Source organism: Aulostomus chinensis, chromosome 7 (genome assembly GCF_037954235.1).
Source record: "Aulostomus chinensis isolate RoL2024-O1b breed Wild chromosome 7, RoL_Achi_v1.0, whole genome shotgun sequence".
Taxonomy (NCBI): Eukaryota; Metazoa; Chordata; class Actinopteri; order Syngnathiformes; family Aulostomidae; genus Aulostomus; species Aulostomus chinensis.
In genome coordinates, this window is record NC_141326.1 from 17260955 (window position 1) to 17386465 (window position 125511).

At 42.2% G+C, this 125511-nt stretch overlaps 3 protein-coding genes across 12 annotated transcripts in view; all 3 read right to left on the reverse strand.

The window, feature by feature from the left end:
• The window catches only part of LOC147258807 (voltage-dependent calcium channel subunit alpha-2/delta-1), a 65131-nt gene extending 53974 nt beyond the window's left edge, over nucleotides 1-11157 (reverse strand). For both annotated transcript variants that reach the window (XM_086208852.1, XM_086208851.1), the window contains exons 1-3: nucleotides 10781-11157; nucleotides 2940-3021; nucleotides 2544-2660 (exon numbers count right to left, since the gene is read on the reverse strand). In XM_086208852.1, the coding sequence (XP_086064978.1) occupies nucleotides 2544-2660; nucleotides 2940-3021; nucleotides 10781-10869 (288 nt within the window). In that variant the 5' untranslated portion in view covers nucleotides 10870-11157. The remainder of the gene's footprint in view (nucleotides 1-2543; nucleotides 2661-2939; nucleotides 3022-10780) is intronic.
• A 5716-nt stretch (nucleotides 11158-16873) lies between these two features.
• Nucleotides 16874-72206, reverse strand: pclob (piccolo presynaptic cytomatrix protein b). 8 transcript variants are annotated; one of them, XM_086208859.1, is made up of 37 exons: nucleotides 72074-72206; nucleotides 69543-70671; nucleotides 68236-69054; nucleotides 66173-66973; nucleotides 64627-65505; nucleotides 63544-64470; nucleotides 62573-63418; nucleotides 61271-62128; nucleotides 59662-60840; nucleotides 58325-59545; nucleotides 56627-57592; nucleotides 47269-48162; nucleotides 40348-46978; nucleotides 38332-39896; nucleotides 37967-38232; nucleotides 37499-37616; nucleotides 35261-36311; nucleotides 33384-33452; nucleotides 33053-33079; nucleotides 31622-31710; nucleotides 31452-31527; nucleotides 31229-31354; nucleotides 29907-30015; nucleotides 29614-29681; nucleotides 29275-29516; nucleotides 28393-28440; nucleotides 27920-28050; nucleotides 27046-27072; nucleotides 26544-26637; nucleotides 25035-25106; nucleotides 24450-24762; nucleotides 23752-23946; nucleotides 21695-21836; nucleotides 21515-21573; nucleotides 20870-21007; nucleotides 20609-20754; nucleotides 16874-20113 (listed from the first exon to the last, which is right to left on the reverse strand). In XM_086208859.1, exons 2-37 carry the CDS (start codon nucleotides 70419-70421, stop codon nucleotides 19970-19972), a joined length of 22215 nt encoding a protein of 7404 aa, XP_086064985.1. In that variant the 5' UTR covers nucleotides 70422-70671; nucleotides 72074-72206; the 3' UTR covers nucleotides 16874-19969. The 8 variants fall into 8 exon arrangements, with proteins under 8 accessions (XP_086064985.1, XP_086064980.1, XP_086064984.1 ...); XM_086208854.1 differs by having other exon boundaries at nucleotides 29275-29513; nucleotides 36779-37616; XM_086208858.1 differs by having other exon boundaries at nucleotides 24630-24762; nucleotides 36779-37616.
• Nucleotides 72207-94963: 22757 nt separating this feature from the next.
• sema3e (sema domain, immunoglobulin domain (Ig), short basic domain, secreted, (semaphorin) 3E) lies at nucleotides 94964-114520 on the reverse strand. Of its 2 annotated transcripts, none has more exons than XM_086208863.1 (17): nucleotides 113523-114520; nucleotides 106658-106818; nucleotides 106336-106395; nucleotides 105931-106050; nucleotides 103986-104079; nucleotides 103624-103740; nucleotides 103270-103412; nucleotides 103051-103165; nucleotides 102564-102633; nucleotides 102335-102479; nucleotides 101816-102041; nucleotides 99295-99386; nucleotides 98888-98929; nucleotides 98289-98455; nucleotides 97995-98062; nucleotides 97657-97790; nucleotides 94964-96733 (listed from the first exon to the last, which is right to left on the reverse strand). In XM_086208863.1, exons 1-17 carry the CDS (start codon nucleotides 113632-113634, stop codon nucleotides 96236-96238), a joined length of 2364 nt encoding a protein of 787 aa, XP_086064989.1. In that variant the 5' UTR covers nucleotides 113635-114520; the 3' UTR covers nucleotides 94964-96235. The 2 variants fall into 2 exon arrangements, with proteins under 2 accessions (XP_086064989.1, XP_086064988.1); XM_086208862.1 differs by having other exon boundaries at nucleotides 97995-98065.
• Between the last annotated feature and the right edge of the window lie 10991 nt (nucleotides 114521-125511).

Here is a 125511-nt window from a genome sequence, read left to right on the forward strand (position 1 = left end):
GTGTGTGTGTAAGTGTGTCCTGTCGACATCAAACCCTAGTATATATATTGTAAAACCTTTGATGAAGCGATCTCTTCCAACAGTGTGCAGCCAAGTTCTAATTAATAATGCATGCTACACTCTGCCACACACTTATTTATGGAAGCATGACTAGACATACATAGACACACACTTGTTCCACACACCTGTGGCTAGGTAAACTGCTCGGCCTTTGAAAGGTCATCCATCATGTAGCGTTAAAGATTAGAGAGAGAGAGACAGAGAGAGAAAGAGACAGAGGCAAAGGGGAATGAAAGTTTGAAAGCAGCTCAAGTGCCTTGGGCGATGTGGATATATTGACATTGAGAGTCACTCCCAGCATTATATCAAACATACTGAATAAGCAAGGAACTCCCGAGTACCACAAAGATTTAATTACTCCGTTGTATCTGATTAACTTCAGAAGATGCAAGACAACAAGATGTTGTTTAGTGCAAAATATAATTAAATAGAAAAAAGTCACGGTACTGTCATTGTTCTTCTCACCTAAACACCTATCTTTGTCATTCTATGTGTCCATCAATCCATGCTGCCCTCATATGAATGCGTTTGCCATTTTTTTCCATTCATCTCTTCGCATCCACATATCTCCAGACAGAGAATCCAATAACTGTATGCCTGGAGGTCACACACACCAGAGGATGAGACTCAATTAAGAGTGAGAAATGATCGATGATGTCCAGGGGGTGGGGTGGACTGTCAACTTTGGGCTATTTGACCCCTCAAATACCCTTAACACACACACACACACACACACACACACACACACACACACACACACACACACACACACACACACACGTGAATGCACCTCACCCTAATAACCGCTTCGTTTTTCTGTCTCGTGGATAACGAGCTGAGTTCATTACTTTCTTGCTCCTTACGCATCTCGATTACCGGGGAAAAAATGATAAGAGCAGCAGTGTGTATGCTGAACTTACACGAGGCAGACTGTTGGCAGGAGAAGTGTTTATGAACATTCATAAATACTCTGTCTCCATTACTAATAAATAATCACAGCGCTGAAGCCTTATAAAGGCAGGCCTCTGAATGTGTTAGAAGGGTTCATATACCAGCATCTCTGACCCAGTTCTGGGTTGGGTTGGGCACAGAGAACCTCCCCAGGGTCAGAGCTTTCATGATCACGCTGAATCCCGTTGAAAGAGCTCAGTCCCTGTTTTTTACATTTTAATAGTGTACAAGGCTCGCCCTCTGTAGTCTGTGCACTGTATCTGTCGGTCACACAAATAAGTCTCATATCAAGCAACCACTGCAATATTGTGCTGTTACTGACCACAACTTTGCACAACAAGTTCAGGAAAAAACATTAAGATTTGTTAACCTTTTGGAATGGAACGACTATTCTGTTTCAAGCAGGTTATTGTAATCTCATCTGTTATGTCCCTGAATTTGAAGGCATTTGCATATTTGTACCCCCTTAAAAGAATGTATAACTCCTACAAGAAACTCAGTGAGCAGAGTACTGTGAAACCTCAGACAGCCTAATAATTAAATCAATTGGCAAAAGGTAATTTGAGTGTTAATATACTGCTTAAAGAGAATACACTGTTCACAATCCTCACCAGAGCCATCAGGGAGCTCAGAGGCTGGATGACTGTTAGCTTAGCGTAATGAATGGTAGTGGATGGGAAGTGTTAGCATACCCCATCGTAACTTCAGGACACACAACAAAGTGTTTGCTGGTTAGATTTACAAGGGCCATCATAAAAACAGTTGTGCCAGTTTATTTAGTTTTTTAGTTTTTCATACCGTGACCATAAATCTGTTTAGACAATCAGAGTTCTTCCTCTTTGACCTTTGACTCTTTCTATCAGGTCATCCTCGAGTAAAGTGAACAATTCTACCAAACCTAAAGAAATCTCCTCAAGGCTTTACTGAAATAAACAGACACTTTTATAATTGTTTTCATTCTTATTACATCTTTTTTTTTTTTGCAGGAAATGGAAAGCCTGTTACAAACAGTGACTGAGTATAATGAAATAATGAGAGATTGAATAATGTGTTATTGTTTACTTAATTAACAAATCCTGGAATCACAAATCACACTTTGCCTCAAGGGGCTTTTAATGACTTTGTTATACGTGTGTGTGTGTGTGTGTGTGTGTGTGTGTGTGTGTGTGTGTGTGTGTGTGCGTGTGTGTGTGTGTGTGTGTGTGCGTGCGCACGCCAGCTGTAATTTGAGCCCTGAAATTTGTCTTGCAGTTTCACTATATTTGCCTCCAATCAGCATTACTCAGTATTATACTTTCATTGAAATCCTTTTTTTCTTTAATAGAAGAGTCTAGGATAAAAATATTGCTGATATTCTACCAAATGACTTTATTCTTACCCCCCAGCCCCCCAATTACTGCAGGTGGCATTTTTTGCAGTGTAAGGAAACTCGATCAAACTCAAATCAGCCAGCAGGTGAATGAGACACATTCACCAGACACACACACGCGTGACTTTCTATACATATTCACATCTTCCCGAGTGTGTCTCACCTCCAGGGCAGCGGACCTCTTCCGCAGCAGCTGTTCAATGTTCCTGGCTGCTCTCGCCACCAGCTCCTCCGCGTCATTTTGCTCCACAGTGTACAGGTGTTGCTTTCTAAGAAAAATCTAGACAGATTGTGTACAAGCACACGTGATGATTTAAACCAGATGTCCGGATAGATATTTATTAATCATGAGTAGACTGAAAAACTGACAACACAGTGCAATATGAGAATTATGCGGTGAAATCATAGAAAAACAAAGCAACTTAAATTATTCTATATTTGTTTTGCAGGTGTGTGCATGTGTGTGCATTTGTGTGTCTGTGTGTGCGTGCGTGCGTGTGTGTGTGTGTGTGTGTGTGTGTGTGTGTGTGTGTGTGTGTGTGTGTGTGTGTGATTATACCTGTGTGAGAGTCTTCCCAGCTGTCGCTGTGTCTGCCAGGGTGACGAGTTCTTTCTGCATCTGATCAACCCATTCTTTAATCCTACGGGACAAAACAGTGCACACAACCAATCTTGTAACTCAGGTGTAGCCGCTTTAGAAGAGACATCACAGACATTTCCCAGTGAAATGAAACTGTCAATCAAGTCATCTTTTCTCTGTCATCTAACAAGAGCATCCAGTCACATGGTATCTAAACAAACAAAGTCCAGAGGGAATCGCAGCGATAGGTCACTACAAAATGTCACCCAATCAAACTGGAATCACCAGGAACAAATACACTGTCACCCACTCAAACACGTGTCACTGCGTGTCAGCCAATACCATTAGTTTCACACGTGATGTCGGCCAATCACATCGGACAGATACGCCAGGGTTGTGACGCCTGACAGTGATGTGAGTGGGCAGGCGTGAGATAAGAGGGGCGGGGGACGGCGTGCTTCTCTCTCCCTGTCAAACACATCAGGTCCTGGTGCTTCACCCATACAGGCCAGCATGATGGGATCAGCTCATTGTTTCTAATAACTAAAAGAGATTCTGACTTGATTGAATTTTATGATTGTATTTATTGTATCTGTGATAGAGACGCAATAATAATAATATTGTTACTGACAGATGTCAGTGTCGGCCCCATATCTGATATTAATGTCTCCTGCCTGGTTTTGCTACATGCTCTTCTTTGGTAATAATTTTTTTTGGAGATACAGAATGAACCCCCCCAGAATTTATCATATAAACAATAAAAGTGACTGTCGTATAAACTTGTGTCAATGATTCAAATTCACATCGCTAACTATGGTCGATCATCCAAAATGAATTGAAAACATAAGTATGTCGGTAAAAAAAAATCCAATGTCGTATATCAATTATTATTGGAGAATTGATTCATGTACATACACATGAAATGTTACATTGAATTGACAAGTCAACATTTCATTGCATTCAAATGAATTTTATTTTTACAGTAAAGTAAATCTTTTTTCACCATCCAATGATTTCGTTTCACCTCAGTCACACTGACCGCAGTCTTTCACCCGGTGGTCCTCAAACACTGCGGCACTCTTACTGAGACTTGTTTGAATAATCAGACTTATTTGCATGCACATTAATTCACACACGCTGAGAAATTGCTCGTATGAGAAGAACAGGTATGGGATGTGTTACCGAAGCTCTCATTGCTATGCATTCATATTGAGGCAAATCCAGCTGAGATTCTCCCCAGTGGCGAAGATGCATGTATTGTCTACACACACACACACACACACACACACACACACACACACTGGAATAATAGAAAGAAGATTTACACAGCCACGAAATATTCTCCTGTCATTGTAGGTGTGTAATGGGTGTCATGCAAGTTACAATATGTGTGCAAAACATCTACTCGGGCTTGGTGCAGCTGATGGAGGTGGAGGGATGGAAACACAGAGAGGTCCTGGAGATCAAGACACAAGAACAGAAATAGGAAATAGGCATCAGGGACAACAAGCCAACAGTGTATGAGAAATCTTCCGGCATGTCTGCTGAGGCAGGAGGATGAGACCCTTTACAAGAGAGGGAGAAGCAGAGGGAGCACCGGGGGAGGTTACAGGAGACGAGATGCTAGGTGGAAATAGCACAAGTGCTAGCCCTTATTTCCCAAAGCCAGATGGTTTAAGGGCTGTGGACAACACTGCAGCCTGAGGCATTGCAGAGCCTTACGGTGCAGGAGAAAGAAAAAACAAAAATTGAAATAGATATCTAGTGACTGTAGTGTTTGTTGCAGTGATTTAGAGGCTGTGGTGTTCTATTTCAGCTGCTCACTGATGCCAAGAGGCAAGCAGTGCCGGATGACCACGGCTGGAGAGAGCAGCGTGAGATTTTATTTTTCTTTCTTAAATAATCTGATAACAACATGTGAGATGAATTTGTCTTTCGATAAGTATTTGAGAAACACTTTAATCAAGACCAAAGTACCGGACTGCACGACTGATGATGACACTGGATGAAATCTAACAGCAGCAGTGTTACTTTATTCATCTTTATCCATCCATCCAGTTCTGAAGCTTATCTTAAAATTTCATTTAGAACCACAAACTACAACTACATGATGCAGCTAGAGGAAAACTTATATGAGCATAAATGATCTTAAGGTTGTAAATCCTAGTCAACGCAGGAATTTAAGTTTTCCAGCTCGGACCAGCATTTCCATCGCAACGCTCCATGGCAACATGAACATCTATTTCAGTGAAACTTTTCCAATACGGTTAGCAAAACGATTCATCCTTCTTTTTGTTGGTATCAGATATTTTAAAACCAATATTTACTAATGTCAATATTATCAATATCAACACAACTATTCGGCATTCACATTTTATACTGAAAAACATTTACTGAACACTGCATTTGGAAAACGAGCACTTTAATGTGGAAAAGCCTTAGATCCCACATTAACTACCAACTCTCCTCATCGGGCGATGAGCAAAGAGGAGGAGAGTTGATCTGCATCGGTGTCAGTATCTGTTGATCGTGACGACATGATGATAGAACCTTGAGTTTCTACTTTTACTATACTTTTACTTATTGGGATATTGAATAAAGTTTTGAAAGCAAAACATTCAGTCATTTCTATAGTAAATAGAATTACTTAAATATTCTGAATATATATTAGCATTATTCGAATGTGGAGTTGTTTCGGGAGGGGACGGACCTGGAATGATACAATCGCTGACACACTTACACTTTTTCTTTTAAACTGTATTCCGAATAAAAAGAATACCCTGCATTCTCTCATCCACAACTAGAACATATGAAAGGTAATGGACTTGTTTGTATATAACTAATACTGTATAATTATGAGCCAGAGACTTTGTGCCAAACCTTAATCACATTGTTTTCACTGTGAGCTTAGAAAACAAAAAAACAAAAGCATTTCAAACTAGCATTTTGCTGGAGGTTCTGGAGGTTTGTGTACAACCTGAGAGGCAAAGAACACACTGATGAGTTAACAGCTGCTCGGCTCTCATACGGCGGAGCGGTGGTTAGCGGTGCTGCCTCGAGGTTCTGAGTTCAAACCGTCTGGCTGGCCCGGCGGGACCTTTTCTGTGTTTTATTAAATGATCACTCTTCTCCTGTGTGGCTTTTTTGTTCTGTTTTGTTTTTCCAGGTGCCTCAACTTCCCCACCGTGATCTAAAACGTAAGTTGGTTTATTGATGTCTTTTGTGAGTGTGAATGTTCGTCTGTCTCTGGAAGTCAGCTCTGTGACTGACTGCCAACTTGACGACCCAGCTGGGATCGTCCCAAACTCTCCGTGACCTCGTACGGGATACGTGATGAGAGGATGAGAGTGTCATTGTAAGTGTAGTTCAGCGCTGGAATGTCTTATAATATGAGAGTGAGTCATACACCGAGTGAAATAATAACTCACAGAGGCCTTAACGGTAATAACGTTATTGTTGTTAAGCTGAGATAGCAACATTTTTTCTGCTCTGGTTGCTGTGCTTTGATTACTACAGCCTCTGGTACAACACTGGATAATTAAACACATACACACGCGTACAAAAAGGCAACTGGGTCAGACAGTGCCCTACATTGTTTTTCAGACACAGGAAGAGTAAATGGGAGCAAAACAGAAAGAGTGGCAGAGAGACAGTAGAAGAAAAAGAGAGACAGATGTTGTGATAGCATCACTGCCGACTCGAGAGAATAATGAGCTGGCTCATCACGAGGATCTCAGTGGGCGTCTGTGTTAAACCACAGTCTAATTACTCATTACAGAGGCGAAGGCAGAAGCGACCCAGTCCAGAACCGGGCAACAAAATCACCAACGGCAAACAGCCTGCTATGCTCTGCTCACTCTTTGTAGACCATATACTGATACCCAAGTGACCAATTCAGACCCTCTCCAGCTTTAGCCCTGATACCAAACACTGTCTCCATAGCAGAAGTTTTCTGGATTCAAGTTCAGAACTAATTATATGTCTTGTTTTAATGACATAAATTGGAATTGTCATTTGTGCTAGCTAATGGTCTCGTAGTGAAGCTGATGATGAAAGTGTGCCTGAAAGATTCCACATACACACACGGGCACAGCCAGTGCGATGAGTACCAAAAAAAAAAAAAAAACTTCTAAGAAAGGTCTTGTTGCATATTTGCTTTTATTCACTTGGCTAAAAACATCCAGGCTAATGGAAAAAAAAGAAGTGTTCAATTTACAGAACAGAACAGAATGACTCAGATAATCAGTATTTTTCCTTCCGTCCATTAATTCAGTGCAACCCAAGCAAGTGTACTTGATGAAGTTGTATTGAGTTCATTTTAATTTCTTTGTTTCGTTGTGTTCAAACACTCCGTTGCTTCTCATCATTAGGAACACTGAATAAAAACACACAGACGGGAGCCCTGATTATGTATATTGCTTTTTTTTTTTTTTCCCGAAACCATTGCTGTGATAAATGGCGGTGCAGATAGTTATGGAGGGACATTAGCTTAAATGATCAATCTTGACAAAATCATCTGATTAAATCCTCTCGGTGACATCATCATCGTCATCATCACCAAAAACGCTTTCTTTCCTTTCTGGACTGCAACAATAATGAGAACGTTTGAGAGAATGTGGTACGTGACCCAGGCTATTTGTTTCAGCGGCTGAGGATTCAACAGAAGAGCTCTCCAACTATTCTAATATTAATAGAATATGAATTCAGCACAACTCTCAAAAGAGTCGAGGCAAGACATATAAATATGGTGATATCAAATTATTATATAGAGACGCTGAAGCAGACTGCCAACTTCCTGGATCATTTGAAGTCAGAATGGATGGTACAGCTTACAAGACTCTTTAAACGACGTCCTTAAATGTAAGTTGTTGGCTCTCTAAACTAGAGTCGCTACACCTGCTCTATATGGATAGTGGCATGGGTTTGTTTTTATTCGGTGCGATATAAATTCAACTGGACAGCTCTTCACGGTTTGGAAATATCCGATGCTCAAGTGTCTTAAACCTGACTTCTTTTGGGGTGGGGGGGTTGGGGATGCTGGGGGGTGTTGCATGCAGAAATGCCTTTTAAACTAATAGTTACTCTACTGAAATATTCCTCCCTCCTACACAATTATTATTCCTCTTCCTCTAGTCTCACTAACCAGTGAAATCACTGTAGCGTCAAATGCAGCTGGTTTAGTATGTGTCAGAGAGCAGCCAGAAAAAAAAATAATTGCTGAAACGTGTCAGTATTTTGAAATGCACCATTTTGCCGCCAAATAGTTGCAAAGCACTGTGGGAGAATGGTACATCGCCCTTACAGTGCGAAAACAGAGATTCTTCTTAATCTGATTTTGTCAATAAAAAAATTATGACTAAAATTTGTTTTTGTGTTTTGTTGTTGTTGTTGTTGCCGAGAGGAAGAATATGTTATAGCTGCTCTATGAGACGTTCGGTTAGCACGCCAACATGTCGCCTGTGTGTTTATATTTTAGAGGCGTCGTGACAACATGTGCATGTAGGAACAAGTCTGCTTTTGCACTTGTGAAGAAAAAAAAAAACAGCAACACGTTGACTCATGTATGGAGACAACATGGTGTCTGCCAGTGATGGAGCAAGGGTGCAATCTTGAGTGTGACACAGTGCGTGCGTGTGTGTGTGTGTGTGTGTGTGTGTGTGTGTGTGTGTGTGTGTGTGTGTGTGTGTGTGTGTGTGTGTGTGTGTGTGATGGTGAGGGGGCTACAGAAATAGCAATAGTGTTAGCTGTGGGCAGAGCAGAGTGTGAGTGTACATCAGGGTTGGGCAGTAGCGATATTATCCCAGCTAGTTTTTACTAGATTACATTTCCTGGTTGTGCGTTAACATCATTGTTTCAGTACCTAAATAGCATTGCCCACATAGCATCCACACAGGCTACTCAAGCACTGTGCTGCTGGGGTCTGAAGTGAAACTGCTAAGGAGCGATAATTTGCACCACCACTGTACACAGACCTACATGTATATAGTTGAAGCTAACAGTTAGCAGCTAAATACTAAGACTTTACCAGTCCCAACCAAGAGTCTGTGTTTACTTGGCACCCTAGAGGTGAAGGGGGTCAGCCACAACTTCAGTCCAAGTTGGACCCTCTACTGTCATTTGAGGGGAAGGATGGGCCTCATTTGGCTCTTCAAACTGCAATGTTCCAAGTGCCCTCTCCTGGCTAGATTGTGTCATAATATTTTTACACAATTAACTTTAAATCGCTGGGCTTCATTTATTCTTTTAAACAAGTTTGTTCTTATACATTGTAGGACTTCTTTGTCCTCAGTTTAGTTTCACAGACAAGACTCAAAAGTCTGAGAGTTAGTTGTAACACATCACCCTGGACATTGACTGTGTGCTACTTCCAACTAGCAAACATCAAAGTAGGCTTTAATCTTACTTACTTGCTGTTACTCAGTAGATGACAGCAGCAAGTTGTTGCAAATGGCCATTAGGGTTTCAGTCCTGTCTGTCAGACTAAACTGAGGGCTAAAAGAAAAAGAAGTCCCAATGTCTGAACTAGAAAATAAAATGACATTTCAGGAATGAGGCCAAAATGTTATAAATGTGAACTGAAGTTTATGTTTTGAGTATTGTGCAATTTCCTCTGTTATTCTGGCCACTAGAGTGAAACCGTGAGCTAACCGGGGGCGAGTAGGTACATCCCTGATGACCTGTGTCTGATGACAACTGTTAATCACGCATTTGACGAGTTGATAACATCTATAAATAAACAATTTGAAGTTTGGTGTAGGAACATTAATGCCATGGATTCCCTTTTTTTTCTTTTTTTAACTGTTAGACATTCTTGCATTTTGAGAAACTAATTTGAATTACAGTTATAAAACATTCCACCCACTCTTTCACAGACTCCCACTGAGCCTCCAGCAGATGCAGCAGAGGTGGCTGTTTACTGCTTGGGGAGTTAACTTGTAACTCCAGGGTTACATTGTCAGCATGGATGGAAGACTTAAATATGTTGCAACAAAATGTGTTGCTTTACACTGAAAAAAAATAGTTGGAGTATTTATGGTCAACAATCATTGATGCAAATGTAGACAAAATGTCTTACAAATCAAACCCAGCGAACATCAGAGGGAAATGTGCATAGAGATACAGTAAAGAGAATAAAATCTGCAATCAATCCGAAATTAATTCAGGTTAATATATTAAAACTAGCCTTAATAAAATATAAATAATTTCTAATGTTAAACTTTTGTTCATATAATCAACATAAATCTCAATTTAAGACTGAACTCTTTAGGTATTTGAACACCTCACACGTCAATGGGAGGGGGAATCCACTCTCCGGGTCTGAATGGTCCTGGATACCGAAGCATTATGTGCCAAGACCACCTCCGACACAAATGATACAAGTTGTATTTATCTTCATTTAGCGAGCATTTTACTTCCTAACATGGTAAAGAATTAGGAGGCCTGGTTGCAACATGAAAGTATTTACAAACAGGGCCATCATTTGTCCTTTTTACATCCAGGTCTGCTCCAGGACCAGGCGACCCCCACCCCCTCCCCGTAACTCCTCACAACTCAAGGAGCCTGGGCTGTCACCGCGCTCCGTGGCCGGTCATCCACAAGCCGCTGATTACGGTAAGAACATCAATCACCGTCTGACGGCGAGACACCACTGTAGGCTCCAACTCCGAAATAAGACGTGAGCACCGACCGCGCACGTATCGCAGCCTACAGACCACCCGCCGCGAGTGTCTGATTAAACGACTCATGTGGAAACGACGGAAGACTTGAGACGGGGAGTCCGCAGGCTCGTTGTTCGAGACCGGATGAAGGGAGATACTTACATGAGCTGTGTCGGAAACTGCGATGCCAAAGACCCGTCCTGCCACAGCAGGAGGAGAAACACCCAGCCTCGTACCCCGCAGGTATCCATTGTAAAAAAAAAAAAAAAAAAAAAAATTAAAAATAAAAAAAAATTACAAAGGAGGGGGGGTGGAGATTCCCTGACGCGCGTCAACACCGAATGTGCACCGCTCACCTCCGCTGAACGGGAGCGGTGTGAAGCAGCAGTAGCCGTGAGTGGCAGTCTGTCGTCCCCTCTCAGATTAACGAACCCTGACACCTCTAATCTGATCAGCCGGCCATCCAGCGCTCTAACAGGTACTGTAGCTCCCCCTCCTCCCTCTCTCTCTCTCTCTCTCTCTCTCTGCTTCACCCTCCCTCCCTCCCTTGCTGTTGCCCCCAGTCCTTTTCAATCGAGTGAAAACCCCCCACACAGGCCTATACCACTCAAATGCTGTCACGGGGAATTGTGTGTGATACCCATTAGTGACTTCGTTGACCTGATGTGATTTGGATCGCCTCTATTTTTTAGTTAGTTTTTCTTTTTTCTTTTTTTTTTCATAGGTGCATACTGGGAGAAACAACTGTAAAAATAAATAAATAAAAAAGAGGGTTTGACAATAGATACACATGAGAGCACACACTCTGAATACAGATTTTTCTTTTTTTCTTTTTTTTTTAGAAAGCCCTTCAACCTTTCAATGCCTACAAGCTGGAGAGATGTGAGGATTTCAGTGGCTTTGATAGCTTAGTATTGTCCTACCTGGTTAGCAGCGGGCAGAGAGAGAGCGTCCCACACGGGAATCACTGCCTTCCAGTGACACATCTATTGATTTCACACATGCAATGTGAAGTCTTATGAGCCAAGTACAGTGGAAGCTCAATAAATCTCAGTTCCATCAATCATAGCTGTTTTGTAAGATGGAATCTGAGGCTACCTGCTGTGCATCGCTCACGTGAATCCATAAAGAAAACGCACACAACCAGCCAGCGCATCACAATCTGTCGTAAAAAAAACTGCAGTTTTTGAATTTAAAGAGCATCAGCATTTCGATTGAATAATTGAATAACTAGTCAGAATCAGTGTGTGTGTGTGTGTGTGTGTGTGTGTGTAATGCAGGCCTGGAGGGAGGGCAGGGTAGCACAAGCAGGATGCTTGGGGATTTGGTTATCAATCGTTGCCTGGCAACCACACACCATCTCTCGTGTCCTCTCACCCTCCCTTCCTCCTCCTCCCATTCCCCCCTTTGTCTCTCCCATCTCTACCTCGCCTCACACTCTCACTCTTACTGCACTGTTGCACCCCTTCTTCAGTTTCCATTCTCTCCTCATCCCCTCCGCCGGTTACGCCTCTCACTACGTCTCTCTCGCACTCATTTTGCCCATCAGAGGAACATCTGCACCTGGATGGGATACAGAAAAGTCTAAGTGAATGGTGAGAAGTGGAGAGGTAGCCTGTAATAGCGAGGGAAAAGTGTGGAGATGATGGAGAGGTGAATGCTTCCTCTGCAGACGTCTCCATTCAATACTTTTTTTTTCTTACAGGCTGAATAAAGAGGAGGTGCCAGACTAATGTCTGCGCTGCTACAGTCCAACAATATCTCTCTTCACATGAATGAACACCAGAATAAAACTAATAACATCCATCAGGACAAAAAATGAAGAAAAAAAAAATCTGCATCTCAGACTAAAGCCGGAGATACTTGATGATACCTGAAGCGTATTTCACAGTCTGTGGTTTCTCTAGTTGAACGAAAAATCCCCTTCAGTGGTCGCTGACAAGATCCCATCATAGCTCCACTCTACTTTTGCCACATACGTGCCGACTTTTTTTTTATTTAAACAGGATGAGCAGCGTTTAGAGAGTCTGACATTTTTGTTAATGACTCATATGTGTAACCACATTGATTACATATTATATTGAGATACAGATGTTATTTAATAGAGGATACTGCCATCTGGAGGACACTTCATAAAATCACAATAGCAGGCGTAGTGTTACAGATATCAGAATCAGAATCAACTTTATTGGCCAAGTTTGTAACAAAAACAAGGTCTCCGGTTTACTGAGCTCTCTTTGAAAAAGTTATGTAAAGGTTTATATAAAAAAAGAAAATGAAATAAGATTAAAAAAATAAAGACATCAAATTACTAGAACAATATATACAAGCCAACCTTTATACAACATATAAATAGGTAAATAAGTATTATATGAATGAATAGTGTCATTTCAACCATTCCACCATATCAGTGGATCGCTGTGGACATTATTACCCCAGGTTACTGGTGCCGTTTCTCCTTCTGCCGTTCTGTTTGCCTGTCAAGAGGCAGAAACGTCGGACCTGGACTCTGCGTGGGCGGATCTCTGCCAAATTGAAGACGATTAACAAACCAGATTGACGTCACAGCGCCCCCTAGTTACAGAAGTGCACCGAACGTAACAGTGGAGCTTGTCGCTGGGGTGTCATCGGTATCACGAGGTGACGTCTTCACGCGATGCACAGCGACACCGCTCTACCTGGTGGACACAGGAAGGGATATTTACGCCAAACTGTGCGTTAGTCAGCTCCTTCGTGAAAAAATCCAATTATTATCGCCGCCCTGGAGAGCTACAGAACAGCCACACACTGCGTTGTGTATGGGGGCGGGGGGGGGGGGGGGGGGGGCTGCCTGCAGCTTTAATTAAGAGCCACTGAAGTACCAGAGGTGGGATGTTTGCCTTGGTGGAGGTATGCACACACTCATTGCCGTTATTATTTGTGAGGAAATTGTAGCAACATGCTTGGAACTTTGTGCGTAACTATTGATCTAATGTTCAGGTGTTTATCCAGCATCACAGGGACTCTGACTTCTGGCCTCCTACATACAACTTCAGCAGCTGACTCATGTTATCCATCCATCCATCCATCCGTTCATTCATCCATTTTCTACCGCTTATCCTGTTAAGGGTCGTGGGGGTGCTGGAGCCTAACCCAGCAGCCTTCAGGCGAGAGGCAGGGTTCACCCTGGACAGGTCACCAGTCCATCACAGGGCCAACACATAGAGACAGACAACATTCACACTCACAGTCACACCTACAGTCAATTTAGAGTATCAATCAGCCTCGTCCCCTCTTGATGTCTTTGGACTGTGGGAGGAAGCTGGAGTACCAGAGAGAACCCACACAGGAACAGGGAGAACATGAAGACTCACACAGAAAGATCCCGTGCTCGAACGCGGAACCTTCTTGCTGTGAGGCGACAGTGCTGACCACTGCACCACCACCCTCAGGAGTTATCAGCCCTCCAAACAGCCCTTCGAAGCAGGATAGATTGAGGTTGTGTGGTTGAAGCGTTCTAATGGCAGTAGTGACCGCAGACCTCTCGTGATCATTTCCCTACGTCTGAGCAGTTGTATGTTTGTAGTATACATTGTGGTATGTAGTATTTTCCCCTATTTTACTCATGTAATAAGTCTGCTGATACTGATTTGACAGTAATGTAGCATGTGGTAAAAACCCGACAGCCAAATGAATAGTAAATTTAGAAACAGAAGGCCGATATTGTACTGATTCAGAAATTTTCCATCATTTCAAATTCCTGGAAAGTCATTGAAAGTCCTTGAGCTTATAGTCTGAGCTGTATGTCAGGTGAAGAAGTACATTTAGATTTGGAATATGTGGGGATTTATTAAAGTAATTCTTCTTTGGAAACAAGCTCCTATTAGCAGAGGTGCTCCAACAACGACCGGATCAACGCTCGCTGCTGTCCCAAGGTGAACATCCTTATCTCAACACTCCCTTTGGCAGTTCTATTTACAAGCTCCAGGGCCTCTGTAGCTGTTGATGAATGACATAATTAGTTTTTAGAAAATGAAGTACCGAGATACAGGCTACTTGTCTCTTTTGGTTCATAAAACAGATGCTCTTTAGTGGAGCAGGTGAAGAGTTCCCAGCAAAGAGGATCCGGGGAGTTTTAGTGTCCTCTAGTAGCACATCCTACCCTGGAAGGAGGACTTAGGGCGACTTCACAACTATGACGAGTCCAAGTCAAAGCAAAACTGATACATTTGGTCCGTTCAATTTAGCTTGGTTTACTTTTACAGCCCACAAATTCAAGCAGATGTTTGTTATTTAGCTTGCTTGTCTGAATCAGTTCTTGCTATGTTCTTATGTCACCCTACGAGTTTTACACCCCAACTTCAACGCATCTTTGCTCGCTTTATTTTTTTTTTTGATGTTGTCTTTTTGTAGTTTTATTCAGGTTGTTGGAGGAAGTCAGTTGTTCATGTCCTGCCTCCTTGCTGTTTTCACCAAAACCTTATATTTATACTGGGCCTGAGTATTACTCTTGATTTTCATAGAGTGCTACTTATGTAAATCCGCAAGAAAACACTGACCAGAACACCCCCTTAATGGCTGCGTATCGATGCGATACACCAAGTATCAAATCTACTGTCGTTTCAGAGAAGGAGAATTTATTATAGCGACAATACCTTTACGCTAAAGATCAGTGGGTCCATAATTAAACCACACGAGAGCCAAATCCTTGGACAGGAAGCATCTCCTCAACAAGAAACCCAGAGGACAGCAACCTAGCAGAATTCACCTCACACAGTACAGGTACATGTCATACAGTATTATTGTATAAAAAACTGGCATATTACTCTTCGAAAAGCGGTGGAGTTTTTGGAGAGTTTTTTTTAGCCACATGATGTTTCAGTGGCCAGCAGAACATTTGTGGTTCATGTAAGTGCGGCCGCTTTGATATCGAAGGCGCTCAACAAAAACTACTAAAATGTAACCGAACTACTCCGCGGCTACGAGACAGTGAGCCTCAGTAACCCAGACAGTTTCAAAGTCTCTGCCATCAAGGTTATTTCAGAAAATGTAGGAGGTTGTGACACGTTCTCCTTCAGCGGGAGCCATTTAGGACTGACGCCCTCCGGGCCACTTCTCTCTCTGGTCTTAATGAGGAAATCGACTTTTTCTTTTTTTTTTTTTCTTTCTTTCTTTCTTTTTTTTTTTTGTTAATGCAAAAGAGCGTCTACTGTTTAATGAGGAACCCGCTGTTGCCGTGATGATGTTCCAGCCTTTAGCTGTGTGACCTTGCATTACGGAACCATTATATTTTTTTCTCCCATTGTTGCAGAAAAGCCGTGCCGCCTGAGTTTTACGTCATTGTTCTCTTTTCATCGAACAAAAAAACTCATTCTGATGTTAATAATGTGATTTTGTGTGTGTGTGTGTGTGTGGGGGGGGGGGGTGTTGGTGCAGAATATGATGTATAGGCAGGAAATCGTTGCAGCTACACAATATTTATTTGAAAAATGGTGTATTGATCAAATTTAGCCTTTTAAAAAAAACATTGCACCTTCCTTCCTGCGCTTAGAAAATTGTCAGAAAAAGTCATATTGCGATTAATTTCAGTTAATTGTACAGCCCTAAAATCGATCCCTTCCTTACAAGTTCAAATCTGTTGAAGAAATAAAGTAGTGTCCTTTTCTAAAATGGCATCACTCCATGATTACAAAGGCACTTTGGCTGTTTTTTGGTCAGTTTTTTTGTCTGATTTCAGTCTCGATCTTTAACCTTGTCATTTGACACGGGGCATGAGGGTTTTAACGTGGTGATAATAGATGCCTGAGACAAATATCATTTTGTGCCTCACCTCTATACTACGACTACTACTACTACTACTATCACTACTACGACTACTACTACTACAATACAAATGCCTAAACTCTGCATAGTTAAGTTTGTGGCATGGCTGGTGAGTAAATGCTCTCACTAGAGGAGGTTTCATTTGTCAATGATCAAACTACTCAGAAATGTAGGGAAGAACATGTTTTACTCGTCTGACTACGTCCTTACATACTGAAGTGAAGCTGAGCCGCGTGTGAGAATGTCGCCATCTTCTGACAAAAGTGAGAATAACACTTTGACCGATAACTGCACTTCGCTGCTTTTCAAGTTTCTGCCGGCTGCTGTGTCAAAAGGCAAATTATCACTGAAATGTATTTTGTCCCGAAGGGCGGAGACAATGGATGGTACTTTTTTTTCTTCAAAACACCGTCTGTACATATTTCAAGAGAAGACCGAGCTCGACTCCGCATGTGTAATATAGCCTCTTCTTATATTTATTCTTTAGACTCAGGAGGGGGAAACAGCTGATTTTTTTTACAGCACAATTTGCATAATATCTCAACACATCCTGTGTACAACCACAAAAACCATAACATTATTGATTCTTTGTTTTTACACAGAGTGAAAAACAAGACAATTTTACACGCATATTCTTTACAGTCGGCATACAGATAAATCTATACATACTCTGTCTCTTTTGAAACGTAATTTGTGGGCAAAAATGTACAGACAAACCATCAACGAAACATGCAACATCCAGAACATAACGTCTTAGACAACTTTTGAATTTTGATATTTTTTCTTCTTCTTCTTCTTCTTCTTCTTCTTCTTCTTCTTCTTCTTCTTCTTCTTCTCCCCTTTTGTAGTGTTTCAGCGGTTTACAGGACATGGTTGCACAGATAGTCATTGGTTGACAACACATGTTTTGATAACACAGTCAATTCCCCTTATACAACTATAGACACGCATTGCTGTACATTTATATGTCGTTTGTGATTTTTTTTTTTTTTCTGGTTGTTTTTCTTTGTATTTTCCGGACACTCACATGCTCATATTTTTGGACAATATAAACATTCATTCTTTGTAGAAAATAAACACTTTATGTACACATCAAAGAGTTCACATTCACACCCTCGGGAACGAGAACAAATGGGTGATTTCACAATTACAGGCAGCAGCTGATCCGGACGAACAGTATTTTATCTCGAGGGAAGTCTAATGAAACACAAGGGTTACAGTCATGACTGAGTATTTTCAGAAATAGTCTCATTCACTGTCCCTGTTCAGTCAGACTGTGAGCATGATGCAAGTGATTTCTCCCAGATTGTGCACTGCGTTTAGGAGCCCCAATATGTCTGCATGTTTTTATTTATTGGATTTATTTTTTGCCACATTATACAAAATGCACACCACACTGTATTCCCCCGCCTCCCCCCCCCTCCCCCATCAACACATACACCATGATTCACTTCATTCCAGTGCAGAAAACACAAAACACTTAATCTTGCATGACATGACAGTTATGAGACAGGAAAAAAAAAACAACAACAATGTCATAGTAAAGTGCACAAGCTCCATGTCGATATTAACAACAATATATATTAAAATCAGTTAAAAAAAATCAATATCTTTCATATTTTCATTTAGTGATGTACAAATCAAAATAATTCTTTTTTGATAAGACATTTATATATATGTATATATATATATCTATATATAGATATATATATATAATTTTTTTTAGACCAAAGATATGACATTTAATTTCAAAAATCAAACACATTCAAACACATCTATGTTGCATAGAAGTACCAATTAAAATGGAATTAAAAAAAATTGGCACAACAACTTTTTGAAAAATCCTCCATGGTGCCTTCATAACTGTATTATATTCCCATGTTTTGTGTTTCCTTTGCTATTAGATTAAATTGACATCTTGTTCTAAGTGTTGTTTCTTAGTGTTGTTATATTCATTGTTTTAAAAAAAGATGCATCAGCCCTGTGATATGCTTAAATACTCTGACAGTTGTTCACGCTGTAACTGTAGTGGCAAAATAAGATGAATACATGGGTCACCTGCACAATTGAAGTACTGACATTTGGCCCCATGTGTTCTTCTGACCTAAATGTGTGAGGACCCCAGCGGGCCTGAGTGAGTGTTTTGGTCACAGGCAGTGAAAAAGGCTGGTTCACTGTGTTGTAACGGGAGTCATTGACACACAACAGCACAGTGAGTTTTGCAACAAAGCCAGACAACAGAGGAACCTCGACATTTGACTGGTGAAAAGGTTAGGTTTTTTTTTTTGAATGAATTTTTGAACTTTTTTTTTTTTTTTTTTAAATTTGGGCAAAACTAAAAGGCGTGCGATTTTTGACACAATGTACATGACTGTTGATAACAGTGTGATGACATGATGGGCTACTCAGAAAAGAAATATTAGCGTAGAGATGTGATGAACGCCTGTCATCCATCTACAGTTTGCTTGTAACATTCAACACAGCGCGTGCTTTTTGAGCTTGAGAGCGCACGAAAAGAAACGCTGTTCGTTTTATTGTGGTTTCGAAACCTGCTCTACATAGTAGCCACTAGTAACATGTCACTGGATGTTGACCTTTAGGATGATCGCAGCCCTGTTGAATTTTTTTTGTTTTGTTTTGTGGTGTATCTTCGTGATGGGAGGCCCTAAGGAGCTACTTCTCGTCAACAAGCTCGCAAAGGTCCACGTTCACTTCACACAGCGAATGATGAGCGCCGCTTACACCAACAACATAAAGTAACCTACTGGATTGTCATCACGCCACCCACAGCCTCAGTCGAAACAGAGATCACGTGTCTATATCTAATTATATATCATCTAGGAGAAAAGAGAACAACGGATGTACTGGAATCATGTCTTTAGATGTATTCTGCATCTGATATTTTGATATAAACACTATAATCACATAGACTCAATCTGAGCTTCTATACATTTTATCGTCATTCTTCAACAACTTTCTTCTGTAGGCTGTGTTGTATTGTATTTTTTTATGTATATGAACACACATCATGACCGTCAAGTCAAGTGAATTCAATTTCTGGTTCGAAAGTCTTCTCCTCTTGCAGGCCGATACATCCTTGCGTTAAAAACAACACGCGAGCAATGTTGGCGTTGGAAGGGAAAGACATCAGTGCTGTCATATTGCTGCTGAATCTGTTGGAGGTGTTTGCATACTAAACAAGCCACAGCCAGCAGAGACCTGCTATGGAAAGAGCTGAAGATGTGCTGGCAGTGTTGGACGGGTACACTTATGATCTATTAGTACATCGTTTCTTCTTATCAGGAGGTGGATGGAAGCAAATTAAACTGAAAACTTTCTCTCTAGCTAGGAATAGGACCACTGAGCTTATAAACTGGCATCTCTTCTCACAAATGTGTGTGTGTGTGTGTGTGTAAATATATATATATATATATATATATATATATATATATATATATATATATATATATATATATAGACACATATACACATATATAGCTAACTCCACATTTGACACAGCTCATCTTCATCTCTTTGGCGTGATGATGCTCAGGGATTGGTCTGAGTGGAGCTGACGAAGAGTTTGTGCCAACTGACCACCCTCTTCCTCATGTCCACCTTGTCCAGCCAGATGTAGGCTTCTCCTATCAGCGTCTTCTTCACGAACTTCCCTCCATTGGAAACTAAGAATAGCTGGGAATGCAGAAGGTCATTCTCAATAATGCATAGTATCTGTTCTGCAAATTGAATAATACAAACACAAGTGGTCCCAGTGTGTTAGGTATTGAGAATTATGGACTGATTAATTTATAGACCTTTTAATACATAAATGAGAGATTTAAATATTAATCGGGACAAATTTGGGCGTATTGGTGGTGTCTCTAAATCCATTCATTTTGCCTCTAAACTTGTTTGGTGGGTAAGATTGTAAAATTTGTCCATGATGATCAGTGTTGGAAAGTATTTTTACTCAAATATAGTCTTCTTCAGTATTGCGGTATCTGTGCTTTACTTGAGTATTTACATTTTAATGAGCTTTGTACTTTTATGCCGCTACACTTCAAAGGTAATGCTCTTTTTAATGTCAGAGTTATTGTCTCTGTACAAACTTATTTTGTCTGTCTTAGCTGAAGCAGTGTGAGAAGAGTCAGCTGAAGCAGACGACGGCTCCGCGCTGGTGTGGTGTACCTGTATGGAGTGTCCAGTTGGGTTGAGGGGGAATCTGAAGGTCTCATTGAAAGAAGGCTCCCTGTCATGGCGGCAAACTCTGGTCTTCTTCTTGATGATCCTTTTCTGAGTGGCCACATTGACCACATACAGCTTCACGTACAAGTCTGGAGGCAAATCAGACCAAAAAAAAAACGTTGGTTATGGATTGTTGGACATAGTTAAAAAGTTCAGTAACACATCCCCAAGCACATTCGCTCATGCGCACACACGGTTTCTGACCTGGGAGGTGGTCCGGGCTCTTGAACTTATAAGTGATGTTTCTACATTGCAGGATCTCCAGAACCAGTTGGTCTCCTTCTGTCTTCACTTCCTTCTTCAAAGCAACTTTAATCTCTCCCATCACTTGTGTTTTACCACCTGAAGTGAGAAACATTAGAAAAGCAGACAATGAAAAAAAATCAGTGACATCTTTCTTTTTTAGGACCACCCTGACCGCATTGAATACATTAAGAGGTTTGTGTCACTACTTCAATTATGCATCACTAAAAGGAGCTTCACCACCCTCACCCACACTCTGACCCTCATCTGTTTAACGACTCTACGCTTCAGCCTGAGGTGACCCTGGAGTCTTTGTTGCACAATGAAACTAGAGATGGAGGCGAGGGAGGGGCCGGGGTGGCATCATGACACCTGAGCTACATGAAACTTAGATATAGTTATGACAGAAGGGAGGATAGTGTAACATCCTCTTGTTTCCCATCTTGTGAAGCTCAGCTGCTATGCCGCAGGATTGCTGAGCAGCGCTTTACTCCAGGACACACAGCTATGAGTGTATGAAAAGTGTTCTTCCGCGTAGTGCCCAGCAGATGGAGCTCCATCCACACGTTAAATCTGTTGTGCGGGGATGACATTTCTGCTGCTTGCCTTCATTTTCTGGAGTCCCCAGTTGGTTTTTGTCAGTGCCGTTGGGTATAGTTTTACCACTATGAAAAGAAGGGGGGGGGGGGGGGAAGCAAACATTTGAACAGTGTGTTGATCACAAAAGAATTGATATCGATGCAATTTACTGAACGCAGACGCTGTGTTGGAAATAATGTCTCTTACATCCGTGGCACTTGGAAAATAGCGCTATCAACTCCAGTTCCTTCTCCTTCACTCCCATCCAGTCCTCCATAGGCGTCTCCTACAAGACTGGGGGCAGATAGAACCACTGATCCTGAGACATCCCCCAGACGGTGTCCTGGTCCTGTTGGTACAAAGCATAGACAAATGGTGATGAAGAAATACTCTCTTCCTCTTTTATTGCTCTCTTTCTCTCTCTCTCTCTCTCTCTCTCTCTCTCTCTCTCTCTCCCCCTCTCCCTCACAGCAACAAACAGCACCATCACTTCTACCACACGTGCATGCACGTCCCAACAGATGCATCGAAACACTTCACATCCTCCCGGACAGTGATGATGCCGTCTGTCACACATAATGTTGACGGAGCATCACAATAACAGCACATCGAAGAGAGGATCACACAGATACCAGTTGGTCCTGCATCATGTAGCAGTGCAGCGTGGATCTCACAAAGAACACAGCCAACTAATGCCACCAAGTAACAGTTGATTCACACATGTAATACATTTCACACAAGCCAATGGAGATTCGCTGATTTATGATCGTTATACTTCCTGTTTGCTGCAGTTGCTGCTGCTGAGTTCTGCTCATTCACTATGAAAGAGAAGTGATTCGTTCAGGGGGAAAATGTGAAGTGTTTCTCTTGTAAATTTTGCCGTCATGGTCACAACTGCCTCGATTTTCTTTCCAGTGATAATCTGAGATGATATAATAATTTCCATTTCAAGCAAGGATTTCGTTTGACTCAAGGACAAAAGTCTTCTGAGTATGACTTTGAAATGATAGCAATAACATTAAAAAAAAAACAAAAAAAGGACACACTCATACCCTCTGACTCACAGACTTTAATACATGAGAATCATTATATCATATGAATGAGTTTATTACTTAATTTATTCACACATTTAGTTGACTAATTTAGGTTAATTTATTTATAATGCATTATATTTAAGAATGTAGAATTATTAATATTTATGAGTACAATTTTCCTATGTTGCCTCACCTTCCCTTGACACTGCTCCTCTCACGGTTAGCTGACCGCTTTACTCTCAATGGCCGCTGAGTGCAGTGAGCCTCCTGTTGACTTTTGAACCCCTTGGTGTGTCTGTGTTTCCTGGTTTCAGTCCCATATTTTGTGCCCTTTGTTTTAGGCAGCAGGAGTGGGGAAGGACTGGGAAGGGAGGGGATCATGTGTGCCATATCCATTTGTGTGTGTGTGTGTGTGTGTGTGTGTGTGTGTGTGTGTGTGTGTGTGTGTTTTGCAACTTTACTCATGGCTCATTCATATGGCACACACATGCAAACACAGAGAGAGAGACTGCAGCCTCAGTGGCCAAAAAACAGTAGCCAGGGAAGCTGAAACTTCATGCTTTAAATAGATCTTAGCTAACTTATCTCAGCGAGGGATGACAGCTTCATTTTTAGGAAGATACAGCTAGAGATTATTAAAAAGAAGATGCTAAACATGAATGTATATTGTTTAAATCGTGTTAATACTGTGTAGGATGTGAGGGATTGCCATCCCAGATTGGTTTCTGTTCTCGGGTTTACAGGGAGCTCAACACTGGGGGTGTCAGAGAAACCATATGCTTGGGATTGGCACATGCACACTCAGTTGAGAAACAGAGGGAGCTAGGCTAACTTTGGATTTACTGAAATAAACATATATATTTCTTTTTTTAAAAAGTTGTGTGATTTTGTTATGCAACTTTTATATCCTATTTAAATAAGGAGTATGTGACGATTAAACAGGAGTATAATATAGAATATTTAAAAATGGAGAATGTGCCTGGTACTTTTTTCTTTAATTTCATTTTACTTTTATTAGTTTAATTTTAAAGGCTTTAAAGAATGAGGTAGAAAGTAAACTCGATCAAAACAAACCCATCTGTGCTCTGAGAAAATAGTAAGACGAGGTGAGCAGAAGGCAAAGGAAAAGAATGTAGGTAGCATTTCAGGTTTGACCTCAACAAAGGTTGCATGCGCAGGAAGAAGGAAGCATGTCACAGGATGTGTATCACGGGTACGGGCAGGAATTACTTGGTTGCAGGCGGGACTGTTGCACGGCAGCCTCAGCAGCAGCAATGGCTATCCCAGCATCCTCAAGATGGGCCTGAGTGACGCTGCTCTTGCTTTGGCTTCGAGAGGGACCATGGGAACGTAGCTGTCCGTCAGAGGAGGACTTAGAGCTCCCTGGGCTGCTGTGAGACTTTTCCAGTGGCAACATCTGCATGTCTGTTGGAAAGTTAAATGTGGGATAGTCACAGTTAAATGCACAAGAGAAGGAAGGAAGAAGGAAGAAACAAATCCACACCTGGCTGTGTTTAATGAATCTAGTTTTTGTATTGGCAGTATTTTCCACTACATTTAACAGATTTTTCCACAAATTTAACAGGTTCTTTCTTTGCAAGCCAAAAAACAATAAATGGTAAAAACTTCCTTGATTGAGGCAATGAAAGCTTTTTGTAGCGAACATAAAAATCTGCCAAGAATAATAAAAACAGCATCTAAGTTTCAATTCAGTCACTAGTGCCGTGTTCATTGTCATCGTGATGACATCATGGGTGTTTGAGGGCGGGGACTGAGGTTCTGACATCCTATCATTTCAGTCTGTCAGAAAAAAAACAACTTTGGTAGCTTAAAATGCTCATCTACATTCTTCACAAATATGCATGATTATTATCCAGGTGAATAAGAAGACTAAGGCACATGTGGGCAGTTCGGATTCTCATTCTTACCTTTGGATGGATCAGGGAAGATTCCATGGCTTCTGCTCTTTATTACAGAGTTTTTAGGTGAATCATAACTGCCATCTCCCTCTCCTGGTCCTTGACCCTGCCCCATACCATGCCCAGGCCCCATCCCAGGCCCTGACAAATGGCTCTGGCCTTGGGCATGTCCCTGACCATGACCCTGACCTGATCCGGATGATGGCGGGCCCTGAGAACCGTGGTGGGCCCTGCTGTGCTCAATACTCTCACTCTGTTCCTTCAGAGGCAGCCAACGGGGAGTGTTGTCCAGCTGGGCCGTGTTGGACAAGTCGATCAAAACCTGAGACACAAGTACACTTAGATGCACGCTTTTTAAAATCGAAGTAAGATATGTCTTAAGCTTTATTAGAAAATAATTTAAAAAAAACACGTAGCTAGAAACAGACACTGACACAAAGAAAAAGCTTTGTTTGCAGACAGAGAAAATAGGCTTCACTGTAATAGATGGATAATATTTCAGGTGTATAAGAATAGGAACTAGATACAAACGAATGCAATAAATCCTCTGTGTTCTGTAAATCCAGTATTATGTCTTCAGCTACTGAGACTTACTTCTCCTAGGAAGTCATTGGAGGAGGATCTGTCGTAGTCCCACACTGTCACCTCCAGCGTCTTCTTCTTTAACTGGATTGAAAGAGGAGAGAAGGCAGATGTTACGATGAAGGTGCCTTTGTATATTCCTGAGCACATAAGCGTACATACATGCGTGTAATTATACGTGTTTGCTTTTGTGCACGTGGGTGGAGGAAATGTGATAGACACGTGAATGCATGCTAACGTAGGAAGGTCATTTCATTAACAGGGAAACAGAGGCTTCCATTCAATTTGGTTCCTTTTCCATCAACGCCTGCATGTGTTCGCACACCTGTGATGTGTACAAGGTGTGGGAGGGGATGGAAACGCGTCTCTTAAGGAGAAGGGGAAGTGGGTGGATGAGTGATGCTGCATCAGTATTAAGTCCATTAAGACCAGCAGTGAAATGTGATTAAGAGAAAGCAGATCCACTGAATGAGTCCACTGCACAGCTGGCCTCAATTCTGGGACCACCAAAGAGACGCATCAGCACTCATCCCTCACAGCTGAGAGCTCGCGCTACCATCAGCGAACATCAATATTAAGGGAGGTTAGTTGGCTTCCCCCTGAATTTTAATTTCTTACATCCCTTCACAAAGTTTTGTTAAACATGGGAGGTTGTTTGTATTTAATCCTTCACACAGGAAAACCAAATCATGAGCAAAACAAAAAAACAAAAAACATGTGCTGGATCCTAAATTCTATTCTGGCATGTTATTTAAGGTGCTAAACTACTTGAGATTTTCTTTGTGTGTATTCTTTGTAGAAACAAGGATGCTAATATTAACCCTTGGCTAACATTAGAACTGTGACTGGACACTAAAGCAGCTCAAATATCCCACAAAGCAATGCAGCAGTGACAACAACAAATAAACACACAATGGAGGACATGATTTAAGGCAGCTCTGGTTTAACACTGTAATCGGTTGGCGGCTTAATTTTATGTCAAGAGTTACCACAGTTACGCTTATTCAACCATCAAGAGGGCTCTCAGGAAATGAGGAGTATAAATACATGCTGTGTACTTAAAGAAACGTATATTGAATGATAGTATATGGAGTATGTACTGCATGGAAGATCATTTTTGTTAGCGTGGCGCTTCTGCTACAATCAGAATAAGATAACACATGACACAAACCAGACACCCTACACACACAGTAAATACTAGTGGCATAATTACAGACAACCACACACACACAGGTTTCTGTTACCCTATTTTTTTAAAAAGACATGCAGTTAGGCTGTCTGTGTTGAGTCTGTATGAGAGCAAAAGTCTTTGTGAACTTGAGTTGTGGGAGTGTTGATTAAAAGGTTGCAAAGGGATAGTAAACGCAGCCTGAGGGACAAAGTATGAGGACAGAATCCAGGTACCAATAAAAGACATCCAAGATACAGCGTATACTCTTATTACATGAGCAAGACAAAGTTTGTGTGTGTGTGTGTTTGTGTGTGTGTGTGTCTTTGTGTGTGTGTGTTTGCGCACAGTACCTGCTCCAAATGGATGTTCTTGTAGATGACAGTCTGGTTCCATTCAGGGTTCATGGTCTTCTGAGCGTACTTGGTCCTTCTTTTGTTGTCAGCGCTGAAACATGACAAACATTCAAAAATGGGTGGTTGACATAACAACAATCAAGTGTCTCTCCCGTGCCAAACGCCATGGTGATGCTCTCAATACATGTGGACTGAAAAGATGCATTTTCAAAGATGCTTGTTTTGACTACAATTCTTTTTTTTTCCCCTACAAGACAGAGGAGAGTTTAAAAAGTGAGAGGCATGAAGAGAAAAGGCAATGACAGGAGTATTCTTAACACCATGAAATAGAGCAGCTAATTGGACGAACAACAAAGGCCACAACAAAAGGATGGAAGAACCACTTTTGGGAGACATCATTTTAGGGAACCAAAAAAAAAAAAAAAAAAAAACAACAAAAAAACAGAAAAACCAAAAGCAAAAAACACCAACTAAAAAGCAAAGAACAGCACCACACTACCTTGCGTTCTGGACAACCATGACTTGGCTGAGGGAGTCCAGAAGAGGAGGAGGAGGGCAGATATCACAAACAAGAAAGCAAAAACACAAAAAAAAAACAGTCAGATGAGCCCGACGAGCTCAAAGAAAACGCTGTTAGAGGCTAGTGAGCTGAGGCAATCAGTATTCTCTCCAACATTTGATTTTGTTTTAATGCTAAAATGCTTGTGAAGCAAGATCAAACAACCTCACAATGATTTTAAGTGGCTCGCGTGTGAAGGAGTGATAATCTCCTCCAAAGTCTCGATAAGGTTCTCTGACTGCGCACAGAAATACATTCAGAATACTGGGAGTGACACAGCTGACGTTCCCTCCTTTTGCGCTTCGGTTTCAGATCTATGGAGTGTGTCGGCAGAGAGAGCTTATTATCTCCACGACAGGTCTAATGGGGTCATTATTTACTAACAGATACTGTTACAGAGCAGATAAAGGCTGTATCGACCTTCCTGTGCTATTCTCAGAGTCATAGGAAGACAGTGGGGCAGACGGGGAAGAGGAGGAAGTCTTGATAAATGATTCTGTCTTTTCAAGGGTGGTAAAGCCTGTGATGTCTGTTTGCACACATGGGGAATATGGAATTTGACATATCATTAAGTTGTAAATTCAATCTAAAAAAACAGCCAGCATCGGTTCATGAATGATATTATGACTGCCTCATATAATCATCACGTCTTCGTCTCTCACTCTGGTATCATGTCGTTAGTCAATCACATACAACACAATCAATACAAAGTCAGAAAGAAAGAGGGGGAGAGAAAACAAGACAGGCACAAAAGCTGGAAGGCAGACAGGGAACAGACATTGGTGAAGACTCAAACACACTCAGAGCTCCTCACCCTCTTCCAGGGAGGAGATAGACCTTGACAAAAGGGTCAGAGTAGCTGTCGTTGTCCCTCTGGGCCAAGTTCCTAGCCTGCAGGACGTGGACGATCAGGTTTCCCAGGTTCCTGTCATAATTGATCTGGAGCTGAGGGGAAGAAGAAAGGAGTTCAGAAGAGAAGAGAGGAGTTCAGAAAAACTCAATTCACAAGTTACATTTTTATATACTTTATGATAGTTATGAATGTCTAGACTTTAATGTTGCCATTCAGTGTGTCTGCATGTGAATTTATCATCATACACAATTACAGAGTTTGTGTTTGCTATTTGCTGCATGCCAGTATCAAACATAACTGTGCACATTTTTCTACTTTATTTCTTTTATTAGTTTAGCTGAGACTTTCATCTTGGCTCTTCTCGTCTTAAATCTCTCTTATGTTACAGATGAAAACCATCTGTCTTACAGGAAGAATCTGTGTTTTATTTATACCTGAATTTCTCCAGTGATGGGATGGGGAGTCTTCATTACCTCTGTTGGCTTTACAAAGAGGATGAAAGCAGGCAATGGTTTAAAATGTCAAACAGATCTGAAAATAGACATCTGCCATAACCTAGAGATTTTACTTCACCAATAATATGTATACAGTATATATATATATATAGAGAGAGAGAGAGAGAGAGAGAGAGAGAGAGAGAGAGAGCTGACAGCTGAGAGATGAATGTCTGAAAATATCTGACCTTCTACAGAAGATAATGAGTAAAACTTTAGTGTTGAATCTCTGTGACCATCAGTAGAGATTTGACAGTATGTGCTGAGTAATTAATGGGAAAAGTCCTCCCTTGAAGTTTTAATCAATTATTCGAGGTACTCAGGCATTAATTGAGATAGATAATAAATTCAAGATTGTACAGCGTTTACTCATTTTCAGGAAAAGTATTTATTATAATGCCTGTCAACAATCATCTTTAAAACACTTGTTTAAACTAAAAGCCTTTAAATGTAATCCTAATTTCTTTTTTGAGATACACACACATACACACACCGTCACACACACACAGGGTCATGCACTACATGCTCCTCTTTCCTTGTTCCATCATAATTGGCGCGTCATTCTCTGATGAACACCATTGTACTGTTTGACCTTCACTTCATGCAACCCCCCTTTGAAGTGTTGGTGATGTAATACTAATGGAACTGCAGCCAAGGTGGATGAGGGAACACACTGACACATGGCTCCACACCGTGCCTTCAAACACATCCCATTACATTCTTATTTCACTCAATGCATCAATGTCTCTGAACATTCCTTCTTAATTCCAAGCTGACATCCTCCCGACAGCAGCCAGCATGCTAATACGTGACATCCACTACCTTGTGTCTCTGTTTCTTGCTTATGGCAGGAGATGCAGGCTGGCCAGGGCTTGGAACACCACTGGAGGCAGCTGATCCTGGACCAGAGTGGAGGAGAGCAGAGCGCTCTAATGCAGATAGAACTCCCAGACCCCCGGGCCCAACTGCTGTCCCAGTCACACCTGGAGCCTGCTGCTGGGACACCTTCTGCAGCTCTGCAGCAAGCTGCTTAGGATCCACACCAGGAGAGCGCTGTCCACCTACTGAAACAAACATCTGTGGTCATGCACGCTGAGCGCAGGTGAAATACTTCCACATACATGCATGCATGCGGATGAATCAGCAAAGCCTTGTACATACCAGCCTTAAGCTGGGCATGGTGCTCCAGGGCTTGTGGGTGCTCAGGGTCAGACAGCATATTAAGGTCGCTGTTTGGATCCATACAGGAAATTTATAATGGCATATCAACCAGTGACTCTTAGCAGTAATCAGTCAAAAGAGTGATGTTTGTCAGATGATGGGGAGTGGAATGATTAGAGGGAGAGAGGAGGTAGCAGAGGAGGTCTTCGTGGGTGCAGAGACACCATATTGCAGCTAAACATGTAAGAGTTTCAGTGGGATAGAAGGGAAGTGATAACAGCTGTGTAACTTACAGCCTCACGCAGAGCTCCGCCTCTGCACATGGCTGGCCCATGATGCACTGCACATCTTCGTAAGTCTTTCCTGTCAGAGGGACGCCGTTCCACTCCAGTACCTGCATTCCTGAGAAGTACAAGCAGGTAGATTCAGAGAAGTTCTCAAATCCTCGATTGTGGATTCTAGACAATCGCATATCAAACTTTCAGTGCACTTGTCATCTTCAAAATGGAATTCTCCCACACACACGGCATGTATGAGACACAAGAGAAACAAAACAAAGACAATCCGAAACATTAATAACCCTTGTTTTTTGATGCTATAATACACAAAAATCACTGCACAGCAATCCTTCAAAAACAATACCAGCGCCTCATGAGGCCTCACTTACATAAATGAAACCTGGTTTTCAAATTAGACTTCTCCTCGCAAAAGTGACTCACCAGCTGCTGTGACAATAAAAGCTTGCATAAATATCTCTCCTCTATCTTTCTATTTTTCCTGCAAGAGCCAGAACAAATTTAGATTAGCCCCTCTGCTGTCTCCATACGGTATAATAATTCATTGTATCCTCCCCCAATTTATTTCTGTTTGTGCCTTAAGACATCTTCTGCTGCCATACACGGTGAAACACGAGAGTCACAATGGGAAAGTTACAATGCAGCATATAGTAGTGTAAACATGGCTATTATGACCAGTATCACCTTACTTTCTTTTAACACAACACCAATAAATTAACACTTCTTGGGCCAGACGCATTAGCTGATCTGTCCTTCACCACCTCTCGTGTAAAGTCGTGGCAGTCACCACTAGAGAGACACAGACATCTCATGTCCTCCAAACCAACCTCTTAATTGTTGGACTTCAAGTCAGAAATCTCAGTTCTCCATCCTAAAAAAAAAACTGTTAAACTCTTTAATTTCAAAATTCAGAAATTGTCGAGACTCCAGCATCAGTTGTTGTGTACGTGTTTGTGAATTGCCTGTGTGTGTCTATAATGTAGCTAAATATAGCCTAATGACTAACACAGCCCACTGCTGTGGGAGCTGACAGGCTTTTTCTCTATTTGGATGTGATGTTTGGAGGGTTGACACACGGCAAAAGGCTACAGTGTCCTCCCACATCTCCATCTGGAATTCAATGATTCAGACATTTCTTGCTGACATTAATGAAAAATGTTTTGCCAATTATTTCTTTTCATCTTGCATTTCACACACTAGACTGCCCCTAAATTATTACACATCCTCCAACTCTATGTCAGGATTTTTTTTTGGGGGGGGGGGGGCACACAAACAAATGGAAGTGTATCTAGGGTGTTGTATTTGTCTGTATCTCTTACCTTCTACAACCTTTCCTGTTTGTTCTGCCATACCACCAGGGATGACCTTGGCAACATAGGCTCCAATCTCCCCTCGGCTCCCTGGAATCTCTTTCCCACCAACCACGCGGATCCCAAGACCATTCCCTGCAGGAAAAAAAAGTAAAAGGTAAAGGTAAATCTTGATCAGCAAAACACAGAGAAAGCAGTCTCAGCTTATCCATGTGTGTAGCGGGTTTTGTACCTGACACACTGGTGTCCTTCGGATCCCTCTTCAGCTTGATGCGAGTGTGAGGGAAGGCATAAGGGACCAGCTTCATCTAAGGAAGATTTTCAAAAATATTCAACAGGGTTAAAAGTTGTTTTTTTTCAGAAATATTTCCATAAGTGATATTTTTGAAACAACAGTCTTACCTGTCTCCTGCTGGACATGTTCCCGCTCTGTGAATGGCCTTCTCTTGGTTTGTCAAACCAGTCGGTGTCCTCTCTCCTCAGGTGGTACGCTAGTAGAGGACAAGTAGTTGGCAAAAGTTAGTGAACTCCTGGTACCCAGAAAAAAATCTGCTCTGAGCATAATGAAGCAGAGATCAAGCGGTAGAAACCATAGTTCCGAGTATACATCACACATCTGTCACACACTGAAGCCCAAAAACAATGTTGCAGAAACACCAAATATGATATGTTTGGGTTTTGTTTGTGTGTGTGTCTGTGTGTGTGTCTGTGTGTTGGTGTGTTTATACATATATACACATACATACATACATACACACACAAACATAAATATATATACATATATATTTGTACACACATACACACATACATATGCTGTGTAAAACTGTATAGAAGCAAATAAACATGGGATGGTTGGAGTTTTCCCATAATGTCTTTCATGTTTCCATGATTATGATCGACCTAATTGCCAAAAGAAAAAGAATCTTATTCCTGTGCCCTAGGGCAGTGCCCTTTGAATCCTCTCACAGCTAACCATATCATACTCCTCTGATACCTTTTAGGGATAATATACAACATTTACCATTATCATTATAAAGTTTTGCATATTTTCTTTTAATATCTACAGATAGCAAGATATCTTAATTCCCTGTAACAAGTCATCTTGGTGAAGGATTTTCTGACAAATGTAAGTCATCAGTTCAGTGTCAAAGATTGTAACTCAGCTTTGCTAAATGCCCCTTTAAATTTATCAGTGAACTAATTTCATCATTGAAATGGTCTGATAGTGATGAGGAGAAATGGCCTGCTTCTGAAGGTAAATGTTGCCTATTACCTGCATGTCTTAGATAAGAAAGCAATTATCAGCCCTTATCAGTATCAGAAAGCACATTCTGATCTACAATCAGTTAGACGTGGCAACATCGACCTTCAGAGTCCTTTTCAATTTGTATAAAATACCTTAGATTATATGCAGTGAATGCAAAATTGAAAGATTTTTTCTTTTTTTGGAGCAACAGTTATACATGATCAAACAGTCAACAGGTGATATTTTAGCAAAAGTGCATGGGCATGAATACTGGAAATGGGTCTGATATGCTTACAGAACCACTGTGATGTACAGCCATTCCAGCATGATGTATAAGTCACTGTACGGTAGATGACACAGATATCTGGTGCCATTGTGATGGGTTTCATTCCAGAATGGATCAGACATGTCAACTAGAGACCTGCTAAATGGTATGTACTGTATACCACTGAGATGTTGATCATTCCAGAATGAGTCTGCCATGTTAACAAAATCAACCATAGAGGTGAATCATTCAGAACCATGATATGCGGCATGGAGGCATACAGTCTCTATGTTACTACATGGGAGTTGGGATGCTGTCTCACCTTCTATATTCCAGTTTGGGCCTCCAGCTGGGGTGCAAAGTTGTATATATTTTTTAAAGAAATAACGTGCAACAAACTTAAACTACTGTGCTATAACTACTGTGAGTATGCACATGCACTGAAATAGGAGTCAATGTAAGATGCATGCTTGAAAATTACGCCAAGTGTAACAGCCTGTTAGTTTACACATTTAAATGGAGAAGCATTACAAAGAAGGTACAAAATACATTGTAGGGGGGAAAAAAATCCATGTATTGCTCAGTGTAAGATTGAGCCTTGGGGGAGTGGGGAGGGGGGTAAAGTCTTTAACTAGTACTGTAAGATACTCTACCGTGTCTGATACTTTCATGAAAGATTCTGGCATCATCTCTGTTCAAAGCCAGCATGGACTCACTGAGTGCTGTAATCAAGGCAGATTGACACTTTTATGTGGGACAAATATCATTTTCCAATCAGGTAATTAACTGTAATGATCCTTTCAAAATGGTTCATATAAAAAAATTCTAAATTTGCTGAATAAATGTGATACAGTGATGTATTACAAGACTGGCATTTTCCAAAGCCCATGGTCCTTTCATAATGTGTTGTTTGAGGTGTATACATTCATCTAAATGAACAATATACTGTATGATTTTAAATTTGAAGAATGATGAACTAATGTCTCATGATACTGCTATATATTTTAGCTCTACCTAACCTAAGGGAACACCATAAATCCCTCATGTTGGGAGATAAAAATGGTGTTAATATTTACTGTTTCTCAGAGGGAACATGGACATCTCACATGGCAATGAGACCTCCACAGCAGCAATCAATAAAGACATTCACTTTATTAAGATGGAAATGGAAAACAAGTATTTCAAAACATGCAAGGATGCAAAATCAGAGGCAAGATAGAAAATCAAAGATATATATATATATATAGAGAGAGAGAAATTAAGACATACAGTGAACACAACACAAATGAATTAATAACATGAGATATACGCTACTGCACAAAAGTTACTGAGAGAAAATGACATTGCATTGCAGTATGTATTGGTGTACAATAATGACTGCAAATATTAGTGTTGTAGGTGTGTCATTGACTTTCAAAGAGACTGAGAACCATAGCTACTGAAGAGTTGGGGCCTTGACTGCACCTGTGCAACCATTGAATCAGTGAGAGAGCAAGACTGAGACACCAAGAGTCAACAGCACCTCTTTAAAAATAACTGCTGGCAGCTGTTCACCGATTTAGGATGCCTTTGAGAAGCAATATATATATATATATATATATATATATATATATATATATATATATATATATATATATATATATATATATAAATGAATACAACTTTCTGAGGTGATGACTTATATTTCTCAAATACACAATTTTGAGTAATGTTGTGCAGAGTATTTGGCGAGGGACCAAAGACAGATTCCCTGGACACTACTCCCCATTGGTTCTTTGGTACTCTACATATTCAATTAACACTTATCAGATTTAGAGGGTTTTTCCGTAAAACATAACTTACATCAAGGTCCTAACTTTTTGTTCTCAGACTTGAATTTTCTAAATGATTTAAATACTCGGACATTATAAGATTAATCATCTTTGAGAAAAACTTGGTTTCAAATCTCTTAACATGGTTTTAAATGGACAGAATTTGGAATAACTGATCAATGTGCCATGCATTCACTGAAAGTGCCCAGTGAGGTGGGAGGTGCTGGCAATTTTGAATATATTAAATAATGTGGACAACATATGACTTTGTGTGTTTTGGTGTGTGTGTGTGTATACAAAATCAATGAATTTGAAGCTACCAAGCAACTGAGTTTGTTCAAGACATTTAAGTCAAGCCTACATTTAATTGTTAGGAAGTAGTATTGTATTGTAACATAAAAAGACAAAGCATGCTAATGAAATCACAGAACAAATATGGATAGACCTGATTAGTGACATACATAAACTCGACCCAGGAGTATTATGTATTGGTGAGTGACGTATAAGGAAAGAAACAGCATGCACACATCTAGTGTGAGGTTTAACATGATAGAGAGAAATATATTAAAAAAACAAAACAATCAACAACAATTATCTGGCGCACTAATGATAAGAAGAACCAGCTAATGCACAAAATCAGTAAGACCACTCAGCATTAGCATGCATGATAATAAGGTCCACACAGTCCAGTTGCTGCAACAGTCTCAGGCTCCATTTACCTTCGCTGTCAGACATAGCGCCTTGTAAGTCATCCATGATGAATGCGATATCTCGATCATAGCCTCGTGTCCGAGATTCCTCCCTCATATGTTGTTGAACTTCTGGCAGGGAATGGCTTGACCCAAATTGGTCTCTGGAGTCAGCAGAAATGGGGGGTAGAGGTCCTGCTGAGGCTCTAGCCATACCCATAGGCTGCCCGACTGGGCTTAGAGGGCTCTCCTCCTCTGAGTTCTGAGCCACAATGGGAATACGGCCCCGGCTTTGGCTGATGGGTAAACTGGTGGGCTTTGCTCTCGCCACCCCAGGGGCAAAGGCTGCATCCAACACCTCTCCTTCTGATTTAAGTCTGAGTGAGGAGCTAGAAAGGTCCCGTTTGATAGATAGATCCAAGCCATAGACAGAGGAGGGACGAGATGAGGGGCGTGATGAGGGTCTGGAGCGGGTCCCACTTGGGTAAGTGCCGTCATCCTGGGCAGTTGCCCTGATATTGGATCCCAGTCCAAGGGACTGCCCAAGATTAAGGGAACCAGCTAGGTTGGCCCCCAACGAGGAGCCCAAATATTTTTGCTGTTCAGATAAATTCTTTCTTAGCCCAAATGTAATCTCATCCTGAAGTAATCGAGCCCTAGCAGCCAGATTGGTCACAGAGGAGGCTCCAGATCCAATGTAGCTGCCAAAGTCAGGCTCCAGGTCCCTACTCTCCTGGATGGGGGAAAATTTAGTGATGGCCTTGGGGTCTATGAGGGCCTTTTTGTTCTTCATCTGTTTCTGATAAAGCACTGCTGCTGGGAGTTGTTTCGCAGCCTGCTTTTCAAGAGTGAGCCTGCCGATGCTGTATTTCTCACCTTTGGGGAAGTGGCGAAAACTGCTATCACTGGGGAGATACTGGGGCAGGCTCAGTCCTGATAAGTGTTCAAGTCCCTCAGTTCCTCGTCTGAATTCCTGCTTGATCTGCTGCTTCAGTAACTTTAACTCATAAGGCTCCTCCATAGTGTCATCTTCTCCTTTACCATAACCCTGAAGCTGAGATGTGCCTAAAAAATCTGCCACCTAAAAGAAAAAAAAGGTCCCACATTAAGTGTTATCCCTTCACCAGCAGAAGAGTGAATTAAACTCACAATAACAAATGCCATTTATATGGAATTACATGCAACTCTTCAATAAGTGATGGCCTGACATACAACATTGTGTTTACATTTTTAATTGTCAGTGTGGAAGTACAGATTGAATGAGGTCTGTAGTGGGCTACGGGTCTGTGGAAATATTGAACCAGAACGGATAGATACATCTGTTTGGCCAGTACACTTACGTATGAGTGTGACCGCTAAAGATATATGAACAGGCTAGAGAAGACTTGTATATGTATCATAGGGGAAAAGTAGCATAATAACACTTTCAAATTAATAAATTTTGTACGCAAATGTTCAATGAGGGATTAGTGAAACTACAGCCTAAAAAACAAATGGAAAATAAGGTGTTGACAAAAGTAAAAATAAAGAAGAGTGAACAGAATTTACCTCTTCTGTGCGCCTGACTTCTGCTGCTCTAAGTAGTCTGTCTGCCTTGGACAATTCTTTATCAGGCAGGTTAAATCCAGAACCCAAGCCTGTGTTGCCCAGCCCTGTTGAGGCCTTGGTGAGCTCCCCTATGTCCTCTATCAGCACGTAGTTCCTGGCATTATGGTGGTCAATATCAGCATAGAAGGAGTCAGCGGAAATGCTTGACATAGGACTAGAGGCCATGCTCCTCTCCTCTAGCCCTAGCCTCAGATCCAAAGTGCCATACTTGCCTCCCAGGTGAGCCACCCCATAGCCACTTTCTGAGGAGGTTGGCACAATGAGTAGAGGCTGGTTGCGTATGACTTCATAGTTGGTAGTAATCTTAGGCTCTAAATCAGACAGAGTGGTTTGTCGCTGTTTTCCCTGTTGCAAGAGCAAAGCATGTTGGTAACTGCTAGGCTGAGCCTGGGCATGCGAGAGGGATAGGGTGGGGACATTTTGGTAAGGAGACACTTGTTGGTGGTAAAGGGACTGTTGCTGATATAGGTTCTGTTGAGTGTAGGGACTGGTGGTTTGGGTCTGGGGAACATATTGGGCATAATGAGAATAGGGACTAGTTAGTGTGTTGTACTGGGAATCAGCTTCTGTCTGTGGAGGGATGAATTGGTCAAACTCTGACTGGGGAGCTGTCCGTGGTCTCTCCAGGCCATCACCCCTGGCCTCTCTGATGTTGCTAACCTCACTGTCTGACATGTAATCTCTTTCCTCTGCCACCCCCTGGAGATAGGCCCTCTCTCTCTTCTCTCGCTCCTTCAGCAAGGCCTCCTTACGCCGGTTGATACCCATCTCCAGGTACCTAGAGTCAGGAGAAAATATTTGTATTGTTTTAGAATTTATGCATCCAAGCAATAAACAATGCTTTGGGTTCTCACACATTAATACCTTTTACTATGTGTGAGTTTGAAGAGGTCTCACTGAGTGATGTCAAGGCAGCCTTTTAGCCCATAAGCTATTGAGGTAGGAGGGGAATCATGCAGATGAATTAGGAATAATGACTTCAAGTGATGGATGAATGAAATTATATTAATTGTGATAAATCATACTCATCGGTTACTAATGTTATTGGTTAATGGATTCATGTTACAGGGTTTGAACAAAAGGGTTTTTCACCTATATTTTATTGATGGTATTTCTGAAATATCTCACCGTAGCTTGGCGTCAATCTCCTTTTCCTCTTCATCTAGCTCAGCCTGTTTCTTGCGGAGCTTTGAAGATTCTCTCTCCACCAGATCAAGCTCCTTGTCAATGTCCTGCAGGATCTTTGCTCGGGCCATCGTTGTACTTCGGGCAAGACGACGACGAGCAGAGTTGGTGCTGTATCCTGATCTTCCTGCTAGAGAGTCATCCTCGGGAGGGGGGTCTGGTAATGTCCGTTTGACCTTCTTACCTGTGCTAGAGGGAGAGCCTCGGCCCTAGGACATAACAAGATGTCACAAATATGTCAGTCCTTCAGTGATTACTTAGAACTGTTCAAATAGTTTCCTTTTACTGCATATTCTATCATGACTTACAGAATAGGTGTCAGCATAGTATCCACCCATCCTGTCTTCTGTGGTGGGACTGAGGGATTTAGGATCAGATAGAGACTTCTGACCAGCTTTTAATATCCGGGGGCCAGAGGAAAATCTGGTTGGATCAGCAGTTAGCATTCTCTGTCCAAGTGGCTTCTCTGGGGACAGGGGGGACACTGTGGTGTAGAATACTTTCGACTTGGAGGGGGTATCTGTTGTTAGGTGTGTGCTATAGCCCACCTCAATAGGTGTATGCCTTCTGTCTGAGTCAGTCTGACAGCTCAGACTGCCACCCTTCTGAGAATTCTCAGGAGCTGAAATATGCTTGATTATTTCCACTTTGGTGTCCATCTGGACATTGGGACGCTTGATAGTTCCAGAGTGGTCAGTTTGAACAGATATCTCAGCCACTGTCTGGATAGCAATACTAGAGACCTTGGAGCTATGCTTTCCGTCACTGCTATGTTTCCGAGACCGTCGTCTTGCTTTTGTGGGAGCGTCCCATTCATCCTGGTCCTCATCATCTGTCTGAGCTGAACTATCAACATTTCTCTTGCTCTTTTTTCTTCTTCCTACATGCTGTTTCTCTGCAGAGTCTTCATCATCAGTCTGCACTCCACTATCAATTATCTTTTTGCCTGTGTCCTGATCAGCTTGAAGCTTTTTTACGATATTAAACTGGTCTTGACTTTCCTCTAACTGTGTCCCAATAGCTGGGGTTGTAGACTCATCTTTGACAGGCCAGTACTGACCACTGTCCCCCACCCCTGCATATTTGGCATCAAGGAGGTGTCCTGTAGTGCCAGTGCTGCCATAGTGCTCATCTAACTGTCGCTGGAGTTGCAGCTGGAGTTGTTGGATTTGCTGCAGCTGTTCTTTCTGTTGAGCGTATGTCTCCTGCTGGGCCATCATATGAGCATGATGTTCTTCCTCTTGCTGTAAGAGGAGCTGCTGTTTCAGAGCCTGGAGCTCCTCAAGCTCCCTTTGGACCATGAGCTGCTCCTGTTCACGATACCGTTGAATCTCCTGTCTCTCCCATTCCAGCTCCTCAGCAAGACATAGCTGTTTAAGCTTCTCTAGCTCTAGAAACTCTCTCTCCATCTGATACTGGGCCATTTTGGTGTTGTCTAAGCCAGGGAATATTGGGGAAGAGGCTAAGGCATCAAGAGAGGCAGCTATTGCTTCTAAGGTGTTGTCTGAGTACATGTCTGGAAAGCCTGTTATGATATCAGCCAAGGCTGTGGGTAGAAGCTCCTTAGGTATCCCTGTGTCATAAGGAATGATCTGTCCTGGGTCTGTAGAGGCAATGAAGCCATATGGATAAGGCAAAGACTCATTCTGGATTGCTGATGTAGGTGTTAAGGTGGTGCTGAAAATGGAGCCAGGCTGGGTGGTAATTGCATATGTGGAGGGTACAGGAGCAGCAACAGATGAGTAAACTATTCCGTCTGCAGTCCTTAGAACACTATTTACACCAAACCCAGCAAGAGGGACCTGGGAGCATGGAGCAGTAGTCATCCCTGGGTAGGCTCCAGTGGCTTTACTAGTGAAGTCTAGAGCTTTACCTGCCACAACAAGTCAAAAGATGTAGTTTTTACTTAATAAAATACAGACAAAATCAGATATAATTATTCTATAAGCTATATGAGGTAAGGCCATGCAATTTAGATCTACAGTAAAATACACTGTCCATTGCACATGCACATGCTGTTATTTTGGCTAGCAAGATGCAAAACCAAAATACTGAGGGAGCACACGCAGGCACACGCATGCATCTGTTTGAAGACAAAAGAAGAAAAGCAAAAGTATGAGTTAATATTCAACTATGAAAACATGCATGAAAATAGAAAATAAACAAAAGAGTTCAGGAAAGCATGAATTAATAGGGTCAACTGTAAGATAAGTGAGTATATGAAGCAAGCTCTTGGTAACAAAGTAGTAAATAAAAGTTTCACCTCTCTGAAATCAATATAATTCAAGCCCATATAGCATGCAGTAAAAAATCGCCATACTCACCAGCAGAAAGTTTGGCAGCAGTGAGATCTATAGCTCCATCTGGTGATCCACTGAGATAATCATAGTCAGCCTTAGGATCATAGGGGAAAAGTCCTGCTTCTGTCAGATTGCTCTCGGACATTGATGCTTTTACACCATTCATTCCTTTGATCCCATACAGTCCAGCATTGTCATATTGATAATGGTCATCTCTGTAGCCAAAACGGTTGTCCGGTTGAGTTGTGACAGGGGGCTGTGTTCTGCAACTTCCTGTAAATGGTAACTTATAAATAACATCACAGCATACACCCCTCCTCCCAGCTGTAAGGTCAACTGGAGTCCCGTCGTCCTCTACAACAGTAGTCACTACTCCTGGGCTGGTTCCGGATAAAGCTACCATAGCTCTCACTGGTTTGTAGTTCGATAGATCCACGGCCCCTGTGGCCTCTAGAGAAAGGACAGACCCTGCACTGTTGATAGCTGCTGTTGCTGAAGTTGTTGGCTGTTTGCTTCCAGGGGAAACAAGAGCTCCAAAGGAAAGATTAATGGGTATGTCTTGAGCTGTGGATGGTACGGGACTAACTACAGGCTGGGCATTCACAGGTCTGTATATGATCTGTGCAAGTGGTTCACATGGCTTATATGTGGTTAGAGGCAGAGGCAATGATGTAACAGGGCCTTGTAAATCAAGAGGTTTTTCTGCTGGAGTGTTGCTATATGACGCAATGGTGGCTGTACATGTTACTATTGTGATACTGTCTGTAACTAGAGAGAGTGTGGTTGCAGGAGTCACCTCAGTACTAAGATTTACAATTTCAGGCTGCACTGCTGTAATTTGTCGCCCACTAATGTCACAAGGAGACTGTCTACATGACTCTGGTTGTGTTAAGTCCATGCCTTTTTCGGTCATCTTAGCGCCAACCCTCATGGTACGCAAATCAATAACATCACCAGGATAGATTATTTTTCCATTCTGTTTATTCAGGGGCTGGACTTTATCCATATCTGGTTTTATAGTGATAGTTACGCTAGGTGGAGGAGGCTGTGGCAATCTCTCATGGACAACTGACACAGTGGTCCTCTGGACCTCAGTGGTAACCACCTGAGTGACCAGGCTGGGCAGGGTTTCAGGAGGTTGTCCCGAGGTAGAAATTGAGGAAGAGTACATATGACTCATACTGGAAACCACCTTTTCTTGTCCTCGAATCTCTTTGCTCTCAATGGACTCCTGCTGAATTTTCGTGATGGTGACTGGAGCCACAGGCACACCCTGTGGAATGTCCTGTCCAGTGGGTATTGATGTTCTCCGGGTGTATGCTTCAGTAGTTAGTATCTCCATCGGGTGATCATATTCTGATGAATAAGTTAATACCTGTGGTTGTTCTGCAGGATACGACCCTTTCATGTAGGGAAGCTGCACAACATAACCCTCAATGGGAACATCTTTTTCAGCTGGCATGTTTATAACCTGTGCAAGTGGTGAGGGTTGTTGCATGGTTATGGATTCTCTTCTTGTGGCAGCAAAGGCCTCAGTTGTGACTACTTGTGTTGGTATGTCATAGTCTGTGGGATAGGCAAATATTTCACTTGTATATGGTGGCTGTGCTATGGATGATATAGATGTTCTCCTCCTACTGGAAGTTTCCTCAGTTGTGATAACTCCAACTGGCACTACAGCCACTGCTTGAGACTGCATCAGTGACGATGGTATGGAATCTCTTCTGACAACAACATCACTTGCTCTAATCTCTGTAGGTTCAGGCTGTAATGCTATTACCTCCAGTGGAGGGGTTGAATGTAGCATGACCGAGGATGGAATTCCTCCAAAGACCTGGGGAATATAAGTAAGTGGAGGCACCTCTGGCTGTACTGCCATTTGCTGAACCTCTATTACAACTGGTGATGGTGTTTCTTCAGCAATTTGTGGAGCTGTAACCTGAGCAACTGTTGTTAGTGGTGTCAACATAGTTACTTCAGGGGTTGGAGTAACTTCAGGTAATGCAGGATAGGATACTGATGGTACTTCAGGTACTCTAACAACAGTGTCTACTGCAAACAACTGTGTTGGGGATTTGGACTCTTTCAGAAGGGTCATCACTTCAGATGAAGGCTGTGGGAGCTGATCTATCACTACGGGCACAACTTGTAATGGCTGAGTTTGTGGTAGTGGTGGTAATTCAGCATTGATGTCAATGGTCACTGCTGTATCTTGAGGAAGTAAGGCATCTGAGGGTACCTCTGGCTCCAAAGGGACAGCAGCAGTTTCAACCAGAGGCTGTGGTACTGTCGCCATTTGTGACAGAGAAATGAGTGCTTCAATCTGACCCTTTTCTGGAGCTACGATGCCCTCTGTGGGTATTTGTCCATGTTGAGTGACAGGTGGTATAAACTGTGATGTTGCTGTGGCTTGAGCAGTTAGTGGATGACTAAGAATCTTTGCCACTGGTGGCACTGTTATGTCCTCATAGACAGTTGTAGATGATGGCAAGGGCTGAATAATTGGTTGTTGCTGCTGCTGCTGCAATATTACAGGTATGTATGGCTTCTTAATTGGAAGAGGTACACTATATGCCTGAATGGATGTGTCCTGACCAGATGACACCATCATGTCATCCACTGCAGATGGTGGTGGTAGAATTACAGACGGCATTAAGGAGGGCTCCTTAGCAGCTGCTACTTCAGAAAGTGTTATCTTTTCTCCAGTGACAGTTGGAGCCATGGCTATTGGAGGTGGATGCCTTACAGAGGGGACAGATGCTCTCCGAACTGAAGCCTGGGCTGAAAAGGCCTCAGTGGGTGTTTTTTGCTCTGATGGTGTGGTCCGGACTCCTGACACTTTAGTAGATGGGATGGAACCTCGTCTGACAGGTGCCTGGACTGTTATCCCTTCTGTTGGAGAGCCAGGCTCAGATGGAAGAGTTATCACCACATAGGTTTTCAAACATTTAGCATGTCTAGGAGACAAAGGTGACTTAGGAGATGTTGTACCCAACTTTGACTCTACAGGTCGTGTTAGGCTAAGCGAAAGAGCATTTGGAGGTTCTTTAGTCCTTGGCAATGTTGCAGCCTTGGGCGCAACAGGAGGAGGTGGCTTGACACTTTCTCCTGGTTTGTGGCTGAAAACCAGTCCAGCTGGAATTGATATAGGCTTAGGTGGTATGGGTGGAGGAGGCTTGGAAGTCTGACTCGGGCCAATTGTTGCACCAGAAACTTCTTGTCCTGTTGCTAAAGTAAATGTCACTTCAGTGGGTATTGGTGGCTTTGGATGAATAGTGGACTTAGGTAATGAGGCAGGAGGGGGTGTAGGTGTATCTGCCACAGATATTTGGACTGTCTCAATAACTTTTGTCTCACCCACAGGTTTAGAAAGAAGTGGTGGAGTTGAAGCTACTAGTGTGTCTGATACCTTTGTGGACTGTACATGTACATCTGCCCTGGGTATATCTGAAGCAGCTGTGCAAAGGAGGGGTACACTTGCAACCACAGGCTGTGAGGATATTTGACTAGTTTGTGGCTGGCTATCTTGTGAAGTTTGGCCAAGCCGAGTTAAGTTTTCCACACTGGGGACTATGATGACAATGTGCCCTTGTCTGGTTGGGGTCACCACTTGAGGTACACCCACACCGTTCGGTTGCATATCCTCCATTCTTGGCTGTATATCCACAATTACAGACTGCATTGGCTGGCCAACAACTTTGTTTCCTGTTGCTGTAGTAGTGGTTATAGTATGTGAGACATGTGGAACAGTTCGGATGGTTGACAGCTCTGGGGTAGGCTCAGCTAATGACACTGAAGTAGACCGTGGTGGAGGAGGAGGAGGGACTTTCTTTTTTACAATGGTAGTTGATGTTTGAGCTAGTGCTGGGATAATTACTGGAGTCATTGATGGGACACTTGGTTGAACAGGGACTGAGTGTATTACATTGGGTTGGGCCTGAGCTGGGGTAGTAATGAGTGCTGAGACTGGCAGAGGAGTTGGTGCAGAGATTGAAGATGTAGTTGAAACCAAATCAGGCATTTGGACTATGACTGGTCCAGGGCATGGGGTGGAAGTGACAGATGCTACATTATCTGAGGCTGTAATGGAGGCTGGAATTACAGCTGCAACAGGTGTCGTTATACCTTGGACTGCATATTGTGCTGCAACAACAACAGGTGCTGGACTTGGTGTTACCACCTGCATAACAGCCGGAGCCTCCACAGACACCTGGGATGGAGATGAAACCAAGTCTGGCATCTCAACAACAACAGGTAGAGGAGTCTCAAATGGGGCTGGGGTTGGCGCTTCAGTCATAGGAGCCTGGACTGGAGTTGTTTGTGATTTGGATGGATCAGACACCACATCTGGTATTGTGACAATGACTGTTGTTGGAGTAGACCAAGAGACTGAGCTTTCACCAGGTGGTACTGCTTCAATTGTTGTAGATGATGATGGAAAGATCTCTGGAGGGGATTGGGTTACAAATGAAGTTGGAGGTGTTGGTGTAGAAAGCGGAGTTGAGTCTGATGACAGGGGTGTTTGAGCCAGAAATGAGGATGAAGATGTAGCATTAGATGCCATACTGGAATCAGGTGTGACCGGTGAAGTTGGAGGTGACACTGGTGATACAGGCGAAGGTGTTGTGGTTAGTTCTGGGGCTGATATTGGAGTTGGAATAGGTTTTGGCTCCGGAATCTCACAGACCACACAGATAGGCTCTATTTCAGTGGATTCCAACGAAGGTGGGGTTATGGACTGATCTTCTTTAGTCTCAGAATCATCACTTGGGGTAATGTCAGAGGAAACACCAACGCCATACTCGTCTGCAAGACTGTCATCCTCTTCCTCCCCTGAAGAACACTGGGTAATCTTAAGGTCAGGTATGGGGAACAGTGCCTTTCTGAGTGCTGGATCTTGAGGAACCATAGGTCTAATAAACCCTCTAGATCCGCTAGTAGTGCTAGGAACAAAAGTCATGTCGGGGCGCTTTGGAGGCTCAGAGGGCCTTGGTGGAGCTGGCCGTTTCTTTTTCTTCACTGGCATTTCAGTAGAAGTTTCATTGCCTGTAGGAGACATATCTTGTCCGGTGGGGGCTGTCTCTTCTGTCGGAATGATCACCACACAGGTCTCTGTTACTGAGGGAGATAAGGAAGATTCCATGGCAGTCTGGGCCTGTTGAAACTCTTGCTCTATCATCATCAATTCTCTTTTCTTTTCCATCATCTCTTCATAAACCTCCTCTGGTGACCTCAGTTTCTTAAGAGATTCAGTGCCAGTGTCCTGTTTGGGTCCATCCTCTAAATATTCACTTATTCTAATTTCAGGCTCCTCAACTAAGGATTCGTAAAGGTAGTCCTCTATTGCCATTCCTCCATAGAGTGGCTCAACATCAGGAGGGCTCTCCCCTGGAATAGATTTTGTCTTCTGAATGATTTCTTCATATGCTTCTTCTGCACTCTTTAATGATTTTGACACTGGATCTTTCTTTTCATGTATGTCAGAAGGAGTGAATGGTATCACAGTTGGTGACGGCTTACGCCCTCTCTGTACAGTTCGCCTAGCTTCTGGGTCTGATTCTATACTTGCAGAGAACTCAGAGCCAGATGTTCTATTTGCTTCATCCATTTCAGCAACTTGCCTCAGATCCTCCGTGGAAGAAGCATTGTCATCTGGAGACAGAAGTTGGCCATGGGCAAACTTTTCATTGTTTTCTTTCTTAGACTTCTCTCCGTCCTTTGACATCTCCTCCTCAGATGAGTCTGCTATAGTGGGGAGTGGCTGGGTTGGCTGCCTGTGCTTACCTTTGCGAAACTGTTTGTCTTTCTTGTGACTGGGACTGCTATCACTGTCTTCTTCCAGAGATGATGCAGATGTAGGTGATGATTCTGGAGTAAAGCTAGATGCCTGGACACTTGATGATCCCTTTGACAAGGATTCGGTGATGCTCTCTACTTCCTCATCGGTGCTTTGTCTCTGTCTCAAGATTGGAAATGCTTTCTTGAAAGTAGTGGTGGGCATTGTTTCTGGAGCTCCCTGAGTAATTGCAGCACCTGTTTTCTGAAGGGCTGTTCTCCTGGTGAGGCTGTCTTTATTATCTGTATCTGTATCTTCTCTGGATAGTACTTCAGGTTTCACAGATACATTATCAAGCTCAGCCTCATTGGCAGTCTCCTCATTAGCCACATCCTTTTCCTTCTCATCCTCTGAGAGAGACATTCCTTCTTCATCACCCATACCCATTATCTGCTTTCGGATGAAGTCTTCATCTTCTATAGAGGAGTCAGCACTTTCTGTTTTGATGTCCTCACTGCTAGATGACACACCACTCACTTTCAGCCTTCTCCTCTGGGCCTTGGGGGATGGTGAAGGTGTGAGCTCACTTCCACTGCTCTCATCCATTTTTTGGAAAGTAAGGCGTCTTCTCTCAGCTTTTACCTCCTCCTTTACTGGCATGGTAGTATCTTTTTCTGTTATGGCTTTTGTTGTATCACTAACCAATGGCCTCTCACCCAATGCTTGCAATACGGGTAAAATCTGGGGTTTTTGCTCCTCTGTTGTTGATTTTGCCTTGGTAGCTGTCCCAGCGATAACTGTGTCCTCCAATTCAGCCTTTGCAGTAGACAGGGAGGCCTGTCTTTCTTTCATTCGCTCCTTTTTGCTTTCAACTCGCTCCTAAAAAGGTGAGAAAACAAGATAACAGTAAATAAAATATATTTGAAAGAGCAATCAATGTCAAAAAGAGTTTGTTTTGTGTTTGTAAGTTATACATGTTTCACAGGACATTGTTTTTCATCTCAAAGTTAAAGTGCATTTTATAAAGAGAAAGTATAGTCAAAATTGTAGAAATGTTACAATAGCTCTATTTGTATTTTTTAATTTTGTTTTAATCATTAAAATTATTGTATGAATAAGACAGCTTATCATTACAATCACTCTAAATTATGGAGAGGAGTCATTCTTACCTCCATGATGATATTGACTGCAGATACTGGTTCCAGCTCTGAAGTTGTCCTTTCAACCAGCTTATCAGCCATTTGATTTCTGTCAGCTGAAACTTCCAGCTGTGGTTCTTGTGACTTTGGTTCCACCTCCCCTCTCTCTGTAGATGTTGATGGCTCTGTCAGCTTTATTTTATCATCAGCTTGCACTGTCTTGACAATCCTCCCTGGAGCAGACAATTCTGGCTTTGTTTCTGTCACTGGAACAACTTCAGCTTCAGCAACCCCTGCAGCAGCAGCGGCAGCAGGGGGGTTGAGTGCAACTTTATCAACAGTCAACGGGACAGACGAAGCTACATCCGGTTCAGCCTTGACTTTTTGAGGTTCAGGTTTCACCTCTTCGGTTTTGGAAACTTCTGTCCCGCTGAGCTCTTTTTTCCTCGGCTCTTCTTTCCCATTCACGGTTACTGTCTTAGGAATGGTTGTGTTTGGCACTTGACATGGTACAGCTTGCTTTTGCCCAGGTGCTATAACTGGTGTTATGAGTTCTGCTACAGGCTGCTTTTCTGATGTAACAGATGAAACCTTTGCTGCTGTGGGTGTGGACTTGGGCTCCATTTCTGTGGAATCTGTTGTAGCCATGGTTTCCATCTTGGCAGATATAGGCTCTGTCTTTGCTTTTGGGGTTAGAACTGTTGTTGCTGCCATGGTGGGTGCACGTGTGTCTTGTGATTTTGGAGCTGCAGGCATGGGCTCTGCCTTTGCAGTAACAGTTTTGGGCTCTGCCTTTTTGGCTGGAGGTGTGGCTGGGGCCTCTGGTATGGCTGATATGGATGAAGGCTGTGGCGTTTTCCCTGAGTCCCCCAGTTGTCCCAGCAAAGCCCTTTGAGTCTGGCAGTTCAGACAAAGCCATTCCTTCTGTGATAAAACAAGCAAACACAAAATATGATTAGAAAACACACTGCACCAATACCAATATGCAATGCAGTACAGGTAATAAGTGGGTTTTGATTTTTCAAGGTGTTAAATCAAGCAAGTAGAGACTTCATTCTGTATTTCGCGGATTTCTCAACAGCTGAAACAGGGTTTATAGATCAATTTACAGCAGACATTTAGGTTTTCAGGGTGGAAAAAACACAGTTTGAATTCATAACATTAACCATGACTGCATTGCAGTTGTTTGCCAGTTTCAATGCTCGTGACTTTGGGGGACAACTAATGGAGCAGGAATGGAGCCATTGTAAGCAGAACTACGTACAGCTTTCCCTGTCTGATGACTCAAAAATGTCTTTAAAGAGGTCTGTTGTGCAATCTCTGATCCAGGATTAAGCAGTTCCACAAAGCCAACTCACATCCAATGTGATTAAGTTAATTACAGTCTATCAGAGTAATACACTTGTTCAGCAAGACAGCCCACAAGTTGAGCTCACAATTAGTCACATACCTGAATCTGAGCAGGTTATTTCTTAAAGTACAGATAATGTGAGGGAGACTGATATGATGGTTATTAGTTATTTGTCAGAATAAACACGCAGGCCATGTGACTAAAATGTCTATGCATCACGATGATTTACATCATTGTGGAAGGCCACAAAATAAGTGCTGATGCTGTTTTCAAATGTAATTCTTTGATTCAAAAACAAATTAACAACACATTGGTGCAAATAAATGTGATCCACATATTCTGCAGCCCCCCCCCCCAAGCATACACAGTTACTGCACACGCATAAATAAACAAGTTAACATTTTTTAAAGCTAATTGGAGTTTTCTCCCCAGCCTTTTGAGCCAAATCCAACATGTTGAAGAATTTATAAATGTTTGCTCCCCTAGCATGAGCTCTTGACTCATTTTGAATTATCTAAAACATTTTTAAAAAGTGAAATTATTTTGTTTGTTCAAGTGACGGTGCATTTGCTGCATTAATAGCTTTAATTATAAGGGACATGTATTAATTATTCTTTTTGTCTCATCTATTTAAAAAAATATGAGATGTCATCTGAGTATTTTCTCAAATTTATATGAAAAAATTAAAAACAAAACAATGAAAAGTATTTTTTCCAGTATATTTACATTACTCCAGACTTGAGTCTAGACTGTAACTTTAAAGTAGAGAAATTGATCACATGTACAATAACAGTATCATCTGTGGCATGGCATTGTTATACGTCCCAGTAGAAACATATTATATATATATATGTTTCCTACTTGTAAATTAATCCAATATTTAAAGAAAACCACACTCCAATAGACAATACAGTCTCTTCTTATACCCGTAAACGACATAGTGCCCACAGTTACATTAAATCACTCATCAAATTGTCATTGACAATTCAAACAAACAAGGTACTGAAAGAAATAAAGGTTGATCAGATATAGCTTTGTCAATAGAAACTTGCGGTCATTCATAGTAACATGTCGGCAATTATTTCACTCCAACTTAGGACAGCAAGAAAATGCTTACCTTGCAAAAGAGCTAATCACATTTTATGAGTAAAGCTATTACTCGTAAAATTTAATCCTCTGAAGCCACTTTTTTATCACATCTAAGCTCCATTAATTACCAGTAAAGGAGGAGCAGAAGGAATAAGGTGTCAGAGGATAAAGCCGAGTGTCTGTAGCAATGAAGCAGACCAAATCACAGCAATGCGCCTGCCTCTGCAGAGCCAGGGAGAGACGCTCTGACTCAGTGCAAGGGAGATTTGATCTTACATAGCCTTTGGGCCAAGCATCTCTAGCTTTTTCTATAAAATAAACTATCAGAGCTTAGAAACATTACATATTTATTTGGTTACATGAGCACACTCATGTATGTGCACCGTATGAAAAAAGAAGAATTTAGATTCTTCTGAGCACACACTTGGGGCGCTATTTAAACAATCTCTGGCACACAGTCTTTGCTATTGAAGTGGATTCTGCAAGACTCTGTTACTATTTTTCACTTTTCTGTTTTCAGAAAATGTGTTTTATTCTGTTTCCCCCCGGAGAGTTTGTCATGTGAAATTTATACATATAGTTTTAAGTTTTGCTGCCTGAATGTCCCACAATATTTTCTGCAGAGAGAGAAAATATTTAATAGAAACAGCTGCAGTCAATAAAAGAAGCTGTTTATACATTTGATTAACAATTACATTAATAAATGTGTACTGCAGCCATAAGAGTGCAACTTTCGCCAACTTTCTTTGTCTTTTATACTGTTGAGCAAATGGAAAATATACTGTGAACTGAACATGCAATTTATATTGACTGTCCTAAAAATATTATTTTAGCTATTTCACTGTCTTTACACAAATTATATATTTTAGCAAACATGGCAGAAAATAGAGAAGCTCATAAGTTATCCACACTCTTGATAGAGGCAAGAAGTGGCACAATTAGCTAAACTGATGCTGAAAAGTTCAGGCAAAATAGACAGTTAGCCTTTTGACTGACTCTGGTAAAAATTCATCATCATTTCAGTGATAAAAAACAATACACAAAGAACAAACAATAAACAAGTTTCCTTATGAGTACCAATATATATATTCAACATATTTTGGGGGCAAAAAGAAAGTTAATATTATAATGTATGCCTTGTAATCATCCTCACAGTCTCTATAATAATGTCCGTATCTGTCACTGATACTGCTGCATCCAGTTTGATTGATACTGAGATGACTTTGCTCAGTCAGTCGTGGTTCCGCCAGGAATATGTTAATCCTTTTTGTACCAAACAAAGCCTAATCACCCTTGTGCATGTTGCTGATAATCGTGTAACCCATGGAATCATCAGAACGCTCAATAATATGTTATTTGGAAAAAACTCAGCCTCATTTACGAACAGCTAAATATTAGAGTACTGTATTTGTCTGCATAAAGAAGCCCCTGAAAAGGCAGAAATCTTGGCCTGTATGACTAAATACAACAGAGTGCTATAGAATATATCATGTTGTAATAGCTAATACTGACTGGGAGTCCATAAGTCACATGGCATGGAAGCTATTGAAAAATGTATTAGGCATTAATAATATTCATGCAAAATATAGGAGACAAAAAAAGGAGGGTTGCCCTGTACTTCTGGTCTACTATTAACACCTGGTCCTGATTTGGCATCCACAATGTTAACCAGAACAATCTATATGTGTTTATGTCTTGCACCAACCTTGCATCTAATAATTCATTTAACTTGCTAATTCTAACTCAGTCTGGGAAAGAAAAAAAAAAACATCCCAGTCAACAAAAAGGACTAATTCCATAACATCCCCCCTTCAGCGCCAATCGCTGCCTCCCAGCCACTCAGCCTCAGAGCCACAAGGATTGGAAAGTCGCCATCATCCTTTTGTCTAATTAAATCTGTTTTATGACCAGAGAGCTGAGGGAGTTCACAATGACAACAGTCCGAAAATTATGTTCTTGACCTGGCAGGCAGGCTGTATTAGGTTGGTTCTGTTTAGCTTTATATCGAAATGCCCAGTTTACTTATTTCTGTGGCAAACACATTGCATCTATGCAACACCGTAGAAAAAAGAGGTGGGAAAGGTGTGTATCAACGCCAACAGTGTAAATCAAATGTAAAATTAAATTTTACCCGACATCTATCAAAGTGCTCTTAGCGGGAAAAAGAACAGTAAATGCAAGTCATTCTTTCCTGCTGTTGATACCGGGGCTAGCAAGTTTATTATTGATTTTCAAGCAGATCCCTTTGGCACAAGCTGAAGCTGGCTAATACTCTTGGCTTTCAGCGGGCCGCCCCCACAGAGCGGAATTCCTCATAAATCAGGCCCCCTGATAATAGAGAATGGTGACCTACTAATCTGTATTAGGGAGAGTGCTTCATTCTAAAAACAAGGAAATACAATTCCTGCTTTTTCCAGTCTGATAAATGGGGCATCATCAAACTTTCCCTGGCAGGGTGTGATGGGCCGAAGATTGGAGTAGAAGACAGAGTGAGAGGGTGTGATATACATAAAAGTAAGTTAAGAAAAGTAAAGAAAGTAGAGACACCAGGAAACGCTGCTCTAACAAGGCTCTGTGGGGAGGTTCTATTCCATCTGACTATAACAGATGAGAGATGTAATTCGAAAAAATAACTTTCCGCCTCTAAGACAAGCATCCAGATCAAAGAATTTTGCTTGAAATGCACTGAGTCAATCCGCCAAACATCAGATGGGTGGAGCGGAATTTGTAACCTACTACAGTGGCTGTGTTCATCCTGCGTAAACAGAACTGGTTCTATAGAGTTTCTGTTATTTTAAATGCCTGGAAGATTGCGTTGTTGTACAATGAAGGGGGGGATAGATTCGCTTTAAAAAAATAAGAGCTTCAAACATGGTCACTGTGGCTGCTCCAAGCAATCAATCAAGGGGCCACTACTTCACTGTGTCTGGCCCACAGCAGAAGATTTCTGGTCCTTTACCGGCATGTTTAAAGAGTAAAACATCACAGGCCTAGTTACATAAAAGACTTCAGTTGTGGAGCACTGGAGGCCTCTGTGACAAAGAGAATACATCCTGTTATCACTCATTCATTACATCGCCATAGCCACCTTGGCAGGTTAATGAGTGCTTCACACAGGACAAACCAAGTCAAAATATACAGTGTTTTAACAGAAGCCTGAAGTTACAGTGTGACATTTTGAAAATATGATAAAGAAACTGTCTGTCATTCTGTGTAATCTGTTAGACCAAAAGCTTTAGCTGGCAAAGCACGACACACGTGTGCCCTACTTATCAGACAACAGTCACTCGCAGGCTTTTGATGGCATCAGCTGAAGCAGAACAGGCACAAGGAAAAATGGATAGACTTGCTTCTGGCAATCAGTTGCCTAAAGTGGCCTCCTCTCCTTACCAACCCTGCACGTCCCTTTATGTTAAAATAAAATAGCATTTGCTGTCTTCCAAATAAAAGCCATACACTTTGACATTAGAAAACTGTCCCATTGGATAAAGCTAGCTTGAGGCTGCTCATTATTGCCACGTGTTAAAGACAAGCTCAGCTATTAGAAATATATTTTGCACACGCACGCACACACAAACACACAGCAGCAATCATGAACCCTCCCCCCAACCAATCTCAGCCCTCAGCCCCCCCCCCCCAACCCCCCATCACTGTCTAGTGTCCACAAGAAACGTGAGAAGTGCCAATTACATAAGAGGCGCATTTCTTTCAATGTATTTCGCCCCATTTGGGGATCTGTCTCTAGGAAACTCAACTGTGGGTAGAAATGTACAGGATCATGTTCACTCACTCACAGCAGAAACAGCTCTAATTTGTTTTTGGACAAAATACAGTGTCCCAGTTCATGCGAACAACCCTCAGCCAGAAATGATTCCTACAAAGTTGAAAGAGGTAACATTATAAACACCTGGTACAAATCTAGATTAATTAATTGAAGGTATATGTATCAAAAAATGACTGTATTCCTGTCCAGTGAAAAATTGACCACTGTCGATGCACAGCATTTATATTGACCACTGGAATAACTTTTACAGGAGGATAAGAAGCCTTCCACTACCAGATGGGTCTGACAAACACAAATATAATGGAAGGCTTTCACTGTTCATATTGTGTTTGCCAGAAATACAGTACAGCCAACCCCCACAGGGAAACGTGAGCGCTTCAACCCACAAAAAAGTGACACGAGAACAAAGCACTACTACATCTAACACGTAGGAAAGAAAAGCAATGGAACACAGCCTTGCGAGCACCAATAATGCTTGTGTGGGTAAGTCACACACATGTAATGCCACCCACATAAAAGAAATGGGAAATAGTCGAATAACATGGAGCCACTGATCTGTGAAAGAGCAGATGGCCAGAAAGGAAATGTCTGCTGTTTTTATGCAATGCACTCTGTTGTGTAGTGACTTAATCTGTTTCACCTAGCTTATTGGCATATCACAGGACTTTGCCATCTCATATCTCTCACGGGTGCTGGCAATTCCCTTGCCGCTGGTCTGCTTGAACAGCAGATCCCATCTTACTAATACTGTTGCACAACAGCTTTAATACATTTCCAGAGCTGCTGGTCTGCTGAAGCACTCTTTTCATGAGCCATTATGTAATAACTCCGGCCACTACAGTGGTCGCATAGCCACAGCAGTCATCTACCACGCAGTCTGCACTTAGTACGTCTCTCCCTGTTTGAGCTCACTAAGACTAGATCTGATATTTAAATAGATTTCATTAAATCACTGCACACAGACTTCTATCACCCTGTTGTACCACCTTCTTCTGTTATCCCACCATAGTCATATGGTCACATCTACAACAAAGCATGATTCACCCTTTTATTTGTTGGATATAAAAAGCTGTACAATAGCCAAACTCTCCATTTTTATACCTTTCACAGTCCAGGTAAATATTCTGAGTACGTGAAAGAACTCAAATCAATATGACCTCAAGAAATTTCAATAAATGACAATAGACATGAAATTAAACAAATAAATATAACAGCTTGATAATGGTTGAAATAATGGGCCTTGTACTCCTTCTCTTTTTAGAACTCTCTTATGCAGTTATATTCACCAATGATTTGTCCCTTGGTAAGAACACACACCTACAGAGCACACCTACAAATATTTGAGTACTGACAGTGAAAAAAATAATTGGGTAAAGTCCTCTGTTCGTCAGTTTTATAATACTCAGGTGAGAAAATATGAATTCTTAAATGCCTTTGCAGTTCCCACTTGAAAGAATATTCCCGGATGCAAAAAGTCAATAATTAAAAACCCAATTCTCATCATTGGAGGCCAACAGGGTGTTAAAGTTATGCATTGCTTTTCAACAACTCTCTCTGGTGTAGCTGTGTATGGTGATAAAACAAGTCGGCTAACAATCATTCACAGGACCGAGCAGAAGGTGAAGTGAAATACAGCGTTATTTCACCCCTATCAATCAGGTCAGACTCATGGTCCACAAAGCCCATCTGTAAAAGATATGTTAAACCTACGTACATCCAGCTCAGTAAAGCACTGTGTCAGCAGAATGCCAAACTCTTTACACACTTCAGAGAGTGACAAGTCTGTGAACATGATAGATAACATACTGACATCAGGCCCTCAGATCGAAGTTAAATTTTTAATTTATTTTATGACAAGCTATTTTCTCACCATCAGAGTTTAATTAAGGGCAGTGATAACTGTTGATTAAAATCGACAGTGTAATGTTCACACCGCTGGTAACATTAAATTTACTTTTACTTCCAATCTGCTACAAATCAGGACCAGTAATTATGAATGTTCAAGTAATCATACACATGTTGTACATAATTATTTCAAATGTTCCACTTGAGAAGTGTAAGAAAAGTGATAAATATGCTATGCATTGTGGGTATTGTAATCATCAAAATTATTGTTTTATCATCACAGAACTTTGAATTGGAAGGAACCGTGAGGTGTTTAAAGATTCCAACTCCTTATGGAATTTAAATTACCTCATTGCTGGCCAATTGACTCTATAATCCTTCATCTTTTCTTATAATTAATTTCATTATTTCCAAAAGAGTTGTGATCTTGTAGAATAAATGCTAAGTTATACATACTTATACAATACAGCATTAAGAAAAATAGCATTAACACATGCTGACCAAGGCTTCAGGTCTGTGTGCAATCACTCAGCTGATGGCACATCAAGAGTACTGCCCTGATGTGCTTGTCCAGCTCAGCTAACAACGTCATGTATCTACTTTAGAACATGTCATGAATCTTATGACATAGACCAGTGGTACTCAACCTAACCCTTTTCAGGAGCCACTTTGACAAAAAAAAAAAAATTTAAATAGAATTTTGCAAGAGCCACAGTTACCAAATATCACTTTTCTCCCAGACAGCAATAGGTGTCTGAAAAAACAATAATAATAGTACCGGCCTAAAGTATTGTGCTGTAACTGTAACCGCAACCACAAATGTCATTAAGGGCAGTGTTTCAGTAACTGTTTTCTCCATGGTCGAGTCCAATCAGCAGCAAGCAAAGATCAACAACAGGAGACAAGATGGTTATCTGCCAGTTTATCCCCACATATTCTCTGCTGAGCCGCTGCTGGGACTTGTCTGACATGCAGTGCAGTACTTCCGGTAGAAGGAGCCTCTTGTAGAATGCCCGTGATTAGCTCCCGTTACCACGGTGCAACCGTGATGCGTCAGAGACATTTAGAAACTAGTTTGTTAAATTTTATTGTTTTTTTACATGGGACTTGGAAGAGCCTCAGCCAGCTACAAAAGAGTTGTGTGTGTCTCTCGAGCTGTGGGTTGTGTATTGCAGACAGACTTTTCATTTGACAAGAAAAAATTTAGGAAACAAGTAAAAATGATCAAATATATTTGTTTGGCAAATCATAGGTTCAAACCTCAACAGACAAGCAATCAAATTCAATGTGAAAAAGATGTGGTTATATATGGTACTCACCTTCTCTGTGTGAGGCATGGGGTTAAATCCACAAAGGTTGCATACTGTGTTCTTGCATTCAGTGCAGGTATTGTAATTGGGAGGATCCTTGGAAGCCATATTGAGCTCGACCTTACAGAGTGGGCAGGTGGTTGGACCTATTTTAGCAGGAACTTTGGTGGCTTCTTGGGTTTTTGTAGGTGCTGCTGGAGCTTTGTCTACTTTGGCCTGTGCCAGTGGAGTAGGTTTAGCCTGTTGAGTTGGTTGAGGTTTCTGTGTAGCAGCTGCCATTATCTCCTTCGCAGGGGACATCTTAGGAGAAACTGGTGGGGTAGTTTTAGTCTCATCCTGAACAGCCGAGGTTATCAGGGTGGAAGCAGAGCTAAAGATTGAGGAACCGAAACCAAACATCTTCCCAGTTACTGACTCAGCTGACTTTGCAGCTGCAGGTTGTGTTTTAGGACCACCAAATCCGAAGAAACCCCCTGACTCCTGTTTCGCAGGCTGAGTTGATTGTGGTGCAGATTTTGCTGGGAGTGTTGGAGATTTTGAGGGTTGCTGTTGGGGTTTTCCATTGTCTGGCTTTACAAGACCTGCCTTGATATCTGGTTTTATTGTTTTAGAAACCTGTGCTTGTGGGGGGTTTTCAAGAGGCTGCTGCTGGGAGGTCACATCCTGGACCTGTCTTAGAGCAGTGCTTGAAAGGACCTTTGTTGTTTGCAAAGGACCTTGTTGTGGTAAATCAGTCCTTTGGAGTGTAGTTGGCACAGTGGCCTCATCTTTTTTTGTCGGAGTGACCTGTTTTTTGACCTCTGTAGACTTCCTCTGGTCTGATGGTGGTATATCCTTCTGTTCAGGTTGTTCAGGGCCAGTAGTTGTGATAACCTTGCTTGGGGAGGGCTGTGGTTTTATTATTGGAGGTCCAGCAGGCTCAGATTCTCCAAGGGCTCTCTGCGTCTGGCATTTCAGACAAAGCCATTCCTTGACCTAAAGAAAAAGGAAATGTATAAATCACTATGTACAAAAATGTACAATAAATTTTGGTTAACTCATGAAGGAACTACAGGACACATTGTGCATGATGTTAATACTAAAATCTTTGAGTGAAGATAGCATTCTAATATCCTCATCTCAAATGTATTCATGCACTGACCATTAATACCCAACAACTCTAAGTCCTATGGAATATCAAATGTTAAATGTTTATTGTTTTGGATTCTTTTTTTTTATTTTTTATTTTTTATTTGGATACTTAAAATAGAATGGGCCAAATAAGCCTGTTGCTTAAACCATTACTTCAGTAAATTAATTGACATTTAATGTATGATTTTTTGTTCCTCTCAATGATTTGTGCTCAACTTCAGAATGATTTCATGCAAATGACGTTAAACTAATCAGGGTTGAAACTATTCAGGATCCTAAAATTGATTAGCAGCTGTTATTTTCATGCATAACATCTTGACATCATCTTGTTTCAATGCTCAGTCTCAATCATTTCTTCCTTTTTACTTGTCTTTCGTTATAGTACATTAAATATATTTTGGTGTCAACATGCTAGATACAAACCATTCTCAAATTTGGTGACATCAGCTTTGGCTCAAGGACATTGTGTGAGACATTTTCTAACATTTTCTATCTTTTTATACATCAATTCAACCTCAATTGACAATATAACTAATTTTATATTTGTTCATATATTTGTAGAAAAAAACAGTTTACCTCTGCCACATTTGGTATTGGATTAAATCCACATTGGTTGCAAACGGTGAGCTTGCATTCTGTACATGTATTGAAGTTGGGGGCATCTTTGGAGTCCATGTTGAGTTCCACCTTACAGAGTGGACAGATGGACTGATCTGCTTTTGCTGGTGCTTTGAGGGGCTCTGATAGAGCTTTGTCCACTTGAGTCGGTACTGCCGAAGGAGGGGTTTTCTGCACTTGCTTCTTGTCCTCAGATTTCTGGACAGATGGTGGTTTGGTATCCTTTGGTGGTAATGTTTTAGGAGAGGCAGGTGGTGTAGTTTTTGGAGATACATGAGCTGTCGTAGACATCTTACGTGGAGTAGGTGGAGTTGTTTTAGTGTCATCCTGAACGGCTGATGTTATCAAATTGGATGCAGAACTTAGGAAAGATGACCCAAAACCAAACATCTTTCCAGTCACTGACTCAGGAGTTTTTGCTGTGGTAGCTTGTGTTTTAGGACCACCAAAACCAAAGAAGTCTCCCAACTCCTGTTTAGCAGGCTGAGCTGGTGGTGGTCCAGATTTGGCTGGAGAAGTACCAGCTTTTGGAGGTTGTTGTGGGGCTTGTTTTCCTGCCTCTTGACTTGGTGAAGGAGCAGACTTTGCAGTGGAAGCTGCAACTTTTGGAGATTGTTGTGGGGCTGGTTTTCCTGCTTCTGCAGTGGAAGTAGCAGTTTTTAGAGGTTGTTCTGGAGGTGGTTTTCCTGCTTCTGGACCTGGTAAAGGAGTAGACTTTGCAGTGGAAGTCACAGCTTTTGGAGGTTGTTGTTGAGGTGGTTTTCCTGCCTCTGTACCTGTTGAAGAAGAAGGCTTTGCAGTGGAAGTCACAACTTTTGGAAGCTGTTGCTGCAGTATACTAGGTTGTCCTGTCGGAGTACCTTCAGGAGGCTTTTGTGAAGCTGGAGAAATATCAGTTTTGGTGGGTGGAACGCTTTTATCGGGCAATGATCCAGCTTCATGGGCCACTTTCTCTGTTGGTGCACCGAGGGCTGGGGATTCTGTTTCTTTGGTTGTGGTAATCATAACAGGCTCTTTTCTGTCCTCCTGAGAAGATGATTTTGGTATGTCTTTCATCTCTGTGGGAGCAGGTGTCTCTTTGCTTGGTGAGCGTTGTGGTTTTATTAAGGGAAGGCCAAGAGGTTCGGAAGCTCCAAGTGCTCTTTGCATCTGGCAGTTGAGACAAAGCCATTCTTTCATCTGAAAAATATGAAGACAACATGGGTTAAGCTTATTTGTCAGCAACAAACTCTTTTTACAGTTTTCAATTCATCATCCAAGGCTGTCTATACACAGTATCTGTGTTTGTGGATTACCTCTGCTAAACTTGGCATCGGACTAAATCCACATTTGTTGCAGACTGTCATTTTACATTCCGTGCAGGTGTTATAATTTGGAGGATCTTTGCTGTCCATGTTGAGATCCACCTTGCAGAGAGGACAGGTAGACTGGGACACTTTGGCCTCTGGTTTCGAAGACTCTGATGGATCTTTGTCCACTTTTTCCTGTCCTGACAGAGGAGCCTTGGTCTGCTGAGGTTGGTCTGCTATCTTTTCCCCACTTGGTTTCTGAGCAGCAGATGTTTTAGCCTCCATTGCTGATGTTATTTTGGGAGAAACTGGTGGGCTGGATTTTGGAGACATCTTTGAGCCTTTGTCAGAGATTTGCGGTGGGGCAGACATTTTGCGGGAACTTGGTGGTGTTGTTCTGGACTCCTCCTGAACTGCAGATGTTATCAAACTGGATGCTGAGCTGAAGAGGCTTGAACCAAATCCCAACATCTTCCCAGTCACTGCATCAGTAGTTTTTGATGCAGCTTGCTGAGGTTTAGTACTTCCAAAGCTGAAGAAACCTCCTGAATCTTGATTTGCAGGCTGTGCTGCTGAAGGAGCAGATTTAACAAGGGATGTTTCATCAGCTGTTGATTCTTTGTCTAGGGCTCTGGGGGGCCTTACTTCATCAGATGGTGTGACTTTTGGATCAGTTGATTTCTTAACTATCTCATCTTTCTGGACTTTTTCTGATCTACCTTTAATTGCAGGGGAGCCTGGTGAAGTCAAATCCATTTTCTTCTTAGGTGAAGTTTCTATATCTGTACTGCCAAGAGGAGCTTGAGCAGTCATTTTATCAAGGTCCGAAACTACAGCAGTTATCTCTTTGTCTGGAGGTGCAGTGGAAGTAGTTGAAGTAACCTCCTTGGTTGGTGGTGAGTGAGGCTTCTCCTCTTTTGTTGAGGCTGAGACAGCTCCTTTGGTTTCCTCTTTCTTTTGTGGCATTCCTGGTGCTGGGCTGTCCTTCTGATCTTTGCCTGGAAAGGTCGCTTTTGGTGTGGGAATAATATCTGTCTTTTTACTGGCAGCAGCAACAGCTGGGACAGCAGCAGGTGTAGAAATTTTGCTGGGGGATAACTGGGGTTTCACCAGTGACGGTTCCATCGATTCAGTGTCTGCAAGAGCTCTCTGCATCTGACAAGTCAGACACAACCACTCCTTCACCTATGGGGAAATAATATTATTTTGTGTAAGTGTCTTTTGAATCAATACTTAATTGCTTGTGTGAGAACTTGGATTTTTTTTCATGAAGGGGTACTTGTTAATAGATACAATAGTTTTGGAGAAATTTACAGTTTGTTTGTTTGTTTTGTACTTTCCAAGAGACGAAAAGTAAATGGCTTTGAACTCCATTTTCCCTTTGTGTACCATAAAATAACTTTAGGCTCAAATGGGGATCAAATAATACAATATCCCATTAATAATCCAGATGCATAAGTAATTTGAGAATCTAAAAAAGGAGAATTCTTTCTACCAGGCTATGTCTTAGGGGAGGCCCACCTTCTCTGACTTTGAAAATCCATGACAGAAAAACATTATAGATTTAACATGGTCAGTACCTCATTGACACACATATTGAATTAGTCTCACTCACCTCTGATACATTCGGCATGGGGTTAAATCCGCACTGGTTACAGACAGTATTCTTGCATTTGGTGCAGGTATTGTAGTTGGGTAGATCCTTAGACCCAAGGTTGAGTTCAACCTTACAGAGTGGACAGGTAGCCTGGTTTGGTTTGGGAGCTCCTGCTACCTTTGGAGCTTCTGATGGAGCTGCTGATGGAGCTGCTGATGGAACTTTGATCCCTTTAGCCTGAGGTGGTGTATTGCTCTCCTGGATTTGGTCTGGCTTCTTCTCTTGTTCCTTATTTTGGGGAACAGGGGATTTGATCTCTTTTGCCAGGGACATCTTGGGAGAAACTGGTGGAATGATTTTGGGCTGGTCTTGAACAGCTGAGTTCATTAAAGTAGATGCAGAACTGAAAATGGAAGAACCAAAGCCAAACATTTTCCCTGTCACAGACTCTGCTGGCTTTGCAGTATCAGGTTGACTTTTACCTCCGCCAAAACCAAAGAAGCCTCCTGTGTCTTGCTGTATTGCTGCACTGGCATTACTCAGCTTACGTTCAGTTTGTCCTATTGGGTCTGTGGATTTTTTAAGGTCTGATGTTTTCAGGGGTTCCTGTGGAATTTTCTTTGCTGGAAGTGGGCTGGCCTGTTTCTGACCATCTGGCTTCTTAGCAGCCCCTGCTGTAGCTTGCTTTGCTGTTACAGCTCCCGGTTTTCTTTGAGGTGATTGTGGTGCTGATGACTCTTTGTTTTCAGGTTGGGCCGGGATGGGGACTTCTTTCTTTTGGGGTTTTGCAGGGACCTGAGAGTTGGCAGCTCCTGAAGGATGTGTTTCTCCTAAAGCACGCTGCATCTGGCAGGTGAGACACAACCATTCCTTCACCTAAAAAGAAGAAAAAAGGTTGCATTTAATGTGAGTTATTCTGAATATGATTACACAGTTACACTTCTGTGTTATATTCATCTTAGTACTCTGGTGTTTCACAATTGTCCTCTTGTTGCAAATACTCTGTGTATCTTTGTTCAGCCTGTTTCAGCAATATATCTATTTTGTGTAAGCGTAGAGAGCTGTGAAAAAAACCAGATTACAATCCTTCTATGTGAACTCGTACTTGAACATGCTGACTCTGGTGTAACTGCATTTCTGTCTTAGTTGCTATTACATACAGTAACAGGGCATGAACTGGCATGAATATAAAGTACAATAAATAGATCAGTAAAGGAATGTAGGCACTTTCACAAAGGTACATACAGTGCAACTCTAATTAGATTTCAGCATTCACTTGTGAAATAAACTGTTGTGATTAATTATTTTCTGTAGTCTTACCTTGGTTTCATTTGGCATGGGGTTAAATCCACACTGATTACAGACAGTGTTCCTGCATTCAGTGCAGGTATTGTAGTTGGGTAGGTCCTTGGAGCCCATGTTGAGTTCAACCTTGCAGAGTGGACAAGTGGCTTGGCCTGCCTTGACAGCTGCTGCAGCCTTTGGAGTCTCTGATGGAGCTGTGGCATCTTTAGTTTGTGACGGTGTCTTGGTCTGTTGGATTGGCTCTGTTTTCTTCTGCTGCTCTGGCATTTGAGTTGCAGGGGACTTTGCTGGAGACATTTTGGGAGAAACTGGTGGAGTAGTCTTGGGCTGGTCCTGAACAGCAGAGGTAATTAAAGTAGATGCAGAACTGAATATAGAAGAACCAAAGCCAAACATTTTCCCAGTAACTGATTCTGCAGGCTTCTGTGTATCTGGCTGAGATTTAGTACCACCAAAGCCAAATAATCCACCTGACTCTTGCTGTGTAACTGTAGTGGCATTGCTTTGCTTACGCCCATGCTGGTTTGCTTCATCTAATCGTTTTTCTGGACCAGTCTTCTGACTGTCCTTTGGTGCTTTTAGATCAGGTACTGGAGGAGTGGTGGTTTCAGGTTTGCCTGATGTTGTTGATGTTTTTTTCTGTGGGGAGATTGGTTCTGAGATCTTGTTCTGTTGTAAAGCAGGTCTTGGACTGTCCTTCCTCTGAGTTGGACTTGGTTTGGAACCATCCTTCAACTGCACTGCAGCGGGTGATGGAACCTTACTGGATGATGTTTGGGACTTAATTGTGGGAGACCCTGGAGGCTCCGATGCTCCAACTGCTCTTTTCATCTGACAGGTAAGACACAACCACTCTTTTACCTAAAATGAAATGGAAAAAAAAAAAGTTAAGAGTCACAGACCAATCCGAGCTCCACTATGGGTCAAGTGGGTCACTATAAACTAGAAATTATACATTTTGTTATCGCGAGTCATCCTTCACTTACCTCGCCAACAGGCATCAGGGTAAATCCACATTGGTTACAGACAGTGGTCTTACACTCAGTGCAGGTATTAAAGTTTTGAGGGTCCTTTGAGCCGATGTTTAGCTTGACATTACACAGCAGACAGTTTTTCTGGACTGCATTAGGAGGATTTGGAGAGACTGTGGCTGCCTTGTCTGCTTGTAATGGTGCTTGGTCCTGTTTGCTTTGGAGGGACTGATCTGGCTTCTTCCCCTGCTCTGGGTTCTGAGGAAGAGTTTTGGGCTGTCTTGCTGGCGATGCACTAGGAGAACCTGTTGGTGTAACTTTGAGAGGAATTTTAGGTGTATCAGAAACCTTGCGAGAGACTTGTACTGGTGCAGACATCTTTCGAGAGCCTGGTGGTGTAGTGCGTGACTCCTCCTGAACAGCAGATGATATCAAAGTTGACGCTGAGCTAAAGATGGAAGAACCAAACCCAAACATCTTCCCAGTCACAGATTCTGTTGTTTTTGAAGCATCAGGGCCTATTTTTGGGCCACTCAATACTGTATCTAGGGGGGCCTTACTCTGTTTAAGACCAGGTTGACCTGTCTGGTCATTAGGCTTTTGAGTCCCCAATATCCTCTGGATGTCCGGTGGACCTTCCTTGCCAGAGGCTGGGACAGCCTGCTTATCATTTTCTGGTCCTTTCGCAGCCTTAGTTGGTTGTGTTCCAGTTGTGGGCTGTACCTTCTGGGGGGAACCTGGTGTAGAACTACCCTTCTTTTGTTGTACCTCTGGTTCAGATTTCAATACCTCCTTCTTTACAGTTTCCTTTTCATGTGAAACTGTCATCTTCTGAGGTATGGATGGAGAAGTTTTATTTGCAGAATTTTGAGGTTTGATGGTTGGCTCAGATGCACTAAGAGCTCTTTGCATCTGACAATTCAGACATAACCATTCTTTTACCTGAAAAAAATGAGACATTTTGAATTAAAATACAAACCATTCTCAAAATATGCCTTCCATTACATATGAATTCAGAATTAAACATGAACTGCCAAATGTTAATTTACAATATTTATCTTATTAACTTTGGAATCTTGTGAACTTTGCTTTTATTACCTCTGTTTGATTTGGCATTGGGTTAAATCCACACTGGTTGCAGACCGTGTTTTTGCATTCAGTGCAGTTACTGTAATTTGGAGGATCCTTTGAGCCAAAATTGAGTTCAACCTTGCAGAGAGGACAAGTCGACTGCCCAGCCTTGGAAACAGCATTGGCTGGAACTTTTGGAGGCTCTACAGGAGCTTTAGATTGTTGCAATGGAGAAGTCTTGGCCTGTTGTATTTGCAGCGGTTTCTTCTCCTGCTCTTCTTTCTGACTAAGAGGGGATTTTGTCACTTTTGCAGCATGCATCTTAGGAGAGAGTGGTGGTGTTGTTTTCGGTTCATCTTGGACAGCAGAGTTTATTAAAGTGGATGCAGAACTGAAGATGGAGGAACCGAAGCCAAACATTTTTCCACTTAGTGATGCAGTGGTCTTGGCAGGATCAGACTGCGATTTAGGCCCACCAGAGAAAAACCCTCCAGAATCTTCTTTTTGCAATGAGGTAGCATTACTCGGCCTACGTCCAGTGTTACTTGTCATGTCTGGTGATTTCTGAGGACTTGGCTTTGAGCCCGGCAGCGGAGTTTTCTGACCAGGAGCTGGACTGATGTGTCTTTGACTCTCTGTTTTTTGATCTGTCTTTGCTGGCTGCTCTGCTGGTGTTGGTGGTTTCCTCTGAGGGGAGCCAGGTACAGAGGTCTCCTTCTTCTGAGATTCATTGGGTTTTGGAATGTCTTTTTGAGGAGATTTTTGAGGTGTTTCGTTCTTTGGGGCATTAGTTGGTACTGGAACTTTGTTTGGTGATGCCTGTAGTTTCATCATGGGAGTTCCTGGAGGCTCCGATGCTCCTAATGCTCTTTGCATCTGGCAGTTGAGACATAACCACTCCTTCACCTATAAGGGCAAACGTTGTAACATTTAGATCACTGTTGCCACACAAAAAAGTTGTTTTTATAAACTCTTCAACCACCACTTTAATTTAAAAAAATTTCCACCACACACCATCATAATTTTACAAAACTAGACAATCTTTTTCCAGAATATTCAGTTCTTTAAATATGTAAACAGACAATGGATCAAAATGCACACCAAAACTTTGTTTAGAAAACTGAAAAAATATTTTTGGATCTGGATTCATCTGTAATTTGAATGTTGGTCAGTTTTATGTAAACACACAAACACACGTAAAAGGTGGAGAGACAGCCATTTAACCACTTTCAATCAGAATATTCACTTCACTATTATACTAACATCTTATCTAGTGAGGCTAACTATAACCACATCCTACATAGCTGCAGCAACCATTGGTGAGTCAGCTACAGTGACCACAGACAGCTGCCGCAGCCGTGACACAAGCCGTTACTTTCTTCCCCTGAACAATACTGGGCTTTTTCTTGTTTCTGTATTTGTCAGAATATCCATAATAGTGTCCACTAGTTAATGGTGAGAAAATGTTTTGTCTTAACTGTGGTAAATCTTGTGCATTGAAAAATAACTAAAATAGGAAACAAGTGTTGTTCATGTACTGCATGTGCACCTAATAGTTCTCTCACTGTCTTACCTCTTTAACATTTGGCATGGGATTAAATCCACATTGGTTACAGACGATGTTTTTACACTCAGTGCATGTGTTGTAGTTGGGAGGATCTTTTGAGCCCACATTGAGTTCCAGTTTACAGAGAGGACAGAAAGACTGGCCAACTTTGGAAACAATTGGGGAAGCTGAAGCTTTCATTGGAGGCTCTGATGATTTGTCAGCTTTCAGCTCTACAGATGAAGGACCCTTGGCTTGTATGGGTTGTTCTGGTTTCTTGTCAGGTTCTGGTTTCTTTGCTGTGGGGTCTTTTGCAGTGGGCATTTTGGGAGAAACTGGTGGTGAAGGTTTGACCTCATCTTGAACAGCTGAAGATATCAAAGTCGATGCAGAGCTGAATATAGATGAACCAAAACCAAACATCTTCCCTGACACTGACTCTGGAGTCTTAGCAGCATCAGTCGGCCTTTTAGCACCACCAAATCCAAAGAGGCCCCCTGACTCTTGCTGCGCTGCATTTCCCTGCTTTTGTGGTGACTGGCCTGGCTTCTTAGGACCTATCTTCAGGCTCTCCTGAGGTGTTTTCTGACCAGGAGCTGGGCTGGCCTGACTGTTTGGCCCTTTAGCAGCCTCAGCCTTGGCTGATGGTGCTCCTGGTGTTGAAGCTTTCCTCTGAGGGGAGCCTGGTGCAGGAGCAGTCTTTGGTGGTCCAGTTTGAACAGGAGTTGCCTTTTTTAATGGCGATTTGACCAAAGGGGTGTCTTTCTGAGGTTCAATACCACCCGCAGCTCTCTTCACCTGGCAGTTTAGACAAAGCCACTCCTTTCCCTGTAATGAGACAACAAATAAAAATATATACATGCAAATGCTAAATAACAACAATAATAATTAAAAAAACTGAGTAAAAAGGAAGTTGGACAAAACAAAGGGAAAATTCCCTTGGTTAACGTTTCTTTCTGAACACACACACACACACACACACACACACACAACAGCAGATTGTAGCAAATATTAGGACTGATGGCACCTTAGAAAACTGCATAGATGTTTGTATTTAATTACATTAAATGTGACAATGTAATTTGATCAACAAATTATGATAAATGAAAATCAAATAAACAGAATTTTTAAAAAATTAACAAAAAAGAAATGCCCTACACCTTTTCAAAGGACTGTAATCAGTATATGTCAATGGTTTATACATGTTGAAACATATTTCACAGAGTGCTTGTCAAACCCACAGAATGATCTACATGATGACTTATTGTCTGGTCTTGGTTCAGCACCTTTTTAGCCATTAATTTAAGTAGAACTCATCAGAAATAAGAAGATAAAGTAGCCTTGGACTCCGCTCGACAAACTAGAGCCTACTAATTGTGCATTGAATTACTGAATCAAGTGTCAAGTCCCTAGTGTTTCAGACAGCCAGGAAGATGCCACATCGTTTACTCTTGATAGTATATGGTCTTCTCTACAAACAACCCTGGATGTGTGTGTGTGTGTGTGTGTGTGTGTGTGTGTGTGTGTGTGTGTGTGCGCATGCATGAGAGAGAGAGAGAGAGAGAGAGAGAGAGAGAAAGAGAGCCTTAAGCCTAGTTAATTGGACTTGCATATGTAATTAGGGACAAAGGCATGAAAAATGCAGATTTTTCTTTGCAGATAGTCAAATAACAGGCTTTAAAAGGTCTAAAAAGGCATTGTGATATATTTAAAAAAAAAAAAAGGCAAAACAGTAATTCACTGCACTCCTTTCTTCTATGACACAGCAGCTTTTGTGTTTGAGTGTGGCCCCGTCTGCTGTCTGGCCAAAAAGTCTGACACATAGCCTTCTCACTGTGTAAGTGGGCTATAAAGTTAAAATGGCTTTGTGAGGATATCTGCTTGATTTGAACAAAAACAACTTCAATTACCTCTCATTATAAAACTTTGTAGACTGACAAAGCTCTGCACAATTATATGCATTCTCATAGTGAGTCTACAACAAGAAACACTGGTTATAATAAGGTTATAAAAGAACCACAGACCAGACCAGATCCCCTGAATTTGTTCATTCTTCAGATAATTCAATGTATATTCCATTTGTGTCTTACCTCTGTAACATTTGGCATGGGATTAAATCCACACTGGTTGCAGACTGTGTTTTTGCATTCTGTGCAGGTGTTGTAATTTGGAGGATCCTTGGAGCCCATGTTGAGCACCGTCTTACAGAGAGGACAAGTCTGGCCTGTTTTAGGAGCATTGGAGGGGGCTGCTGCTGCTTTCCTAACCTCTGATGGAGCTTTTTCTATTTTGGCCTCTCCTGCTGGTTGTATCTTTGCCTGATCAGGTTTCTTTTCCTGCTCTGTTTTTTGGCCAGTAGGCAGATTCGTTTTTGGAGAAGGCTGCATTTTGGGTGAAACCGGTGGCGTTGTTTTAGGCTCATCCTGAACAGCTGAGGCTATCAGAGTAGATGCAGAACTGAAAATGGAAGACCCAAATCCAAACATTTTCCCTGTCACTGACTCTTCAGGTTTTGCAGCTTCTGTTTTTGATCCACCGAAACCGAACAAGCCTCCTGACTCCTTCCGGGGAGCTGGTGTGGCACTGCTTTGTTTACGTCCAGGTTGACTTGTAGGGTCTTGCCTCTGAGACCCTGATGCTTGTTTGGTCTCAGGTGTCATTTTCTGAGCAGAATCTGTCTTGGCTTGTTTTTGACTTTCTGGTCCTTTAGCAGCTTCACCCTTGTCTGGCACTTTTGCGGATGTAGACTGCATTTTCTGGGGTGAATCTGGTGCTGAGGTCTCTTTTTTGACGGGTGCTGCAGGAGATGGCGTTTTACTAGGCGTTGGCTTTGTCATGGGAGGTCCTTGTGGTTTCGCAGTTCCTTGAGCTCTCTGTATCTGGCAGGTAAGACAAAGCCACTCACGTCCCTATGAAAATTAAAAAAAAAAAAACAGAAAAAGATGTAGAATTCAACTACACAGTCAAAATCACATTTAGCAAAGATAGAATAATAAAAGTCTTTTTTAGCTAACATGTTCATGACCTGTTGCTGAAATCTTTCTTTTTTCATGGTTTTATTTATAGATAATTTGATTTGACTTCCAAACAGCCTGAACAAAGTGTTGAAAGTCAGATACTAATTGTAATGACAAAGTTACTGTGGTATATTATAGAAAAACTATATATGCTAATATGCCGTTAGGCTTATCTTGACTTAATCCTATTAAAATTAAACTATACGATGTTTACACTGAGTGGTTTTAGCATTAAATGCATTTTACAAATGAAGTATGTCATGTCACATACTTTTTGCAAATGCATGTATTTTTCAATATACAGAAACAAACAAATGCATGTTTTTGATGTTTTTTTCTTAATAATTCTAAACAGAATAAGACTCGAAGTCTCTACTCACATCAGAGTCGGGGGGGCTGAAGCCACACAAGCTGCACACTTCAGTTTTACACTGTGTGCAGGTTTTATGGTTCGGTGGTTCCTTGGTGTGCATATTAAGTTCTGTGGTGTTACACACTGGGCAAAGGGACTTGGCTACTGCTTTAGACTGAGATGTGACTTTGGTTGCTCCTGGAGATGAAGACCCAACCTGTGACAGGTCAGGTGTTCTCGATCCCTTTGGACCTTGTTGTCGAGGACTCCCAGACATTTCAGAGGACTGCTGGGGTGCAGTCCTGAGCCCTTGCTGCTGTTGTCCCACCTTAGAGGAGGCCTGTTGCCCAACTTTAGGGGAGGCCTGTTGTTGCTGTGGAGGTTTAGGTGACCCATGCTGTCCAGTATTTGGTGACCCCCGTCCCTTTGGTTCTTGTTGCTGTGAACCAGTCTTAACAGCCCCTTGTGGTGGTCCACTCTTAGTCTGAATCTGTTGTTGACCTCCAGGTTTGGGTGACCCTTGCTGGGGTTGAGTTTTTTGTGGCTCCCCTTTAAGCTGGTCTTCAGATTGTCTTCCAGCCGGTGGAGCAGCTTGTTGCCCACCAGGCTTTTTTAAGGCTGCTGCCTGTCCATTCCCATGAAGTTGAGGAGATCCCTGTTTAGGAAGAGGTGAGGTCTTCTGTGAAGGGGTGCCCTGACTAGATTTTTGGGCTCCCTTCTGTTGTTGAGGGCCTTTGCCAGGATCTACTCCTGACTGCTGTTCTCCAGATGACTTCACCCCCTGCTGGGAAGGTGCTTTCTGATTTTTATCCCCTTCCCCTTCATCACTAAATAGCCCAAACTTATTCACAGCAGAGGACACAGCATTGAGTGGGTTGGCCCCACTAAGGAATTTAGAGGAGAACATAGTAGGATCTTCCTCCTCCTCTGATCCCTCCTCCTCAGATTCCTCCTCTTCGAAGGAACTGGAATCTATGGGACTGTCTGAGTCAGAGCAGGAGCTGTCGCTTCTCTGCCCTGGCTCTGCTGCAGAGGCCTGAGGGGGGGCTGGGGCTGGAGCTGTGGAGAGAGCATCTACAGCCCCGCTGCTGCTGCTGCTGCTGCTGCCACTGCTGCTCCCTGGGCTCTCCTCTGGCTCCGCATCTACATCAGATTTCCTAAATGCACAAGATAGAGAAGCAGAGTGGGGCAAGGTGGAGATGGAGATAAGATGGAGGGATAATGACAGAGAGTGTGAGAATTTGTGAATCCAATTTACAGTCCTGTCTTAGGCAATATGTTGTCTGGTAAACATGCGTAATGGCTGCAGAGGAATGTAACACCATTCACCCACTGTTTTTGATCATCATCCTACACAGTAACAGAGAATCAATCTACAACCCCTAATGTGTTACATAATATCATGTCAATTCTCCTGTGCCTCATATATGTAGTTTAAATAGAAGAATATACATTTGAGTGCACTGAAAGTAAAATGTCTGGGACACGCACACACACACACACACACACACACACACACACACACACACCACAGGATTTGATTAATAGAAGTGACTTCCATCAAAGCTTCATGATTATTATTAGCATAGTACTGGTGGCCTCTATCCAGAGAGAGCCACAGATGATTTACTCCCCTCCAGCTGCTGCTGCTTTCAGGACCATGGACAGGGTCAGAGCCGGTCCGTTGATCACTGCGTACAAGCCTCAGAGATCCCCCACAAAACACGCGCGCGCGCGCACACACATACACACATATACACACACACATACACACACACACACCAATGTACAACCACAATAAATGAGCATCCAAGATGGATTTTTCATGCACCCTAAATTACTTCCTCTCTCTCTTTTCCTCATACATCAGCCAAATGGCAGGCGAGTGTGAGGGAGTCGTAAAATCTCGCCCAGGACATGCTTCACAGCAGCAGGACGAGTAAACACCAGGAATCTATAGCAAGAAACTGCGGGCACATCCGGGTAGGGGCCAGTCAAATCATACAGAGGAAATTAATACTTTCCGTTTATAAGGAAAGATGAAGTTCGGGTGTGTGAGGAACACGAATTTATACATAAAGATGTTGTATTACTACGCTCAGCCCACTATAGCGGCAATGGTTCACCCGCAGGCGCTTCAGAGGATCTGACGACCACAGCGTTCGTGATGAAAACCAGCATGCATCACACCCGATCACCTCAAACGCTACAGCATGTTAGTCCGCAGAAGGTACGAGGTGATGACAGCTCCAAATGTCCGCGGATTAAGAGCACATATATTCTCATATGCCCTTGACCAGGAGCGTGCTCACGTTACAGTGTAATTTCAATAAGATCAACTCCTTTACTTGACTTGAAACCAGCCTAAATCAGCGAGGAAAACGCAGCCAGCCGTGCCATCGGTGGCATCCCCATATAAACATATATACCATCTGTTATCCGCTCCGTATCCCAGCCCCAGCTCATCTCTTCCCTGCAGCCCGAGAATCCTTCACCCTCCACGGTCACAATGTCAAACAGTGAAGCGCGCAATTTCGGGGACACCGACGGTAGTAATACCTTCAGCAACAGCCGGGCTGTCTCCCCATCCTCGAGCAAACCTCCTCCGATATCTCGTGTCCGTGTCTCTCTGATTGCCGAGGGATGGAGGGCACAGGGCAGCAGATAGAGAGCGATCAGCATCCTCTCCACCTCCCACTCCACTGCGCAGGCGCCGCATCTGACAGGTGATCACAATATATATCACGCACGGAAATTGAAATTAAAGGGGGCAAGGAGATTTATTTCCCACGAGTCACGTGTAATCAACGGGAAAGACACTACTGATTTACCTTCTTGCGCGATTGTGGCACATTTTCTTAGTTAACTTAAATGTCATATAGTGATGATTAGGAGGAGGAATAATGTGGTTTCAGCTACTGTGTTGAACCATGATAACAGTATCAGATGCATTCCATCCACCTGTTACCCCATTTACTTGCATTTTCCACGTGAATATGTATTCAAAAACTATTATTAATAAACAGAGTGCACCATCCAGGAATGATATCTGTGGATTGATCGCAGAATTTTGCGGTATTTCACGCTCATGCAGATCATTCACAGATCACCAGTCACTGCTCAGAGAGAGCACGTCATGCGGCTAATTGTCCATACCTGATATGTTGCAAAAGAAAATACTTTCATTGATCATCTTTCCTCTGTATATTTAACATCATTCATCTTCTAGTCCAGTCCAAAGACTGCATAACACAGCTCATTTCAGACAGAAATCAATACATCCTGGAATCATCGTTTCTTATATATATATATATATATTGTCAGCTTTAGCGGCCTTATTTGCTCCAGTCAGACTTGCCCTCAGATACATAATAGACCAACCTTTCAGCACGCAGCATTTCACCCACTAGTGGCATTTCCTCTTGGAGCTGAATTAAGATTGCCTTTTAGTAGGCTAGCTATACTTAATGAAGATGAAGGTGAATGCCCACTTGCACAGAGCACCTCTTTCGTCCATGTTACCTCTCCTTTCTCTCTGCAATGGACTTCTTATTCCCTCTAACCTTCCCAAAAAGGACTCTCCCCCCCCCCCCCCCCCACAGTTCAGATGTGATGTGAAGAGACAATGCGGTCAGTCTTGCTTTACTGAATTTCCTCTATTCCCCTGTTTTGTCTGGTGAAATTTGTGTCCACAATCCATGAGAATGATAAACATATTTTTGCAGCAGAATTTAAAATACTATTAAATAAAAACACAGTGGAAATATAGCCCTCCTAGGTAGGTTTAAATACATCATTCATTGTCTACACTTGTGAATTGGTTCACACACACACACACACACACACACACACACACACACACACACACACACACACACACACACACACACACATTCAAATTGGCTCACAGCATAATGTAGATGAATTCCTATTCAGCATGTGAGTGAGATGTGTGTGGGCGATGGGGAGCAAGTGGTGTGTGGGCGTGTGGGAAAAGTTATGTCATGTGTGATGTCTGAGCTGTAGAACTGCTTTAGTCTCTCTCTTTCTTTTTTTTTTTCTTTTTCAAAAGTGCCAGATTGGGCTTCATAGCAAATACACACACACAGACACACACACAGGAAACATTCATCAGCAAAATCTCCATCTGGGGATATAGTTGGCTTTAGGCTTGTACATGCGCTAGAAATCCTTTAAGTAATCTTAGACTGCTTATATCTACCTCATCCTAACCATCTAGGGCTTGAACATTTTCTGTGGCCATAATAAGTGATCTTCTCCCTGTTTATGTGATGTATCAGAGTATAAAAGTGCAGAGTAACATCCTTATCTTGCTTATTTTCAGATGGGTAATGTAATTGTATGTTTTTGTCTAAATCAAATTGAGTAAATCCTGACCGGGGTTGTTGTTGTTTTAAAGCAATAACTGTAAATCATTGACTAAATTATGCATGGTTCTGATGGTGTTAAACTACATTCACAACAAGCCACGTTTATCTGTCAACAATTACGTAAGACTTCAAAGCAGCAGGCAATCACCAGATGCAGCGCCATCATGTTCTTTTCTTTTCTTTCCACATCAGTTTAAAAGCAATAACTTCAATCTCCACTGTCACATCCTCTTTTCTCCCACGCATTCTCTCATAACACCAAACCCGACTTAAATCCTGCACTCACACAACCGAAGCATCACAGACCTTTACAGCATCACTCATGCGTCGAAACGGACCCCAAAATGAATTGCATGCTCTCGGGTGGATTGTAGTGTAGGAAGTATTCAGGCAGCTTGTGGGCAACAATTGGAAACGCTTTTGAAACATGTTTCGCCTGTGGGTCCTTTGTCTGGTTTCACTGCATGTGTAGAAGGTAAATTCACAAGGAATTGAGATCAAATTCCTAACAAAGGGCTGTGATATTCTTTATTTTAATTCCAGTGATTGTGTGTGGAAAATTGACTGGATTCCCAGCAGGAAAGATTAACAGCAGCAGTCTCTCTGCGTCCTTTCTCAGTGGTGTGATTTAGCGATCCTAAATGGAAAACAAAGCCCACAAGTAGCTTTTGGAACTATTCATTTTTACGCACAAGTCACATGATACCTTCAGTGATGGCTTGCTTACATTTTAGCTTCAACACAAAACATTTGATATTTTGAATTCATATCAATGAGGAAGAGTGCTAAGAAAATATGACAGCTGTTTGAACAGCTGGCTCAGGGACAGGCCTTAAAGGAACACACCAACATTTTGGGAAATTTACTTCCAGACAGGGAGATAGATACCCCTTAGCATACCTCAGTCAAAACTCATCAAATTGATATGGTTGAAGATCAAGGTTTGTCCAGAAGTAATCATCCTCTTACAAAGTTAGCATTGCAGTTGGTCCTCTGACCACCGACTCGTGTTTTGTTTGGTTTGCCAAAGTTTTTAGGTGCTGTGTGAAATCACTGTTAGAAAACAAGTTAGAAAAAAGCCGTTCCACTTATCTGATTCTAAAATGACAATGTCTTTTATTTTTTTCATAGCAAAGGTTAAGCACAACCCTAGTTATAGTGATGCAGGCAAAAAAATAATAATCTCAGAACTTGTAGGTTACAGAGGTATGCTACCCTGCCCATCCACTACCATTCATTGTGCTAAGCTAACTAGCTGTCACCTGGTCTCTGTGGGTCTAAGCTCCCTACTGCACACACAGAGGAGAGAAGGCTCTCTGTCTTCTTGTCTGGCTTCGGGGTGAACAGGGAGGAGGTTTATTTCCCTGATGTTGTCCTCCTTTAAGTTCAAAAGTATTTTTAGCTTCCCACTTGAATTTCATAAAATTGCAAATTAAATCAACAACAAACATCTTTACATCTTAAACTTCCTCATTGTGGACAAAGGTCCCAATATGCAATTATTTTCTAAGGCTTTGTTTTGATGTTCACCTGCAGCATGCTGGAACACCAGCATATCAAGTCATGTGAATCACATTCACATTCATTCCAGCATGCCCGATTTCCCTCGTAGTTTAGTTTTACATGCATCAGCCAGCAAGTCTGAGCGAAACCCAGAGAGAGGCCTGTTTGCTATACAAACCACCTGGGTCACCACCTTTACCTGGGACAAACCAAGAGTCCATTCATGATCATTAATAATGTACTTAGCCCTGATTTACATTTTCCGAACGTTAATACAGAAACCAGGCCTTGAAATCTTGTCTGACAGCTGACCAGACATCTCTGTGGTTCTCTGTTGTGTAGCACTGCCTCTCTGCTCAATCAGGCCTACGCCATTAAGAAGACATCACATTTATACAGCATTTGTATTCTTCACAGCACAGTAGAGCCTCATCCTGGCACCCACACGCCTCTCTCTCTCTCTCTCTCTCTCTCTCTCTCTCTCTCTCCCTCTCTCTTTCTCTCTCTCTCTCTCTCTCTCTCTCTCTCGCTATCAGGCTCTTCCATACACAAACACACATAAAAAAACAGACCTCAGAAGCACTACTTATCTGGCTCCAATTTTAATTAGGCACGCACAGCAAAGCTTAATGCGGCCTAGTAGTTTCTGCCTCAGATACCTTGTATCTCATGGATGAAACAGCAACTGCCACCCAACAACCAGTCACTATTATAGTAATCAACATTTTAAATTTGTAATTATGTTGCTATAAGTTTACTTAAAAAGAAACGAAAAGAAAAGAGAAGACCCACCTCTGACGTTGACCCTTCAGGAAGGCAAAGCAGTTTTTTCCCGGCATGGTTTTCCCTGGAGCAGAGCCGGAGCAGTGTTGAACGGTTACCTGCATGGAGGTGTATTGGTGTCCTCTCTAGGTCTCTAGGTCTCTGTGCCTGTGTGTTTGGAAGGGTCACCATGTAATCTATACAGTAACCTGATCACACACACTTCTCCAGCGTCATTAAATTTACATATCTGCCCTGAGGAGGGGAGAATATGGACTCACAGGACTACTCCTCGGAGGGATAGATGGAATGTGCCAAAATAATTAAAAAATAAAAACAAAATGCCTTTTCAAGTATGATTATTTTCTCTAGTTCAAATCGGTGCTGCTCGATCTGCTGTGTTTTATTGCATCAGTTGCTCGTATATGTTGTCTTGATGACTTTTAAACTTTCATCAGGGGTCCTTTTTCCAAATGAACGCCTGCATCTTCTTAAAGAGATTTAAGCCAGTACTTTGTCACCATTATGTGTTCCAACATTGTAATTGACTGACTGATAACCACATTGTCTGCAGTTTGAGTTACCAGGCTTTGGCAGGCTGCAGTGTATCACTAGGGAGCATGGTGTTTGCTTTGCCTCCTTCTTTCCCCACTCAGCATCATGCTAGAATGCTATCACACGCCTCTCATGCCACCCAGGCGTTTTTTTTTCTCTCTCTCTCTCTCTCTCTCTGACGAGTGACCACTGCTGTCTGCCTGGCTAAAAATACTCTTAAAGCAACAGCATCCAGAGGACATCAGCAAACCCTAATCTCTATTTCTATTCTTATCTCGTTTTTTCACAGCAGCAGCCCCCCCCCCCCCCCGTAGGTTTTTGGTCATGGGGGAATTCTAAGGATAACACGGTTCACGCTCTCCAATGCTATAAATCAGTGAGCAGGAAATCACTGTTGACCAGAGTCAGGATGGCAAGGACGGGGGGAGAATTGAAACGACAAGACAGATAGCAGAAGAAATATAAAAGGGAAGAAAAAACATTCAAATTGAAAAAGAGTTACAATGAAGCTCCACGTAGAAATGAAACGCTTCAAAGGCTTTACTGGAAGCAGAACGTGCTTTTGCATAAATAGATGTCACGGTCCGTGTCTTTGCACTGGACAGTAGCAGTCGAAATAGTTAATAAAAGTTCACACATCTACATTTTCAGCAGCACTCCTGCAAATAGAAATGTCAACCATGTGACATAAAAAGCACTGAAGCAGACAAAATTCATCCTCTGATGAGCAAGTCTTAAATAATTAGTCGCATTTAGCCCTATATCACTGTTCTCAGGGAAAATGAATAATGTTTGTGGATTGTGCTCTGATAAAGTCTAGACAGAAGGCTGTATATTATTGAAGAGGTGTAAAAGAAGATGGGGTTTTAAAATACATGGGGACTCATCAGTGTACAGTGTCAGCAGATAAACCTTGTTCACCAACGAAATATATTATTTTGGTGGCAGATATGATTTATAAGTCAATTTAATTCAACTTTCCATCATGTCTTAGAGCACTCAACCCAAATAAAAGCCTCTCATCATTTACTACAAATCACATGTGCTCTAAATCTCTCATCAAGCCTTCTGTTCTATTTATTCTGTGTTTCTGATATGTCCTCTACTTTAAACCATCAAAGTGAACATCGTGGCTCTTTTTTTGTTGTAAATGTGCTGATAAGTACACTTTAATTTGAAAAGAAGTAGTTGGCAGAAAAAGAGTCAACCAAACCTCCTGAAAGTTTTTTTTTTTTTATATGCTAACACATTCTGCTGTTTCAATAAACTGAATATATACAGATGAGGTTTAATATGAATAAATGAACAAGTGCACAACGTTCCTGGGTGTTTTCAACCTTGAATGTATCTCAGTATTCCTTTCCTGGCATGGTAAAGCAGCTAGTGTATAAAAGATGATGACCTTGCAAGTGTGTGTGTGTGTGTGTGTGTGTGTGTGTGTGTGTGTGTTCACTTCCCGATGATTTCTAAGATCGGAGCCTTTGAGTACAAGAGGCATCACTTTCTGGTGTGGTTTTCATCAGCAGGTTATGTAGTATATAATATCTCCTTCTCCGTCACCGGCTTGGCATAAGACTGGACAGAGGAACTCTGTGTGTGTGTGTGTGTGTGTGTGTGTGTGTGTGTGTGTGTGTGTGTGTGTGTGTGTGTGTGTGTGTGTGTGTCTGTGTGTGTGTGTGGAGAATGCACACTGTACTCAACCTGCTGCAGGGAGAGGATCCATTCTCTCATCAAATATTCACCAGAAACCACAGGCTCCCAGCTGCCTGCTGCTATGATGCACTCACTCGCTGCGTTCAGGTCCCTGATATGCTCAGTGAATTCACTGCCTCATAAAACATTTGAACTCTCAGGATCATTTTGTCAAGTTCATACAGCTCATCAACAAGTATAACTGCAGATTCACCTGCAGTACAAAAAATCCTCCATTTAATTGCAAGCTGGATGGGTAGTGAAATTAGAAGAGAAGTCAATTAACAGGTATCGATTCTGTACAAACAAATGGCTTCATAGACTTAGAGGGTGGAATGAGTATAATGTCTTGCCATCATGTGCAATATTATTCACGTTTAAGAACATTTCATGCATTTATTCATGCCGATTATGCATTCATGGAAACGTTGCAGAATCTTAAAGCCAATGCACAAACATGTGAATAGCCTTGAGCTGCAACATTAATCTGTGTATTGCTATTTCGATAAATAGGTATACAGGTATAAAGCAGTTCAGTCACAGGCTGAAAAGAAAGAACTAAGCACACATGATTCCATTAGCTCTTCTTCTGCCTATATTTTTATATTCTTATATGTTTTTTTACTTATTCAGTGTGAGTTTAAGACTGTGATATACAGTACCCTGATGTCTAATGCATACATTCTTAAATGCCTTTTAAAAGAAGAATATATGTGACTTGAAACCAGTATGAAATACAAACCTATAAATTATGGATGCTAAGATCTCCAAAGCAAAAATAGACTTAACACATTCACAGGTAGCCGTGTTGTCTATCAATAAAAAAGCTGAAATATGAATAACAGAATCCATCCATTTTGCCACCTTAATGGGATTTTGCAAGCTACTTCATCTATTTTTGTCCAAGGAGCAAAAATATCCACTATCAATTTCATACATTAGTCTTTTTTAAGAATATCTTCTTTTATAGTTCTGGAAAAAAGATCCATTTTAAAAGGTAATTTTCTGCTGAATTAGATGGTGATTTCTGATTCCTAAGATGGTTTCACTCCTTCCTTGTTTACTTCATCAAACCCACAAGTGTTTGTCCCTCGCAGTTTGGTTCCTATAGCCTACGTTGGTACCAAAGTACCCAGACCCAGACTGGTTAAAACAAGTGGTCCCAGTCTGGTTCCTGGTATGATACAAAGAACTCAGATATGAACACAATCCAAAACCCAGGTGAACCTGAACTCCTGGAACGACATTGATTCTTTATGGATGTGACGAGACTCAAACTGACGCAGCTTGAATTGAAGAAAAAAGTAATAAAATGAGAACGAACCATGTTTTATAATGAATTTTCTCCTCCACAATCAGTTATTGCCTGTGGGAAATGTCTGTGTTAAAACCTTAACTTGCAGGAGTGAATCCATTACTTAGATGACTCCACCCATCTATCCATCCATCCATACATACATACTCTTCCGCTTATCCTGTTAAGGGTGGTGGGGGGGCTGGATCCTATCCCAGCAGCTTTCAGGCGTGAGGCGGGGTTCACCCTGGACAGGTCACCAGTCCATCGCACATGTAGACTGTTCACACTCACAGCCGCACCTACGGTCAATTTAGAGTTTTCAACTAGCCTAGTCTAGTTAGGGATAAGAATCAGCACCTACAAATCTCAGGCCATGGTCCTCAGCCGGAAAAGGGTGGTTTGCCCTCTCCAGGTTGGGTGTGTGTGTGTGTGTGTGTGTGTGTGTGTGTGTGTGTGTGGGGGGGGTCCTGCCTCAGGTGGAGGAGTTTAAGTATCTCTTGGCCTCTCTCACGAGTGAGGGTAGGATGGAGCGGGAGATTGACAGGCAGATTGGGACGACATCGGCAGTGAGAAACCAGTCCATCGTGGTAAAGAGGGAGCTTAGCCAAAAGGGCGAGGCTCTCAATTTACCGGTCAATCTACGTTCCAACCTTCACCTATGGTCATGAGCTTTGGGTAATGACCGAAAGAACAAGATTGTGAAAACAAGCGTCCGAAATGAGTTTCCTCCGCAGGGTAGAGCCGCTGCTTCTTCATGTCGAGAGGAGTCAGTTGAGGTGGTTCAGGCATCTGGTGAGGATGCCTACTGGACACCTCCCTCAGGAGGTCTTCCTGGCATACCCAACCAGGAGGAGGCCTCGAGGCCAACCCAGGACGTGCTGGAGGGATTATATCTCTCGGCTGGCTAGGGAACGCCTCAGGATTCTCAGTCTGGGCTTCCTTGCTGAGGCTGCTGCTGAATTTTCTCCTCCACAATCAGTTATTGTCTGTAGGAAATGTCTGTGTTAAAACCTTAACTTGCAGGAGTGAATCCATGACTGAGATGACTCATTTATGATGATGTTATAGTTTTACCACCGAAATTCAGATAACCAGCTTTTTACATTTCTGAGTGCTGACATCATAAATCAACATAATTAATTAAATAATTATTGTTCATATTTTCTCCAAAGTATCACAATGTGACAAAATGTGGAGTGAGAAGATGGCACAAGGACACTTGGCTACTGAAACACTGGATGGATGAACATGCACTTTTATCTGTACTTATCCACACATGCTAGTTAGTTAGATTTCTAATAAATTTGTTTGAACATTTTTTGTAACATCAATGTTTCCCAAATAAAATATTCCATACTGGAGCTGTCACATACATTTCAGTTCTACAACCAAAAAGGAGCTGCAATACTTTCCCATTGACAGCATTATAAACAACATTATATTCCTCTGGTGTACTGCTATATCAAATTTCGACACAGATTCTTCAAAAATTAATAACTGGCCATCAGTTTTCATAAACTGTGAGACCAAAATGATACAATCATTAAACCCAGTTTTGGTGAATAAAGATTTTTTTTCTTGTACTGAAAACTCCCGTTATTCCTAATGTAATCGCTTGTTGTTGAAAAATTGTTTATGTACACTCATTTCCATGCTAGCAGAGCTTGTTAGTGAAAATTTGCTAATTTTACAGGTAATTTATCGGGATTGAATTCAAATTTCAACAGGAAATTAAGTCCTCCAGTTGAATTAAAAATAAACTTAGGGAAGGCATTCCAAATATTATCTTCTTCGTGAATAATTTAAGTCAGCCACTGAATTTTAATAGAATAATTTAAGGTTTCAAAACTTTGGACGTCCAGACCCCCATGATGTCTTGTATTACACAGGATAAAAATAACCTGCTGGGGAAATGTGATGTGGATTAGATTATTTGACCCCAAGAAAAGTGCACATATTTTGACTCAGCGCCGTTTGACGGTGACCAACGATTCGTCTTCTTTGGACTTTTTAGCAGTCAGCTAACAGCTTTGGGCGCATCACCGCCACCCACTGATCTGGAGTGTAAACTACAGGCACATTCCCACAATTTCAGCATCTCAGCATGATTATACTTTTATTGTTTCCACTTCTTCTTCAACAATTTTCAACATCAAATTTACATTCAAATATCAGAGGGATCAGAAAATTCGGGACATCCATATTTATATTGTTTCTCATTGCAACAATTCATAATTTGCGGAATATTCCACATTTCCTCTTTATTTTTCCTGAATTTACAGTGGAGAAATATTCACATTGTTTGAAGTATCTTCAAGCCCCTCCAAGTTATTCATACTTTCAACTGAAAACTCCATTAATTAAACCTTTAAAATGTTCACAAACTTCCAATCATTTGTGACTTAGTTAAAATTAATCACACACTCCCATCTGTATATGATACCAGTTCATGACCTCATGTGTCATATTTTCATGCACATTTATTAATGTTGCTTTTGACAATACAAAAGATTGATGGACATGACTTTTCCAAAGTTTATAACTTTGTATTTAAATAAGTGAGAGTTTTCTGAATAAAGTACACATAATTAAACTCAGACAATTAAGACAAGAAGTATTAATTAATTTAATTTCTTTAGTTTTATTAAATTCTTCTTTTCTCAGATTAAAAATGCAATAAAAAAAAACAACCCCTCCTGGTTTTCAGTTTTCTTCAGGCTTCAACTGTCAAGCATAACTAAACATTTTATCCAGAAATCTTCCAGGTAGAAAAAAAAAAACAGGAAAGAAGAGCAGCACCAGTAATGTAATAAGAACTCTTATGTGATACATATTACTGCTGCCTGAAATATGACAATATTTACAGGCCCTCCTGAAACCCCCCAGGTGGATCCTGGTGATCCTCCTCTTCTTCATCCAACCATGTGAAGAAGACTTCCACCAACTCCAGAGCCAAGACTTTTTTTCTTTGCTTTTTTAGGTCACTGCTGGCTTTCCACCTGTCTGTCGATGACATATTCCTGATATAAAGTGTCAAAATCAGCAACAGCAGCTCTGCTGGGGCAGAACAAGATGTCAAAAATGATCTTGTACTGATTTGTGATGTGTAAAGTTTTATTTTGGAGGAGGACAATGCTCACTTTGCAGATGTCCCATCAGGGCCTGGAGGGCACTGAGGGCCTGCAACTGTCTCTGCTCATTGTCAAGGTACGTGTGCAGAAGACAAACTCACTCCTTCAGACGTCCAGCCAGTAGGGGTCGCCACCTGAAACCATCAGATCAAGACATCAAAAACTGGGTAGCAACAAAAGTCAGGGTGGCATCTGTTTGAGCAGACCAGCGAGGAATCAGCAGGTTCACAGGTTGACTTCAACTGTAGTCACAACAACAATACCTCTGATGGCTGACTGGCACACCAATGTGAACAACGCTGCTTCGAGGCAACCAGTTCATTATCCACATCACTCTGAAAAATAGAGAAAGAGGATTTATATAGAACATGAGACCACTGAGGTCCATTCAGGAGTCTAAAGCCTATTTGGTGTGGACTCCTACTGGTTAATAACAAACAGAAATGACACACACCTCCAGCCAGTTCTGAATATGCTCGTCGCTGGTTTTGTCCTTTGGCAGCCTGTCCAGGTGCTGCCTCAGATCCTGGATCCTGCACACCTTCTTCCTGTGCTCAGTTGGCTTCTTCTTTGGGCCAACTCTACTTTCTGTCATATGACACAAAAGGAAGGATTATATCTTCCTGATACACCCATGTTAAATCTAAATTATGAATTAATGAAAAGAACTTCAAAGTTTGGTCATTTCAGACAGAAATTGCAGTGAAGACGGTTTGGACTTTACTCTTGGGATCTTGGGTGTCATTTCCATGGGTGTTTTATCGAGGATGGGACCCTCAACTTGGGGTCGGCGAGGCTCACTTTGAGCCTTTGGGTGTGAGCCCCAGACCCCCGTGTTTCCTCCCGTCCTGTTTCGACCTTGCTGCTGGACCTTTGAGCAATTCTTTCTGTTCCCGTTGAGCCTCTTTGTGGATTTGGCCAATAGTCTTTGGCCCTTGTTCCTCCCGGCGTGGCACCCAGTCAGCCTACGGCCCAGAGGAAGAAGATGGTTATAAACGCAGGTCCAACATAAGTCATTTCATAACCGAAAATTCCATCAACCAATTCCATCCACCATCATTTTTCTTGTGTCACTATCCGTGGGTGCTGGCGGAGACGAGTAAATATGTACCTTTCTCAGGTCGTCAATATCTTGAAGCAGAAAACATATTCGAGGTGACATCTTCCCGTTTCTAATGATGCTGTTTATCTGCTGGAAATAAACATCCATCCTGACCTGGCAGAGAAGACACAAACAGGGTCAGTAAGAGAGACAGTTCAGAAACATCAGGCCAGTATTGTTCATATTCCACCAGCATTTCCCCTCACAGGGGAACCCATCTAAAGGTGGGTACATGATTAAATACCTTGGTGATGTGGACATCCAGGTCCTGGCCGGCTGCACACAGGAGTTTACATAAATACTCCAGTGTCTCCTCGTCTCCTTTTTTCAGTAAAGTCTGTAAGCAAGTGAGAACCACTGAGTCGCTCAACAGCCGATGCTTAAACAGTTCCCCAATGAGTTGGATATTCCCGAGGGAGCGCCGCCTTTCCTTCTTCTGGGCCTCCTAACGCTGCTCTTCCTGAGGACACACACACAAGGGGGTGTCAATGTCACATGATCAGCAGACAAAGTTGTGGGTGAGTAAATTATTGTTAAAAAAAGTTTCTTACATCTTTAGCAGCTTCATAACTCGGGACCTTCTCAAACTCAACCTTGCAAAGACGGATCAGCAGCTGATGGAAATTCACGTTTCCCTGACTATCTGAGGTGGGAACGTTTAACTGAGAGAAAGAAATAAAGATGGTAATGAAGAGTGACGACTCAACTCATACATCAATCAAAGAACTGATATGAAGCAAGCTTATTTGGGGAAATGGACAAAACATCAAACGCCAAGATGGAAGAGTTGCATGGAAACTAACACTGTTTAACTGAGTAAAACAGTGTGATTAAGACAACAGGATTACAGATTCACAAACAATCTGATACTTACATCCATCAGGCAACAGCACATGTCTGCATACACGCCTGAGTAGTGAGGTTCCATGATGGCCTTCTCAAAAACAAGACCGGCTGCCCCTCTCAGCCTTGCCTCCGTGTCCAGAGGCAGCTCCCTCACTTGGGTGGTTCTCTGGTGTCAGCTTGTTCAAGATGCAGCGCAGTTCACCAAAAAGTTCATTGGTATCCATTTTCTCTTTAGCTGAAGTATCCTTCCTCATCAAGGGTTTCCACGCAGTTTTAGCTTTATTAAGCTGTACATCGTTGTTGAGGGGCTCAAGTTTCCTGGGCTCAATGTGATGACCCTTGGATGGACAGACATCTCAGTGCAGTGCCCCAACAAGTTGGTCAGCATCACTATTCTTGCCGTCTTTTGCAGAAGTATCCTTCCTCGTCAAGGGGTTCCATGCATTTTTAGCTTTATTAAGCTGTACATTGTTGTTGAGGGGCTCAAGTTTCCTGGGCTCGCTGTGATCACCCTGCGATTGATGGACATCACGGTGCACTGCCCCAACAAGATGGTCTGCATCACGTTTCTTGCCGTCTTTGGCAGAAGTATCCCTCCTCGTCAAGGGTTTCCACGCATTTCAGCTTTATGAAGCTGTACGTTATTGTTGAGGGGCTCAAGTTGCCATCCCATTTTGATGAAATGCATCAGAATACAAGGAACTTTAGAGGAAGCTTAAGCACCAACATGGCCTCTTTACCTGCTGAAGTCTTTGTCCACCTCATACTCGTACTTCATCCATGTGTCTCTGTACACAAAGAACTCCAGGAAGGAGAGGACAGCCATGACACTGAATGCTATGAGAGACACTGGCAAGAGGGTCAGATGTGTCAGTACTATCAGCAGGAAGTTGAAGAGAGACATAAAAGTGGTGTTGCGGTACCTGTCCCGCCGTTGGCCATGGACTCCACATTTCTCTCGGGTCCATTATGAAATCCAAAACAGAACTTCTGCTAGCTGCTAATCTGGTTCGCTTTAAGAGGAAAGGCAATCTGGCAATTATTTAGAGTAACACGTGTTTTAGCCTGCCACTCTTGTGTCAAGGGGATTTGCTATTTATATTTTTCACCATACGCCAGTTGCATAAGACTACAGGGAATCATGTTCTAACCCTTTTGTTGAAAGTAAAGCCGTCCTGGAATTAAGATATTTGTCTTACAAGGGGCAATGACTCTCTACCGGTGTATCGACAGCCAGTTAACCTTTGGTTGTTTGGAGGAGTTGAAAGATGCACATTTATGATGGACACAACAAAATCTGCTAAGAATATGAATGTCAAGATTCTACAATCTGCTTTTGTGCTGTATCAGAGTGGTTCTGACTGAAATACAGTCACTTTTCAGGTGATTGTTTGATTTGACAGTTCTAATATTGCAGTTCATGTGGCAAGTACTGAGTGGTAAAAGTAAAGCTGTGAGAGTGAAGATTTGATGTATTTTATTTGAGACAAATCTTGTTTGATCATGACACAGGAGCAACATAATGATCACTTGCTAAGCATTAGTGCTCTACAAGAGGCTTTGACGAATATTTCCCCAAATGTCAGGAGGGATGAACACTTAATACTTTTAATTCGATCACTCAGAGGAATCCCTTCTTTTTTTCAGTATTTTGTCTTTGCGGTTCTTCTACTGTAAGCCATTTTCCTCTGCCGGCCTGGTACAGTTTCATGAAATGTGGTGCTTTATTTACCTCATCAAGTCATCATCAGCTTTTCTTTCCACTGAGATAAAGCTTTATGTTTTATCTTGAACCACATGTCTCAGCTTGTCTTCTGTAATTATGTATTTTACACTTTATATGCTTTGCCTTTCATAATGATAAGATACAAACTCTAAATACATGATTCTGCATCCTACACAGGTGAGTCCAATATGATATTACATGTGGAGAGGTGACCAACGACCATTTGTCACTCTTTTTTATGCCATACTTAGAAACAAGGGTTCATTCATCAAGAATTGCGTAGCCTGAGTCATATAGTCATTTATTGGCTGTCAAGCTTGCTATGTATGCAGCCTCAGCACCTAGCATGGTAGCAGGGATTCAGCTGAGTAACCACAGCAAGCGAGTGTGTGCAGTTCTTAGAACTGAGGGAAAGTCAGATTCATGTTGGTGTACCTTTGACAAGGGGCATGTATCAAACAAAAAAGATCCGTTAGATTTGTTCATTTGCCCAATATTATACATATCTTTGCAGCCTGGTTTTCCCCTGGTAATTCCATGCTTCTTTTCCTACTCCCATGTATATATGCCTGTGTGTGTGTGTGTGTGTGTGTGTGTGTGTGTGTGTGTGTGTGTGTGTGTGTGCGTGCGTGCGTGTGTGTGTGTGTGTGTGTGTGTGTATGTGTGTGTGTGTGTATTGGTACTTGAGGCTTCTCCTTAACTTCACGGCCCATTAACCATGCAGTATAAAATCCAAGGCTCCTCACCCACTCACCACTCTCTCAAGTCCTAGTATATAGTATGTCCTCTGCTTGAGCTTATATCTCTCAGCACACCCCTATTTCAGCCAGACCCCCATCCCACCGCCCTTCATAATCTAGCATTTCCTAATTTCAGTAAATGTACACTATATTCCCCAAAATTGGCTCACCTGCCTTGACTCGCATATGAATTTCAACAACATCCAATTCTTGATCCACAGGGTTTAATATGATGTTGGTCCAGCCTTTGCAGCTATAACAGCTTCAACTCTTCTGGGAAGGCTTTCCACAAGCCTTGTGATGTATGGCTTGGATGCAGCTGCTCAGCCATGGAAACCCATTCTATGACGCTCTCAATGCACTGCTCTTGAGCTAATCTGATGGCCAAATGAAGTTTGGAGGTCTGGAGCAATTGACTGTGCAGAATTTTGGCGACTTCTGTGCACTTCGCACCTTATCACCCGCTGACCCCACTCCACTTTGTGCCTGAGTTGCTGTCATTCCCAATTGCTTCCACTTTGTTATAATACCATTGACAGTTGACTGTGGAATATTTAGGAGTGAGGAAATTTCTAAACAGGACGTGTTGCACAGGTGGTATCCTATCACTGTACCACGCTGGAATTCACTGAGCTCCTGAGAGCAACCCATTCTTTGTTTGTTGAAACAGTCTGCCGTCCTTGGTGCTTGATTTTAGACACTTGTGGCCATTGAAGTGATTAGAGCACCTGATGAGTGAGTGAATACTTTTGGCAACATAGTGTATCATGGGTTTAGCCATAACTAAACCTCATATAGTGTTCTAAATCATTTCCTGCTCCTCCTCTTCTCCTCAGAGCAATGTTGTGACTTGCTTGACTTCACGTGCTGTTTGTTGTTTAACATTGTGGCCAGCTGTTAGGGTTGCCGCAGTGCAAAGGTTGGAGTGATGTAATGAGAATGATGCAGGGATAAAGAGATGGATTAGCAAGGAGAAAAGCCCCCACAGGGACACAAGAGTAGTGATTTCCCCCAGATTAATGACACAGCACTGACTGCATCACAACACTTTCACTGAATATATTACATAATACTAACACATACTCTTTAATGCATGAGCACACACGCACGCACGCACGCACACACACACACAGATTGAATCAGATTGTAAAACAGGACAATTAAACCTTTTTATTAGCTGTGGCACAACGCCTTTAACATTGCTACTTGAATTGTTCGATTTTACTGGTTTTCTCCTTTGCATCAGGCATTTTTTTCAGCTTAAAAGGCTAAAGCAGTTCAGGTTGCCAGAGAGCAGCTCTATAACTCAAAGACTTGACAGTCCCTGGAGACACGAAATCCCAAACTGAGGAGAGATTCACATCACAAACATCCTCAGGTACACTTTCCTCTGCTCTCACGTTCCTTCCTTTTCACATTTTCACTCACTTCACACTTCTCCCTCACAGAGCTCTCTTTGCTCTCCCTTGGCAATCAGTAGTTGGAAAAATCCAAATGATCTACACCTCCCATCTCTCTCAGTCCCTCTGCTGTCCTCCCTAAGCCTCGTGTGTAGTCACGTACAGTTTGCGTGCTGAGGGAAGAATCATAGAGTGATGAGTGTTAGGCCTATTTCACACAAAGAACTCCTCCCAGGATTCACACACACACACACACATACACACACATACACATTCACGAGGGGTCTAGTGAATAATGTAATTTAAGATTTTTACAAGGCCATATTGATATATATATATTTCAGATACAGGTGAATGCAGATGGAGGATATTTTACACTCTGAACTGCTGAAAGCACCTGGTAATGTTTCAATATATTAGCTCTGAAAGATACATAGCAGGCAGGGGCTCTGAGGTTCCACCCACACAAAACGAAATGCAATTTTAAACACATTTACTGCACTTCCTAACCTTCTAGAAAAGCCAGTAGCAACGCATTGCACCACATTACTGATATGAATAGTGATATAAAAACCTGAGTGCACTCACAACAGCAGCCATTTGGATGGAACAAAGCAGGAAATGATTATTGGATTAATTTCCATTACGTTTGCAACTCAGAAGGTTCCAGGTTCAAGCCCCGGCTCGGGCACGGGATCTTTCTGTGTGAGTCTGCATGTTCTCCCTGTGGCTGTGTGGGTTCTCTCTGGTACTCCAGCTTCCTCCCACAGTCCAAAGACATCAAGAGAGGACGAGGCTGATTGATACTCTAAATTGACTGTAGGTGTGACTGTGAGTGTGAATGGTTGTCTGTCTCTATGTGTTGGTCCTGTGATGGGCTGGTGACCTGTCCAGGGTGAACCCTGCCTCTCGCCCGAAAGCTGCTGGGATAGGCTCCAGCCCCCCGTGACCCTTAACAGGATAAGCAGAAGAAAATGGATGGATGGATGGATGGATGGATGGAGTCATTTCAGTAATGGATTCACACCTGCAAGTTAAGGTTTTAACACAGAAATTTCCAATAGATAATGGATGGATGGACGTTTGCAATTCTATTTAAAATCATTAAGGAAGGTAAAATGGCACTGAATGTATATATAAAATAGCCTTACAACACTTTGATATGGTTCACAAGGCTTCTTCATCCCTAACCAGCTCCTCCAATCCTAATCAAGCTACTTTATCAAACTAGATGTATGTGGGCGGACTCTGCTGGCAAAGTTAGCTGATGTTGACTTGGAAATCAGTTCAGCATTTTGGCGACCATACGTGCTTGTTTTTATTCCTTTAAAGTTTGGATGGCATCAGTGGGTCATTCAGGATCAGCTAGCTTTGGGTAGCCATGTGTTTGTTTTTCTCTTCTTTGGAGCCACTGTTAACAGTTCCCCTAATCAAGAAATAATGAGTAGATTGTCATTTAATAATATTTTGAACTGGTAAATCAGCCATTCAAAGAGATGTACATGTGATCAATCATAGCATTCGTGCATTACTGAAAAAAAGAAATGGAAAAAGAAATGCTTCAAATTTGTGGAGATGACATACGTAGAATTTATACTCTTTTGTATGTTGTTTTTCCAGTCCATGTTCATTGTTTGGCTAAATGGCATGTTCCTCTGTGCTTGACAGCCTAATAATACACTCTGGCAGTCGAACAACCAGTGACAGGTTGGACTGAAGCAACTCAGTGGCTTCTCCAAAAATATCTTTTTTTTATTACCAGTTTTTGTCAGCTGTTGAAGCACAAGGAAAGGGATTATTGATATAGGTTGATTCAATTTAATCACGACTGCAGGGATGCTAAATTAAAAAAAAAAACCTGACAAATGCATCATTTTTCTCCCTCCAGTTGAATATTGGAGATACATTTGCTTCACTGGCTCTATTGCTCAGGCACCTATGCAGAGGAATAATAGTGACAGCTGTGTCAGCGAGATAAGACATGATACACGCTGACACGTTGCTGTGTTAGTACAGTGTGTTAAAGCCTCTATCATATCAGATTCCCTTTGTGTATTATGTTAATTTGTGTGTATCTCTGCACGTGTATGCTGTCATAATGTTTATTGGTGACAAATATAAACTCTACTTGACATTGGAGTATGTTTTGTTCTAACCTTACACGCAGGACAAGCGACTGCTGTGTCTGCACTGATAGTTCGCATCTGCTTATCAAAGCTGTTATCAATGTGAAGCATGTTGAAGTCCATGTTTAACCTTCACTTGGCACATCACACTGACAATATGGCGGGGAAAGAAGAAACGAAGGCTTCCTCTGAATGGAGCAACTGAATTCTTAAATAAATGCTCCAAATCTAATGAAGGCTAAGAAGCTAAATCTGAAAGGTGAAAACACACGCACGCACGCACGCACGCACACACACACACACACACATATACTGTATATTTGACCTCAGGTACTGATGACTGCACAAGATTTATGAGTTTGCTAGCTTGGTCGTGCTAAAGATTGCGAGCTTCCTTTGCTAACATACTTCCTACTTGTACTTCAGGGATGAGCTTCCACACAAGCTTTTCTAGATCCCTTCCAGGATTCTAACAAATAACTATTTCACAGTAGCATCTAACAAAAGCAACATACATACAAGGTCATGACAACCCATTCTATATTTTAGAAAAAACTTTGTTCTAAAAAAAAAAAACTTACATCAACAATGATATTTTAATAAATAGCTAAATTCACCGTTTATTTGGTCTAAATGGCAATTTCTTTCATGGTAGTGATAATTAGATTTTTTTTGTGGCTTATAATTTCAGGTAAAGTCATTTTACAATTGCAATGATGGGTTCTGCATGAATTTAGGTGAATGACAACAGCCATTGTTTGTTATAAGCTAAAGCATATAGACATTAGCATTCGTGCCACCCAGCCCTGACCCTGGGGTGCTCTGTTATTGTTTACAGCCTTTGGCTACCGTGAACAATGATAATTCTAGGTGACAAGCTACATCCAAGCTTCATGTTTTTACTGGAAATGTAAATATATTTAAACAAACACCTAGCTGCATGGTGAAGATTTTAATCTGTGGTGTCAGGTCAAGATGAAAGAAAACAGACAGAGTTAGTGGTGTGAATATGAAGTCAATGGAATGAGAAATGTAGCCATGGGGGTTATGTGCATGTGTGTGTATGTGTGTGTGTGTGTGTGTGTGTGTGTGTGTGTGTGTGTGTGTATGAGCTTCACTTTGCAAGTCACTGATAACACTTAATCAAAGAGAGGAGAGTGTAAGGCATCCATCTGGTCTTTCATGTTTACACACAGGTGTAACCATGTGTTGTTGTTTTTTTTTTCCAAAATACAAACCAAAGACACACAAACATGCGCACACAGTACACTGTGTGTGTGTGTGTGTGTGTGTGTGTGTGGTATCTCAAGCTGTAAAGGCTTGTTTACTGTTCGTATTCCAGTGTTCATTTCCCACTGCCTCATAACCTCTCATTGCCTCTCTGACACTCCACTTGCAATAAAGTGTCCTGCAGCATTGAATCCTGATGGAAACAGCTTCATACAGGAGACAACAATGATGGCGTTGTCATAGTATTAGTACCGTCGTCTTCGCACAGTGACAGGCTCTATGTGGCATCCCATTTATGGAAGTGGCCTTTGACCTTTTGATGGCTTCGCAGATCACTGATTTACAGCATCTCATTACGTTAAATTGGCCTCTTGAACCTTGAAATGTATGATCTCCAGAAGATACATGTGCCGATTCATGTGCTATTTTTGTTTCCACAGCCGCTCTGACTGCATCTGTCCCCACGCTGCATGCATATACCAGATCCATTCCCATTGGAAAAGGCCCTCTTTATGCCCAGGTAAGAGGACCACTCTCATGCATTAGACTGTGATATAAGAGTGGCTACAGGGACCATCGACTAGAGGGGCCCAGGGGCCAGAGTAACACTGTTATACCTGACAGAGAGAGGAGGGAGCTTTGATGAGGAGGGGAGCTGTACCGGTTCAGAGCCTGTTGCTATGGTAGCCGTGTGGAATAAATCAGCAGCATGAATTCCATTCTCAAATGCCTTCAGCACCCCACTGACTCAGGTAGACCCAGACAGAATATGAATGAGGTCGGTGTCCCTGTGTGCCACACACTGCGAGACTAAAAAAGAATCACTGGCATATTTTTTTTTCTCAAGCATGCCCTGATATGCCACAACAGAAAACGATGCTGCATAAAAAAAACATTTAGTGAGGATCAAAACAAACATATCCTCACTTTTTCAGATGCTTGCTCTCATTACCGAAATATCAATGTTCTCTGGCCCAAACCTGGCCAGCTTTTATCGTTAGTTCAGTTCTTTTATGACCCCATTTGGCCGTGAACCAAGGATGCTGCTGGCTCAGGGTGAGTGTGGCTGCCTAGACCTAGCCTCAGGTCCTCCTTTAATGGCTCATAACTGTCCTAATTGGGGCAGTGGTCAGTACCACAACTGAGCAATAAATGCAAAAAGTGTCCCAGATTAGGACCAAAGGTGCCCCTAAACAGGGGATGAGAGATGACGTGTCTATTTGGTTTATGTCTGTGTGAATGAAAGTAATCATCTTTAAGATTATTTCAATTACTTCTATGTTTAGAATCCCAGAAAAAGAGAGGGCCTCATACTCGATGATTCAAAAAAGACAGGGGGAAGCACTACTGTAAGCAAGCAAGAAAATGAAAGCTGAAGATTTACCCGCTGATTTACGTTCTAACCCTCGCCGGTACTCATGAACTTTGGTCGGACAATGTGACTGTGTCATCGTGAATCAGAAGCTGATGGATGGAGCTGAAGCTACAGTGACTCACTATCGCTGGCTTAGGAATTCAGACATACAGAGGAGGCTCTGAGGGAAGTCAGAGCTGCTGCTCCTTCCTGCAGTGACTCACTATCAGCGTGAAGAGCTCAGGCAGCAGAGCGAGGTCAAACTAAAGCCACGGCTCGGTGGTGCTGCCTACAGTACAGTCACGATCATCGACATCGTGGATAGAAGCGTTCAAATCGATCTTCTTCTGTAGGAGGGTGAAAATGGCCGTGTTCACAGACGCAGTGGCTTGGTGTTAGGGTAAGCTCTTCATTAATGCTTGTTTTGATTGTAGAGCTTGCTTTGGACTGTGAAGATGAACCACCATGACCTCCCCCTTCCAATCGGTATAATATACTGTCACCTCCCATCAGAAGTCCCTGCCAGCAGAACGCTTCATTGTGCAAACTCCAGCTCGTGATCATTTATAATTCTCATAAACATTTAGCATTCATACACAACAAATATCTTTCAAACAAGACTGACAAGCTTAGACTGAGGGGAACAAAGCACAGGAAGTGCTGCATTCCTGATTTCTTCCTCTCTGCTTTTCTGTCCATCCATCCATTGTCTTCCGCTCATTCCTATTAAGGGTCGCGGGGGGGCTGGAGCCTATCCTAGCGGCTACAGGTGAGAGGTGGGGTTCACCCTGGACAGGTCACCAGTCCATCACAGGGCCAACACATAGAGACAGACAACCATTCACACTCACAGTCACACCTACAGTCAATTTAGAGTATCAATCAGCCTCGTCCCCTCTTGATGTCTTTGGACTGTGGGAGGAAGCTGGAGTACCAGAGAGAACCCACACAGGAACAGGGAGAACATGGAGACTCACACAGAAAGATCCTGTGATGGAGCCGGGGCTCAAACCGGGAACCTTCTTGCTGTGAGGCGACAGTGCTGACCACTGCACCACCGTGCTGCCGCTTTTGTTACCATTGCAAGATTTTTCATTGTCTTGTTGAAAATAGAATGGGTATCACACGCTAAATGAGAAAGTGGCTCCAAAAAAACCAAAAATTAGGATTAAATTGTGAAGACTTTAGCCTTTAGTCTTGAAAAATGTAAATTTGGGAGTAGGAATTTTGAATCATCTTTGCTGAAATTCATAACAGTATACACAGGGATACCGCTTGAGTTTAGGGTCCTATAGTACATCAACGACCATGACCATAAAGTTTAATATGTCATGATATATTCAGAGGAATAACTCTCAGTTAAAGGGTGGTGAGTTCAGACATCCCAGGAACAGTTACTTTTTTTGGAGGTTTAATTGTCCACCTAACACTTTTAAGGTAAGTTAAAGTTTATTATTGATTGTTGACCCACAGAGCTGACACCAGGGAAGGAGGGTCCATCGATTCGTGCACGCAGGTATTTTGGCATTTTCAATTGAAAGTGAGAATTCTACTTGAAGTTTATTCAAGGAGAATAAGTAAAGACCTTGAGGGAGATAGTTTTTATTATGGATGACGTGAAGTTGTCGAAAACAATATCAATATCAGCAAGGCACACGATAGAAAAGGACCACCGGCAGGTTATTGACGAGGCTTAAAGCATTCGTTTTGCAGATATCTTTAGTCACTTGAACATTTATCGTTCTTAGAAACGTGGAGTCTGGTGTATTTACATGGCTGTCTGTGGGGTGAATGGTGTGGGAACTGAGGCAACAGGCAGAGAAAGAGAAAGAGAGTTAGACCACCCCTCGGTTTTAGTTAAATATAATGTTTGGTACTATACACACAATACTGTTAATATTTAATCACAAATATAGATGTAAACTTAGACCCTTACGATAACAATAATATTCAGCAATGTGACCACTCTCAGTTACTGTAACAGGTTTAGCAAGTGCTTTAAATATTTTCAGTGAGGGCACAATTATATTTAACGTGTCAAATATTAATAATAGTGGCATTGTGACATCATAGTGTATGAACTTTAGCTTTTTTTTAACCATACAGCCGTGACCACATTAGAATCAAATGAGCAGTATCATAAAAATTAAAGCGTTTTTTTTTTCTTTGTACAAAAACAACAGCACTAATAGTTTCCAGTTTATGACATCCATACAAGAAGTAGAAAACAAGGTAATAAGTTATAATCATACTGCCAAAAAAAATTAGAAAGCCTTTAAAACTTTCTTTGTCATTTTCTCTCATAACAGCTAATTGTGCCTTTACAGCACTCTTGCAGTCAGAACCGATCAAGTCATACTGAGGCAAATTGAGATGTTGAGCAGATATTTGGTGAAGCAGTCTCTGTGTGCGTGGGGATTGACAGCAGGGCTGTGTCGGGTCAATCCCCAGGAGCTGATATATATATGTTCTGTCTCCTCAAATCAATGGCTATGTCGCTTCATCAGTCGTCCGTGCCCTCGCAGGGGCATCTGTTCTCCACTCACACTGTCATTTAATGTGTTTACCCCGAGTCTGCACCAGATATTTAGATAAAACCAGACAAAAAAGGTCAAATGTAGCATTTTATAATTAACAGCATGAAACGAGTAAGTGATAAATGTAACTGGAGACGGGCAGCTACCGATGTTTGTTAATTCTCTTGTTTAAATGAAAGAGAAAACCTTTAAAACTGGGAACACGGAGTCTGACCTTTAGACTGTGTGTGTGTGTGTGTGTGTGTGTGTGTGTGTGTGTACGTGTGTGTACGTGTGTGTACATGCGTGTGTGTGTGTGTGTGTGTGTGTGCAGTCGGTATCTGTACTCCTCAGTTGTCCAAGGTGTGGCGGGGTGCTCTGTGGGTGTTTTCCTCCCCCCTAGCTTTCCCTCTCTTCTCACCACTTGGAGGAACATATTTTTTTTTTGTCTTTTTGCGTTTTCTATCAGAGCACCACACTCTCTCGCAGTACTCCTCGACTCTCTGGGCATCCCCATAGCCAATCAGTTGGAGGAAGTCCTTGTACCACAACCTGGAATGGGGACCTGGAAGTGAGGATGGAGCCAGAGCCCTGGGGCTGATGCTGGGACCTGGTGGGGGCCCAGTGTGGGAGTGACATGTGGATCCAGCTTTCTCTCCCTCACCATTGTTAGCCCTGTGGATGGCTGCCACCTTTTCTCCCCTGAGCACATGCAGAGTGATGCGCAGTAATGTATGTACATATCCGTGTTCCACTGTCTGGCACACGTACACACCAGCATCGGAGAGTCTGACGCGTAACAGAAGCAGCCCGTGGGAGGTCATGATAACCCGCTCATCGCCATGAACCTACAAGGAGGAGGAAATATATAGTAGTGATTTAGACAGATGCAACACTACTAAAAAAGAACATACAAATAGTGCCTGGGAAGTACTTCAGTGTAGCATGATACTCTGGTTTCTTTGAGGTATATCACAGTTCCAGTTTCGTTGTTGCAGTGCACAGAATGTGTTTTTGTTGTTGTCGTCATTTTTCCAGCACAAAGGAAGACAACCGAATTTGATTCGAGCTGCATTGAAAATTTGATTTGTAGAGCGGATCATGTCCAGATTCCTCTGGAAAATCCCAAGACATGAATGTATTTATTTTGCATTAAGAGCTAAAAAAAACTGCAATACTATTTACTTCAACTATATTCATCAGCAAAAACATTACAACCAATGTCAGGTTTTGTAGAGTATAATACAACAATCCTGCAATCAGCTCCTCCTTCATGAGGATTATTATGTTCGGTTTTACCGAATCTGTTTGAGAGAAATATTAATATGTAACCTAAATGCCATTTTTTTTGGGGGGGGGGGGCTGTAATTTGTGGTGCTATTCAACTGTCCGGTTTATACTCCGAATATTTTGACAACTTAATTCATATAAATAGGATGGGCAAAATATCGGATGCATCTATCAGTAAAACCCATTAACAACACCACGAACTAAAAAAACAAGCCTTCAAAATGACCATTAAAAGAAATCAGCTCCTCTCAAAAAATAAATGTATTGCAGGGCTGTTGTATTATAATATAATCAATAAAAAAACAGACAATAGTTGTAACGCTTTGGCTGATCGTTGTATACTGAAGTGCCCAAGCTACCAATATGTGTGACTTTTAGCATTAAGTTTCAATGCTTTCTTTAAAAATATTTCTTTCTCTTTATATCATTTGTTTGTGTTTTTACAGTTTTATGGGTTCTTGTATGTACTTCAAAAACACACCTCTCTTTTCTCTTTCCCTTTCTGTAGAAACCAGAGGACTTTAGCCTGAAGCGATCGAGGGACACACTTGAGCAGAGTGCTGTTGCTCTCTACGGCGTACACCAGCCTCTCCTCAGCTCGCTGCCATTGCTCATCTGCAAGTGCAATGACAGGGAACATAGAGTTGGTTGCTTCACCACCGCCGCCACTGTAAAAGAATCCTAACCTCACCTCAGCCCACTGCAGTGACACATTATATTTATATTCAGGCTAGTGATTCTGAGGAACAGCAAAATAGATACAAATTAGGATGCACGCACACACACGCACACACACACGCAGTCATTTGATACACTAACCATCAATTTGCAGTCCATTACACAGCTGGACGGCGTTGCCATGGCGAACATCCTGCCGCCTGAAACGTCTGCTGAGATGGGAGAGATAGTAACGTGTGATGAAAGTGTGAGGGAAGCAGTGGAAGAGGAAGAAAAGAAAGAAGTGATCAAGTGCATACTGATCAGTATTACATAACCTCTGGCTGTCATGTGTCTCAGTGCCTGTAGAGACATGGCAGCTGATGTCACACATACGCCGCCGTGTGTGTGTGTGTGTGTGTGTGTGTGTGTGTGTGTGTGTGTGTGTGGTGTTACCTCTTAGTGTAGACTCCAGCAGGATAGTATCTGGAGCAGGTAAAGCCATCCCAGGCGCAATAGGGGTCTCGGGCCAGACAACAATCTGCACATTCTGAGCCGTAGAGGTCACACTGATGCAGTTTGACCTGGGCCACACCCACATCTGATCCCACGTACAACTGTTGCTGTAAACCCCAAACCATGAAGGTTTGATATCAGAATTCAACAAATTATATCAGTGCAAAGTAACGCCAGGTGTTACAATGTTATCATCTTGTGGCTATACAAGAGAAGTGCAGGAATCAGGAAAAATCTATTATTTTTATGACGAAATCAAAACACAAGTTATCTATTGACAATTTAGAGTAAGTGGAGAACCACAGTCTTTGAATTAATTTAGATAAAAGAGGCCCAATGAGCAAGCACTTCTGTGACAGCGATAAGGAAAAACTGCCTTTTTTTACAGGCAGAAATGTCAAACAGACCCAGCCTTTATGTGGGTGGTCGTTTGCTTTGAGCTGTCGGGGTGACAGAAAGCGAGAAAGAGAGGGACAGAGACAGATGGCGATAGAGAGGAGGAGATAACGACAGGAGAAGAGTTTGAATGTTCGTCTTACCCTTTTTGGTGATATTATGATCTCTTTTATTGGTGCTGACACCTGTAAAGAGGAACAATTTGATTTAAATCAAACGCTGACATTGATTCAGTAGTAATCCCAATGTTACTGGAATAAAGCAAAAAAAAATGTTTTTTTAAAAAGGACTGACAGATTTATTTGTGACCCAGGCTTCCTGTTTTACTTCTTCCCATCATAAATTTACAGAAAAAAAGACTAGTTTTTAAATGAAATGATAAGTGAATAACTGAGAAATTTATTTCACCTCATCCAGCGCAATCAAATCAACACTGTAATATCCTCTAAATAATCCTCATGATGGAAATGCAGCAATGATGGCGAATGCAGAATTTATTATGCTACAATGTCTACATTGCCCTCACATTTTGCAGCTAAAAATAGTGTACCTTAAACACTTGCAGCTCTTCAAGCAGCACCTCCTCCATGGTGTCTGTGTCTTTGTTGTAGATTGTTATATATTTCAACACAACTGAGTCATCTGTTGAGAACAAGAAGCACCAGGCATGAATGTTACGACTCTTGCTGAGTCTAAAACCTGAACTAAAAAGCAGGCAAGACAATCTTGATACTTGAAAATCATGTTAGTAAAGCCTGATATCCATCACTCCGTGTTTTCCTTGGGAACTTTACCCTTTGCAGTCTTTCTTTTACTGCTGTGTATATAAATTATCTTTTGCTTGACGTATTTCTCTGACTTCTATTCAAGCTGAATTATTAAATAAAGGGTTTTTTCTGGTGTGGAAACGACAACTCTTGCTTAAACACAACTACGTGTAATGGCAAATGGTTCTGCCTTGACATCAAAATTAAATCCATCTGTTTTATTTTCTCAAGAAGGAAAAAGGTTTGCTTGGAAAATACATAATCATGTTTGTTTTCCTAATACTGTGTCACTGAAGTGTATCTGTTTGATTAAAAGGAGCAGCGTCTGGAGAGTGAATTCCATTCATAGATATGTTTCTAATAGTGTTTAGTCACCTAAAAAAAAAAAAAGGATTTGTGGTGTTTAGAATGAGCTTTTGCAGCAGATTGCATCAGCCAATCACCTGTCAGCGCAGTTAATCAACCGCAGCTGTGTATGATTACGGTCTACCTGACCAGAATGGTGATTTCTGAGCATGCGCGGAATCACACCTGCGGCTCACAGTCACGTATGGACTCTCGGCTCACTTTATCCAGGAGTACATGGCCGCGAATTTTGAAGCTGATGCCCTGCGGGATGTGGAGCAACATTACCAGAGAAGGAGCAACTGTCAGACGCGGATCAGCTGGCCACCACCACTGGGTTTTAAGCTAAGTGCTGCTGCTGTTGTGTCTCTTCGCTTCTGTGGATGTTGTTTCCTAAAACTTTGAAGCGTTTCCGGTCGCTGTTTTTCCAGAAATATTGTCTGTACTCACTCTGCACAGCTGTGGTAATTAATGCCAGTAAACTAGCTTGGATGGCCTGTCAGTTGTGTTGCTAGGCGACCGGTATTGATGGTTTTGTTTGCAGGTGATACATGCAGCCTATTTATCCCTCAGTTTACTATTAAGTTCAATGTGGGGCGTTCAACTGTTCTTTATAAGTTATGTTAATATTGGTGTCTAGCGTGTGTAATGAATAGTTGTGTATGTTGCTTATATTCACATGGAAACATTTAATCAGACTGAGATGATTGCATTTTCAGCTTTTGCATGGGCTCACGTTACTTGATCCCTAACCAGATTAATGTTTGTTTCTGGCTGTGTGGAATTTCATCAAAGCTAGCGCTGTTTGCTCGTCTAGTTATCTCGCTTTCACGCAATTTGTGCTGAAGTCTGTTCTCCTCCCACGCTTTTTTGTTAAAAGGTTGTCTTTTGAGGAATTCAGGATATTTTTCAGCAGGAAGTTTAGTGCTAACTCAAGCACGTTGTGTTCATGCTGTTATCTCGGTCATGAGGCATTTTAATCCCATCGTTCATGGGGGAAGGTTGCTGTGTTCCTCTTCCTGGGTGTCTGTAGAGGCATCATTCCAACTTTGCCCGTGTGTATGGAGGGGGCGGTGCGCCTGAGCTGGAATTTCTGGATGAGTTTTTTTTTTTGGGGGGGGGGGGGGGGTGGTTAAGGTAACTGCTTGGTATGACCAAATGGCAAGTATTTCATAGACCCCCCCCCCCCCCCCCCCCCATGTACTATTGTCTTGGTGCTGAAATATCTACAAAGGGAGCAGGCCCCCCTCCACAGGAATCAGTCATGTTGCAGCTGCTGTACAGTACCCGAGTTGCAAGTTGCTCCTGTTCATCATTGACTTGTGTGTGTGTGTGTGTGTGTGTGTGTGGGGGGGGGGGGGGGTGTGTGTGTGTGTGTGATGAGAGAACAGAGCTGTGTCATGAAAACCAAGACCGATGGAGAGAGAGACTTAAAACTGCATCTCTGTACCAAACTACATTGGAAAACAAACAGCGAGCATTTTAAAAGACCTTTAAACGTCATCCTACAATCCAATTAAATAGACCATAACTTGATGGATAGAATTGCTTGGTATCATGATGTATGTATGTGTACATTTTTTTTTCATAAATTTGATTTATTTATTGCAGTAAAATCACACCACAATCTCTGTGGAACCAGGTGTAAGCCAAGTGCACCTCCTGGGGACGGCTCTAAGCCAGCACTGTGTGTGTGTGTGTGTGTGCTTGGGATAGCGATTGATGTAACAGCATGTTTGGGACGTCCACAAGTACAACAATCTCTGAACAATAGTTATTTTGGCAGGAGTGGATGAAGAAAATCTGTTATATCTATGTGGGCCTATTAATCTCCTGCTCAGAAAGGTGAACATTGACAAGTTGTATACTGCACACTGGTCCTTTTTAACTTTGTAACAAGTAGCTTGCAACAAGTAGCATGCAGTTTTGTGATGTAATGTGGTGAGGATGTGTGCATACCAGTGCCTATGTAGAGAACGTGGTAGTGTCCATCCTGGGCTAGGACCTTGTCTACTGCAATCTGGGTCAGTTTTCTTCTTTGTGGCTCTGTCTGCAGCAGGATGGGTCTACGGTGTTGAGGAAGGACAGGACGATACATCACGGGATGAGACCGCACAAACCGCAAAACCTCATCAGGAAACTCCTTGGAGCTGGAGAAGCCTCCACCGTTCACTTTACTAGCACACTGTGACAGATTTAGGGAGAATAAAGGAGGGAGCACAGGCAGAGAGAGGAGGGTCATTTATTGCCTTGGCACGGTATACCATGTTTTAAAAACAAAAAGCTGACATGCTTTAGTCTTGCTCAGACTGTCCCTGCATGACCTGCCGAGGTAGTTACAACAGTGCTGACATTCGCCGGAATGTACCACCTGCTAAAAACACAGGCCCTCTTAAAATGCAGATAGAACTGTGAATGCATAATGTTGCAGCATCAAGGAAATCCTGCTAATGTATTTTTAGAGCCTGGCCAACTCACAGATCCAGGTCGAGGGTAGGGGACTCTGTCCTCATATGGTGTCCAGTGATGCTCAGGTTTCTCCCGAAAGGCAAACGGACCATTAAATGCCGCTCTGATGTCGTCCATGTGATAGACACATACAGCATAGCCTTTAAACACGGCACTGCAAAAGACGGCTTTATTAGCGAGCTGATGGCCACCACAAATGTGGCCGTGTAATGAAAGCAAAGTGCCATCCTCTGCTCACCTGGTTGTGCTAAAGAGGCCAAAGATTTCTGGGTTTTTCCCGTCCTTGTTCGTGAGCACAAAGATATCCTCTGAAACACAACAGGCACATCATTTAGGTTTTGTTGCCTTACTAAAAGCTTTTGTTGTTGTTTTTTTGTTGTTTAGTTTTTTTCTGGACAGTTTTGAAGATATACAAACATAAGCCAGACATCGTTTGATTCCTAGTCTCATTGAGACTGGCATGCTGGTATTTTGGTGAAAATGTGCCAGACTACAGCCTTTTTCTTTTTGGGAGCTTTAAATCAACATCTCCCAAATTCATATTAATATCTTCCAATTAAGTACTAATGTCATTTAGGCGGTGTTGGGATTCGATCCTTTACCAAATGTGTGTTAGAACTACAACAGAATACCAATCCGACTTGAAAACCTCAGCAAATGGCAAAGGTGGATGATAAAGCAGAGCAAACGGCAATAAATCAGATGATTTGCAGAAAATGTCCCACCGAGATCATCAAAGTGAGTATCGATGCCGTTGGGTCCAGCCACTGAGCAGATAAGGCGAGTTTTCAGGAAGGAGCTCCATCTATTCACCAGCATTCTCTGTCCTCCCTGGTCGTTCTGAGGGATGAAGGGGGATATAGATTGTGATGGCGCCTCCTTTCTTGGCTCTCTAGCCGAGCGTACACAGCATATAAACGTGTATATTGCATTCGCATTCTCACCGCACAGACTCGTCCAACACGGGCGTAGACAGCCTTGTTCACCACCTCCGCATCCTGCACTCGTTCAGTGAAGAAGAAGTAAACTTTATCATCCTCCCTGTCGTCGTTGTCGGGAAGAACTGCTGAACCCACAAATTTAGGCTCTGCTGAAGGAAAGCGTATTCAACAATAAACTTACTTTTTTTCTTTTCTGTGATGCATTTGTGAATAGGCGAATGAAACGTGTCAAGTAACAGAACAGTGCAAATGCGTTAATTGTGAAATATAAATTTTATTTAATCAAAGCAACATCTTGGATTTTTATGGCCTATGCGTGCAACAGATTTCAAAGGACATATCTCTTTGTGCACAAACCGTTGAGCTGCTGCTTATCGTCTCTCTCAGTGCGTGTGTAGGTTTGGTTGTTCAGTCGACACAAGGCCCCGTCGTTCTCCCAGTAGTCGGTGTACAGGCCTATATACAGCTCTCCTCCTAAGGTGCACGCAAACATACAATCAGGAAAAATGTAGCTGATACCAGGGTTTGTAAGACTGCCCCTTTCAGTTTGATGGAAATCCTGAAATGTAGAAACACCACAAGATGGCAGTATTGAATCATTGGATGTCAAGAAAGGGAGCTGACCTCCTCAGTGTGGAATTGTTTATCATGTAGTCTCAGCTGTGCTTCTAATTCTACTGATGGTGCGATGCAGGATGACAGGGTGAGCAGTTTCTTACTTGAGAGCGTAGATGTGCAGGGACTGTTTGGGTTATACGGACAACGTCCTCTGCCACTTGTCACGCCCTCGTCCTCAAGAGCAAACAGCCTATCCTGTGAAGAATACACAAAGCATGCACAGCGCACACACACACACATGCACAAAGTTATTCACACATGTATATGAGTACACGCCTGCACATGAATGTAAAAGGCGGGCGGACATCCAGAAGTTAACAAAACAAACCATATGATGCATGGAGAGAGAGAGGTGATCAGAAAGTGATGGATGAGGAGAGATGAGACAGGGAATGATGGATGACCAAATGAAGGACTGGTGTCTGTATAACCAACTCAGCTCTTATATCATGGGGAGTTCACTACTTACACTCTTCTGATCTGGATACTCTGCTCAGCAGGTGGGACAATCTCACACACACACACACACACACACACACACACACAAGTCTGAACTCCCCGAGAACACACAGCTCATATGTTGTGCGCCACCACGGTGTTTACAAGTGTCACGAGCAGATCAGAGAGGATGTCACTGATTTATGAGTCGCCCTGGAACCCCGCTGCGCTCTGACTGCAGCCCCATTTACGACTGTACCTGAGGTTGGGTTCCGGGTTAAACTCATCCATCATGTACGTGATCAATCAACATGAAAAAGAAAACAGGCAAAACTTCAGTCTGCATGTGCTGCCTTTTTTTTTTTTTTTAATTCAAATACCTCAGCCAGTATCCATGACAGGTTTTTAGCCAGTGGGTACCATGATAAATGAGAAGAATTTATTTTATCAGCTTATCATTTAAGGCTTAATGGTAATTGTAGACAGGATGTAAGTAATCTCATACAAATCATACATGAGATTTATGTCAGGCTTTTTATTGCTCGGAGGGAGATTCTGTTGCATATACATAAATCAACCAGTCATAGCTAATCCAGTTTTGCTCAAAGGACGAGCATCCCAATGATGTGAGTGATGGCTGAGTGTAGTTCCTGTTTAAAAGATGTTACTGGCCCTGCCGACCCACTGAGCCAGTGAAAGAATGCAGGATGAGAGGCTTTCTCGCCTCTTATCTCTCTGAGACACACACACATATAAACACTACACCCGAAAGGCCTTTTAATGTTTGACATCTGGAGATACGCGCCATACTGTAGACTGACATGCTCACACAGCCCTGTGCTGGACGTTTCACGTCCAGATCATCATTATGGACGTGTAGAGCCTACACATCCACATCCCTCTCAGGCAGCTGACCCATACACATTCACCCTGCTGTGCTGAGACGGAACATGAATCCTGCCCACCCTAAAGCTCCCTCATACACCTGGCCTTGTTTACCTGGCCAGTGCTGAGGAGCACAATGTGACATTTGGCTGAAGATGAAATGCGGAAATCTGCTAGATTTTTACTGGATAACAGTTTTCCTGACTCACATTCTCAGACCAGCTTGTGCAGACTTCTGCACGTCATGAAAGTAGTTTTTTGTTTTTTTTTCGTTTTGTCGACCACATCGTTACTTTTTTGCAGCACTTTCAATCGAAAATGTCATGTCATGACCCCAATCTACTGGTTTTCTGCTTTGATAATTATAATAACCCCCAAAAATCTGGGCGTCAGTTCAGTGCATGACTTTTCCTGATGAATGGGAATGTGTGAAGAGAGCCAGTGGTTTAACAGTTGTCCATTTCAGCCTCGAGGAGAGCACAAGTCATGGTATTTACTGTATGGATTGGATAGTACTTGGCAAATTCTGCTAATGGAAGAACAACAAGGAAATGATCCAGGCCAGGTCAAATAAATTCTGTATTGTAAGAAATCTCCCATAAATCATGTCACTGTTTTGTTTCACGATGAAATGATACCTGGCAGGAGAAACATTAATGAATACCACATCGGCTGCACATTTGGCTGTTATTACAATACTTAAATTTATTACTTAGAACTCACCTGCCCTGTGTGTCCCACCCTGACCAGGGCGCAGATGGGGCTGAAAGCTCCCGTTCCACACAGCAGTAAATGGGTTTGGTTATACTGCTGCAAGACCTTTATGTAGTTCGCACACTCCAGCTGTTGGAAGAGTTAAAGGAGTTGGATGGAGGGAGGGAGGGAGGGTGGAGTGGAGGCTTGTGAAGGAAAATTTAGGCTGCTCAAAGGAAATTGTGTAATGGCAGAATGCCAGGATTTTCCTGCGTCGTCAATGGCATCAACCCCCCAGGTTAAACAAAGGTTAACAATTAGAACAGTATGTCAATCAATCAGTGCACGCTGGTATTTTCTGCCATGCCTCACTACCAACATCCAGCGAACGTCATTCATGTGTAATGCCAGTAATATTTTCCTGCTTGAACTTACTTTTTCCCTCCCCTTCATCAGACATTCCTCTATCTGAGGTTCAGTGCTGGCCCACTTGATCTGAAAGAAAGAGAACGCTGTCATCTCGAAAATGGGATTACTTCATTTTAAATTGAATTGGGAGCAGAAATTGTTGATTATTTTTGAATGTTCCAACCATTTTCATCAAACATTTCAAAACATTCCAGCATTACTTAATGATTAAAATAATCTCACAAGGTTGTTATGCTGGTACTTAAAATCAAATTACTGTTTTGTGTTCCTAGTGTGTACACCTGTCTCGCTCCCTCTCCCAAGCAGGCATGGATGAAAACAGGCCTACCTCTCTGTGGTTTGAGTTAACCTGGTCCAGGTTTAAGGAGAATAAAGTATTCTTGGCCCCCACATAAAGCCTCTCATGGCCCTCATCCAGCAACATGGTCTGAGGCTGAAGAGAAACTCCATGCCCCTGGAACACCCAGGTCCTGTTCAGCTGACAAAGCTCTGCACAGATAATATCACACCAAGAGGCAGAGAGTGGACAAATGAACAACCGAGTAGATGCGGTACTCACTCGTTGGTACAAACTTGATAAATATTTGACCAAACCCTCCACACATGGGATGCTGAACTACTCCAGTAACTTGTGCCTGGGTCTGACCTGCTCCCATGGCCAAGGGCACGTTCCAACATATGTTTCTAATTCATTATTTCCCCAAAGCATGGCACCGCAGTTATCTTTTCATCTCGTCCCTTCCTCCCATGTGGCACCCAGCCTCCACTCACTCAGTCCAGCTGTCTTTGTCACACTATGGGTCATTGGAACAGTCAAAGACCAACAATGTCTTCTGTTTTGTTTTTTTTTAACCATAAAGTTCGTGTCTGTCTTTTGGACCTTTTTTATACAAGGATGAAGCAGCTTTATCAGACAGGAAATGGAAATGTTCTCTAATTGTGAGATACTTTAAGAGACAGGAAGTATTACTATTAAAAAGGAAGTGGTGGAGCCTGATGGATATGTCATGAATATACAGTAGATATGAAAACACATCAGAGTAACCACAGAGCTTTTCAAATATCCTTTATTCAGATTCTTGTCAGACGCAAACATGGAACCAGATGTGTCTAACCGATTGAACCTGACAGACTGCTTCACGCTGCCCCGTGAGCTTCTGGGAAGCGGGGAGGACCTTCATGCTCGACCTTGGGGTGAAGGATTTAAACTGAAGCCACAGAGGTGTGCACTTCCTGTGCGTCTAAATGCCATGAAAAGCTTTCATAACACAGACATAGTTGGAGCAAGTGTCCTTGTAATGGCATGAAGCAGAATCTGGTGTCTGTTAGCAGAAATGTGGAAACATCAGAGATTCATTTCAACACACACTGCAGGGATAAATCCAAACACGACTGCATTATTCACTCTAAATGTCCGATACATTCCTCAGCAGTGGAAAAAGTTTCATCAGACATTCATGCATGACTGAAATGCTTTGCAAACTTTTCAACTAGCTCAAATCATGCTGAGGTGTCTCTACACGCTGAGGTCGAGAGGGATAATTGTGCGATTTGCTTTTCTTGCATCTGTATATTTTTACTGATACTTGATCTCCCGGGTAGATGGACAGTGTTTAAGCCATTTACCCAAAGTAGCATACAGGTTCTTTATTTGTTTAAAATAGGATTAGGTATCCACAGAGGAGAGTCGACGTTGTTGCTGTCAAGGTTTCAACGTGCAAGCAGGCAGCTGTTTGTTTGACTAGCATTAGATCTCTGTCTGTTTGGGTGGTGGAGACTGCTGGGGAGATGTGGCAGTGGTGTTCTGCGAGGGCTCAGACATGTTTCCTGTAATTATCTAATCCACACACTAGAATCTCTCCCTCTCTCTCACCAGCAAACGCCACCGAGTTGCCTCAGAATTAAGCTGAGCTTGGCTCTGGCGCCGTACCCCACCATTACATTCCAACATTTCTACAAGTGTCAGGCTGGCTCTCAAGACGGGCAGCTCCTCCTTTGTGTGAAGTCGAATCTGCTACCACTTATTTAGATGACAGACTCAGATGGCTATTTAAAGTGATGGAGTAAACAGCGCATCTGCCAAACCCATTTTCTCTCTAGTTTTCACTTGTCTCAATAATGATGGGAGGCAGCTGATTCATATGATGTACACACCTTCTGAAACACACAAAAGTGAGTAAAAAAACAAAAACCTTCCTCACAGTATAGAAGCATAACTTTAATCTGGTTTATAATCAAAGAGCTTGAATAATCAGTTTAATTAGACATGATTACACACTATAAAACACAACTGGTGCATCTTTTGATTGCGCTGACTCAGATGCTTCAACGCTGTTAAAAAGCGTCCTTCTCTGTTATTACGTGCACCAGTTAAAGACGGTTGCTTAGAATAAAAAGGAGGCTGAGGGGATTTCTGTATTTCCGCTCACGTTCTCCTCCAAAAAGTTTTCTTTTCTTGTCATCCTCTGCTTTTTTGCCATCAGCTAGAGAGTGTGTTTGTGTGTGTGTGTGTGTGTGTGTGTGTGTGTGGGGAGGGGGGGGTTCTCTATCGGCAAGTGAGACACAAGGCCCTGCTGTGATCCCACTTCAAATGGAAAACACACAGTCAAAAAGCTCCCTCAAGACACCCTTCATCTGACGAGTGTTGAGAAAAGATTTGTTGAAGTGAAATCAAAATAAACTTTAAGGTCTCCTATGCATCCATGCACAAAAACATTGCAACAGGGAGAGCAAAGTGTGTGTGTGTGTGTGTGTGGGGGGGGGGGGGGGGTCTCTTAGCAGTGGATGTCAAAAAAATCAAGATGCATGCACACAGGAGGTCATAAAAAGCCTTCCTGGGGAGAATTAAATGTGCTCCTATTATTGCCAAAATGAAGCACACATTTCAGATCTGACATTAAACTTGTGGGAGGTGATTTTATATTTTCTCAGAAATAAGATGCCATTTTCTTATTGAGCAACGGGACTTGTGCTGGAACAGAAACAGAGATCGTTATTAAAGTGAACTGGAGTTGAAGGGGACAAAATTAAACAGGGAGTCTGTTCTCCCTTTGCTGTTGATGCATGAGTGTAACTATGGAGCCCCTGTGGGGGAAGGGTCAGGAGCTTGAAGTCTGGGGTGTAATGCCATTATCGGTAACGGCCTTGCTCCAAAATCCTCTTTCTTTTTGTGTGTGTGTGTGTAAAGCTAAATGAGAGCCACATGGGTGTCTCAGGATGATGGTATATGTTTATAGTACACAGTAGTTTATGCACTATTCACATAACCTTTGGTAAGCAAAATCCACCAGGCAGTCCTCTATCGTGCAGACCTTTATCCTGTTTTTCCTCTCTGATATTATTGCAAAGATGTCTCCGAAGGCTCAGACTGTCGCTCCCTCTCTTCTCTCTCGTGTCACAAACTTTAGTCATCTCCTGTTCCTGCTTCCTCCACCAGGAAGAGGTCAGAAAGAATATTAGACCAGCTGCCTTCCCGGTGGACATCTCATTAATGAACTGGAGAACACTTACGGAACACAATGGGATCGCAAATGCTCGGTGATGGAGGTGAGGGTGGAGAGAGTTTTTTTTTTTTTTTTTTAATTCCTTTGCTGACCTAAAAGGTGGTACTTATCTAATCACCACCACCCCCTCCATTTCCCTGTGGTTTGATAGAACGTATGACTGCCCTCTGGCCAGGAGCCAACGTGGTGAATCTTAATTGTAGGTTTCTGCACTGCTCACCTTGCACATTTACGTTGAACCCCACCCCCCTCTGATACACCCCTTATTTCTCTTCAGACAGACACAGTTGTAGACCATACTGGTATTCCCCTTCTGAGGAAAGTCACCTCCAGCCTCCAGCCGTCATTTCAAGGCTGTGAACTGTAGGGAAAACATTTTCGTGTCAGGAGAGGGAGGTTAAAAAAAGACACGGGGGGGGGGGTGCATTAGTGTTCTCCCAATGCTCAGTGTTCTCTATTTTCAATAAAATGTCTGTACCTTTAGACTTTTGCTCTGGATTGCTCATCTTGCAGTTTATTTTGTGTTGCACCACGAAGAAGAGCGACATTATTACATCCTGCCTCCTTATAGTCTCATTCATATTTGTGTGACGGGAAACACCCATAGCGTGATTAGACTCAGTCTTGAATGCTTAAAGCAGCTTTTATTTAAAGTCTGTGAGGTTAATGTTGGACGAAAGTAAAGAATGTATAATTAATTGATGCCAACATATGTGGTAGGATGTTAATTCTGTCAGAACAGCTCAACATCAGTGGCTAATTCAACATCACCGCTTAAAAAATATTTCCATCATACTGATGCATTGAGACTTGTGTGGTTGTGGGAGGGGTGACATTTTAAGCTTCATTAAGGAAGGTATGCATCCTCCTGAAACACTGCTAGGCTGAGATCAGCTGTGTTGAAGAGGCTATATGCAAGCTCCGCCCCCTACTGTACCTGCACGCTGCTGTGACTGACACACACACGAGCCGTAAAACACCTTCATTAACCGTTGCTGAGAGTTGCTGCAAATATAAACAAGCCTGGAGACATTAATAGGCTGCAGCCAAGAGCCCATCTAGATCTCCTTTAACTGTGTCCAAAGTAATATAACAACACAAAAGTTAGCTACAAGTTGGTTACAAAAGCCTTGTTTCGTCTATACAGCGAGTGCACCTCACTGCAGGGTATTTCTTCACATAATGGCCATGGAATGGATGTGATGTTAACCTGCTGTTTTTAAGTTCCTTGGAAGCTGTGCAACCAAAGATTAGGGTCATCTCTGCCCCAAGTACAGGAGAGAGTCTGTGACTGTAACTCAATACTCCACATGATTTAGGCAACAACCCTTTGGCTCTGCAGTTAATTGGGGGTTGAAGCAAATGAAAGGATGCCTGGGATGAAAGTGCATCAGATGGATTTGAATTAAAGTCGCTGGTCCAGAAGTTGAGACTAGAGGAGATGGGGAATTCGACAAGTGAGACTGACGTCAAAGCATGCAGAAATCAATTCCGCTTTGTAGTAAGGTCGTCCTTCAAACGCACAAAATCATCCCTCAGGAGGTCCTTTCCAGAAAGCAGCAGAAAGTTGATCTCAATCTTATTGATCCCACACCAGGCGTCCATCCATCGAACCACAGGCAGGTTAAAAATACTTCACTGGTGATATTCTACATATTTCCTTCCCATTACCATCATTTTCTCAAAAAGGAGGATCAAGATTTTCCTTTCTGTTTTGATAGCAGTTTATGATGATAATATTTCCTTTGCGCGAGGGGTGAATGGTTCAAAGGTTTCTTTTTTTTCTTCCTGAACAGCATCCAAGCTACCAGCTTGCGAAGACTTCACACTACTCTGCCAATGCATACTGTATGAATATGTGTGTGTGTGTGTGTGTGTGTGTGTGTGTGTGTGTGTTAGTATGTCCAAAAATCATTGGCAGCCCATGGGGCAAATACGAATGCTTAGATGTTTTCCATTCCATCATGATAAGATCCCACTGCAGTCTGTTCACGGTGCTCTTTGCTAGCCAGAACATGTATCACAAAAGACCAAAAGGGATAGAGAGTGTCAATCACAGTAGCAGCGTTCCCCCTCAGGGAGTTAGTAAATCCCGTGGTATTAAAGTCACGATTATAACGGATTATCATGAGAATTCAAAAAGGTGCAAAACTGGACACCTAAAGTTATTTTTCCTGAGAAATCCCTGGTATAACCTGTTTATGGCTAAGCACCTCAGCTGCTCATCTGCTTCCTTTTTACTGCTACTTTTAATAATAAAAAAAAAAACTTCTGTAAAGTTGTTGATTTCTTAATTTAATTGAAAAATGTGTCCTACTGTGTTTTATTGCAGCTGACCTCCTGGATCGGGGGAAAAATGTAGCATGCAGCATATCGGTAAATACCAAACCTCCTCACAGATGAACCAGACTTGTCAACTCCCGTAAGAGCTAACAGCGCTGTATTTATGAGTTATTGACCATTCAAATTCCACACCTATATTCAACCATGACTAACAGGCTTATGTGAAATCATCACTTTCTGCTGCTATAGAGATCAAAGAAACCAGAGGAGCAAAAAAAGAGAGCAGTGTTTACTCTAGAGTTTTGCCTACAAAGATAAAACCCTCTTTATTGTCCGAGAGATACACAACAATCAGCCGGCATATCAGTGCATGCACATCCATATCACACACTCCCACACAAATGTAAACAGGCACACCTCTTCTCTCTCGCTCTCACACACACACACACACACACACACACACACACAGCTCTGACCATTCCCATGCCCAAATACTTCCTCAGTCGCTCCGCCACTATGGCATGACAGAAAGCCACATTGTGGATTCTCAGCCACCATGACTGTGGGACCAAAACAAACCACAAGCCAGCTCCTTGAACACTGACAGTTCATGAAAAACAAATGTGTGCACATCACATCGCTGGCACAGTGACTTTTTCTTTTAAGCTAAAACATAAATCTTCGATGAAGATCTCATTACAGAGTAATGATAACTTAGGGCTTGTTTTCCTCACTCTGAGAAGATGCTGCTTTGATCCCTTCATTACCTCCGCCGAGGAGATTATATTTTAATCACTGTTTGTTTGCATGTCTGAACCTCGGCAGGATTGTGCAAAAACTACCAGGCTGATTTCCATGACTCTGGACCGGAGGAGTACAGCATGGGATCATTTTGAGGCATGTCCGGGAATTTATTTGCTATTTCTTTAGCTATAGGGCAAAGTTAATCTGTCAGGAAATATGAAAGGGACCTCAATAAAAGAAAAAAGATCCAGTGAATTTATTTTATGAATGTATCCAGGCAGAAGGCTGTTGGCCTTGCTGGAGTTAACAGTATGACTGGTGCACTTTAGGTTGTATTGTTCATCATTCATGCTCACATGAAGGGAAAGGAACGTGGCATATGAAGTCATGTTGATGAAAACCACTGTAGATCTTGTCAGTGTCACCAGTAAAACTGTGAATGTCACTATAAGTCCAAAGTGGAGGCCAATTCAAGTGTGATAAATTAAATTCAGTATTCACAGCTGTCAGTCATCGGAGAGAACATCAGTTTAAATTCAGGATACAGTTTTGCTGCATCACCACCGTTGCAATGGTGCAGTACATCTGAACATCTGAATGTGTGCAACATAATAATCTGCTGCCCAAGTGATGATGAATACAAACATAACAAGTGCTCCTTACCTTTGTGGGAGAGGCGTATTCTTGGGTAAATGCTGTTAGCGGTGTGAGCCGTGCTCACCAACATTAATGTCAGTGTCAGATACACAGTCCCTCTGCACGCTTCCATCCTCATGGAGACACACACTCCACATTCATCTACACAGAAAGCCTGCAAGTACTCTCAACATGGGTAGCGAAGTCTATGACAAAGGAGAAAGTCCACTCTTCTTGCTCTTGTAGTCCATACAAACAATGTTGAATTAGGGCTAATCTTAGATCCAATGAGTCAATGTGAGGATCAGTGTTTTGATCATCATCACAATGTAGATCAACTAGCAGCTTCTATACAGTCTCTGCGTTCCCCTATAGCAGTCTGCTGGAAGCTGCATCCACCCACCACCTTGGTAGACAGGATAGGGCTCTGGCTATTATTCTTGTTAGGTCTTAGTAACCAGGGAAAAGAGAAGTCCAGTTGCTATATTCACGCCGCAGTGCCCACTGCTCTGTCCATATGTCTGTCCTTCTGTTTGTCTCTTTATGGCCAGCTCAGATCCACTGTCTGCGATTTAATGAAAAAAAAAAAAATCCCACATTAGTTCCACAAGGTGATACTGCTGCTGATTTACCAAATCTCAGTGCATAGGTGTATCCCAGTAGGCAGGCAGGCAGAGCGGAAGGTGCTGCACTTGTATCTTCAGGCTGCGTTACTCCTTGAATCCACTGGAGCCAGTCATTCTCTGGATGGGAGCCCAGGAAAAGAGAGTGGGAGAGGGGAGGAGTGGAGAGCCTCGTGTCTGGCGTGCTGTCTGTCTGTGCCGGGGAAGAAAGTGAAGCTGAAGCTTCTAACTCTGTTCACACTTGAGGGGAGGTTCCAACCCTCAGCTCTAACATTAATGAGTCAGTAGAGATGGTTTCTACCACTACTACTGACCTGGACAGAGGCCACATGTCATGGAACTGTGTGTGTGTCCATTTGATGGGCTGAAAATGTTGTGCTCCCTCCTCTGAGATCCCTCTCTTGCTCCTAGGCAGCTGGATTAAGTGAGCGGTGTCTCCAGAGCTCTGTGACTCTCACCATGCCGCTCTCCTCTAACTAGCACTGCCTCTCATGTCACTCTCCAGACCACCCCTTAGTTCTCCTCTCCCTCCTCCCTCACCGTGTTCTTTTCACTCCTACCTCTGCTGCATTAACATCGACCTGAGCCAAGGTTTTCAGCCTCTTAACCATGGCACTTCTGTCATTTTCAATTATTGTCCTCTTTGTGTTTGTTTCCATGCAGCTGTCATTATTACTGTTACCATGGATTTTTATGTCCAGGGTTTCTTTTCACGGCGTTGTCCTTCTCCCTCGCCCATTTAATCTTGTCCTCTTGTCTGTCATCACATTTCTCCTGCTCTGTCAGTTCCCTAAAACCCAGTTATTAGTTGTTCTTCAGCCTGACACTTCCTGTGTATACCAGAAAAGCTTTTTCTATCTGCTGATATTCTCTCTCTTTGTTGCTGTTGTACTCTCCGAGTTCCAATACGTCACTTTTGTCCAGGTGTGCTTGTGTAAGGGAGTACAGTACAGGTGTTTACTCTCAAGGTTCCCACCTTTTGTGAATGCCATTATTGAAAACACACAAAGAAACAGGCCTCATCGTTCACTGCAGGGATGACGTATTTTTGTTGGCCAACTTTGAAGTCAACTTGGGTTCCCTCGATTAAAAGCCAGTGGGATTTCGGATAATTGCAGAAAATTATCTAAAGCAAGCACAATTTTATGGGACTTCCATGTTGTTCAGGAAGATGATCTTCATTAATGAACACTTTTCCTTTCAGACTTAAGCATCACTAGAACTAGTTTGACATCTTCTTTTGTGTGTGATGATGTTCAATGTCTGTAGCCTCATTTACGCTCTAGTTAGGAGCCGCCAAGTGTTATAAATGCTTAAAACTTAATGAGTCCAGTATTCATTTAGGTATATTATGCCCTAGGAAAACAAAAGGTTACAACACCACACTTTGTTTCAGGAATTTAGCCAAAGACCCATTCAGAAATGTGCTCCTTTTGTACATTTACAACGGGGAAGTCCCCCATGTGCCGAGTTCCTGGAGCAGTGTCGTGTGTCCCCTGTAAAGCCCTCTGCAACATCTGTTTCTGTCTGTGTCTGTCTTTTTCTCATTGCTCTGCAGTGACACCAACATTAAGTCATAGGCTGATCCCCTAACGTGCAACTATCCCATCAGTTGGAAGGGGAAAAAAAGTTTCCTTTGTTGCTCTCATCTGTGTGTCTGGTTCAGTTTGTGTGATGAACACAGGGATTTAATTAGAACATTTCCCAGTGTTAATCACTCATAATTGAGATCTTCTTTCATGGTGGAAATGCAACCGGAACAAAAAGCACAACAAACGCAAATGAATGTTGCAGATGGAGTGGGATGAATGGAAGGGAAAGATGTGGGAGATGTGGAGTCATCAGCAAGTGACAACCCTATACTGTGATATGAATTTGGAAATGATTGCAATAGGCTGGAGCAGCTGCACCGCCGCCAACCCCCCCTTCACTTCCCCATCACGGGATCTGATGACTCCAACTCCCACGTTGCACCTGTTCCCTGCAGAACAGAAGGGCTTTGTGTGTGGAGGTCTCCTAACATACACTATCTCTGTTATTCCATTGCCTGGTGCTATTATAGACTCATCTGTTGTTCAGGGCGAGACAACTGTTCAATGTCAGCTTACTTGGAGCCGGCACTATTTGACTGGTGGTGACGCAAGCAGCCTTATGTCTTGATGAAAGGTGCTTTGCTGGATTTTTCATTGCCAATCTCTTAAGCCACAACTCAGATTAATAGCCATTTAAAGAGGCTAATGCACACGGACCAGTGGCTGCAGCATCCGCTTACTGACACTGGTTCATCAGTGACTGGATGAGTCTGTCCTTCCCTCACCCAGTCTAATAGCTCTCATCAGTCTGAAATCTGCCTCGGACCAGAAACAGCAGCAGCCCAGTCCCCCAGCTCATTCTCTTTGTCCCTGCTGCCCTCCCCTTGTGATTTGTGTTGCTCTCAGCCCTTGATGCTTCCATTAGTATGATTCCGGCTGTGCCAGCAGCTTGTAACCAGGGCCCTCCCATGCCGCACTCCCACATAGAGAAACCACAACAGCTATACACTTACTCAATTGAAATTCTGTCTTTTTCACACATCCCTGGGATTCCTCAAATATATCCGGACATTTTATTCAGTGGAATGTGGAGACATATTTGCTCTCAAATGTCTGAGCGCTACATAAAAAATTTTATGGTCACAAATTCCAACCCGCTGCCGATCATGTCGCTAAATGCCTCCTACACTGTCACTGTTTTAGGAAGCTTGAGTGTGTGAAAAGACCTTTTGATTGACTGCTGATGTCTGGCGTTTGTTTGAATAAGCCATGTCCAAATGTCTGGCGGTGTTCCTTTCATGCTCTCTGAACACAGAAAATATTTTCATTCATGTTAATGCTGTGTCAATATCCGCCCTGTTCAGCAGAAGCCTCTCCCACCTCCTGCCTGACCCACAGAGACAGACACGGGCATTTCTCCTGCAGCCCCCAACACACACACACACACACACACACACACACACACACACACCTATATGCATTCAAAGAGACCTTTGTTATAATGACAGAGGGACAAAAAAATAGAGATTAAAAGGAAGACAGACATAAACGTGTGTCTGTGTACCTGCATTAAACAGTGTGTATGTCTACCAATGACTGACTGCACGGCTCCCCCACTGCTAACAAAGATCAGGCCTCTGCTCTGTGACGGTAACAAAAGCAGCACTCTGTTTCAGAGCTACTAGATACACCGACCGTTTATACAGGTGGCCATCACATGGGCGGTCAGGTTTACTCTCCCTCCGTACACACTCTAACTGGAAACACATCGGTCAGAATTTGTAGACAGGTAGCAATTCTTTACTTGCCACTGACTATGATATACTTGAGTGGTCAAGGAACAAAAACCTCACCAAAATGCACAAATGTTTCTGTTGCATTAGGATTCTGTCAGAAAGCTCCAGTATGTAAGATAGCATTCAAATCAGGGGAGTCGCTGCTTGGAACACATGAAACATCAGGAAGAAATGGGCAGATTTCCATTCGAATGCATTCTTTGACATTCCGAAAAAGGAGACGCGAATGAATGTTTCCATCCGCTGGGGTTAGGCCAATATCAGGGATTTGCTCATCAAGATAAGCACTAGGTGGCGCTCCATTGTCCTGTCAACCATCGCAGAAGAAGAGGATGAGGTGAGGTGATGTAATCAAAAGTGCCAATCAAACAAACATGGATATAAACAAAGGAAAACAAAACAGACAGCTGTAACATCAGGAGTTAACTCTCCATTTCTGCTATGTCCCCTTTGAAGGGTACAGGGAACTGACCGCCCATCACCAGGCTGGAGAAGACATCATTTACTGGTGTCATCTGTTTTTAGTTTATTTTTCCCACCAATGTGCAGTATTTTCACCTGCACCAACCATAAAACTTATGTGTAATTTTGTGATTATTTAAAAATTTCTAGTGCTCTCTCTTCTTTTATTTGCAAATTGAAAAAGTGCATAAAAGGAGCTGGATGGATTCGCACCTAATGGAAGACGAGAAGTAGGGCTGCTCTTGACTGAGCTCAGCCTGCATGCCTGGCTTCCATCTCTCTGCTAAACACAAACATTATGGAATTAAACCTTCAAACATATGGATTCCCACTTGTCTAACATAAGCAACCACTTTTAACATATGTCTGTGGATAAGTGGAACAAAGCATGTATACATTCAAATACCATCCTTTTCCCCCATTTTCCAACTGAGTGCTGCGGACCCTCGATAGGTGCACATCTCACCTTAGTGCACGAGAGCACAATGTGTCACCCAAGTCAATTTAATCTCCAAACTGCTGTCAGAGAATCTACATAGTGATGGCAAAGCCAGCCTGAGTAGACGCATATACGGTCACAGATTGTGAAAAGGAGACATGACTTGTGCCTCTGAAATGATATGTGGAAGTGACCATGTGGCTTCCTGTGTTTTCTCATCCATCATCATAAGTCACATAATCTATAGGTGTGTACTGTATGTGTGTGTGCGCGCGCGTACAGACGTCTGCTGTGCATTGTGTCTCTGTTTATGTGCTTACAGGTGAGTTATGTCATTTGCAAGGATGAAAGTAAAAAGCGCGCTGATGGGTACCAATTTATTCTCCTGTGCATTTGTGCGTTCTTGCAGAGGAATTCTGTGTGATGAAGGAATTCGTCAGACACAAGAAACGGGCTGGAGACTCAGAGATGATTTACACTGGACACTTTAATGGAGGTCCATAACAGATGTACGAGGTTTGCTGTGGGATGAGGTTGAGTCAGCTCCCCCAAAACATCTGACTCCCTCCCCTCGTAAACAGTCATACTAATAATGGCAGGCACTACCATCTTTATCTAAGATCTTATTCCCAAATACACCATGCTATGCTATGATCACTGTAAGATAAAGTAGAGACTGATTTTAATATGGAAACAAGTGTAGACTAAACATCTGCCTCCAACATGTACTTACAGTAGTTTTTGGGTTTTTTTGGGGTTGTGATTCACGCCCACACCCAAATGTCAGACACATTTCTTTGAACACAAAACCTAAAAGACACGGTCAGATAGGTGGAAAAATAGCCGGCTTTGAGTAAATGTTGGGAAAATGCCGTGCTATACATCGCATCAAAAGAGTATATCCTTTTAGCATAATCCACAACGTCTGTCTGTATTAAATTGACCGTACTGGAAAACTTTTTTTTTTTTTTTTTTTTAGTGATTGTGGGAGAAAATATGTGCATGACATCTGTGTGTGTGTGTGAGTGTGTGTAAGAGAGAGCGAGAGAGACACGCTGCATGTGTTTGTATGCCTCCATCTTTATGAAATATGAATGACGTGAGTCCTCCTCCAGGGCATCGGGGACCACCGTGAGCTGCAGCTAGGAGGGAATTGTTTCCTTTTCCTTTTTATTTTCTGGTTTGGCTCTGAAGCAGAGGAGTTTGTTGAAATGCTGTATGGAATGATTGTCTGTAAACAGTAATGACACTTTTTGCATTTAAACCCTGAAATTATTTCCTAAACCAATCTGACAAACATTCAATAAAAAAGAGGACTTAAACTGGATCCAAAATGAGTTTAATTAAGCCCCAATGCTCAAAAAAGTATTCACATCCATGAATTAAGAGCATGAGTCATCTGGGTGTATCTCTGAGTAAATTACTGCACAGTGTGTGTACCTCATGTCATCCTTATCAAGGGGACGAGGTGTCACATGACCCCTGTAGTACTAACAAACCTCCAACTGCAGCCAGACACGCCAGTGTGCCGTGTTTGGATGAAGTATGTGTGTCATCGTCTTTAATGGGGAAGATGAGAGCTGAGTGGCTAGTATCAGGGCTAATGCTTGCTCCAGATGTGTTGCTTCAGGCAGAGTATCAGTTAACCTGTTACGGGGCCGTATATCACTTGGTCTGCTTCGAAATGGCACTATCAGTGACCTGTGTGAACATCTCTTGTTATTCCATCTGCACATGTCAAGAAGTTCTCCCGATCGCTGATTAATAACCCTAGTCACAGATATGCTAGAGTTTGAAAAACAGAAGTTAGCTTTTTGCACATTTATGCCTTCCCTTGGCTAAGCTATAAATTCTCTTTATGAATCAAGTTCAATCCCAGAGGCAATAATCCCATTTTTAAGTTTCCAGCCACCCACACCATTGTGGCACGAATGGCTGCAATGCAATTACCTCTGTAACCTGCCGTGCCTTTGTTTGTCACTCCATGTGCTCATAATTACAAGTCTAACAATTCCACAAAACCCAGGCCAAGATCTGTTTTGACTTTTTGAAGGGAACGAGAGGTAAACATTGGTCATGTCAAAGTCAATAAAATCAACATTGTATGTCAAGACAAAGCCTTTTCCCAGAACAAAACACACTTGTTTTGGGTCACTTATTTTGACACGCTAGTTTGTATGAGTCTCACACAACCACTATGAAGTGTGAAAGGTTCATCCTGCCATTGCTCAGAAATTCCCTAACCATAATGACCAGATGTGTCAGTGCCACCACAGGAAAAACAACTCTCTCCAGTGTATTTACAAAGGTGTGGCGATAGTCTGACACATCGGTAGAACCCACACTGACAGTAGTTTGAAGCAGGGAGCCAACAACACACTGGAAGCTGAAGACTCCATGGGATGCACGCTCCCACCTTCCCTGATGTATCCTGAGGGCTTTTGCACTTGCACAATGGCACTATTGCAATGCAGACACCACCGACTCCTGGATCAGGGCCTTAAAAACCAAGGACACGTCCCTCAAGTCCAAGCCAAGCTGCATGAAGAGCTCTTGGCAGCGTCTGCTGATCACATTCATCCCCGAACACCAGAGACCTGCAAGGGAATCCACCAGGGGGAACCTTAAGGGCCATCATATGTCATCTTAACTGAGATTTTAACCCTCTAACTCTATTTAGATTCGAGCCAAACCTTTGGCCACTCGCAACTGCAACCAGTGAGAAGCTGGGATATGCTCGTGACCCCACGTATCAGCATGCTGGTGGAGGAAGCTCTCCAGCTGTGGTCACAGTACCTATCAGGCAAGGCACTTTAATTCTTTGGGTTGGTGGATGTTTCCCACAAACATTGGACTTGGTTGTGCTCAATGCTCAGTGCCAGTGGCAAGTGGAGACTCACACTACTGTTTGGACAGATGTTGCAGCAGGAAACCACTGTTTGTTTCCCATTTACAGTGTTTTAAAAAGATTGTTCCAAAAGAAATTAAGCGCTTCTTTCCGTAGCCTTAGACAAGTCTTCCAGCACTTATCTAATAAGACCGTACACTTGGTTTTGGAATAAGCGCACAAAGGAAACATGGTCATTTGATTTGAAGTTGTTGGGGGTTACACATGTAATGAGGCAAAGATTTATGGCGGGGGATTAGTCTGTGAATATGTGCAAGTTCTGGTTTCCACCCATATAGAACTAAGTCTCGGCTGATGCGTTCCAGGAGCTCCAGCCAAACCTCAATCCGTTACAGATCAAAAGTGTGGAAAGGAGCAGGCAAACAATAGTCGGACTCATAGTAGATCCTAGACACTTCAGCCTAGGTCAGTTGACCTCTGACCCATCACAGGGCGAGCTAAGGTCAGTCCTGAGGCCTCATTCACCAGTTGTCTGATTATAATCTCAGAGGCGCTTATCAGCAGCTTTCATGCTTTTGTTTACATTTGCCTCAACTCGTGCATGAAGCCAACATCATTCACTTTGAAGCCTTAAAAGATAATCAGCAACCATCTTTTCTTTCATTCGACATTATGAGCACCACATAATGAAAAGTAGGAATTGGCGAGTGTGGCTGTTTCTTTCAAAGACTCCTGTAAACTCCATGATTCCCAAGTTATCACCGACCAGCGTGGTCCAAATGTGGCTGAGAGAAATTCATACGGTACATGCAAGCTTAATTAGTTCTCGTCAGTGAATAAAACAGAGGTTACAATCAGACCTAGAACAACTGACCACTCGCAGTGCATCCTTGTATACTGGCTTATGTTTGTTGCATCCAGTGAGTGAAGTGTGAAGCAACAGAAGACATTACTCATCCAGTTACCAGTTTTATAAGCTGCTATAAAACTGATTCAAATGTCTGGAAGACATCAACGTAGAGCTCCTCTGATACAACAATATCCCATCAAAGCCCAGTGCTGCATAGAGCTGGACTGTGTTTGAAATTGTGGCCAATTTGTCAAAGGAGTGGTCAGTGTGTCTATAATGTGAATTCCTGGATATAAAATGCGCCTGTGGAATTCCTTGTCGTGATTCCAATTTCAAGAGAATGCGTTAAACCACTTCACATTCACAGTTCAAAGGACTGTGCAAAGAATTCCTCCTAGTAGTAAAAAAATAAACAACAAAGTAAAAAGTGGCTATGTCAACTACACTCTCAAAACTGGGTAACTGTATTTTTGCTTCAGCTCCCTTTTTCACCCCCCCCCCCCATCAACATCTAGTCCCTGTTTTATCATTAGAACTGTAGAAGTGAGGCGTTTTCTATGTTGCACACTCGTGTCACCAGTAGTAGTGAGTGTGTTGAGGTGCAAGTGGTTCACCAGTAATGACCATTTTTATAGAAGTTTAATGCCATCACATTTGAATTGCCTTCCCGGTTTGATGTGTGATGAAAACCATTTAAGTTACACTTGGACTCCACTCTTTGAGTTGCTCTGTTTTCACACTGTGGTTCTTTCTTGGGCCAGACTGGAATTTGTGAAATATATTGTTTCTTTTCATGATTTCTAAAAGTTGCTTAGCAACCACCTATTCAACAGTTTCTGAGCCCAAGGTAATTTGTGTTGAATCAAAACCAGACCGGGTGCAGGCCTGCTTAATTTAGTGGCTTCATTATTCTTCTGTGGAAGCCTCCCCTTTTATTCATTTGCTAACTTTGAGAGGTGCAGCAGCATCAAGGGCTGCAGCCAATTTCTTGCTAAACGCATTCAGGACACTGTCAATTGAGGAGGCAGCAGATGTTATCTGGTTTGTAGCAATATGTGATAAGATGTTTAAGGTCACCTCAGGAGTGAGATGGTGTTTGCATGCTGAAGCTTCTGGAATTTTCCATTAATCACTGAGATAAACCAATGTGTTTTCTCTTCAGGTGACACAGAACAGACCAGCTGGAACTCACCAGCATTTGTGTACATATCTCCAGCAGAACCCTACTGAACCCAGTGAGGCGTCAACCCAGTATTGTCACTAGCGTAAAATAAATGACTCCATCTCTGCTCCATTTAATTTTTTTCCAAGCCCCCACTGATAGGAGGGAATAGACAGATGCCTCTTTCCCAAAAGCTCAAAGATGATGTATGTCCGTGGAGACAAGTCTAATGCTCTGTGTGTGTGCAAAGAAAACAACGACTTCTACATTTTCACTCAGTTGCGTGCCAAGTGATTCCCGATCAACACCTTCTTAACTGTCTGTGTGAGAGTGTACATGTGGGCAGGATGGGTTTTACATGATGAAATACACACGATGGGAAATCATACTGAAATCTCTTTGAAACTCTTCAGTTCTTCCATTTCAACATTGCCTGAAATGGTCTGTTTGCTGGTTATTTATTAGATCATTCGTCAAGGTGTTACCCAGGGCTTAAGAATGTCCTATGTGGACCTGAAGTCGACGTTGTTAATTCAGTTAGTTGAACTGTTGAAAGTGTGTCGATGTTGTGGGAAGCCTTAAGCACCTTTCTAACAGAATATGTCACTGAATCAGACTTGAGTTCAAACAGTCGTGAGTGGTGGTGATCAATCATTTAACAAAGCTTTAAAAGCTGCTTTACGGAACAATTATCTCACTAAACAATTCGTTTCAAATACCAGAGGAAATCCAGTGCAAAAGCAAACATTAACATGTCGCCCTCATGTCTGTGTCCTCGCTCTGTCACTCATTTTCCACTGAAAGTAGCGGCCGTGTGTGTCAGGGCGGGTCCTGTTCACTCATCCATGGACTTGGCTTCGAGTCAGAGGGGGAACTGCTATTTTCCGACAAGCTGAATTGAACATTGGAGCTGTGTCATAAAGAGAGCCACCGGAGGGCAGTCTCGTTACAGGTATGTGTGTGATGCCAAGGATCTATCACTTCACGGATGAGGCAGATGTGAAATAAGCCAGAAAATACATGACTGGATACTGGAATTGTGTCTCACAGGTTTACAACATTTCTCTCTCACTGAGTCTTTGTCAATGGAGTTTGGTTCATTTACTGCACCCAAATAAAACATTCAAGTGTGTAACTACGGTATAGAAAAGGACCAAAATCCCCACCAGATCCTGAAGATACTCAATAGTCCTTTCATTCAAAAATCAAGAATTTATAAATACTGAATCTACTGAATCAAAAACCATAAAAAGGAGAAAACATGAGGCAAATAACAGTCTAATTTTGTGTTTTCATACAATTTGTTTTGTTTTGCTGTTTGAAAAAAGCGATGATGAAAATGAGGTGACCACGGGCAACAAAGATGGCAGTAAAAGCTCAGAGGAGGGTCACTGCATCCTCAAAATCTGTCTCTCCCCAAGACTGTGTAGGATGGTAAAATAAACAAACCTGTGTCCGTCCAGTTTGAGAAGAGACAGGTCTTGACCAACACACGTGCACACACTCCGTAAGAATAAACAGTTCTTGTGTTATCAGAAAAGCCCTGATAAATAGTTTTAATTGTCTCCAATTAAACTGTACATCACTCCGCTACCGACACACTCTCAAGCATCCCGGTGTTCATGCCACCTGGGAACGTACCCGTTTGTTTACTAATGAAAATCTCAGATGCTCTCCCACGTATCACCAGAGCTCTCACCAGAACCTGAAGTAGAAAAGACGACTGGTCAAGGTCAAAGCCTGACCTCTGACCCAAGAATAAAGGTGAACAGAACTAAAGGACTGAAAACGGCCACAAAATGAATCACTCTCTGTTTTACAAAAAGATGGAAAATGTAAAATCTGTTTTAATGTTGATGGATGAGCTTGTGCTTTTCTCCTTCAACCACCAGAGGGCAGTAGTATGACAGGATTCATCTCCAGTTGCAGGACTTTCTTGGTATCTGTCAAGCAACAAGAATTGGATTTTCATTGAATTATGTAGCTACACATATTAGGTATTACGTTTTGTTTTTTTTAAATAGCATTTCAATTTCCATGCATGCCAACAATAAGCTGCATCTTTACTTGCTGTTGTATTCAACAGCTGTTTGAACAGTAGGAGTTTTAATGTGCTATTCACATCAAATTTCCCATCAAGGTTGTAATGGTGATTTTCAGTACTTCCTCTACTGTCTGAGGCACATCATTGTATACTGCTTTAGTATGCAATACACACTAAAATATGAGGCGCTTGAGCTGACTGATATGATCAGTTCATTAGCCCAGCTAATTAAATTATCAGTTCAGAGTACATAACTTATC

Bases quoted from the DNA above. Each gene is read 5' to 3' on its own strand.
- sema3e (XM_086208862.1), bottom strand. From the start codon at position 113,634: ATGAGGATGGAAGCGTGCAGAGGGACTGTGTATCTGACACTGACATTA. The intron at 104,080-105,930 runs GTGAGTTCTAAG...TATTCTTCACAG, and splicing joins GGGTGGGACACACAGGGCAG to GATAGGCTGTTTGCTCTTGA. The intron at 97,791-97,994 runs GTTAGTGTATCA...TTGCACTTGCAG, and splicing joins TAATGGACTGCAAATTGATG to ATGAGCAATGGCAGCGAGCT.
- pclob (XM_086208853.1), bottom strand. From the start codon at position 70,421: ATGTTCTCCTCTAAATTCCTTAGTGGGGCCAACCCACTCAATGCTGTG. The intron at 64,471-64,626 runs GTAATAAAAGCA...CATTTTTTTCAG, and splicing joins CAATGCCAAATCAAACAGAG to GTAAAAGAATGGTTATGTCT. The intron at 60,841-61,270 runs GTGAGTGAGACT...ATTTCCCCATAG, and splicing joins CCATGCCGAATGTATCAGAG to GTGAAGGAGTGGTTGTGTCT.